Below are 114788 nucleotides of genomic sequence, written 5' to 3'. Positions count from 1 at the left end.
ACTCGGCTCCGCGACGTCGTATGCGAGCTTTTGCGCAGGCGCGGGAGCTACCGCGCAGGAAACGCGTACGCAAAACCGTGCGCGTGCCCGATCTCTGTCCGGCGCATCGGTGCTGCTTCGAGGGTAAAACCTTTGGAGTTGTGAGGCGGATATTTGTTCTCTTAACTACAACTCCCAGCATGCCTCGCACCTCATTAATGGTACTAAGTGTAGTTTCCTAGGATAGGTTAAAAAGAAACTGAGATGACGATGACGTACCAAGGAGGAAAAAAACTGAATACGTTGTTTGAGCACATTATTCATCGAAGCCCCAGTGGCCTAATGGATAAGGCATTGGCCTCCTAAGCCAGGGATTGTGGGTTCGAGTCCCATCTGGGGTGATTGTACTTTTGCCTTTAAAATAATAAAACTTTTTACCTTTCCCCCTTCTTAAACAATTATAGCGAAAAATGCTAACTTATGGAAAATGTATGCGTGGTTTTTCTAGGTGTTAGGCTACAGTTTGCGAGAATCAACATACTCCCATTTCCTTCTTCTGAGCCGTAACCCCATTAAGATTTCTGCTAAGTCAGCACGTTGAATTTCTACATCCCCTCTAGACATAAAATCTTCTCAAAGTTTTCTATTTCAAATTGACACCCACTTCCGACATGCCCTCATTTTCTCCAGAGTCAGCGGTCTGTCAGCGAATGGCGTCTGAAATGACGCAGTCAGGAAAGGAACTAGGACCTTCTTTTCCCTTGCCCGGCCTTTCTCCAGGCTCTTCAGTTACACTCGGCTTTCGTTTGCTTTTGTCTTAACACCTTAGGACGCCGCTCGGTGTTCGATTAATAACGCTCCGCAAAGAAGGGAAGTGAGACATTCCACTGTCCTGCAGTCGATAGGGGGAGCCGGCAGTCTGGTTCCGACCGTACCATTAAGCGACTGAGCAAGGGGGTGGTGAGGGAGTAAGAGGGGAGTAGGGCGCCGTCCCGCGCCAGGCTCGGACGACGGGAAAATGGCGGCCTTGGGGCCACCGCTGCGTACTTGGCGAGGCCTTCTCCGAGAGTTGCGCTACTTGAACGCGGCCACAGGCCGACCCTATCGCCACACCGCGGCCTATCGGTACCTCGTGAAGGCTTTCCGTGCACATCGGGTACGGAAGCCCGTGTCCGGGGGCTCCAGCGTCCCTTTCCCGGGAAGGGAGGGAGAGTCGGGTCTGGGCAGGGTGGAGCGCGCCTGGCCTTAGCCCTCATTTCTGAGGCTCTGGTTCCCTCCAAACAGATCGAGGACCGGCGGGAAGGCAAAGTCATCCTGGGGTGGAGCCGTCCCTGAGGATTTCATTGGCTGTCTTTGGCCTGTGTGGAGGGGAAAGTCAGAAGGAAGTGAAATGGCGGAAATAGAGAGGGACAAGAAAAAAGATGTCCTTGGTGGAGAGTGTAGCGTCACAGGCCACAGCATCTACCCAACACTCTCCTTCCCGGAGGAGAGCTATTCTGGGAACCGGTTTTTGATGCTTCTTGAAGAGCAGGACTACGCCGCTTCGGGGAATGGTGCCTTGCAGAGCTGAGCTAGAAACCTTTAATGAGGTGGTACTGTGAGTTACAACATTAACGCGATATGTGACCAGACAACAGTTTTTCCGCCTGTAGTAGATAAATATGTACATATGGGAGGCCTTCATTCTTGGAAAATCCCTTTGTGAAATCCGCACTCCTTCTACCCCTTAGGCAAGATCGGATGGAAGATAGTTTCTTTCTTCCAAAGGGGCAACTGAGGCTCGGGGACAGTTGACCCGTACAAGCACATGTATAGGAACAACTAGGCTCTAGGTTACTTGGTTCCCAAATAAGAGTCTTCCATTTAATTGCTGACTTTAGAGTTCCTGATCTGGCTTGGAAAGAAGTTGCAGCCTTTCTCAGAAATAATAAATTGGAGAGTCAGCTTGGGCTTTAGCAAAGGAAACTTAGCGTCTTTTGAGCAGTGTGGGAAAGGGGAGAACCGTCATCCTAACTCTTGATTTTCTGAGCCATGGAAGTTAGAATGCAAAATGTTAGAACTAAACTTCAACTAATTTATTTATTTATTTTTTTTGTGGTACGCGGGCCTCTCACTGCTGTGGCCCCTCCCGCCGCGGAGCACAGGCCCTGGACGCGCAGGCCCAGCGGCCATGGCTCATGGTCCCAGCCGCTCCGCGGCATGTGGGATCTTCCCGGACCGGGGCACGAACCCGTGTCCCCTGCATCGGCAGGCGGACTCTCAACCACTGCGCCAGCAGGGAAGCCCTCAACTAATTTTTAAAAGGTCACAATATTAGGGACTGTTATGAACTTGGCTAAAAACGACGAATAAGAGCCACATGGGTGCTGTCTTTTAAGAAGCTTACAATCCACCCGAGGAGCCATATAACCAAGGACTTAAAATAAACAAGTGCTAAGGGAGTAAATAGACAACAGGGGTCCTGGCATACTGAAGGAGTAGGCTTTCAGTAGGAAATTCATTAACCAGGGACTTGAATAAATTAGAGTTAGCAAGTAAATGGGGGTTGGGGAAGATGAGGTCCAAGTAAAGAAGGTGCATAACTGAAAGCCCAGAGGTGAGAGGAACTGACAGGTGAGAGCTGTTAAGGTTTAGGGTGTGGTGGAGGAAGATGAGGTAGGTGGTAGGCAGCAATTTAAACTTTATTGGAAATGTAATGGGAAGTCACTCAAGATTTTTAAGGTGACATGATTATAGTTGTACCTAATGGAGGCAACATTATTGCCCTTGAGAAGGCCTTGGTAATGGCTCTGAAATTCCTTGGAAATACACCTGAAATTCATGCTAAAAATTCCAGAAACACCACTCTGTGGAATGCATATGAGGATATGGGGAAGGGTTCTATTTCCTGCTGGCTCAGCGCTAACTCAATAATCTATGCCCATTTTCTGTCTCCTCTCCCTAGGCTGAAGGGATTCAGTTAGGGAGGGATCTCCCCTTTCTCCATAGAGAAAATACAATTTCCTATTTCATTAGATCTCTTGGGCTCTTGTGGTTCATTTACTATGTTATATTGCTGATGCTTCTCTCCTGACTCCTCTGATTCAGGCTGAATCAAGATCAGTTACGTTCTGTCCTATACTAACATAGAATTCCTGTTTCAAATTCTATCAGTTTAGACTTATATAATAGAAATGAATGTTACCCTTTGTTGATGCTTGACATTAGTGTTGGTCACTCATAAATTTTTAATTATAAAATGTTAAATTGATTAAAGCAGATGAATTTTATTTTTGAGCAGCTTATAGGTGCCATTTTCATATATGTGATCTGCCAATCTTAAAGCACACATTCTAGTTTTCAGATTCCAAACCTAGATATTCAAGTAAAGAAAGGTCAGAGAGAGACATATGTAGGCAGTGGTGCCCAGAGATTAATCCACACTTGAACAGGGCTCCTTAAGTCATTTGAGGCTATGCACACACCTTTGTCTTACCTTTCCTGCCCCTTTCTCACAGCCTCAGAACATAAACCTAGTCAAGTAAAGTCTGTGTACTAATTTAATCTGAAAGTTAATTATGATGAAGAAAAAACAAAGTTTGTAGTCACTTTGGAATGGATATGGCATTTCCAGCTTCTAAAGGTCATCAGAATACAGATTTTTCAGATGAATAAGTAAATTGTGAGAGTGAGTATAATTAAGTAGTATGAACATATGCATATTACTTTTATTTATAAAACCTTCATTTTGTTACTGGTGAGGACAAAGCTATTTTTCAGAAAAATAAGTTTTTAATTTTCATTGAAATGAAAGGCATATGCCATATTAACCGAAGTCCACAGTCACATAAAATAAAGCAGCCCTTCATTTGTTTGAAGGGAGAAAGTTCTGTATTTTATTCCTTAGGTGATGTTAATGATCAGTGACCTGACTATATTCCCCATCTCTGCCATTATCCAACCATAGAGCCTCTCTGGGCTTTAGTTCCCTCATTCGTTAGATGAGGGTGTTGAACCAAGAGATAAACTTTTTTCCAGTATTAAAATTTGAGGACATGATGAAATGCTTCAGTGAAACTCTTTGTAAAATTCCTCTTTGATTACCAGGTGCCAGCTTTCCTAATCATCAGCAGTTACAGAGTGCCTCTATATATGTACAGAGTGCCTCTATATATGTACAGAGTGCCTCTATATATGTACAGAGTGCCTTTATGTACAGAGTGCCTCTATATATGTACAGAGTGCCTCTATATATGTACAGAGTGCCTTTATATATGTTATTAAGATACACAAACACATGTTTGTATGTCCTCTGCAATTCACTTTCATTCTAGAGAATGCTTGTTTAATAAATCTTTCTCTGTGGACCTGTATCTGCAGCTGGGCTGTTAATAGAATATCTGACCTTGTTACTTCTCCAGGTCACCAGTGAGAAGTTGTGCAGAGCCCAGCATGAGCTTCATTTCCAAGCTGCCACCTATCTCTGCCTTCTGCGCAGCATCCGAGAACATGTGGCCCTTCACCAGGAATTTCATGGCAAGGGTGAGCGCTCAGTGGAGGAGTCGGCTGGCTTAGTGGGTCTCAAGTTGCCCCAACAGCCTGGAGGGAAGGGCTGGGAGCCATGAAAATGGAGAGATTCCTTGGATGCTGCCTTCATACAAGAATTTAATAATTTCTATCAATATGTATTTATCATTAAATTCTTTTTAAAGTTTAGGGGTTTTCTCTGAAATTTTGTTGACTGAATTTCTCTGAAATTTTGTTGACTGAGGTTTTCTTAGGGAGGTTTCATCTTTACTCTCAGTGAATTTTCTGAAGTTCCTACACTAGGCTGCTTGATGTTCTTGATTTACTTTTAAAACTCTTTAGTTTTCTTTTTAATTTAAAAAGCAATACAGCCTATTAAGGAATTCAAATGGTACAGACATAAAATAAAGCCCTCTTACCTTTTCCCTTGTCCCTCCCTCCCCTCGCCCAACCCCATTACCAGGTGGTAACGATTACTAACAGTTTGGTGGGCATGTTTCTAGATGTTTCCTATGCATAAACAAACAATTATACATATATACCTTTTATCTAAGTACACAAATATGATGTTAAGGTCCTGGTAGGAAACAGATGGCACACTCATACAGGGTTACTGAGGAGAGTTAATGAAGGGATATTTATAAAGATGTGGGTTGAATTAAGGTCAACAAGACAGTGGGGGGCTGTTATCTCCCAAGCCTGACAGAGTTGACCCTTAGGTATAAGAACATGGCCACCACTCATCTGCAGGCTGCAGGAAGGCCAGGGAGAGGGCAATGGAATGAGCACACTGACCGCTCCGCTTCTGCCGTCTACCCTCCATGTCAAATTGCTCTTCCTTCTGAATTCTGTCTCAGGGTGAAGGGCTCTATAATGCACTTGGCTGATCAAGTCAAGAACTTGGGCTTCATTCTGTATTTCTCTTTCTCCTCACTCTCCAGATCCAGTCAGTAAGTTCTGCTTTTGCAAGAACTGTTAGCATCACTGTCTCTGTCCTAGTTTAAGCACTGGAAATCTTTTGGCTGAACTATTAAACTAGACTCCTAAGTGGTCCCCTTGCCTCTAAAGTCCTGAATTCCACAAATAAAAATTCTCTGTGAACTACCAATAGTTCTTTATCTGTGCCCCCTTTGTGGTATATGTCAGTTTCTTCTGGTATTGTAATTGTAGACGTATAATCTCTTTTTCCCTGGACTGTCTGCTCCTTTAGAGTAAGGATGCTGTCTCATTCATTTTTGTAGTCTATAAAGTGTCTTCCACAGTGACTTACATAGACAATTATTCAATCAGTGTTTTGAATGCAAGGCTCAGTTCTACTCACTAGGAGAACAATCTGAACAGAAATACTCCAAGCACTTCAAAACATCATCTCTTCTAAGAGATTAACATTAGAATAATAGTATTAAGAGGTCAAAACAAGCATTTGTTCAATTGAACTGATCAAAAAAATAAAAATGTTTAACATACTATTTCCCCCTGTGTTATTTCATGGACATGGGTATATTATTATCTGAAGGTGTTTTACTTTGCTAAGATGAAGAAAGCAAAAGGATTAGGATAGATTGATGTTTTGATTCCTTTAGTTAAAATATTGTGTATATAACAAATAACTTTTTTTTTCTGGCCGAGCCGAGCAGCTTGTGGGATCTTAGTTCCCCGAATAGGGACTGAACCCAGGCCACAGCAGTGAAAGCGCCGAGTCCTAGCCACTGGACTGCCAGGGAATTCCCATAACGTTTTTAAAGAAAGAGATTTGAGGCAGAACTGCCGAAAAGGGTAAGAAATACTTATGGGCTTGCAGTCATATAGACCTAGGCTTTAATCCCATCTTTATCATTTACCAGCTGTGTGATCTTGGGTAGGTTAGTTGTCCTGAGCTTCTTCCCTCTTCTGTAGGATGAGAATGCCAACAAGGTGGTTGTAATAAGTGAGAATAATGTTTACATAAAACATTTGCACAGTACATAAGGGCCTGACAAAAAAGAAAAACTTGTTTTCTTCTTAAACCACCGCACCCTTATTCTTTCATCATGAACCCTTCCTCTAAGCCCTATCGCCACCAGTCTCCTGGAATACAGACAACTTATTTCCCATGGTTTAAATGGTTTGTTCAGGCCATTTCTGTCCTTATATAATAACCTGGACCTCCTATCAATGGTCTTACCATCCAGAATTAGGTGAACTCAATGTTAGAAATAGACGGAATTGACTCTGTATTAGTGATAAACTTTCTATACTGGGAATGTCCTAAAAGTAGGGACTCCTGAGGTTTTGGCACTGTGTTAACTCACTATAGTTTTTGATGTGGTAGATGCTTTATCACATTCCTTTGCTGTCTCTTCTGACCTTTAACTTCAGCGGCTTCCTCTCACTGAATTCTATTAGTATTTAAATATGCTCAAGCCTCTTCCATCTAAAAACAACTATAGTTGACCCTTGAGCAATTTGGGGGATTAAGGGCACCAATCCTCCACAGAGTCAAAACTCTGAGTTTAATTTATAGTCTGCCCTCCACGGTTCTGCATCTGCAGATTCAACCAACTGCGGGTCGGGTAGTACTTTGGTATTTATTATTGAAAAAATCCACGTATAAGTGGACCAGCACAGTTCAAACACATGTTGTTCAAGGGTCAGTTGTACTCAGCTTTAACTCAAATATCTTTTCAGCTCCTATCTTCTAACTCATTCCTCTTCGCAAACAAATTGAATGTATTCAATGAATTGAATGAATTTATTCAGTGAATTGAGTGAATTTTCATTTTCTACATTTTTTTTTAAAGTCTTTATTGAATTTGTTACAATATTGCTTCTGTTTTATGTTTTGGTTTTTTGGCCGCGAGGCATGTGGGGACCTTAACTCCCCGACCAGGGATAGAACCCGCACCCCCTTCATTGGAAGGCAAAGTCTTTTTTTTTTTTTAATGTTTATTTATTTGTTTATTTTCTTATTAGTCATCTTGGAAGGCAAAGTCTTAACCACTGGACCGCCAGGGAAGTCCCCACATTTTTTAAACTTATATTGAGGTATAATGTACATATAATAAATATACAGGTGAATGAATAATGACAAATGAATGCATCTGTGTAATAACCACACCAATAAAGCTATAGAACATTTTCATTGCACCCCAAAAGTTCCCTTGTGCCCATTTGCAGACAACCCCCCTTCCCCACACCTGGTCCTAGGCAACCACTGACCTGCTTGCTGTAATCATAGATTAGTTTGGCCTGTTCAGGTATTTCCTCCAAATGCAGTCATATAGTATTTACTCTTTTGAGTTGGCTTCTTTTGCTCAGCGTACAGATTTTGAGGTTAATAATCCATGTTGTTTCATGTACCCATTTTCTGCATTTTTCATGACCATTTATTTTTTTTGCGGTACGCGGGCCTCTCACTGCCGCGGCCTCTCCGGGGCCTCTCCGGTTGCGGAGCGCAGGCTCCGGACGCGCAGGCTCAGCGGTCATGGCTCACGGACCCAGCCGCTCTGCGGCATGTGGGATCTTCCCGGACCGGGGCACGAACCCGTGTTCCCTGCATCAGCAGGCGGACTCACAACCACTGCGCCACCAGGGAAGCCCATGACCATTCATTCTTAATCCACTGCAGTCTGGTTTTTCGCCCTCTATTAGAACTGCCTTGCAAATTTACAAATGACCTTCATGCCACTAAACCCAATGGATCATTCCTTATCTTGCTGACTCGTAGGGAGTATTTGCCACTGTTAACCTTTCCTTCCTTTTCTCTTGGTTTTCATGATACATTCTCTGCTTTCTTCTCTCATTGTAGCCATTTGTCTTCAGTTTCCTCTTCTGTGTATCGCTTATATGTTGGTGTTCCTCATGTTCAGACCTAGGTCCTTATCTCACACTCTACATGCTTTCCCTGGGTGATCACCTCCATTCCAAGGCTTTAATTATCATCAACAGGCTAACTCCAGTTCAGGCCCCCCTGCCAAGCTATAGACCTGTCCAGCGGCCAGACATCACCACTTAGGTGACTCAAAGGCATCTCAAATTTAGTGCATCGGGCTTCCCTGGTGGCGCAGTGGTTGGGAGTCTGCCTGCCGATGCGGGGGGCGCGGGTTCGTGCCCCGGTCCGGGAGGGTCCCGCGTGCCGCGGAGCGGCTGGGCCTGCGCGTCCGGAGCCTGTGCTCCGCGGCGGGGGGGGGGCCGCAGCGGTGGGAGGCCCGCGTACCCAAAAAAAAAGAAAAGAAAAAAGAAAATTCAGTGCATTTAAAATGGAAACTCCTCATTCCCCCATAAAATCCCCGGTGTTCCCTGTTAGTTCATTGACATTCTCACTTAGCCACTTAAGTCGGAAATCTGAGTTATTCGAGACTGCTTCCTTTTCTTCACATCCTCAGCTATATAATCACTAAATTAGATTTTACCTCCTAAGAATCTTGACTCGCTATTGCTGCTACCCTAGCGCAGACCTCTTATCTCCTGCATCTTTTCTCTGAACCACTGCCCTCCCTAATTGGTCTCGTTAAATCCAAATTGCGCTCTTCAATCAATCCATATTCCACTATGTACAGATCTGATCTTGTCTCTTTCCAGCTTACAACCCTTCAATTTAAACTTTAACAAGGGCCTGCAGGATCTGGCCCTTGCCAAATATCTTGAGCCACATCTCTACTCCCCTTACATTTGACAGTCTAGCCATACCGGAATTTGGTTCTAGGAGCCATGGCTTTCTTTCAACATTCTGCTGCGTGTGGCTTGCGGGATGTTAGTTCCCCGACCAGGGCTCAAACCCACGTCCGCTGCAGTGGAAGTGTGGAGTCCTAACCACTGGACCACAAGGGAAGTCCCCCAGAATTTGAATTTTTTTAATCTACATTTAAATTAACAGGAACCATGTTTATAAAATTTGATGTTAGGTATGTATGCATGCCCCAACGATAATTGCAGTATTAAATTTTACTATATAGCCTTTACTTATTTACTATATTAGTTTATAAATTACAGTAAAATGCAGAGTTGTCTGCTCTGGATGGCTAGCAAAATGTATGCTACTTGTACCTATTCTAATTTTTAATTATCTAGTTTCTAGCATGTATAGATTAAGAGTTTATACTGTTCTTATAAGTTCCTGTTTCCTTATGAGACCTTATTCCTGAAGGAATGGATATCATTGCTAGAATGTACACAAAGACATATTCACAGAGGTTTTTGTTTTTTCAGATGAGTTACTAAATTTTAAAATTAAAAAAAGTTTACAAACAAAGAGAACAAACTTCTGTTAATGATAGTCTAGGTAATTTGGATTAACCCTTCTGTTGAAGACAGCTAAAAAACGTGGATGAAATTTTTTTTTTAATTCTTAAAATCATTGAAGAGCTATTAAGATAAGTAGGGAAATACTAGGCCAAATCTTAGAACACAAGAACCAAGAAAAGTAAGTGCAGCACACAAAGGCACATTTTTGGTTTCAGGGCATTTGCCAGTTTAGTAGCAATAGCTTCAGTATTGAAACTGACCTGTATTTTTGGTGGGATTATAGGGCTAGTGAGGCAAAAGACAAAGTCCAGGGCCCACCAAGGTGGGCACTGTAATAAACTCAGGTCCCTGGAGTTCACCCTCAAGTTTGAACTGGAACTAAAAAAAGCCCTTGCCAGGCTTTCAGACCATATTTTTGCCATTTTGGTGTCAAGGGAAATTAAAGCATTGAATTTGTATCATGGTGATCCTTGACAAGTACTTCAAGTTACTATCAGAGAAAAATAAAAATCCTCTCTGGAGAAAGATAGCATTATATCCTACTTAGGGCTTATATTATGCCTACACATAGTTTTTCATATACATGTTCAGCACACAAAGATAACTAGACACAGAAGAAAACAAGACCCCATAAGTGAAAACCAGGAAATAGACAACAGAAAGAGAAACACAGAAAACATCAGATATTATAATTAGCAAACTCAGATTACAAAACAATTATGATCACTAGGGTCAAAGAACAGCCAACCTTGGGAATTTCATCAAGGAACCAGAAACTATTAAAAATGACTTAGATTTGAAAAACCAAATAAAAATTCTAGAACTGAAAAACTAAAGAATTTAATGGATGGGTTTAACAACAGACTAGACACACTGGAAGGGAGATTGTGAACTATAAAATTTGTCAGAAAAAAAGCATCAAGAATGTAGCTTGGCAAGACAAGGTGGAAAATGTGAAGAGAGTAAAGAGACATAGAGGAAACAGTGAAAACTTTATTTGGAGGTCCAGAAGTTGATGAATGACAGTATTTGAGAATAGCTAAAAATTTCCTGGAATTGATAGATGTCAGTTCACAGATTCTAAAAGCTCAATGAATCTCAAGCAGAATAAATAAAAATAAATCCACACCCAGATACATCATAGTAAGTTGCAGAAAACCACAGGCAAAAAGAACAAAATTTGAAAGCAGCCAGCTGTCTTCAAAGGAGTGACAGACTGAGAACTGACTTCCCAGGAGCAACGAAGGCTACGTGCTGAAAGAAAATAACTTCCAACCTAGAATATCCATCTAGAATTGAGAAAGGCAAAATAAAGGTCTTTTCAGATCAACAACAATGGAAGAGTTCCTTACCAGCAGGCCAACACTAAAGCAAACCCTGAGGCAGGGTAGGCAAACTTCCCTAAAAAGCTAGATAGTAAATATTTTAGTCTTGCAGGCCATAGGGTATGGTATCTGTCACAACCACTCAACTTTGCTGTTGTAGCGCAAAAAAACCATAGACAATTACAAATCAGTAAGCCTGGTGGTATTCCAATGAAACTATTCACAAAAATTGGCAATGGGCTGGATTTGATGGGTCAATTGTATATTGCTGACTCCTGTTCTAAAGTTTAAACATCAGACACAAGGGAAATGACCCCAGATGGAAAGGCAGAGATTCCAGAAAGAAAGCAAAGCAGAGTGGTAAATAAACAAACATCGATTATATGAAACTTGGTTTTAAAAAACATGAAGAACTGGGAATTCCCTGGCGGTCCAATGGTTAGGACGCTGCACTTTCACTGCCGTGGGCCTGAGTTCTATCCATAGTTGGGGAACTAAGATCCCACAAGCTGTGGGGTGTGGCCAAAAAAACAAAACAGTAAAGAACTAAAACACATGCTTAACAAGAGCATGTATCTTGGGAAGAGGTTAAATGGAGTTAGTTTTCTAGGTTCTCTGTATTATCTCTCTGGGGGAAGTGTAAAGACTTTGATACATTAAAAACGCCCCTTATAACTTCTAGGGTAACTGCTAAAAGAATAAAAACAGACTAAAATTTTCAAACTACTAGAAGGGGAAAAAATGGAATGATTAAAAGGCAGACAAGAAAGGAGAGAAAATTAAACATAAAACAGGTGAGACAAATAGACAAAATAAGAGCTTTAAACTCAAGCACATGTGTAATTACATGAATATGAATGATTAAATGCTTCAATTAAAAGACAGTGAATATCAGACTATTGAAAAAAATGTTTTAAATTTATTTATTTTTGGCTGCATTGGGTCTTCGTTGCTGCTTGCGGTCTTTCTCTAGTTGCAGAGAGCGGGGGCTACTCTTCGCTGCGGTACGCAGTCCTCTCATTGCGGTGGCTTCTCTTGTTGCGGAGCATGGGCTCTAGTTGCGTGGGCTCTAGTAGTTGTGGCCCACGGGCTTAGCTGCTCCGCGGCATGTGGGATCTTGCCGGACCAGGGATCGAACCCATGTCCCCTGCATTGGCAGGTGGATTCCCAACCCCAGCGCCACCAGAGAAGCCCAAAAAATGTTGTTTTAAAATAAGAGATACATCTAAAATGTAAGCAACCAGAAAGGTAGAAAGTAAGAGAGGGATAAGAACTAAAATCTCTTCACTGACACATAACATTTCAACATTTTAGTGTATTTTCCTCCTAAGGGTATTGTATATGTAATAGTGCATTCCTCTCAGACATATTAATTTGTAAATTTTTCTTTTATTGTAAATAGTTTTCAAAGGATGATATTCCAAGTATTGGAGTTGTTTGAATTTTCAGTTCTCCTGGTGGGAAACTATCTGGTCAGTTACTAAACACTAGGATGATTCTAAGATTTTTGTTGGCCCAGTATGCATTTAAAGGGATCTTGGGGGAATTCCCTGGTGGTCCAGTGGTTAGGACTCGGTGCTTTCACTGGCAGGGCACAGGTGCCATCCCTGGCCAGGGAACTAAGATCCCTCAAGCAGTGCAGTGCAGCCAAAAAGAAAAAAAGGATCTTGGTACTATGATTGTTATTTCACGTAAATTTTTTACTGATGTTGATATTAAATTATAAGTTCCAAGACAATGTATATAAAATCTTAATGAAACAAAAAAGTTTACCATTATTTCCTTGCAAAGTACCTATGTCTCATCTTAAGGAATTAATATTTTACAAAAAAAAAGTTAAAACCTCAGGGCAAGGCTCTGGGCTAGGATTTTCTGCTAGCTCATTTAGTCCTCACAACAGTGCTATAAGGTATGTATCTTCATTAGACATGAGATTAAGAAATAAATCGCTGCATGTCCCCACAGTTAGTAATCGGTCGACCTACATCTGGAATGCAGGGTGATGGCAAGCTAAGAACCCACAGGCTTGCTTTTCTGTTGTCAGGGCTGCTGATACACTGAAAAGGCCTTATCCTTCAAATTTAGCTCTCAAGCAGGAAAACAATTCTCTACAAGATGACCTCCTTTCCTTTGTTAGAATACTGCTTAACTTTTATAGCTTCTAATTTAGACTAACAGCTTCCTGCTATATATATAAGTAACGATGACAAATCCGAATGGGGTAGGTGGCCTGTTTCGTAGTGCAGTAATTTCAGGCGTTATTTCCTGAACCTGATTTATTCCAGTTGGGGGTGCTTAAAGCCTCCTTGCATAGATTAAGGAAGATGACCCAGCTGTCAGATCTCCAGGGCTCCTTCTGTAGAGGGTCGGGCAGCAGTGAGAAAGGAGTCGAGTCTACACGATTTTCAGGTGGGCCCTTGAAAACGAATTAATCGGTCAATGAATATTCGTCAGGAATACGCCCGGATTAGCTCCTAAAACTGCTAACCTCCGTCGAAACGACGGGTATGGTCTCTACTTACTTTCGACTCAGGCTAACCCTCTGGCACACTGGCTAGCTTGGGCTGGTTCGCCAGCACAGCGTGCAACGCTGCCCTAGCGGACCTACAGCCTGGAGCGTTTTCGCGCCCGGGGCGGATCCGGCTCTAGGGTCCGTTGAGGCACCAGAGTCTCGCGAGATCTGGAAGGCTGGGGCGGGAGAGGCCCGCGTGCACGCGCCCGAGAGCCGTTAGGGTGGAACCCCTCCCGCACGGGGCGGGCGGAGCAAATACAGTTGGACGCTAGTTGGTGGAGCCCCCGCGGGAAACGACTAAGCGCGAGGAGCGTGCGCGCTCACGTCGCGGCGACGGTGGCGGCGAGCGGCGTCAGAGCTTTAAGGGGGGGTTGACGTCTTCTGGCGGGTGGCAGTGTTGGAGACGAGAGCTTGGTTAGCCGGTATTGCTTCTGTCCCAGGAACCCGACGGAGAGTGAGGGAACGAGGGTCGCTTTCGGGGGCTGCTGCCTTCCACGTACGCGTCGTCGTGAGGAGCGCAGCCCGGACTCTCCTGCAACCCCTCCAGCTCCCTTTTCCGCACGCCTCGAGGCAGCGGCGGCAACCGAGACAGCGTCTCACCTTCCCCCACCCCTTCCCCTTGTCCCCCCGCCCGAGAGGGCCCGGTCTGCGCCCCACCCCCGTCCGTCCGCCCGCTACGCCGCCGCCATGTCGGCGCAGGCCCAGATGCGCGCGATGCTGGACCAGTTGATGGGCACCTCCCGGGACGGTAAGTCTCTGCCAGTGCCCTGGGGGTGGGGGAAGGGATGGGGAAGGCGAGGGAAGGGTCTCCGCGGGCGCACCTGGGTTTGTGTGTGTGGCTGAGTAAGGGGCTCCTAGATTGGTAACACGAGGTCCCGGCTCCCGTCCCATCCAATCAGGGCTGGGCAGGCGGGCCTGGGGGGCGGCGACCGAGCGGATTGGCGGGAACTGCTGCCAATGGGGTCAGGCGGGGCCTGGAGGCCGAAAGGAGAGTTTGAGCCTTGAGTGTTGACTTGGCTGGGACGGGAGAGCCCACGTCTCTTTTGCGTAGGCGGGCGGCCTGTTTTGTCGCTGATTAGGTACCTGCGGACCGCTAAAGCCTCCGCCCCCTGAACTAATTCCTTAACCCAGAGCTTTGGGATCAGTCCTCGTCGCCGCCTTCCAGAGTATCCAGGGAGAACTGGCCCCCATCAACCACCCCCTTACCTGGGTCCGGAGAAAACCTTTACTAGGAATCCAGTCCCAGGGATGAAACAACCATTCTTATGGGAAAATCTGACCCAAACCATGGTTTCTTGAAGCGGGTGTGTTTGGCCCATTTTGTGAAAAGAAGGATGTTACGGCCTGTTTTTTTCCGAGAGACCTCCATTTTGTTAGACAATTTAATAGAGGCTTTGTTCAGTAAATATTGACAAACCTTGCTTGTGCCCCGAATAGAACCATTTTGAAAATGTGGTGCCCAGTGAAGTAGAATTGAGGGGAAACAACGATCCTTTTAGGCGCTTAGGTTAGAGCTTGTATAGAAAACCACTAATGGCTGGATATCTTTTTGTCATAGAGAATTTCTAGATAAGATGAAATGCTGATGCTTTTTTGGTGGTGATAATTAGTAATGTACTCTTTGATATTCGACTCAAATCCATGCTAATATGGAGGAAGGGTCTAGTTCACTACTTTTTCTCTTAAAGACAAAGCCAATACTTGCTCATTTTTGTATGTTGCTTGTTCAGGCAAATAGTTACTTAGCCATTAAAGAAATGGTTTTTTTTGACAAGTTATTTAAATTGTTTGATGTAAGAGAAAAGGCACACTCAACTTTTTAGCAGTCGCTATTATAATTTCCTTGAATGCTTTGCAGCAAAATATGTGAGTAAAACATTTTATCGAATTCAAATGTTTTAGCAGTGTATACTTTGCATGGTTTTTCAGTGTTCCTAGTTCAGTTGTAATAAATACCCACATTTGGAACTTATCTTCGTAGAACGTATAGAAAAATAGGTGTAGATCGCAAACCTACTTGTGGTTGTGTAGAGAGGAGGCAGGATTGGGAAGGAAATGAATTTCATGTGTGTAGTAAACCCTTGAAAGTTAACGTTAATTAAAAATGCCACTGGAGAAACTTATCAGTTACCATTTTTCACTTTTAGATAAGAATGGTTTTTTATAACATATGGTATTGAGAAGGGACTTAATCCAGAATCTTAGCTAACAGAATAATCTTTGTAGTAAAATTATAGAAATCATTTCATTTAAGACATACTTTACATGATCCTTTTAATCCTAGATGGGTACCGTTTTGGGTACCTTCTGCATGGATTGAATTTCCTAATTTTACTGGGAGGGTAGTTGGATCAGAGTAACTACTATCACCTGATAAATTTCCAAACTAGGCAGCCAATCTAATATTGCAAAGCTGAATTAAAATGTGTGTGTGTGTGTGTATATATATGTGTATACGTATATATATATACACACACATACACACATATATATATTTTTTCTATTTGTGTAATTAGCAGACACTTGGGTTTCTTAAAAATCCACTCTGCTTTGTATACAAATAAATTTATATTTTTATGTGTCTGTTACTGGATTTTTTTTTTTTTTTTTTTGCCTCCAGACTAAGAGGATTTACCAATGAACCCATGTTTACAAGTCCACGATATTATTTAGCTGAAATGACTGGATTTTCACTGCTGTGTTGGGCCAGAAGTAAGAAACATACTACTTTCAAGGAAAAGAATTGAGTTTTTTTTAGATACTCAAATTAGTTCTTTTATGTATATAAGACAAGAATCAGAGTATTCTTTTCCTTCTTACCAGATAGTTAATGAGTTTCCATACTTCATCTTATGATTCAGGACCTTTAAATAATTAGGACTTTTTTTTTTAGCATACAGTCAACTTGAAGTTATCCAGGGATAGGGGGACGTGGATACCTTCCTGAATAACTCATGTAATTTGAAACCATATAATGGGAAGCTTTGTATTGGACACAGGAACAGCTTACAGGGAATGCTGTTGGGTGTCTTTGGTACTAAGAGGTGGAAATGGGGATCCAAGAGGTGGGAGAGAGATGGAAAAGGTAGGTAGGAGGGTTCAAAGCAGCTGTGTCCAATTTTTTTTTTTTTTTTTTTGAATCCCAGAGACTGACTATAAAGCAACCACTGTCATTTTGTCAGGGTGGCAGTAACCACCCCCTCAACTCTTAGTGTCCTGTCTGTGAGGGAATCTGAAGTGGCACAGGAGGCCCAGAGTACTTTCTCTTTTACCTTCTTTGCCCCCCTAATGAAAGATTTATTTCCTCTTCCCCTCCCCCAAATTAGAATTTTTAATTAGTTTCTTTTTAAACTCCTTGGAGATTTAAGTCTGTTAAATGTAACTTACTTTGAATTACTTAAATCAGTTAATCATGTAGATTACCTAAACTTTACTGAAATTCTCAGAAATAGGAGTTTTAGTAGGGAAATGGAGAGGTAATTTTAGATCCCTGGGCACTCCCAGAAAGGACAGTCCTGGGTGAGTGGTGGAAGTGGGAGGCTTTGGACAACCAGAGGGCAGCATGATGGTGCTGGGAGGCTGGGCAGGGGGATGACCAGGAGGTGGGAGAGGAATGCATAAGGGAGGTGGGAGGGCCAAAGACAAACTTAGCCTTCTTTGCAATTTTGCCTAGGGCCCTGGTGGTGGCAACCGCCTGTGTGCCACTGAAAATCGTGCCGATGCCTGGCATACTGCATAAATGGAAGCAGGGTACCGCGTGAGTTGAAACATTGGTCACACTATATAAAGTTTGTATATGTGAATCAGTGTAACTCATACCCATGTAACTGGGGGTCTGACTGTATTTGGATTTTTCTGATAAGGCATCATGGGCTAAGGAAAAGAGCACTGGGCTGAGACTCAGGAGACCTGGTTTCTAGCCCCAGCTGTACCTCTTATTGTAACTTTGGGTAAGTCACTTAACCTTTTTTGCCTCAAGTTAAATCTATAATTTGTTAAATGAGAAGCCAAGTAATTTCCTATGTTATCCTCAAAAATGTTGAAAAATAAGTATATTTTAAGTTTTTTAAAAGGGAGGAACCGTAACTAGATATAAATTAGCATCTTATTTTGTCTGAAGTTTAAGATACATTAAATTTTATAATTACCTTTGTTTTAGTTGTTAGCATTAATAGAAGGGAGAGGGGCAAGTTGTCTTCCCCGAACATACTCCATTTGAAAGCAGGGAGGAGCAGCACAGGAGAAGTCAAGCAGCAGTTCAGCTGAATTGTCTGTGTGATGGTTGGAGGAACCTAGTGTCCTCACACAGACTGTAGTTACTTTTGTTGGGTTGGTTTAATTGGAAGGATGTCCCTTAGCTAAAGCCCTTCTGCCAACAAGTGCAGTTTAGTTATGAGAAGTCTCTGGCCCTGACCCCAGACTTGCAAGGTTCCAGGGATAGGAATTAAACAAAATTGAGGGTGTGAATTTAGATTATATCCTAAGTTTAGCAACTAAAGAAGTTACAGAAGGTAGTTTTGGGGATTAAATACCTCTTAATTGCTTATAACCCTTAAATGGGAACAGAGACCATCTCGTAAAGGTTACACCAGGCCAGAAATGGCATCTGCCCTCAAAAACAACCAGTAGACTAATGGAATTCAGATTATAGATTAGAATTTTATAGCATAGTTAGTTGTCCGTTATGGTTAGGGAATGGTTAGGGGAAATTGAAGCTTTCAGATAATTTTAGCTGTTTTTGATGGTAATCCTTTTGACCATATGATGTTCTTGCTCAGTTAATAGAGTACATTAATCATAATTTAATATTTTTGCTGATCACGTATATATATGGTAGTTGCAGTTTATGGGATGTAAAATTAAAAGGATATGCATCCTAGGAGATACCCAGGAAAATACAGTTCAGAAAATCATTTACTTGTACCTAGTACAAGTTTAGTGATATGTAACTGTTGAACCTATAGGACAGTATGACCTCGCTGGCTTTCTGCAAAGTAAATTATTGAATCAACGATTGAAGTAGCGTTTTCTTCAGTGGATTTTTTTCGTAAAATCATCTTTACTGTAATCTGTGTTCCTTGACTTGTCATCAACACTGAGAGCATTTTCTTTTCATTTTCTCTCATTAACATAATGAATCATATTTATTTCTTGGTCAGTTGTAAGTCATTCTTCTATTCCACTTGGATTGTTCATTTTAAGTGAAGGAGGCATAGCCTTTAATGTGCAAATATACATTTTTTAAAATAATGATGGGCTATATCTAACTCTAGAGCTTGTAAATTCTTTAACATTATAAGAAATTTTAGCAAACATAAGGTTAAGTAGTTAAACATAAACTTAAACAGAGTTTTAGTAAATATTTGATTTTATCGGAAGTCCAGGCATACCAAAACACTGAAAACTCTGTTAACACCCACATAGTGAATCCATTTAAAAAAACTTTAACTCACTTTGAACTCTGAAAGCTATTTGTCTACAGAACAGCCCAGGTGATAATAATATCACCTCTTACAACTCTGCATTGTTCTTGGATTCTCTACAGTTGTTTAGCTCTCCTCAAGTAAATCTATGCTTCTGAGACATTCTTTTGCTTCGGGTAAAAAAATAAAAGCAAAGAAAAATCATTTTGTCTGTCAGTCCATAAGCTTTATAAGCAGCAAGTAAATACTTTGATTTGGTTTGGGTTAGATGTCATATAAGGATAAATGGTAGTGAGCTACATGTTCAAGATGGGTAGCAAGAAGTCAAGGGCAAGTAGGTTCATGGATGGGGGTGAGGTTTAGTGAGGGTTTCAGTACCAGGTGGTTCATATCAACGTTAAAGCTTGATGTTCCTAAGGGTTCAGGCAAGTTTGGGGTTGCAAAGATAGGCAGAGGGCTTAAAACAGCAAGTGTGGCCAAGACTAGATAAATGAAGCAGGTACTCCTCAAGAATGGAATTCCAGAAGGGTGCTTGAAATGTTAGTATATTCATTGAGGACACATAATTGATTGTATACCCAACTTAATAGTCAGTCTTACTGAGAAGTTGTAGACTGTGAAGATGAGGAAAGTTAGAACATTTTGGGGAGAAAGAATGAGGGAGTGGGAGGGAGGGTAAGTTTATGACAGGAATCTTATGGATTCAGCACCTGCAAAAAAGTCATTCTGTTCCTTTTCAGTTTAAGATCTCACACACTAGCAGCTGCTGGGATAGAAACTAGAAGGCAAGGCCAAAATAGATCAGTTTTGTAAGATTATTGAGGATAGAGAGAAAAGTTTGTAAAAACTCTGAAGTTGGCTACAGCTTAGTGTTTTTGTTTTAACTGAGTAACTTATGACTGAAAAGTCAAAGCCATTAGAAAGTACATGTAACTCAGTCAGCTGAATAAATGTTATATTTTTCTATTTAACATGGCCTAGAGAAAGGAGTCTTCAAAACTTTTTTCTTAAAATACTCTTACTAGATACTGATCCTTATGTTCTAATTTAGTTGTGAACCATGTGCAATGATGTTGACCTCTGTGATTCAACATGAAAAGAATTTAACCAGCTGCCCTTGCTGAATCTTTTGTCATGTCTCCTGAATGCATGGTAAATTGTTTTTATTTTCTTGAGACCTCAGGTTTCTGCCGACATCAGTTTTCTCTTTCAGAGTTAAACTCCCCAAAGCTTTGCTTTTCAGTAGAATAGGTTGGATATTTATTGGATAGTATCTACAGTATATATACACCTTGCTGTTCAGCTGCTTCTATATTCTGTCCTACTACTGTGATATACCATATACCCTTTTCAGTTACTTGAGGGTGTTTAGATCAGGGTTGGCACTATGGCCCACCTGCTTTTTGTAAATAAAGTTTTGTTGGAACACAGTCATGCCCATTTGTGTATATATTGTCTGTAGCTGCTTTGCCTTACAACAGCAGAGTTGGGTAGTTGCAACAGAGATATATAGCTGGTAAGCTTAAAATATTTGCTATCTGGCCCTTTAAGAAAAAGCTTTTTGACCATTGTTCTAGATCAGTGTTTATCAAAACTGTGGTGCCCAGATCATCAACCTTAGCATCACCTGGAAACTTGTTAGAAACACATATTCTTGGACGTACCACCCCAGGCCTACCAAATCAGAAGTTCTGGGGATGGGGGCCAGCAATTTGTGTTTTAAGAAGCCTTTCATGTGACTCTGACGCACATTAAAAGTTTGAGAAACTCTGTTCTGGATAAATGTTTTCCAAATGTAAATCACATATATCACCTGTACTATTTTTTACCCTGTTTTCTTTTTGTTTAATTTTTTATGTCAGCTCACTTTCTGAAAATTTAAGCTAATTTTAAAATGAAAGTTTATGTCACCAGAAAAATAAATACAATGAAAACAACATGGTGTTATGAGATAACTAGAGTCTGTTGTCACTTACCCTATGCTGAAAATTAGAACTCATTAGCTGTATTAAGTACGTACTAAGCACCAAGTGGAAACTTTTTTCTTGCCTTAATCATGATAAATAATCACTAGTGATTGAGTGGTGTTTAAAATGTCATGTTGGTGAAATCATATAACATCTAAAATTATTTTTTGTCCAAATCCTGTACTTTAGGAAATACTGTATTAGTTGCTCATACGGAAGGAAAGCTGCTTGAACTGTATATACCTAAGCCACTGGGTAGAAATGACTTTTCCTTAGAAATAGACAGAAATACACACCCATGAGATGGAGAGATATAGAAGTCCCCAGAGAGGTCCATCTAGACTTCTAGGATGAAATTACGTATTTAGCTTCATCTTACCTTTCCATTAATGTTTTGGTCCATGGTGGTCAGCAATTCTGCAGGATTTCACCAACTTCTTCCACAGTGGGATTGTGAAAGGTACTGGCTGTGAGAAAAGCTGATTATCAAAGAAAACCCCTGGACTAGAAACTGGGGGGAAGTGCTGTGATTCTGCATTATGGACCGGAACCAGCAAGGCATGCTTACTAGAAAAACAGTTGATTCACCTCAGATTTTAGAATTTTGAGAAATTCTGGTATGAAAATAAATCAAATGATTTAATTTGCCTCATAGTATTAGAGGGAATACTTCCCCAGACATGGTGTTCTGATGCTGGCCGATGTGTTTTAGGGTGTAGTAATTGATGGGAGTAGAACCTGAGTATCCCTAGGTTGCTGAGTTGCTTCACTTTTTTTCTTGCTTTCTTTTTCTTAGAGATTATGGACGTACTTGCTTCTGTTGTCGTTTGACTCTGCAATAAAGTAGTGACATAGGACTCTAATTCTCGAGGGACTGAAAGTCCAGTAGGGAGTGAAGATTGCACATGAACAGTTACGTTTATTTTTAAGTGATAAATTCTGTGATACTGATTGCATATAGGTGTCTAATTTTGAAAAAAGTTTTTTAAAAAATATAAAAGACCACCAAACACCTATAGGAGAACAAGTGTTATTTGTTCATTAAGTAAAGTGTTACAAATGAAGTCGCTCATCTTCTCCTTCACAGTTTCAGTCCTTTCCCCCAAAGGCAATTCTTGTGACTATGTCACGGTTTTCCACGGTTTTCCTGCTCTGTTGTTTCAATAGTTGTAAGGCTCAGTCTCCTTCATGGTAATCTCTGTTTTTCATTTTAACTTCCTTTATCATTGAGTCGTCTGTTGCCTCTGTCCTTTGATATTCTTATTTATTTTTCCTTTTTATTTCTTCATTAGTTTTAGATTGGGGAGGCTCTGCTTAGCGTTTATAGCTATCACCAACTATGGAGAACTTGTCTCTTTAATAGACAAATCAGCCAATTACTTTTTCTTTGGTTCTTTTCAGCTATTTCCTCATAGCCAGAGATAGCTTTCGTTACTTCTAATTTTGTGTATAAAAAGTTCTGGATGATAGAAGGCACCAGATATCCAGAGTAGGAGTGTTATTGTATCAGAATTGCAGCTCTGCAAGTAAGTATCAAAATATGAAATTTAGCAGGCTGCAACTTTTTAATGACTGACTTCCCTTTATGACATATACCATAAAACAAATTGTATATAATCCACTTTTAGGACTAAATTTGTGGGTAACTGTTTATTCTAATGTGTGTCTTAAATCTAAGAGGAGGAATATGTTGATCTCCTAACGCATATATCCCCCTGGAAGAAATGTGATGGCATTGAGCCCTGCCAGTGACCAAGATTCTGTGCTTGTATAATGAGGGAAGATAGGGTTGTGGCAGGGGTGGAATAGAGCCCTTGGAATGTAGCTACTTCAGTATTTCTTTCTGCACATTTCCTTCACCATTCTGTTAGCTCTTAAAGACCCTGAGCTTTTCGTCCTGTTACCAAGGCTGTTTCCCAGTCTCATTCCTTATAATTTTTTTATATGGATTTTCATAGACAAGTAGGCTGATAGATTTAAAAAATTATTTTAGCATTATTAATCTTTGGTCATATTCAGCAAGAATGAACTTGTTTTGGAAATTTCTTCTGCAGTGGGCATTGCATTTTTAAAATGTCGGGCTTGTCATGGTGATTGTGGTGGGGGTGATATTGGTACCTATTTGTAATGATAAACCTGTAGGACCATATGAAAGAATTAAGAGGGATGGCCTTTCAGTACCCTTATTTTTTTGCATTTTCTGGGGGAAAGGAAAGCCTCTACTAATACTCAGTATGATTTTATAAGTTCTGTTAGAAAGAATGACTTGATATTACATTTGGAAGGGAGAATGCCTTAATTAGTTTTTCCCGCTGCCATCTTTGGCTGAGTATTTTTTCTTTCCCTTTGTAATAAATGTATTCCTGAAAAGTTTGACATGTATCGAGTCCTATTAAATGTTTTCAAAGCATCAGTAATCATATAATGTTAAGACATGGTAGTGAATCTTTTCATAAAATAAACCCTATACTTTGTACTATATAAATATACAATGAATTAAACTGTATTTATTAACAAGGTAACATGGAGTAATAAGAGTTTTTTCTTTTAAGGTTATTATAAAAGGGTTCTTATAGGTGAGCTTTAGGCTAAATTCTAAAGGAACAACAAAGGTAGGTGGGAGATGTTAGTGGATTTGGTGAGACTACTGGAGGAGTGTGTAAAAATGATCGAATTTGTTCTTTACTATAATAGTTACAGTGAAGCAGTAGCTTTTATCTTGGTTCCACGTGAAGACATAGGGGTTTACTTGTCCATATGAAGACATGTGTTTACTGTACAGGACAGGTCTCTTCCTGCTCTGTTACTAGACTAGAAGTTGGTCTTTATATAGTTCCCACATTATTATGTGGAGTCCTAGCTTATGTTGTAGGTAATAAGAAGGTGGAACATTTGAAGATTTGAGGGCACAGGGAAATGAGAAGCTTTAGGCTTATTCACTTCTCTTTCTAGCTCTGGCTTTCCTTTCACTGAGAGGGTATGGAATGTATTTCAGAGGAAATGTGCCTGCCCTGTCCCAAGCCAACAGTGACACGTGGCCCCTAACAAGTATGCCTGTGGGGAGGGCTTTGGTTGTCACATTGGAGAATGTGGGAGAGCTTTTCCTCTTCTGGCCCCATTTATAAACTAGGATGCTTCCATTTGCTTTGTGTGCTGTTGAGTTTTCTCTTCTCTGTTTTCTCTAAGCTAAGCTCTTAGCTGATTCTGTACAAAAGAAATACTAGTTGTTTTTATAAATTGCTTGCCATTAATGCCTGATAAAATGCGGTAAAATAAGGATTCTGCATACCATTATATATGTCAAATATTACAAAGTTTAAGGTTCTTTTGAAATTACAATACTAAACTCAGTTCACTTTTGCTTAGCCTTCACAGTTGTTGATCACATAGCATGGTCATCCACTCACAGCTTAAAAAAATACAGGGAGCATCGGAGAGAATGGGTAAAGTAAAATTTTGATGTTTTTAAAATAGCACCTAAATCTATGAAAGTTGATTTGATTTATTGTTTGTATGGGTGGGAGAGGGTGGTTGGCGCTGGAAGGGAGGGGGTGGATATTGGGAAAATAGCATGCACCATGTAAAATGATGTCAGATACCATCTAGGCTAAGATTTTTAAGTGTTGCTACTATAGTTTAAGTCTGTTTCAGAAAGGGCAGGACCATAAAATGGCAGTGTTGGGATTTACAGTGGGTTTATCTTTCCCTCCCTACAGATTGAAGGGGATTTTGAGAATAGCAATATTTGAGTAGTTTGGACAGAAGCCTCCTTTTTAGAGTGGGCTGTCCATATTCCCTGAGTAAAACTGCCTCAGTAGCACCTCATGCTCTGTTAACGTGATTGAAAGACCTTGAGAGGAATAATATTTATTCTAGTTTTTATTGTATACCTGTGACTCAGGTGTTCTCAAATATAGGTTATGATTCGTGAAACTCATGAAGGGGTTAGAGAGTTGTTACTCTGAAGGTAGTTGCTTGGTAGAAAAAACATTAATAGAAATTTTGATGCTTCCATTCAGATGAAGAACACTTTTCCTTTCAAAGTTCTAAATCAAGTTTTTAATCTCAAATCTCATCATTATAGTTATGTACAAAGCCTAATTAATTAGTATTATGGAGGTCATAGAGAAGAGAGCCTGCCATGTTTTTATGGAGAGGGCATTTTGTTGTTGTGAACTCAAATAACTTGGTCTGATCTCCGCCCCATTATTTTTAAACTTTTTTCTTTGTTTACACATTTAAAATCTGGGTGCAGAAAAAATTAAATCAGATTTTACCCTAAAAATATTATTCTTGCCCCAGCTTTGCTATTCCCCTACATGAAGCCATTTGCCAAAGCCAGATACGACTTACTTATTGTTTCCCAAACCTTCCTGCCTCTATAAGCTTTGTCAAAGGTATTACCGCCAGTTTGGAATGCTCTTCTTTCCCCTTTCCTTTGGTCTAAGTCCTGTCTTTCCTTCAAATAATGGCTTCTACTCATTGCATGAAGCCTTCTCTAACCTCTTCAGTCCTTGGTGGTCATTCTAGTCTTAGAATTGCTGAAGTACTACTATTTGGTAGTATTTCATCCATTACAAACATTCATCTGGCACTTGGATCATGCTTCCTTTTGTTATTACTTGTTACTGCATTTAAATATCCTGTTTCTATAGGAAAATGAGGGGCTCCTTGAGGGTAGAGAGCTTGTCTTAAATGCCTCTTTGTAATCCCATTGCCTAGCACAGAGGATATGTTCAGTATTGGGCTTGATTCTATTATTTGGATCCAATATTAGTGTAACAGAGCAATTGTTCTTTTAACTTAGGTTATTTTTATAATGAATATATACCCAGAAAACCCAAAGATAAAGTACATTGAATTAATAAAGTAATTCCTTGTATTACAAGGAGATTTGGTTCATATTTGTTTCTTATTAATTATAGTTCCCCCCTCCCCCCTCCTTTGTTTTTTAGTGGGTGCTGTTTTACCTAGTTTCTTTTGAAAAACATGGTTTGGGCCAGATATATTGACAGTCTATATTACTAGTATTTTTATTTTAAAATTCTTTGTTGGTTTAGCCAGATTATACTTTCATGGCTTAAGCCCAAATAAAATACATTTATTAAATACTGTATGGTAATATAGTCAAATTATTTTAAAATGTTAACCTTAAAGTCTCTCAAGTAAAATTTAAAAAATATCAATAAACATGTTCAGTTGCTAGTCCCTCTCAGGGTATTTCTGTATCTCAAATTATTAGGAATTTTATTATTTCATTGTTACAAAGATTTCTGTACTGTACAGGCTGATATTTGATAGCTGTATTTATTGTGTTTGCTGCAGTTATCAAATGTTTATAGAGCAACCATTCGTATGTAGTGAGGAGTTATTTAAAAATACTTTTTGGCATTTATAGAAACTGACACTTAAAGGTCCTCAGGGATAATTTTGCTTAATTCATATTTGGAATTGTTCTCATTTTATCTGGTAGCAGTGTCTTCAAGGCACATATGTCTTAATATTAGATTTATGTCGTGATTTCAGAGGAAATGTTTGACTAGTAAAACTTCGGAGAATCTTGATTTTAGTCGAAGGCCTGGCTTGTCATATTCTTGAGCCATTAGTTTGACAAAGCACTGAAACAATACTGCTGTTGCATTATGGAAAAACTTAGAAACTTGTAGCTGGGAGACTTCTAGATACGTAAGGTTTTTTTCCTTCAAAAATTTGTATTATCTTTAAATTTCTTAGCATAATTTGGGTACATGTGAGAAAGCAAAAAGCCTCTAATAAAGCATTGCCATTCTGGTATGAGCTCATCAGAGTACCATCCTGACATGAGCTTAAGGCCCTCACCAAAGTCTTGATGAAATATACTTTATAAAAAAACATTTTTCAAAACCCCAGTTTGCCCAAGGACCACTTTACAGAGCTCCAGCCTTGGACTTTTACCTGTGATCAGTCATATTCTTCTCTAGGGTTACACTTGTTAAGTCAATATTTTAGAACAAAACAAAACAAAAAACCCTGATTTTGTTCACTTTTGTTTTCATATACAAGAATCTTTACAGTCAACATGTACTTCTAGATGCTATATTGAAATTGCTGGCAGAGTCTATTCTATACAGACTGAACAATCTGGCCCCTTGTTTTATTTGTAAAGGTTCAATGTATCTATGCCTGCCTACTTCAGTCTGCAAGGGAGTGTCAGAAAGGCCCCGCATTCGCCGAGCCGTGAGTTATCACTAACTTTTCAGATGTGTTAATGAATGTGGAACAAAAGCAGTTGTGTTTAAAAGGAAAAAAGGACCATCAAAATAACCTTTATTATAGTAGCAGGCGTGAACACTAAATTAATTATTCCAAATTGTGGTGTCAAAAATAACCTACTTTAACTAGAGACTAGCCTCTAGAAAACCTATTGTTGAACTGCTCTGAAGCTATCATTTTAGCTATAAATTACTATTCTTAAAATTTTATAAACCTGGTTGTAAATTAATATGTTCTTTAAGTCTTTTTAACCAAATTAAAACAATTTGAACAAAATCTTACCCCTCCTAAAAATGATAGTATTTAGTTGACTTTGAGTTAAGCTCTTCAAAATAAGACCATGTGAAAGGGGTAAAGTTTTAACCTTTTTTGTTATTCACATGTGAAAAACAAATTAATTTAGATAATTGAATCACTTCATAGATGAAAGTTTTTAGTTCAGTGGTGTTTAAAGTCTATTTTGGTACCAACAGTTCTCGCTTCAGTAATTCACCAGTAGGTTTTCATTCATCAATGACGATATCAGTTTAAGGCTAAAAATAAAACACGTTCATTTCCTAGGGCTTATCATTTTACTTAGAGGAAATGTCCTTAAGAGTCCCCCCACCCCCCAAAGAGATTCTAAGCAAAAAAAATGTAATAACATCTATATTTTGTTAATATAGTTACCTTTCTTTTTCTTAGATTCTTTAAAGTTTTGAGTAGATAGGCATATTTGATTAGGTTGGGTGCTTCTGTTGCTTAGGAGGTGTATTATGTTAAATGAAGACAGAATGAATTTAAATGTACCCGGTTTGGCCATATATAGCACAGACTACATAAAACTTGGAGGTGTGGGACCTTTGGAGGCATTAAAGTTAACATTTCATTTAGGCAGTATGCCTTTGTTTGACTGGTGTGTAAGTCCTTCTTCCAGGTTTGTACGCTCTTAAACACGTTATTCTACCCTCTCTAACTCCTCCCAGCAGCAAAAGGGAGACACTTCAGCTGGAACAAAATAGTGGAAGAAATGGCGTCTGGGGTTCAGTGGGGATTCGCAGTGTGTATGCAATGTTTGCAAGATTACTTTTTATGTTTTTCAATTAATGTAAATAATTAAAATATAAATCAGTGCTTAGTGTCAAGTAGGGAACATTGTATACCAGTAGAAATTCTCCTAGTGGGCCTGCTGCAAGTCACTTAACCTCTTGGGGCCTCAGTTTCCTCATCTGCAGTATGAAGGAGTTGGACTCGATAATCTTTAAGGTCCATTCCTGCTCTACATGCTATGCTTTTCTGAAGTACTCTGTTTAACAGAATGCATTGCTTTCCCACTTTGACTATTTGAATTACATGTGCAGTACACATACTGCAACTGCATGTTGTCTAAAATAGTTTTTCTGTAGGATATTATATAAAAACTAACCCCTGTTGAGCTGATTTATAAATGTGTGTGTGTATAGCCACACATAAAAAGCTAGTGATGGTAGGGCTCTCAGAAAATAAATATTTTCCAGTTGTCTAACCTTGAATGTTATTAACTTTCCTCTATTACAGGAGATACTACTCGTCAACGAATCAAATTCAGTGATGACAGAGTATGCAAGAGTCACCTTCTGAATTGTTGCCCCCATGATGTCCTGTCTGGAACTGTACGTGTTTATTAAATCTATTGTTTTGTTATTGGTATACTACAAAAACAAACTATTTGATAGTCTTAATTTCGTGTCACATTATTATGCAGTGATTTTTTTTTTAAACACTTGTTAGCGCAGCAGTTTGCATCCCTTATATTCAGGTTGATAATTTAGATCTGCAATAATTGGATTCCTCACAAAAATGATTGCTGAGTTTTACTTTATAATTTTTTCCATTCTTCAGAGCAAGCTTTTAAAAAGCATTTCTTATTTGAAACATAGAGGCAGTTATTATACAGCAGTTGCACTTTTAGTTTAGAAATAATATAAATGATTTTTTTGTTGTTTTTGGTACGCGGGCCTCTCGCTGTTGTGGTCTCTGCTGTTGCGGAGCACAGGCTCCAGACGCGCAGGCTCAACGGCCATGGCTCACGGGCCCAGCCGCTCCGCGGCACGTGGGATCTTCCCGGACCGGGGCACGAACCCGTGTTCCCTGCATCAGCAGGCGGACTCACAACCACTGCGCCACCAGGGAAGCCCTGTAAATGAATTTTTTAATTGTTTACTTCACTGTTGAGCAGAGTAGACTTTCATCCAAAACAGTATACATTTTTATTAAGATTTGTGCACATTTGAATGTGGAAATCATTGTGGGGAAAATATACTGGTAGATACTTAAATTTACACAATTTGTGAGTATTGTTGTCGGTTAAAATTCACTTATATTGCTTACTCCTAATGATGTAAAGCTCACTTAATTTAAGTTCTATACCTAGTGATGTTGGTTAATCTTAGAACATCATTTTAATTTGGTAGATAAATCACATGATGATGGACCTATTTAAATGGGACAGAGGATTTGATTCCCTGGCTTTTGGATTTGATTGAAATGATAACTCACTTTCAAGAGCTTCCATTCACAAGGATAGCAGAGGAGGGCTGGTAGGGCCTAAACATTTAGCTGACTTTGTCATTTGTCTGAAATGAAGAAAAGATTTCAGACTTCCATTTGCAGAAGCAATGAGTTCCCTTAATTAAAGATGTCTAAATTAGTGGTTTCTTCTTCTTTTTTTTTTGGCCGTGCCACCAGCCATGGAACCCGTGCACCCTGAAGTGGAAGCTCAGAGTCTTAGAGTGGTTTCTTCCTTGATAGGAGGAGTTAAATACCCCAAATACATAAGTATCAAGGCATTATTGATCGAAAACACCACTTTTTCCAATAGTGAAGACCGTCGAAACTATATTATGTTAAAAGGAATAGAAGAGCTAACATTTAAAAAATATGTAATACTTAAATTTTTTTAAGTATAATATTGAAAGGGAAGACATCCAGTTTCTGAGCACTTGAATTAGGACTGTGACAGATAATTAACCCTCATATCTGCTCTTCAGAATTTCCATAATTAAAGTATTTTCTACTCTGCTATAATACAGTTGAAATCTATAATATTAGTAATTATCTGTAGTATTATATGATTCTTCACATTTATTATTAAATTTAACATTTAATGATATATTTAAGGCTAAATTATCACTTCACATGAATTTTGAGGATAAGATTAATTGATAAAATGGTAGAATTTAAATTTTTAGTACTTTAAAACCAGCCATAGCAAGACTTTGACATATTATTATATTCTTCAGGTATGGCATTAATAATAATGAAAAAAATCTGACATCACAATTGTACTTTTACATTTTATAATGTATACAGTGCAGTCACATTCATTTATTTTTCAAAATAATTCTTTTGGGTGTATATTCCATAGTTAGCCTTAATGACAGTAAAGTGATTTATTCAAAATTATTTAGTTGTATTGATTTAAGGTAAAACTGGAACCAAACCCAAATTTTCTGAGCTGTAGTTTTATTCAACATGTTTTCTACTCTGTAGGTAATACTTAATCCTTCATCAAGTTAAATAAGGATTAGTGTTGGTCTTGGACTTTCCTTCTTATAAAATTCTTGCTGGTGGATTTAGAAGCACATTTTTTCAAATTTTAATATCTCTGAAATATGCATCTTAAAATTGATGATAGAAAAACACTATTTTAATTTGTAACATTTTTCTTATAGTACAGAATTTAATGATGAGGCTTAAAATTGATGGTGTCTTGGATCACATGAAAAACAGTTAAGGAAAGCCCTTGGAAAGGCACTTGCCAGGGAAACTCTGTATGAGAAATATCTCCTTTTTGTCATCTTAATAGGCAAGAGATTGTCATATGTAAGGATGGGGTTAAGTGGTTGTGAACCTCTTAAGCAGAGTTTTAAGGGCTGGCTCTAGGACTTTGTAAGAGTCCAAGGTTGTCACAGTGTGATGTCCTTGAGAACTTGAAATCATCCACAGAGTGACTTTCTCATGACCCTTATTACTAAAAAGGGCTATTTATAACAGTTTATCCTATGTACAAATGGTTTGTAATTACAGAGCTCAGACTTCTTTAGCATCCAGTCTCTGTAGAACACACGCTGTTCTGGCACGGAATCTAATAGTTCACACTTCTGTGTGTTGAAGATGCTTGTTTATTTATTTATTTTTGACGTTAGATCAAGGATGAAAAGAACTAAATTGTAACTTTTTATAATGCTTTTTCTTTGTTATGTAACTGAAGGTTGCCCTTTAGTTTTCCAGACCTTGTTCCTCAGATCTGTCACTTCCAGCAGAATATGACTCATCAATATTCTGGATTATTTAGCAGAATAATACACAGAAATATATTCTTTGGCTTATTATTATTATAAAAAGGTTGAACTTTATACCGAGCACTTGGAGATGAAGAGTATCGTTTCTAAAAATATACTCATAACTGACAGTATGGAATATTTTTGGAATTCAGCTTTTTTTTAAAATAAATTTATTTATCTTTATTTATTTATGTTTGGCTGCGTTGGGTCTTCATTGCTGCTTGCAGGCTTTCTCTAGTTGCGGTGAGTGGGGGCTACTCTTCATTGTGGTGTGCAGGCTTCTCATTGTGGTGGCTTCTCTTGTTGCAGAGCATGGGCTTTAGGCGTGCAGGCTTCAGTAGTTGTGGCTCACGGGCTCAGTAGTTGTGGCACACGGGCTTAGTTGCTCTGCAGCATGTGGGATCTTCCCGGACCAGAGATAGAACCCTTGTCCCCTGAATTGGCAGGCGGATTCCCAACCACTGTGCCACTAGGGAAGTTCCTGGAATTCAGCTTGATGAAAATGCCCCTGTAACATTTTACCATTCTTTAGTCTGGTACTCTGGTATAACTAACTTTTTTTTTTTTTAATTTTATATTGGAGTATAGTTGATTTACAATGTGTTAGTTTCAGGTGTACAGCAAAATGATTCAGTTATATGTATATCCATTCTTTTTCAGATTCTTTTCCCATGTAGGTTATTCTGCTATAACTGACTCTTAAGCTAACAAATTAATTAGAGGAGGTAAAATGTAGAACAGAGAATCAAAATAATTGTGTGTATATGTATCTTTAGATTATGGTTTTTATAAGAAGCATGAATATTTCTATAATTAGGAAGTTTTTGTGTTTCAAAGGCATGGATTATTTTCCTGTTCATCCAGAATTTTTTGTTTTAGTCTCACTCTTCTCCTCCTTTGGAACAATTAGTTTTCTCCCTCTTCTATTTACCATGCAGAAAGTAGACAGCATCCCCTTTCAGATTTAGGCAAAACAAAAAACCTAAGTACAGTTGTCCCCCCGCCCCCCCAAAAAATGAACCACATTATTTCTGGCACATATATTCCCTAAGGAAAGATAAGTATATTGAAGTGCTTAAAAAAAAATCTTTCCATCTAGTTCCTAGTGATCTAGGAAAAGGATATATGATAGTAATAATTTACAGAAGGCATTAAATCTAAAGCAGAAACTTGAGATTAAGATCTGCAGAGATGGAAATATATACTCTCATAATGCATCTATCCTAAATTCAGAAGTGGCCACTACTAATTCGTATAGCCTTCATCATAGTATAATTTTAGTGTTGACAGGCCATCATGTTTTCTAGTGTAAGGCCATCATTTTTTTTTTAACATCTTTATTGGAGTATAATTGCTTTACAATGGTGTGTTAGTTTCTGCTTTATAACAAAGTGAATCAGCTATACATATACATACATCCCCATATCTCCTCCCTCTTACGTCTCCCTCCCACCCTCCCTGTCCCATCCCTCTAGGTGGCCACAAAGCACTGAGCCGATCTCCCTGTGCTATGCAGCTGCTTCCCACTAGCTATATGTTTTACATTTGGTAGTATATTTAAGTCCATGCCACTCTCTTACTTCGTCCCAGCTTACCCTTCCCCCTCCCTGTATCCTCAAGTCCATTCTCTATGTCTGCGTCTTTTTTGTTTTTGTTTTTGTTTTTTGCGGTACGCGGGCCTCTCACTGTTGTGGCCTCTCCCGTTGCGGAGCACAGGCTCTGGACGCACAGGCTCAGCGGCCATGGCTCATGGGACCAGCCGCTTCGTGGCATGTGGGATCTTCCTGGACCCGGGTACGAACCTGTGTCCCCTGCATTGGCAGGCGGACTCTCAACCACTGCGCCACCAGGGAAGCCCTGGCCATCATTTTATATAGATAGAAAAATTAAGGTTCAGAGAAATTGTCTTTGTCAGATGTCTCACAAAAGAATCACAGTATATTATACCACACAGGAATCTTAGGGTTATTTTAATCCGAATACTTTTAAAAATGTTTTTTGTTGTGTTGTTAGTTTTTTTAGATAACACAGTTACCTAAGACAGTGACTTTAAGATGTTTCTGAAATGTCCTTAGAGGTACCTCATTCACTGAGGACCTGGGGACAGGCCAGTCTTTCCTATTTTGATGGGAATTTTTACACATTTTAAATACAGGGATTTTTCCATGACATTTTGTTTTTATAAAGAGAGCCTGCAGCTCTGAAATAGAATTTAAGAAAAGCTGACATTGTGAAATACTTAGGGACAGGAATATAGTAAAATTTTATCTGCCTTTTGAAGTGATTGGATGGGAGTATTTATTGGTTGTCAAAAATCCTGAGTTGATTTTACGGTGTCCCCAGTAGGTTCTGGGTTTTATCCAAAATGAAGTTTTTATTAATTGAAACTCCTTTATTGCTTCTCTAACGCTTTCTTTTAAGGCCTGGTTATAATCAATACCTTGGATACCTACAAACCTGAACTTTAAAACTGCTGAAGTCTCTTTGATAGTACAAATTTAAAGGAGCCATGAAAGTTTAGAGAAGCAGAATAAGTGATAAGAACTAAACCTGCACAGAATTTTCTCAGCCACTCAGTAGAATATAAGTTTCATAGTAAGGGCAAGGACATTTTGTTCACTGCTATATCCCCAGCATCTAGAACGGTGTCCCTCCATTGTGTTAAATGAATAATCAATCACCCAGAAGTAGAAAGTGAAATAAATGTTCCAAAAACTAACTTTGAGTTTCAAAAATTAATGACTGTGGAAAAAGTATTACCTTCTAACAGATAAGGAGCTGGAGGGTATTCTTTTTTTTTTTTTTTTTTTGGCGTTACGTGGACCTCTTACTGTTGTGGCCTCTCCCGTTGCGGAGCACAGGCTCCGGACGCGCAGGCTCAGCGGCCGTGGCTCACGGGCCCAGCTGCTCCGCGGCATGTGGGATCCTCCCGGACCGGGGCACGAACCCGCGTCCCCAGCATCGGCAGGCAGACTCTCAACCACTGCGCCACCAGGGAAGCCCCGTAGAGTATCTTGATATTGAGTTGCGTATCAAAACATGACAGCAGTGGTTTCACATGCAGATGTGAGAAAATTAGTCTATAGACAGTTTAAACTCATAACCTCTTCTCCGGAAAGGGTTTGTTTTGGGATACTTAGGCGTTTTTAAACAAGTGTTTTTAACATTAGCCCAGGTGGTCTAGTGGTTAGGATTCGGCACGTTGACTGCTGTGGCCCAGGTTTAATTTAATCCCTGTTCAGGGAACTGAGATCCCAGAAGCCGCCATGGCATGGCCGAAATTAAAAAAAAAAGAAAGAAAACAAAACATTGGCCCAGATGACTGGCTTGAATTTTTTTTTTTTTTAATTTCTATGACCGTCAATTTCTAGAGCTTCCAAATTTGCAAAACTGCCAGATAGCCCAGGTTTTTACCAGATCTGGATATTGAAGTGTCCTTATATTAATCAGATTTGCTGCTTATATTTTATTCTCGGTTTCTTACAAAAATACGCATCCCTTTAACAAGCAGTAAACCAAAAATACATTTGGTGCTTGGGAAATCAGAGGCGTATTAAGAGCTCCCCAGTGAATAATTAGAGCTTTACTGTTAAACTTTAAAAACCCAGTCCTGTATATAATTTGGAGTATTGTTGGCAAATTGGCACATGAATACCCTGAGCTGTTCAACTTGGGGTACTTCTGTCCTTGGGAAATAACCTTTTTCTGTTATTGAGAATAATCTTGCAGTCATTAATTTCATATTCTTAAAATAAGTTAATATACTTCAGGCTTATGGAAGTGATTTTTTTAAGGGGACCCAGAGACCATGTGTTCTAGAATCTTGTTCTAGTTTAGTCTGTCTCTAATTGAGCTTGGTCAGCATGTTTGTCCGTGACTTGGATTAATGGTTAAATACAAATATACATACATGTAAATAAGATGAACTATTGTGCTGATGTCCAGTCTTTGTAGATCAAATACAAGTTAATTTTACTCTAATTTTTATTCTGTAATATTGAATCAGTTTGAGGAATCTTTTTTTTTTGTGTGTGTGTGTTACGCGGGCCTCTCACTGTTGTGGCCTCTCCTGTTGCGGAGCACAGGCTCCGGACGTGCACGCTCAGCGGCCATGGCTCACGGGCCCAGCTGCTCCGCGGCATGTGGGATCTTCCCGGACCGGGGCACGAACCCGTGTCCCCTGCATCGGCAGGCGGACTCTCAACCACTGCGCCACTAGGGAAGCCCGAGGAGTCTTTTTAAACTTCATTAATAGAAAATTTCAACTATAAGTAAAAGTAGAGTTGTTGTATAATGAACTTCATGTACCTGTATGCCAGCTTCAGTAAATATTTTACACACAGCTACCTTATTTCATTTATAATTACGTATGTCCTCTGTCCTGCTGTTTGTTTTGGCTTTGCTTTTGTTTTTTATTTGTTTTGTTTTGGCTGCATTGGGTCTTTGTTGCTGCGCGCGGGCTTTCTCTAGTTGTGGCGAGCGGGGGCTACTCTTTGTTGCGGTGTGCGGGGCTTTTCATTGAAGTGGCTTCTCTTGTTGCAGAGCACAGGCTCTAGGCACGCGGGCTTCAGTAGTTGTGGCTCGCGGGCTCTAGAGCACAGGCTCAGTAGTTGTGGCACACGGGCTTAGTTGCACCACGGCATGTGGGATCTTCCTGGACCAGGGCTTGCAGGCGTCTCCCCTGCATTGGCAGGTGGATTTTTTTTTTTTTTCCTCGGTATGTGGGCCTCTCACTGCTGTGGCCTCTCCCGTCGTGGAGCACAGCCTCTGGACGCGCAGGCTCAGCGGCCATGGCTCATGGGCCAAGCTGCTCCGCAGCACGTGGGATACTCCTGGACTGGGGCACGAACCCGCGTCCCCCGCATCGGCAGGCGGACTCTCAACCACTGCGCCACCAGGGAAGCCCGGCAGGTGGATTCTTAACCACTGTGCCACCAGGGAAACCCCCTGTTGTTTTTTGAAGTGGATCTTAAATCTTGGACCTGTCATTTAGGATGACTCTTGAAACATTACAGAGTAGCAAAGACCAATAATTTCCAAGCAAAGCAGAGTGAGGTCTGGAAGTCATTGTTCAAGCAGGTTGTTTTTCATAGCCTTGATACTTTGTCAGCATGTTTCACTGTCACATTTATTTCTCTCTCTCTCTCTCTTTTTTTTTTTTTTGGCCACGCCATGGCAGCTTGTGGGTTCCCCAACCAGGGATTGAACCTGGGCCCTCGACAGTGAGAGTGCAGAGTCCTAATCACTGGACCGACAGGGAGTTCCCACACATTTGTTTTTCTGTACAATGATTCTCAATAAATGCTTTTTACCTAAGAACCAGGAATTATCACTTAGTAGTCCCTGAACTCTCTAGATCTTTTTTGGAGATAGGCACAGTTTTATAAACTGCATTTTAAACAAATCTGAAGAAACTAGTGTGTTCTCTGAGGCTATTCATTGAGAAAGGTGGGATAGAGTTATAAATGCATCATTTGGAAGATGTAGACAATGAACACAGAGCAAACACATGGTAAGAACCAAAAACTTGAAACATATTTTTATTATACAGGTGATTAACCACAAACATCAAGCAAAGTCATGGACTGTCTTATCACTGGAAGTATTTTTTTAAATGTGATGCATTCTGTCTTGATGTGCAGGTGGCAAGATCAAATGACTTAGTATAATCCTTTCTATTGGGTTGGCCAAAAAGTTTGTTTGGGTTTTTCTTTAAGATTGTTAGGGTTTTCCAGTAAGATCTTACGGAAAAACCTGAACGAACTTTTTGGCCAATCCAATAATTTGATGATAGTTACTCATGAAGGGGTCTTTTTAAAGCATTTGGTGTTTACCTATATTGAATAAAACATCTTGAATATATATTACCCCATACACGTTTTTGGTCTACAGGGTCAAAAAATATAAGCATATATGTTGATGTATTGGATAATGTAATTTGTAAAATATCCAAATTCAGGTAGGTTTTTATGTGTCCCCCCTTTTTGGTATTTATTATAACAGTGTTTGCAGTAATGAAATTTAGGTAATAATGGAATTAAGCAGAGAAAGAAATAGAAAAGGGCAAGCAAGAGGTATCAGATTAATGAGGGCTAAATGGAAAAAGTAAAGAGAATTCACAGTAAAAGTTAAAAAAATTCCCCTTCAAGACGTGATTTATTTTTTTATCTCTCTGAGAGTGTTGCTAATTGCTGAGATCAGCATTCATTCATTTATTCACTTAAATACTTATTGAGGACCTACTATGTGCCACGTGCAATGCTGGGGATACAGAAGTGGACAGGGGTTTCTGTTTTAGTGATGGGGGCTTACATTCTAATGTTCTTTCACAACCAAGTGTGAAAAGAAATAATGTGATTTCAGGCGTGATGTTAAGTGCTGTGACAAAAATGTGTAGTTAAGTCTGAGACAGTGGGCAAGGGGCTACACTGACAGTGAGTGGAGAAAACTTTTTTTGATGAAATGACATTTGAAGAGATCTAAATGTGAAGAAAAGAAGCCAGTCATTCCTGAGTGGAAATGAATTTATCATGTTGCCCCCACACAGAAACTTTTGGTGGTTCCCTATTATTTATATGGTCAAAATCTAAAATCTTTAGTAGGTCTCTCTCTCCCTTGAATGAATAAATCAGTTTGGTCCTCTGTTTTGACCAGACTGATTTATTTATTTATTTTGCGTTATGCGGGCCTCTCACTGCTGTGGCCTCTCCCGTTGCGGAGCACAGGCTCCGGACGCAGAGGCTCAGCGGCCATGGCTCACGGGCCCAGCCGCCCCGTGGCATGTGGGATCTTCCCGGACGGGGAACGAACCTGCGTCCCCTGCATCGGCAGGCGGACTCTCAACCACTGCGCCACCAGGGAAGCCCCAGGCTGATTTATTCACTGCTGTCTCACTACTCTCCTTGCCCAGCATGCTCATTTTTGCCTGTCTCCATTTCTCTGCCTGGAATAACCTTTCTGTACGAACTTAAATCCTTCCTGGCTTACTACACACAATTCCTCTGAACCCCCGTGTAGCACCTGCCTTCCATACTACCGAGTGTGCACTTGTTTTCTCTTATTTATATATGTTCTTCCTCTCCTCAATTAGAATAGTCTTTGTGGGGCAAGGCCATTTGTTTTAATTTTAACTAGCTATCTTTGCATATCTAGGATTAGAAATGGATAAGAAGGTATTTCCTACTATATTCAAAAAAACATACATTAAGAAAAGGTAGAAGAAGAGCTTTATTTTTCTTTATGTACTCAGGAAAAAGTGAACTTGGAGGAAGAACATTCAAGTGAGAACGGGCAGTTAAGAAGTTGGGAAGTAGTAGAAAAGCAGGAACTACTTTGTGCATGTGCCGTGTGCCCCATTCCTCTTCACCCACCACTCATGTTTGACTTGTTAGTTTTGAGTGACAGGATTGGAATTAGGAAAGAAAAACCTTAATTTTTGTTTTAAGACAATAGTGGCATAACTGAAACTCATATCCAGGTTTTGTTATTTCAAGGCTTCTTCCATAGTATACTAGGCTTTCTCTTGTTCTTGAGCTGGGTCTTTATATATATATATATATATATACACACACACACACATATTTATTTATGTATGTATGTATGTATGTATGTTTGGCTGCGTTGGGTCTTTGTTGCTGCGAGCGGGGGCTACTCTTCCTTGCGGTGCATGGGCTTCTCATTGTGGTGGCTTCTCTTGTTGCAGAGCGCGGGCTTCAGTAGTTGTGGCTCGCGGGCTGTAGAGCGCAGGCTCAGTAGTTGTGGCGCACGGGCTTAGTTGCTCCGTGGCATGTGGGATCTTCCCGGACCAGGGCTCAAACCTGTGTGCCCTGCACTGGCAGGCGGATTCTTAACCACTGCACCACCAGGCAAGCTTCTTGCGCTGGGTCTTGAAGCAGGGACTGACCATGGATGGAAGAGAGATTTTGTAAATGTGAGGAGGAAGAAAGTGAAGATGTAAGAAGGAAGGTCAAAGTGTAGATGATTTGTTTTAATTTGAAAATAGCATTGGCATTGGAACAGTATATGGAATGGTTCAAATGCTAGGCTAGGGGTTTGTATTTCCTGTGCTCTCTGTCCTGCTGTCATGGTTTCGTTTCACTTTTTCTCCAGCTGGTATACGTATATATTCCTTTTAGTGCTTTACCAATATTGCTGTCTATTCTTATATATTCCTTGCTGTCTGACAAGGATGTTAGTCCAACCAGTAGTGTGGTGTTAATGCTTCTGAAACAGATTTTATCATGTCATATTTCTTTCCAAGTAGTCGAGCATTCTTGCATTCTTCTCTTCGTCCAGAGTAAGTTCTGCATGTGTTGATTCACATTCAAAATCTTCTAAAATCTAGTCAGTCTGTAATTTGATCCATATAGCAGTCCTGAAGTACTTGAGAAAAGAGAAGTCCTGAGAGATTAAGTGAATTTCTCAGTTAAATGAATAATGAGAGGTAAAGGGATATTTTCTGAGTTGGTCAGTGCCTACTCTGTCTTACTTTGTTTATTATTTTGGCAATATAATCTTCGAGTATAAGAGAAGAAAGCATAAAACATGAATATTTCCCATTATTCATCATCCCCCACCTTCCCAGGACTAAACCCTATTAAGAATTCAATGTACATCTTACACTGTCCTTTCTGTACCTTTTACAGGTGTGTGTGCATGCATGTGTGTCTGTGTTCTAACAAATGGAATCTTTGAATTTTTTTCACCTGTCTTGGAGAAGCTTGCATATTAGTGGTCTACATTTTTTTAAAATTTATTTTAAAGATATATATATATATTTAATAAATTAATTTGTTTATATTATTTTTGGCTGTGTCGGGTCTTTGGTGCTGTGCGCAGGCTTTCTCTAGTTGCAACGAGCTGGGGCTACTCCTCGTTGTGGTGTGCGGGCTTCCCATTGTCGTGGCTTCTCTTGTTGCGGAGCACGGGCTCCAGGCGCACAGGCTTCAGTAGTTGTGGCACGTGGGCTCAGTAGTTGTGGTTTGCGGGCTCTAGAGCCCAGGCTCAGTAGTTGTGGCACATGGGCCCAGCTGCTCCGCAGCAAGTGGGATCCTCCCGGACCAGGGCTCGAACCAGTGTCCCCTGCATTGGTAGGCAGATTCCTAACCACTGCGCCACCAGGGAAGCCCGGTCTACATTTTTTAAATGCCAATGTACTATTTCACAACATGGCCGTTCCCTAAATTACTTACCCAGTGACTATTAATGTGTTAATTGGTTTTGGTTTTGGTGTGCAGTATGGCAATGAAATCCTTGTATGTAATCTTTATTTACATTTGTTGCTGTTGCTTTAGTTTAATGTCTTGTTTTTTTCATTGAGAATATAAATTCCTTGATAGCACGAATTTATATTCTCATACCTTTTTGTAATTCCCTTTAGGATCTAGCTCACAGAACTGAGCAAATGTACTAACATATAACAAAGCAAAAATATTTGCAGATACTTGGAGCTGTTACTGTGTCACGTTTCTATCACTGATATATTCATTAACATATTAACTGCCATTAGCTAAGTTAACCCTTTGATTTGCACTACCGTAATATTTTGTTGATTTTGATGTTCAATTTCCACATGCTTCTGTTCCTTTAATTTTTTTCTCCAAAATTGAAGTGGCTTCATTGATTTTTCTGCTTATAAGAATAACATATGCTCATTACATTTAATTCAACCACTGTCAAAAAATTCAAACAAAATCTTCAACCTCACAGCAATATCTGTATCGGAAGTTACAAAAATGGCATTTTATTATATGTCTTTCTTGGCCATCTTCTCTTTTCTCCACTTAGTATCAAGAACATTGTTTCTAATGGCTATGTAATCTATTATATGGCTATTCCATAATTCATTTAATCAAACCCCTTTTGCTAGGCTCTTAAAATGTTTCTAATTTTAAAAATCAAAAACCCCATTTGTTAAACTTTATTGTTCATTTATCTTTGTGTACTTACTTGTTTCCTCAAGTTCCTAGAAGTAGAATTCCTTAGTCAAATTGTCAAGTTTATTTAATGGTTAAGTCATGGGTTGTGCAAACCTGATCTGTGTATGAGGGAAAAATAAGAGAAATAAACCATTTTCCTCATGATGCTTAGGGTTCATTTGAGGAGATAATAGTCACCTTCGGAACTTCAAAAGAACAGTTAAAAAGTACTTAACAGAGTCAACTTTATTAAGTAGTAAAACATAATATAAAATGTTGGGAGGTTATAAGAGAATTCTGTTATCAGAAGTAGGTTGGTCAAAACTTCGTGGAGGAAAGGATTTAGGATGGAAAGGACAAAATGCAGAACTGAATTTATCCAATTAAAAATAAGCATTTTTCCAATAATCTAAGAATTTAGATGTCCATTAATTGAAATACCAAGAATAAATTTGCAGAAAGAATTTGAAGTAAATTACTTGTTAAATTTAAAAGTCTTCCTGTGGCTTTCATCATAAATAGTTACTTTAAGTTAAAATAAATAACCAAACATTTTAATTTGTTCAGTTTGAAGCTCACCTATTTCAAAAGAGAAGCACTAGCAGCAGGAAATATCTGTGCACTTAGTGTTCAAAGCACTACTGCACTATCAGTGGTGAAGTCAGGTTTGATTTGGCTTTTGAGAATTGGTCCATGCTTAGTCATGGTGTGGTTCTGTCATGGTTCCCTCTGGTGGCTTTTTAATTAGATGACTAGGGTCACGGAGAGCATTAACATCGGCATACTTTCCCTTCACTCACTTTCACAGTGGCAGGTAATTGTTGAGTGTATTTTGGCTTTTTATTTTAAATACTCTTCACGTGCATGACATGATGCCAGAATAAGTGGTTAGTAATGATGTTATGGACAGAGGAAAATAGATGACTAGTATCTAGAATTCTGAAAATTTGCCTTGCTACACCTGCTGTTCTGCTGGGTCCCTGAAGAAATAAGCACTGAGGCTCTTGCGGGGGGCGCGGGGTGGGGGTCTTCGTTATAACTAGGCTCTTCTAGCTCCTACAGCTTTGGCCACCAGATCTACTTTGGTGAGCTAGACGAGACCAAAGCTGCAGAGGCTTATAGCCTAGCACAGTGAAAAGCCCAAGTAAGTTTTCCTCCTGGAGGAGAGGAGCACATAGGAAAAAACAGAGAAGAATAGCTCAAAACACCTTAGAAGGAAAGCAGTTCCAACAAAGAAGATAATCCAAGGAGAGGCTAAGAAGACCTTCCCCTCCAGAGCTCAGACAAGTTGTCCTGGGGAGCGTCTTGACCACCCTTGCTCGTTAAGTCCAGGGCCCCCCGTGCCAGTGTTCTTCTCTGCTCTCTTTTCCTAGTTTGGTTCATTCAACAAATATTAAGTATTTATTTAAGCATTCTTGTGTACCTGTATACAGGCCCAGGTACATAGTGGATAGAATAGAAAAAAATCCTTATCCCTTTGGAGCTCATATTTTCCCTTCTATAAATCCCCCCCCAAGGCATATATTACCCCCAGCTCTACTCCTGTCACCAAAATTCCACCTCTGCTACAGGGATATAATTGGGTATTTTTTGGTGTTCATTTTGTTCTTGACCCATGTAGTTGCTTTTCTTCTTTTGGTTGGTTGTGTGATGTAAATTTAAAGATAGACTGAGGAAAGCCTGGAGTTCCTGCCAAAGGATAATATGGGTGGACAACAGAGATGTTTAGGTTAAACACAGGCAATTTATATGTTCTTGAAAACAGATTGGAAATATAGTTATGGAGAGGATAAAAATAAGGGAGATTACTGAAGGAAAGGCAGTAGACGGCTGCTTTGAATATCTGCTGTGTGCAGAGCTTTTTTAGATGTTACGGGGGATGAATAAAAATATTAAAAGATGAGTTAGTACTGAAATAATTGGAACTAGCATAATAAAGTGGAAGGGGTGTTAGACTAGAAATCTGCTAACCAGATTTCCTAATAAGTACCCTGAAGAAGTCAGCCTTTCTGGCCTTCAGTTCCTTTGTCTGTGGAATGGGAATAAAACTGGATCAGTGAGTGGTTCACAACACTGTACATTAAAAACTTCTGGGAGGCTTTTACAATTCAGTTTTTGGAGGGTTGGGCTTGGGCCTGTTTTCAGAAGCTTCCACTGATATTATTTAAAAGCTCCCCGGGTCTAGGCTGAGAGCTGCTGCACAGGATCAAAGGCATTTCCAATTGTGACGTCTTAACATTTTATGAAATAAGCATAGCATGAACAACTATAGCTGTGGAAATATATGCAAATAGGATTGTTGGAATGATTAATGTTAATTAAGATATTATTATTAAGAAATCAACAGGCTGGTGTAACCAAGGGGGTAACACCATTCTTTTTGCCATTAACTTCTTTCATTCCTGTCTTATTTTCCTGCATGGTTGGTGGTTGTTTTTTTTTGCGGTACCCGGGCCTCTCACTGCCGCGGCCTCTCCTGTTGCGGAGCACAGGCTCCGGGTGCGCAGGCTCAGCGGCCATGGCTCATGAGCCCAGCTGCTCCGCGTCGCATGGGATCCTCCCAGACGGGGGCACAAATCCGTGTCCCCCGCATCGGGAGGCGGACTCTCAACCACTGCGCCACCAGGGAAGCCCTCCTGCATGTTTCTTATAAAGAGTGTTAAATGTTTTTCTGCAGTTTTTTCTTAATAAATGTTGCCTAATAAGCAGCTTTGAATTTCCACACAGTTTCAGTTGCTGTTTCTTATCACTGGAAAGCTCCTTAGTTTGTTAATCCAGGGACTAATGAATGAGAGTAAGCAATGGGGCCTGGAAAATCTCAGCATCCTCGGCAACACTGACACTTTAGACCATTAGTGTGATGAGGACTTTTATAATGGTGGTGAATATTCCTTATTATTTCCAAAAGGATAACTTTGAGGACATTGTCTATTTATATTTTCCCATTCATTCCTTTACATAATTAAGAACTGAGGTAATATAGTTTTACTGAGAAACTTTTTTTTAAAGATAGTCATAAGATCTCAGAGTTGGAGGAAAGAATAAAAGTTATCTGATGGTTGAATTCTTTATTCACTACCCTAGAGAAATGGTTGTCTAAACTGTATTTGAACCTCTCAGTTATCTGGCAACTAGCTCTCAAGAAAGCTTATTCCATCTTTGGAAAGCTCTGATTATTAGAAGGTTATTTTCTTATGTTGAGAGGACTAAAGTCTAACTCTCTGGAGTCCCTTGGGACCATAATACACTCTGTTTCTGCTTCATGTTGAAAAGTTCTTCAGTTGACTTTTCACATCTTAATTCTTCTCTAGCTAATTACATCCGTTCTCTGGCTGTTTTGTATAGCTTTGTTTTGAGACACTTTATCTTGTTTATTCATATCACTTTTTTTTTTTTTTTTTTTGCGGTACGTGGGCCTCTCACCATTGTGGCCTCTCCCGTTGTGGAGCACAGGCTCAGCGGCCATGGCTTACGGGCCCAGCCGCTCCTCGGCATGTGGGATCTTCCCGGACCGGGGCACGAACCCGTGTCCCCTGCATCGGCAGGCGGACTCTCAACCACTGCGCCACCAGGGAAGCCCTATTCATACCACTTTTGAAATGTGTTAGCACACAACAGTGTGTGTTTTGGAGGAGAGGGGTTTGCTTTTAAAACCAGCCTTCAATAAGAGATTTCTCAACTTTGCTCATACTGTATTCTGTAAGTTAATTTTGTATCACATAAATTGATCTCAGTCATGCCACACTGTAACCCTTACTTTTGACTAGTAAGTTTTTCAATTTGTCAGATTTTTTGTTCATAACCTAGTTATTTGTAAATTGGACTTCTTAGATGTAGCTGTAGGACTTCATATTTATTCCTTCATACTAAATTTTATCTGGTATATCAATATTTTTGAATCTTAATCCAGTGAATTCACCATCCTTTTAAAAAGCTTGGGATATTGTACAGAATTGATAATCATATCCTTTGTTATACACATGTCCACGTGGTTGGCAACCATGTCAAATAGGCAAAGTCATTTTTAGATAGTATATACAAAGCTAAGGCCCAGACCTATGTGCTGTAGCTACTCGAGGCCTGTCCCCTGCTACTAGAAAGTTCCCTCCGAGTAACGCTGGCATGTATTTACTTAAAGATCTGCTTTCTAAATCTTCTGTAAACCTCGAACACTCTTTTCTTGGCTTTCCCTAAGGTTAGTGTGCTTCCTCTCACTTTTTAGATCCATTTTAAATGTATCCTCTTCGGAAAGGGCTTCTCTGGCTACCTCATCCCAAGTAGCCTCTCACAGTAATGGGAGCATTACTGTTTTATTAGATCACTTAACTTTGTTCAGCGACACAAGTATGGTTTATTATTTGCTTCCCCTCTTCTAGAATGTCAGCTCCATGAGGTTGGAGACTGTATCTTTTGTCACTTGGTGCTATGTCCCAAGCCCCTGGCATAGTGCTTGGCACAAGTTAGGTACTCAGCTGTCAGTTGAAGGATGACAATGTTTACTGCTGCAATGTTTTGTTGTAGTTTTACTTTGTTCATAATTTGTGTAACAAAAACAAAAGGAATATTTACTATACCCTTTTGAATTATTGTATTCACTTTCACCAACTTTCCAGAGATTCTGTGACATTCCAGTGATGGGATAGCATACCTCTAGTTGGAAAATCTCTGCTTTGCTCTGATCACCTTTAATCACATCTGTAATTATCTTTACATCTAGCCCATTTTTTTCTGTTCAGTATGCTTCCAAAAGGATTTCATGAAAGATCTTATCAGTTGCCCAGATACATGTAAAAGTGGACAGAATTTTAGAAATTTTTGTCTCAGATATGAGAAAAGCCTCTAATTGGGTAAATAATATCTAATTGGAATTTCAAGTAGAAGGATCCTAGTAGATTCCTTATTGAAATAAATATCTACTTGGTATTTATTTTATTTCCCTGACATATGCTTATCAAAGTGGGGCTAGATACTTATTCTTTGTGAAGTTATATTGGGTTTTAATAAATTACCTCTTTACTAGTTCACCTGGAGTCTTGTCTGGAATCTGTATCAAGATTACCAGCCTATTGTTTGAGGACTCCATCTTTATTTGAAAATTAGAGTGTTATTCAAAGAATATTGACTATAATTCAGCAGTTTGATTTGCTCGCTCTTCTGATTTTAGTTTAGTTTATTTATTTATATTTGGCTGTGTTGGGTCTTCGTTGCTGCGTGCAGGCTTTCTCTAGTTGCGACGAGCGGGGGCTACTCTTCATTGTGGTGCGTGGGCTTCTCATTGTGGTGGCTTCTCTAGTTGTGGAGCACGGGCTCTAGGTGCGGAGGCTTCAGTAGTTGTGGCCCGCAGGCTCAGTAGTTGTGGCTCGCGGGTTCTAGAGCCCAGGGTCAGTAGTTGTGGCACATGGGCTTAGTTGCTCCGTGGCATGTGGGATCATCCCGGACCAGGGGTCGAACCCGTGTCCCCTGCATTGGCAGGCAGATTCTTAACCACTGCACCACCAGGGAAGCCCTACTTTGATTTTAAATTAACTTTGTCTTTCTGTGTTAAAGGGCCAAGTGAAATATGTTTTGAGATAAAAGCTAGAAGCTCTTCTCAGATTCTGACAGGCTTTTCCTTGCCCATGTGTTCTTAAGTACACAAGTGATCATGGTTCCCATCTGTTGGTAGACAGAATTCATGCGGGTTATTCCATGCAGGCACCAAGTTTTATACCTGTCTGTGAAATTTTGTAATTTGAAAGTCCATAAATAAACATCTGTATGACTTAATCATTATTCTGAAGAGAATTGTGGTTGTTAATGAATTTTTGAAAAAGTATATTTTCTGTTTTAATAATATGTGTCTTTTTTCTCCCCCCACCCAGAGAATGGATCTTGGAGAATGTCTGAAAGTCCATGACCTGGCTTTAAGAGCAGATTATGAAATTGCATCCAAAGAACAAGATTTTTTCTTTGAACTCGATGTATGTCATTTTGCTTCAAGTTAGATTATCTTTTGCAGTAAAATATTTTGAATATGGATTCATATCTCTTAATGGGAAAAGGCTCTTAGCAAATTATCTTTTTTGTGATTATATGAAGGGTAGTACTAAATTAAGATTATGTACTTTCTTGACTAACAATAGTTTTTAAAAATAGGTGAAACTGGGTATTTTAAGAGAATGTGTGAAAGTTGTGCACGTCATATATTCTTTTGAAAATTAAGCATATTCTTCCCAATTAAGGTGGTTGTGATTAAGGAAATACCATCTTAAGCAAATGTAAACAACTAATTTCTAGTGTATATAAAGCCCTTTAATTACTGAATTTTTACATTCGTATTTATTTTTGTATTTGTAAATACATATGTAGAGAGAGGGAGGATGTTAAGGACAATGTTGTTTTTTATGTAAAACTAATAGAAGAAATATTAGAGGAAATAGAAGGTACAATTTAGGTATCTAAAGGGCTCAAACTCTTGACTTTTTTTTTTTATACAAACCTGAGAATAATTGGGACTTTTTTTTTTTAATAGAAAACGTACCAATCAGCGTTACGTAAAACGTACTGATGACCATAAACCTTATATGTTTTATCAGTGAGGTAGTAGATGTTTCATTTGGTTTGGGAGATAAAGTAGTAAATAGGCCCCCGCCCCCCCCCCCCCCCCGGCCGATCTACTTTTTTGAACTTCCAGGAATTTCTGCTAACGGAAATGAAGTCATCAATGTAAACATAATTTAATATGGGGCTGGAGCAGTCAGGGAAACACCTTAAAGTGATTGTGTTATGATTTAATCTACACTGGGCATAAAATACAGCAGAAATTCACCACCGTGTAGATGTAGGGGTATGGTGTTTTCAATCTTTTTCTCTTATGGTATGGTAATACATTGTTTTTACGTATCAAGTATCTACAGATTAAATTTCTAGAAACAGAATAACTGAGTCAAAGGCCAGTTTTGCCTGGTTGCCCTCCATGAGAATTATCAATTTATACTCCCACCAGTATGTATGAAATTATCTATTTCCCATAGGCCACATAGTGTGCTGTCAAGATTTCTATGTAGCTTTGATAGATGAAATGTGAAATATAGTGTAATTTTAATTGGCATTTCTCTTATGAGTGAGTTTGAAAAAATTTTACAGATTTAAGATCTGTTTTTATTTCCCTTTCATTGAACTGTCAGTGTACATTTTGCAGGGGGTGGGTGCTATTTGCTAATCTTGGATGTTAGTATTTTTCTAATTGATTTGCACTGACTCTTTACAGATAAGGAAAATTAGTCTCTTTTCTCAGATAATACATTGCAATTTTTTCCTATTTCTTTTTTGGTAGTTGTGAGTCTTGCAATATATTTGTATAGTTGTCCAATTTATTAATCTTTTAAAAATCTATTCGATTAATTCAAAAGGCCTTCCCTACCCTGATGTGATGAGAATTCTATCTCATGGTTTCTTCTGGAATTTTTATGGCTTTGTTTTATATATTTAAATCTGTGATCCAACTTAAATTTATTCTGTTATAAGGAATTGAGGTGTAGATCTCCCTTTTTCCAGATGGCTGCTTAGTTGACCCAGCACTATTTATGGATTAGTTCATCTTTTTTTAAAGATAAAATTTAAACTAAAAGAATTAAATAGCTGTTTGTTTCTCATCACAGATAAAAGGTTTTATTTTGCATTTTCATGAAATTCATGGGTTAATCAACCATTTTTAGAATTTGATACGTGTTGAGTAAATTTTTATTTTTAAACATTGTGTTTTGAATTAGTTGTATTTCTCTACAGTAAGATATGAAAGTCTAAATCGGTTGGTTTGGGAATAAATCTTTAAAGTTTACTTTTAAATGAATTATTATTTAATTATAGATATATTAATATATGCCCGATGAGTGTCTTTTATATAAATATTGACCTGGATTTTTGCAGTGTAGACACTTTTAAAATTCTCAGTGGTTTATTCTTTGAGAAAAGGGCAGGTTTTTCTGATTGTTAACATTTTCATTGTGAAAAATTTGAAAAGCACATGAAAACAGATTATTAAAAATTATCCGTATATTCAGAAATAATTACTGTTAACATTTAATGTATGCTCTTCCATTTTTTCCATGCTACTTTATTTTACAAAAATGAGATCTTGCTGCATTTAACGTTTTGTAACTTTTTATTTACAAATAAATCATGACCATTTTCTTATATCCTTAACGTGTTCTACTAACACCTTTTTTAAATGGCTGAGGATTAAATTTTCCAAGTGTTACCTGGATATTTAGGGTATTTACAACTTTTCACCATTAAAAATAACACTGTGAAGAACATCTTTGAATATTAATTCCTCCATATACCTCTGATTACTTTTTTAAAAAATTTTATTTATTTATTTATGGCTGTGTTGGGTCTTCGTTTCTGTGCGAGGGCTTTCTCTAGTTGTGGCAAGCGGGGGCCACTCTTCATTGTAGTGCGCGGGCCTCTCACTATAGCGGCCTCTCCCGTTGCGGAGCACAGGCTCCGGACGCGCAGGCTCAGCAGCCATGGCTCACGGGGCTAGTTGCTCCGCGGCATGTGGGATCCTCCCAGACCAGGGCTCCAACCCGTGTCCCCTGCATTGGCAGGCAAATTCTCAACCACTGCGCCACCAGGGAAGCCCTGATTACTTTCTTAAAACAGATTTCTAGAAGTAGAATTACTAAGTCAGGGGTCATTTTTAAAGCTTTTGATAACGATTACCATGGTGCCTTTTTATAAAGGCTGTGCTAGTTTGCGCTTCCTTCAGCAGAGCATGAGAGTGGCAGTTTCCTTATAGCCTTACCTTTCCTGGGAATTATTTATGTCTATTCTTCGTCAATTTGATAGATGATGAACAGGTTTTCAATTTGTAACTGAACCCAGTTTTGTTATTTTTTTATTCCCATGGTAGCATTTTAAATAATAAAGTGTAATTTGTGAGTAAAGATATTTATGAACAAGGTTGGTTTTTCTTGCAGTAATTGTCTTTTAATTAAACTTTGTAGGCTATGGATCATCTGCAGTCATTCATTGCAGATTGTGATCGAAGAACAGAAGTGGCTAAGAAAAGATTAGCAGAAACTCAGGAAGAGATCAGTGCTGAAGTTGCAGCAAAGGTAAGACTTTCAATCATTTCGTTAATGCAAAGTATAGTTTTACCTCACTACTTTTGTTTTAACTTTTTATTTTGAAATAATTACATTCATAGGAGATTGCAAAGACATATATAGGGAAATTTTACATACTCTTCCTTTAGCCTCCCCTAGGTTAACATCTTACACAACTACAGTACAGTATCATAAGCCAATAAATTGGTATTGGGCCAATCCTTACATTTAATTCAGATTTCACCAGTTAGGCATATGTGTGTATAGCTCTATGCAGTTTCATCACGTGTTCCTTGGGTAACTACCACCATAATTAAGTTACTTAACTGTGTAGCATCACCACATACTCCCTTGTGTTACCCCTTTAGAGCCACACCCATTCCCCACTAGGCCCTGGCCACCACTAATGTATTTTCCATCTCTATAATTATGTAATATCATTGAATATTATGTAAGTGGAATCATGCAGTATGTATCCTTTTGAGACTGGCTTTTTTCACTCAACACAACTTCCTTACTATTCATACAGGTTGTTCATCAGTAGTTCATTCCTTTTTATTTTTGAGTATTCCATGGTATGTATATACCACAGGTTAACCATTCACATACTGAAGGACATTTGGGAAGGACATTGCGGTTATTGGCTAATACCAATAAAGCTGCAGTAAATCTTTACGTACAGATTTTTGTGTGGACATACGTTTTCATTTCTGTGGGATAAATGCCCAAGGATACAGTTAGTTATTGGATCATTTAGTAAATATATTTTTAGTTTTGAAAGCAAGTGCCAAACTTTTTTCTAGAGTGGCTGTACCATTTTACATTCCTGCCAGCAGTGTGTTAGTGATCCAGTTTCTCCACATCCATGCCAGCATTTGATAGTGTCACTATGTTTCTTTCTTTTTTTTTTTGGCCGTGCGGTGTGGCATGTGGGATTTTAGTTCCCCGACCAGGGATCAAACCCGTGCCCCCTGCATTGGGAGTGTGGAGTCTTAACCACGACCGCCAGGGAAGTGCCACTGTGTTTGATTTTAATCATTCTGAAAGGTGTGTGGTGATATCTCACTGCAGTTTCAGTTTGCATTTCCCTAATGACTAATGATGCTGAACATTTTTTTCATGTGCTTATTTGCCAACTGTATAACCTCTTTTGTATAACCTCTTCAGTGAAATGTTTGTGTTTGTCTTATGCCCATTTTCCAAATGGATTGCTCATTTTTTTAATGTTGAGTTTTGAGTATTCTTCAGATGTTCTACTCTACTTACTACCTTTTAAAAATGTTTTGTTGACTACTTATATGCAAAAAGTAAATAGAAAAGTACAGTGAACCCCAATGGATTCGAAGCCATCAGTCTTGTGCTATTGTTTCATTATTTTAAAAGCAAATTCTAGACGTCATATCATTTCACCTCTTAAACATAACCACAAAATTACATCCATAAAGGTAACAATTTAAAAAAATTATCCAATATCCAGAATGTGTTCATTTTTCCTGTGTAGAGTTGGTTTGTTGAATCAGAATTCAAAGTCCACATATTGACTTTTGTTGGTTTGACTTACTACTTTATTCAGTATAGTCTGGCACATTTTATGAAAACGCAGAATGGAGACAAAGTTACTCAGTAGAGTTTAGGTGACGTGATTAAATATAGTGCTCATATATGTGTGTACAAAGGGAAATGGATTCCTTTGTTTGAGGAGAGGGTTACCTTTAACCAACTTTTTCTGGAAAGTTCCCTTAAGATGGGGACTGTAAAGATGGGCATCCTAAAGTACAAGGAATCTCATTTCTCATGGTTGAAAGAGATCCACAGGTGTTGGCTAGACCCCAGCTGTATTGATTTATACAGTATTGTATTGGTTATATATCACCACAAAAATGCTGTTTAACAGACCACCTCAAAACTTAAAACATTAAATATTTATGTAGCCCATGAGTCTATAATCAGTGACTTAGGCTGAACTTGACTGGGCAGTCATTCCTGTCTCAGCTGGGCTCACTCACATGTCTTCCAGTCGGCTGGAGGCTGCTGAACTATGGCCTAGAAGGCTAGCCTGGCCATGTTCCCATGGTGGTAGCAGAGGTGCAAAAGTATCAAGCCCAGTCATACAAGCATTTTTTAAGCCTTCCCCTATGTCATATCTGCTACCGTCCTGTTAACCAAAGCCAGTTACATGGCCAGGTTCAGAGTCAGCGTATGATGGTACTCAGTTACGTAGCAAAGGGCACAGATGCAGGAAGGGTGAAGAGTTCTGGTCGTTAATGCAGTCATTCTGTGGCAGGTATTTACAGAAGATAACATTTTGTTAAAAGTGGTAGGATAATGATAACAGAGTTGGGGATTTTTTTGAGGGACAAATATATTGGATTGAGGTAAATTTAAGAAGGAAAGATTACTGGCACACTACTTTGTTGGGACTGGATGTCCATTTCAAATCAAAACCTTCTTTGCAGAACTTGCCTGGTAGTCCAGTGCTTAAGAATCCTTCTTCCAATGCAGGGGACACGGGTTTGATCCCTGGTGAGGGAACTAAGATCCCACATGCCATGGGGCAACTAAGCCCACGCGCTGCAATGACTGAGCCCACACTCCACAACTAAGACCCAGTGCAGCCAAAGGCGAAAACAAAAACTTCTTTACTAATATTATTGGCCACACAGGCTGAGTACTTATTTTGTAGCCAAAGTAAAAACATAAACACAGTAAAGACTGTGTTTATGTTATCATATGCTGTTAAAACAATAAGAATGAACTAGATTCCCACGATGATGGTGGTGGTGAGGAGGAGGCATATCAAAACGCAAGGCAAGAATTAATCCTAATGGAAAGACATGGACTAAGAGAGAAGGGTGCCATGCTTGTCTACTGAATATCAGTAATGTGCTGCGTGCATGTACAGGCACGTTTTCTCGTTTCTCACAATTTTGTGAGATTATCCGTACTTCTCAGATGAGGAAGTAGATTCAGGTTACGTAATATGGCCAAAATTGCATGGCTGTTAATTGGTTTGGCAGTTGGACTCTAAAGCCATATCTTTGCTTTAAAGAACATCCTCCAGTTCATTTCTTTTAACTCATGTTTGAGCGTATGCTATTTCTTGGGCATTGGAAATACAAAAATGGTATATAGATATCTTTAAAGTGGTGTGATATATATAAAAGTAATGGTCATAGAAGATACGAAGATGGTACAAAGGAGGGTATTGCCCTCTCTGCTTAAGTGTCTTAAGTGAGGGTAAGGTGTGGTGATTGATTGTTCACCAGTGCTTCACATAATAGACTCTTGAGTTGAATCTTAACTGAATGACAGACATACACTAGGCAGGTAAGGGAGGTAATGGACGACATCGCAGGAAGAGGGAGCAGTACGTGCGAAGTCACAGAGGAAGAAAACAACAGAGTAAGTTTGGGAAACTAAATATAAGTGTAGATTTGTTGTGAAGTTGGAGAACAGAAAGAGATAGTTTGGAAAGGTACAGAGAGCCAAATTGTGTACAAAAATGTATTTTATACTTGGAATGCACTGCCAGAGCAGAGGTTGAGAAGTAATAGTTACATTGAGATCAGTTGTACCCCTGAATTCACTGAAGTAAAGGCAGGCAGGCTCAAAACATCTTGATGTCCCACCAGTTCATTTATGATACGCTCAGAAAGCATTAGTTATACTCATATTGCCTTAGATAATTTATGTCTTTTTATGCAATATTTTGAACTTTGGTACATTCTGCTTTTTATTCATGATCTTTTCTGATTCTCTCCAGGCAGAACGTGTTCATGAGTTAAATGAAGAAATCGGTAAACTGTTGGCTAAGGTGGAACAGCTAGGAGCTGAAGGGAATGTGGAGGAATCCCAGAAAGTAATGGATGAAGTAGAGAAAGCACGGGCAAAGAAAAGAGAAGCAGAGGTAACTAAATTCTTTATGGTAGTTTATAGAGCCTTAGTGTCTGTACTTCCTAAAGAACATATATTTGACTAGAAATTATTGAAAAATTATTACTATTAAAGGAAATTTAAACCAGTTTAAAAATATTTAACTAGTTTGTATCATACTAATGGGTTGTATATCAAAATTAGTGGTTGTTTTGGAATTTAGAGTCATTGATCCTATTGAAATTTATAACTAGTAAATGAAATTAACTAAACTAGCGAGTCATACACAACAGTCTCACACACAATCCACACATGTGCAGTCTTCATATACATGGTCACTATGATACCCTACCCCCTACTCCATGGCCCATGCAACTATAGTATTCTCTCTTCTTACTTAGTACAGTCTGCTAACACATTGGGAGCCTCCTCTCATTCTTCCTCCACAGCACAGATCAAAATCTGATATCCTACAGACAAAGTTCTATTTTGTTTGGTCCCCCTGATATTTTTTAGAAAATCGAATGCCTTTGGATGAAAGTGTACTCTCCCCTTTACCATAGTCTCCATTGTTCCTAACTGTATCACACCTGGGTTTAATTTTTTCTTACTATCTAGCCTTTTAAGGCAGAAGCTCAGATAATTGGTTTATTTTTTAATTTTATTGAAGTATAGTTTATTTACAGTGTGTTAATTTCTGCTCTGTAGCAAAGTGACTCAGTTATACATATGTATTGTTTTCTATTCTGTTTTATCACAGGATATTGAATAGTTCCCTGTGCTCTACAGTAGGACCTTGTTGTTTATGCATCCTATGTATACTAGTTTGCACCTGCTAATCCCAAGCTCCCAATCCTCCCTCCCCACACCCCTTAGATCATTGATTTTAGACCGTTTAATGCTGTAAGTTTTCTTCTAAGCACGATGGTAGCTTAGAAGGTATGAAACAGATTTTCATATATTGTGTTTTTATTTTCATTCATTTCTAAATATTTGCTAATATTGCTTTGTGATTTCTTTTTTGACTTGTGGGTTTTGAAGGCATGTGTTTAGTTTTTACATATTTGGATTTGTTTTTTGTTTGTTCTTTTCAGATTTTTTCTGTTAATTTTAATTCAATTCTGTTGTGGTCAGAGAACATGTGTGTGATTTCAGTTTTCTTAAATATGTCAATACTTGTTTTGTGGCCCTGCATATGGTCTGTCTTGGGGAACTTTCCATCTGTACTTGAGAAGAATGATATTCTGCCTTGTTAAATGGAGTGTTCTATAAATGTCAATTGAGTCAAGGTAGTTAATAGATTTTTTCAAGTCTTCTGTATCCTATTGAGTTTTCTGCCTATGAGAGGAGTGTTGAAGTCTCTATAGTTGTGGATTTGTTTATTTATGCTTTTCATTTTGTCAGTTTTTGTTTTATTTTGAAGCTCTGTTATTAGGCTAATAGACATTTAGGAGTGTTGTATCTTTTGATTAATTTAATCCTTTATTATTTTGACATGTCCTTCTCTGTCCCTGTTAATGTCCCTTGTTTTGAAATCTCCTTTATCTTATGTTAATAAAAGACTCTCCAGCTTTCTTCATAAGTTAAGTTGTGTACTATAAACCCTAGAGAAACCATTGGAGGGGAGAAAAGAGTTATAACTAATAGTAGCAATAAAATGGAATCCTAAAAAATACTTAATCCAAAAGAAAGGCAGGAGAAAAGGAACAAACAACAGATTGGACATATAGAAAATAAATAGTGGGATGGTAGACTTAAACCCAGTGTACCAATAATTACATTAAATGTAAATGGTCTCAACAATCCAATTAAAAAGCAGAGATTGTGAGACTAGATTTAAAACAAAACAAAACAACAACAAAAAACCCCCACAAGACTTAGCTATGTACTAGCTACAAGAAACCCACTCTAAATACAAAGACACAGATTAAAGGTTCTAGGCTGAGAAAAGATATACCAAGTAGCCATTCTAGATAGCTTTAATGTCTTAATATTAGGATTTCTTGAAATGTAGTTAATATCAATCCAGAAAATAAGTACTATGAATTTTAAAATGCACAAAGTATTTTATAGCTAGTTTATTTCCCCAGAAGACTCGGGTAATGAAGCCAGCAATCATTATTACTTTCCTTCCATATATTGGAGTTTTCATAAAACTTCATATATATACACTTGGTGATTTACTAGTATTACCCAGTAGCTCAATATTGTTAGCCTGTTATGTATTATCAGTTGATTTTTACTTAGGACAGTGCATTAAATTGTTTACTTTCCTATTATAGATTGTGTTCAACTGTACGTAATAGGAAACTTAACTTACAATGACTGAACCAAAGAAGGGTTTTGTTTTTCTCATCTAATAAATACTTGAGGTTAGGAAGCCTGGGGCTGGTACAGTAGCTCCATGATGCCATCTAGCATACAAGCTACTTCTAACTTTAAGTTCAGCCATCCTTACTATGTGGATTCATCTTTATGCTCATCAGTTTGTGGTAGCACTATGGCCACTAAGCCTAAAGCCTTTCCTCTATGCGTAAGTAGAAAGAGGAGGAATAACAAGGCACAAAAGTTGAGTTGACTCGTCTTGTGTGTTGTGTTTTCAGTTTTCCTTTTTAAAATTTTTTTATTTTGAAATATTTTAAGAAAAGTTAACACATCGTGTGAAGAATTCCCCTATGTCCTTCACCCAGACTCTTCAACATTTTACCACATTTGCTTTATCATTTTCTTCCTACATGAGTGTGTGTGTGTATTTTAACTGTTTGACAATAAGTTATAAATATGCTGCCTCTTTATCCCTAGATACTTCAATGTGTATTTCTTAAAAGCAAGGATATTTTATTATATGACCACAGTACAGTTATCTGAATTAAGAAGTAACATTGATACAGTACTATTAATTAATCTGAAGACTTTGTTCAGTTTTTGCCAGTTGTCCCAATAATGTTCGTTTTGAGAAAAGGAAAATTTTTTTGTTTAAGATCCAGTCCAGGATCACGTATTGCATTTAGTTATGTTTCTCTAGAGTCTAATATAATCTGGGACCTCAGTCTTTGTTCTACATGATCTTGACAGTTTTGAAAAGTATAGGCTAGTTATTCTGTAAAATGTCCTTCACTTTGGATTTGTCTAATATTTCTTTCTCATTAGATTTTTGAGAGGAACACCACTGAAATAATGCTACAGCCTTATCAGAAGGCATGTGTTAGTGGTTTGTTCATTTCTGGTGATGTTACCTATTTTTCCACTGTGAAGTTACTGTGTTTCCCTTTTGTAGTTAATAAGTGTCTTGGTACTGACATTGTAAGTATTCTGTTTTCCATTGCTTCTTGATCCACAGGTTATAGCAGCTGTTGATGATTTTCGTCTGAATCTTTTGACTCCTTTTTAAAGAACTTTCCTGTAGATTCTGTCAAGCAGTGTCCACTTATATCTCCTTAGCAAAAGCTACATGGAAGCTTGGAAATGTAATGTTTTTAGCTGGCCATGCTGCTGCCTCAAACAAAAATCAGAATCCTGTTAATAAGGAAAGAGAGTAGAGTGGATACGCAAATCCACTAATATTTATTATTTCATTAATGAACTTAATATAAATAAAATGATTTGAGTACAAGACATCTTAATCTCCATAAGACACCTTTCATCTTTGTCTTTAGAGCTGCTCTGTTTGATGGGAAGTCTTATCATTTGTACGCCCTGTCTGCATTTACATAGGGGGGAAATGATATGTGGGCAGGAAGGCAGTGGAAGGAAGCTGTAATAGTATGGAAGACATATGCAGTCCTTTTCCCCAAGCATGAGCGACTGCTGCTTCCTTGATCCTTCACTGATGTATACTTTTGGGGTTGCTACATCTCATTTTTAACGAAAATTATAGAAAACAGAACATTGAGAAAGCCTTTTAAGAAAGTTGTATCATGTTACTGTTATGGTATTTCTTGACAAAAGAGGCTCTGATCTTTCATTTCCAGTGGAGAAGTCCCGAGGACAGAGGATTGGGGTAATGGGGAATCTGTAATATTCGTGACAAAATAGTCATGCTTTTGTGTGTTCATTAGAAACATTTTTGGTATAAACATAGTGTATTTTGTGTAATTGTATGATTTTAATGCAGTTTATATGAACATTGTTTCTGTCATTTTTGTTTAGGAAGTTTATCGGAATTCTATGCCAGCTTCCAGTTTCCAGCAGCAGAAACTTCGAGTCTGTGAAGTTTGCTCTGCCTATTTAGGTCTTCATGATAATGACAGACGACTGGCTGATCATTTTGGGGGTAAACTGCACCTGGGATTTATTGAAATAAGAGAGAAGCTTGAAGAATTAAAGGTACATTGGTAAATTAATATCCCTCACTTTATCCAATATAGCCACTCATTCTTTTGATCTGTGTAAGTTGTCTTTTTGTGTAGTATTCTTGATTGTGATTCAAGACTATTCTTAACTGTGATTCTGTTAACAATTCATACTGAATAGTGTAGGATTGTAAATGGAAATACCAGCTTGTTTAATGGATGATATCTGAGAAACAGACTTTAAAAATCCTCTTACTCTGGGAGGAGGTACTATTTTGTCTTGGATATGATGTTGAATTAGGGAGGAACCTTGCAAACTGGGTTCTAAAATAATGCCTAAAATTTCCAGTGATACTTTCTTTTTTTAATAAAATGAATAGTAATTTAGTATGATGTTTACTTTAAAGGAAGATTGAAAAAATGATCCAATATTTATTTGAAATATTTTGCAGTTCACTAAATAGCAAACTGGTAGGACCTCTAGTTTTATGCTTTTGCCCCCATTTCAGAAAGGACTTAGAAACCAATTTTTTAAAAAGGACAATCACTGTCGCTTAAATATATAGGCTGTTGTGAGACAGGCAACACAGCTCTTACTCGTCTGCTGAGTTCTGAGAAGATAAACAAAAAAAAAAGGTTATTTCTAAAGAGGTGAACATAAGCAGAGTCAATGGAAAGGATCAATTTACTTTTCAACAATCTGATGTGGCTAGTTTTTTAAAAAAATGGTGGCACTGTAGCATTTTGTCATGAACTGAGGACTGTCTCAAAGATGGGAAACACTGGGAAGTGACTTTTTGTGCAGTTATCACTGAAATTAACCCAGGATCCATAGTTTGACATTTAAAATAATGTGGAATCAGAATCACCTAGACACGTCTCCATATTTGTAGTTAACTGTGAGCTCGTCTCAGTATTTGGAGTAGCTAGGATGACCTTGGGTAAAGTTTTTGAAATTACAAAAAGAGTTTCACTATAGCAAATGATTGTTTGGATTGAAGTTAAAACTCAAAAATGGTACCTAATTGGGAACCTTTGCAAATATAGACCTAGCAACAGAACTGTTTAGCATTTCACTGGTACTTTTTAAAAGCAGCAGCCTCAGGATTGTAACTAGAAGTCGACAGAAAACATTTCTATATTGGAAATCTTTAAAGAGTTTAGAATTCAGAAGACGTTAAGAGGAGAAAAATCTCGTGAAAGTGACTTTGAAATATTAAGAAGTCATGGAGAAACATGAAATTTTATATGGAAGGGGGGGAAAGAGTTTGGAAACCAGACTTGTAAGCTTAATGATTATACCTGGCAAAACTTCAAAATGAATTCTTAATAAAAACTTTTTAATGTTAGATATGGTAAAGTTTAGGATAATGCTCACTAAGAATGGGCCCAGTAAATAATGCTTCTCATTTAGTATTATTTGAACTGTCATTGTTTTTTAAGAGAGTTGTAGCTGAGAAGCAGGAGAAAAGAAACCAGGAACGCCTGAAAAGAAGAGAAGAAAGGGAGAGAGAAGAAAGGGAGAAGCTGAGGAGGTATGGAGTAATTGAGTAGTCCAAGTATCTGAAGTTGAACATCCCTGGTTCTAAAAAGAGATGTGATTATACAAGGTTGTAGATGTTAATAAATCTGGACATGAGCAATTTCTGTTTACTCTTAAAAATATTACCATGTGAAACAATGTTTATTCAAGTATGTTAACTTATGGCTGTTTAAGTTAAGGAGATTTCCTTCAAAATGTATGGAAGAGGGAATAATGATTGCTTCACATCTGTATGTTTAGTAAGATATATAACAAGGCCCTTTTCTAGCCCTCTGATTTTCATAATGGGCTAGCTTTGTACCAGGCTGGCATGGAACTATTTTATGATACATACCTGTTGATAGAAGGTTTGGGTATTTTTTTGTCCGCTTCTTTCATTGATTATTTTACATTGTACTTCGATTCTGTATTTCTTCAGTTTAGGAGCTATAAACTGTTAAAATTTTTATTCGTTTATTAATAGCTAAATGTGCACAATTCTTTTTATATTGACATTAGTTGATAAAATCATATTCTTCATATTTAGAATGTTTACATGTTCTGGGTCACTTTTACCCATTGGCGGCAAGTTGTGTGGCATCATGTTTATAAATTCAGCAATTTTCAGATGGGAGGGGTATGCCACAAAACATTTACCTGTAGTTCTAACTTAATAGTGTTCCCTTAATTGTATTACGTATCTCTGAAATTTAAGTACCTTCTCTTCAGCAGATGTCCCTAAATTAATTAAAATCTTTGATAATACAGGACTAGGTTATGTCAGCTTCTTTCAAGCTTTGATCCTGTTACACTCAGTCTATTTCAAGACATTTAAACTGACTTCATTTGTGTTACATGGCTTGTAACAGGTAATCTTTTTGCACTGTAATGACAAAACAAAACAAAGCTACATATGGACATGTTCCTGTTTAGAGGAACTGCTGTCATTCTTCCGTTGATATATATGTTCTTCATTTACTGGTAAATTTTACCTCAGAGCTTTATCTCTGTTCTCTTTTGTATATACTAAGTTTCTGTGGAAATATTGCCCAGTGTTGTAATATTTAAGACGATATGAATGGTATTTGAAGTCTCAGTTTAAGCTAAAATTCAACAGAATATAGTGCCACTAGTATAAACTATTGAACTGAGGTGATAGTCAAATGAGAAACAAAATTCTTTGCAGGACTACATTTTCACATATGTAAAGTTAATGAGAAAGTACATCACATCTTACTCCTTTAATGGCAAATTGCCTTTAACATTAGTTATAAAATGTTAACACTGTTTCAGAAATGGACCTAAGTATGGAAGATGAGGAAATTACTAGTAAGTAGAAAATGACACACAAAATGGGATTCCACCTATGGTATTGCAAAGGATAATGATAAAAGTTACTGTCACTTGATGCTTATTATGTGTCAGCCACTGCACTAAGAATTTACCTATATTCATCTAATACTTGAAAGCCCCCTGTGAAATTGTTACTACTATCCGTCTTTTGCAAATGACAGACTAAGCGGAGGGAAGATGCCTCATCTGCCCAGGCCACATAGATAGTGAGTGATGGGAACAGTTAAGGTAAACATCAGGCTGAATCCGAGGTCATGCTGCAACCGTGGTATATATTCTCCACCAACCCCTGTGACTGACTTCCTGGTAACCGTAACGTTAGCTGTTACTATCTGTTGAGCTTTAATTATGTGCTAGGAAATATGAAGAGTACTTTACATAAGAGTATTGTGTGTCATATTAAGAAACATTGTATGATTGAATTGAGTGTTCTAGGGATTATACTGTGAGGTGATAATTACAAAGTATTGTCTCACAGATCAGAAATTTTATTCTGTTCCCAGAGGGAAAGAAGAAATGACAGAGATAAAAATAATGAATTTTTTCCAGGCTAGGAGGTGGTTTTTGGATATTTAGTGAGTTGTGTTGTGTTTTAGTCTTCTAGGAGCATATTCTTTTTTTCAGAGCCAGGTAGCCTAGTTAAGGGGTATGCCAAAGTGGGGAAGTCTGTAAAGTTTGTGGTGCCTTTTGGAAAAATTTGTGTACATACATACAAGCCTTATATTTATAAAACTAATATAAAAATTAGAAATGAGGATGTAATTTTAACAGTACATTGTACCTTTTCTTCCTTTTTTATAGTTACTTTTCTAAAAATAGATTTTTTTTTTTTTTTTTTAGGTCTCGATCACATAGCAAGAATCCTAAAAGGTAGGTATTAATACAAGATAAGTTGTGAAGCTGTGTTTTCCAAAGGTAGTTTTTATAGATTAAGTACCTTTCTTAAAATGAATGAGAATTAATTAGTACTCTTAATTCTTTTGTAGCTCACATTTGAGCAGTGTCATTTGAGAAGTTGGTCAGAAGATACTCATGAGCTACAGTTTAGTTTTATCAGAGTAAAATCACAAAGTGCCCTGGAGTTATAGAGAAAGCTAAAAATATTTCAGAATATTTTATTAAAATCTTCTTTAGACGCTCAGAGTAAACATGTGACGGGATTTATTTTTAAAAATCAGTTTGGGTCGCACATGTAAGAAACACATGCTGAGAGGTTGTACCTGTTCAAAATATAAGTAGTTGGATACATTTTGAATGAGGGAATCTATGGTGAGTTAATTAAGGGGGAAATGAAAATGTTTGTTTGCACCCAATCTAGACTTTGAGTTTATTACTTCTCCCCTTGTACAGTGATCCCAAAAAGCTTTAAAGGGGCATTTTTTAAATGCCCCTTTAAATAGGAAGAGGACAAGATAACACTTTGTTTTGACCTTTGGCACTAATACTTGTGGGCTTTGAAGCTTTTTTTTTTAAATACAGTTTTTACTAGTTTCTGACAGTTTTTCTCTTTCTAAGGTGAGGAAACATGGCACACTTCATCCTTCTTAGTTCTTCACTTGCTGTTCTCTCATTCCTGTTTTGAGCCTTTTTTTTTTTTTTTTTAATTATTTTTGGCTGGGTTGGGTCTTCGTTGCTGCGCACGGGCTACTCTTCGTTGTGATGTGTGGGCTTCTCATTGTGGTGGCTTCTCTTTGTTGCGGAGCACGGGCTCTAGGCGTGTGGGCTTCAGTAGTTGTGGCATGCGGGCTCAGTAGTTGTGGCTCTTGGGCTCTAGAGCACAGGTTCAGTAGTTGTGGCGCACGGGCTTAGTTGCTCGGCAGCATGTGGGAACTTCCCAGACCAGGGCTCGAACCCGTGTCCCCTGCATTGGCAGGTGGATTCTTAACCACTGCGTCACCAGGGAAGTCCCCTGAGCCTTTCTCAAATGAGTCCATGCCTACGCAGAGTGCCCTTTCTCATTTTTTTCAAATCCTACCATTCCTTATTCAAATCACATCTTCTTTTTTGAAACCTTCTGAGTATTCTTGACTCTAAAGAGTGACTGTTTCCCAAGAACTTTTTCCCTGTAAACTAGAGCATTTGTTGTTATGAAAGAAAAACCTTATGTTTCTATTAGATGTCCCTTACTACTTTTTAGCATCTTTCAGTGGTATTTCTGCTTTAAAACACTAAAAAACTAAGGCATGAAACAGGACCAGTTGTGTCAGCTAACTTGTATTGTTGTTGAGTTTTTCAGTCCAGGATGAGAAGTAGAAATATTAAATGACGATACTGTTCTTTTTTACCGGTTGGTTAATGCAAGCTTCTCCCTTTGTTGAAGAGAGATTTAAACTCTTTGTACATAGAACATCTTTAGATATTCAGGCCAGAAATTTAATTTCTATTACTCTAGTCCAAGCCACTTCTTACCTCACTATTTACAATAGCCTCTTAAGCAATTTCTTAATTTCTGTTTCTGTTGTCCACTTTCCTTCGCCTCAGTCTGCTTTTTACACATCGGCCAGAATGAGTTCTTTAAAAAGTGAAATAAATCATATCAGCCCTGTCTTCAAACCCTCTAAAGGTCTTCCATTTCATTCATAGAAGTTGAAATCCTCACCATGGCTTTATAGAGTGATCAATGTGCCCTAGGGTAGGTACAGTTTATTTCTTGTCTCAGCATATTTATTAATAGCTCCCCCTTTCCCTCTGTATAATTTAATGTTGAGAGCATCCTGGTTTGAGTGACAAAGTACTTGGTCATCCTGCTTGTTTAGACTCCTGATATTACTCTGCCTTGCTAATTTCATTGCAGCCAAAAGGGTTTCTTCTATTCTTTTGACATGTTGAACTTTCTCTCACCTTAGGGCCTTTGCACCCATGTTCCCTCTACCTGAAGCAGTCTTCTCTGAGCTGGCTGATGAGCTGATTTCCTTACTTCATTTCATCTTTGCTTAAATGTGATTTTATAAGAAAAGCCTTTCCTGCCTATTCGATACAAAAGATGACCACCTCCTTTCGTTCTACATTTTTACCCTTCTTTATTCCCTGACCTATCTTTATTTACTGCCTACGTATCTGTGTAGGCCTCGTTCCGGAGTATAAGCTCCCTGAGGTTAAGGACTGTATTTGCTGCTCAGTCTCCCCAGTTCCTAGAGCAGCGCAGTAGGCACCCAGTAAATGGTGTTACTAGACAACTAGTAAAATGAAATTACGCGCTGGGGGAAATAATTTGTTATAATAGCTCAAAGTGAGTGATAAAATATCATTTGATAAAACTTGTATGGAATGAATATTATCTTTTCCCTCTTTTTCTTTTCAGAAATATTTAATTGTGAAAGTACTCTATTTAGCTGTGGTTGTTACATCGTCTGAATAATGTGCTTTTGAACTTACTCTTCTCATAATTTGATTAAATACCTCATTCTTTAAAGTGACTTAAAATTTTTAAAAGAGCTTTACTGAGGTTTAATTTACACTCCATACCATAAGTTTACCCATTTAAGTGTGCTGGTTAATGACTTTCAGTAAATTTAAAGTTGTACAGCTGTCACAACCCAGTTTAGAATGTTTCCATCACTTTGAAAGTGGCTGTTAACAAAATTCATACCTTTCTTCCCCGTTGTTTTCCCTCGAATGTTTTACATCCTCTATATATGCCATCCTCATCCTGGCCGCAGACACAATACACAAGTTAGTTTTGTGACCCAGCGGAGGCTACAGAAGTGTTTTTCCTTCTCTGTACACCTACAAAAAGTAAATACTTTTTTTTTTTTTTGCAGTTAAAGTTCTCTAAAATGATTTATGCATGTTAATTTTTTCCTCCCAAATAAATTATGTACTACTTGAATAGAGAACTGTCTTAACTGTTTACACTGACAAGGCACATTGTGGGCATTTAAACTTGTTTCAATGGTCATGTAACCTTTTCAGTTTAGCAAGTTAGTAACTTTATCCTAAACAATATTCTTTATCATGTGTCTCCTTTCTGTCCATGTTCACCAGGTACATACTTTGTTTCTAAAGTGTACTAAAAATCTTGGAAGTTTAAATGAAACTGTCCTTAAAGCATCTAGATAATACAATCCCCGGCATGTAGTAGTGTTACAGATTGTTTCCTTCGTAAAAAATATTACTGATGTAAATTTATACAACACTGATTGACCTCTGAGAACTACTGTTTAATTTTTATTTCAAAATTCTAGTATGTAGTTATTAATATACCAGCAATTCATTTTAGCATAGATTTAGCTGATTTGAAATAGTATTGGCGTTAAATAAGGCTACTGAGGGATAGTTTCTCTTTAAAGAGGAGGCTTTAGTAATGAGAAGTGTAGTGCCAACAAAGCTAAAAACTAACTATCTTTTGTAGATCCAGGTCCAGAGAGCATCGCAGACATAGGTCTCGCTCCATGTCACGGGAACGGAAAAGGAGAACTCGATCCAAATCCCGGGAGAAACGCCATCGCCACAGGTCCCGCTCCAGCAGCCGTAGTCGCAGCCGCAGCCACCAGAGAAGTGGGCACAGTTCTAGAGACAGGAGCAGAGAGCGATCCAGGAGGAGGTACTGAGGTCCATAGGAGGATATGGAACTACCTTTACAGTTTAGACTTGGAATACTGGTGGTTTGAACTTGGCATCTGCTAATTTGTACACATTTGTGTGTGAGTGTATAACATTTTTTTTCCTGAATATATGGGTAGTTCAGAAAGAATATACTTATGAGCAAGAGTAAGAAATTGGAACCAATATGTGCAGAGGTTATTACTTTTCTCTGCTTAGTGTGTCTTGGGAAGAAGTACTTTATGGACAAATAATTTTAGGTACCAGTACTGTTAGAGCGCTTTTCCAGTATGTATTGGTGAATTAGGGACTCTGAGAAGTCCTTTCATTAAGAGTTGTCTGACTTACTGTTTTCTGAACTTCTTTGAGCTGGTGTACTTTTTCAGAGCAGACATTCAGTATATTCTTGTTTATTCTGCACTATAGATACGCATTGTTATATACAGTTAGTTGGGCAGGGCAGGTTCAGAATTTTAAAGGAAGTTAGACGTCATTGGCATGAAAATTCAAAACGTGCAAGGAGAGCAGACCCAGGGTGAGGTATGTTTTTAAGGACTTGAATATCTAATCAGGACAAAGGATTAGAATGTGGTGGAGCCTTAAGCACTCATGGTCTGTATAGACCAAGCTCCCCAAACTTCTCAGGTCCCATTATGGCCCTTAAGCCAGGTCATTTCTATGGAACAGAAACATTTTTTGAGTGCCTAGTATCTACTAAGCTTAAGTTTTCTGTGGATTACTCCACATAAAGTCCGTGATAAATTTTTAACAGCTTTCTGCAGATTTTGTTTTTTTTTGCCCCCTCAGCTAGCCATTCCCCGAAACTGCTCACAAACTGCGTTGGATATAATAGGCTCTTTTATTTATTCCTTATATTCTTGCCTTGTTCCAAGTAGGTTCCCTCCCCCACCCCCAGCTTTACTGAGGCATAATTGACAAAGTAAGTTGTAAGACATGTGAAGTGGGCATTGTGGTAATTAATTTGCTCTACATATACATTGTGAAAGGATTCCTTCCATCTAGTTAATTAACACCTCCATCACCTCACATATATTTTTATTGTTTTTGGTGAGAACATTTAAGTTCCACTCTTAGAAAACCAAGTAGTTCTTCAGGAGACTTTAAATCAGTAATAATTGTATACCTTCTACTGTATTAAAAAAAATAAGTATAATGTAGTTGAGCAGCTTTATTCAAGTGAGTTAGGACACAGGACTAATAACATCTTTGACAATAATGAGCACTGACGAAGTGCTAAACTGGATATCAGAGTAAATAATACAGGAGCTTAGATGAGGGAAGTACCAGAGTAACAACAAGAACAACAAAAATGGCTTCAGGGAATAGCCTAAAACCTAGAGTGGGTATAATCCGATTGATAAAACCAGGCAGGAAAAATATTCTGGGTATTATAGGCAAATGCAGGGAATTGATGAGGGCAGAGCTCCGCATGGTGTGAATTCTAGGCCACTTATCTCATTCTTAAAACTAGGCATACAGTACAGTGTCCAGAAAAATACATTTAAAACAATTCTTCAGGAATCTTACCTGCACTGTAAATTTTAAGAATCATTTTGCTGGTTGATAGGTCTAGATAATTTCTCTTGTCAGCTTGGCTACCTGTCATTTTTTTCTGATGTCTCTGAACTCTTAAATGTCGTTTTTGGTGGTAGGGATGGAGAGATGGGCATGAAGTCTCCTCTTCTGGGACCTAGTCCCTAAGGTTTCCTCTGTTAATCAAGACATATAGGAAATTTTCCCACCATACCACCTGACACCCCTCATCTAGTATTTTCAGCATGTTGCTAATAAAGAGGATTATTTTTGTAAAATTATTTCTGTTCCCAAGAGCACTTCTAATCTTGATACTCAAATTACTTTTTCAAAGCAATATTTTGTTTTTTGCCAAAAATTAGCAGACCATTGCTACTACCATCTACAGTTACTGTATAAAAGAGAATATCAAGTTATTCCTACATAGTAGTTGAGTTTAAATTTCAAGGTAAGCCCCAGTTAAAGGTCTTTTATAACTTGCCATTCTCCTGCTCCAACTGTGAGATACTGGTCTCCAATATAAGTAGATTCTCCTTGTGGCCTTTCCGGGTAACAGTTACCCTTGGTAAATGAGGACCGTTTGCATTTTTCTGCTGCGTTCAGACACATCCAGTGCAGACTTCAGAGTCAGACTACTTGGATGAAAGTGGCCTTGGCCAAATTATCTGATTACCCCTCCTGTCTTTCCTTATCTACTTAGTAGAAGGGTGCCTGCTTCGTCAGGATATTGATAGTTTGAGTGAAATACTGAGTGAAAACTGCTTCTGTAATAAGGACACTGTAATCTCTGGCAGAATACTAGTTGATACTTACAGTTCGTTCTTATTTCTCTGGGACTTACCAGCAATGCGTGTCCTTATTCTTGGGCATCATCTCAATCGTCTCTCTTCATATTCCATTCCTACAAAGACATGGATAGGAATGTGCACTGTATGATTTAACACATTATTTTTAAATTAAGCTTATTAAAACCTTAATTAAGTAGAATGCCAGAAGTGGACATTTAATCTTTCAATCTTTTTGGTTTAATTCTTTTTAACTGTATTTCTAAAACTGGGTAGTAGGGTAGTACTTTTTCCCCTGCCTTAGAAGTTGAAAGTATTACTTAATCAGACCTCAGATCCTAATTCTGAATGTGGGTTAAGTGAGAGAATTATGTAAAAGTACCATGTCACCCGTGAAGAACCAAATAAATGTAATATGTTACTGATTTATTCTAGATGTTGAAGGTATAGAAGATTCCATATTAATTCTGATCCCCTAATGTCCTTTGGGTTTCCTTTTGATTGAATCTCTGGTATGAGCTTATTACCTTTCTTCTTGACTTGGGTATGGGAATGGAAAGGTGGTATTAAACAGTTACAGTTAATCAAGGTTTATTACAGTGTGATCATCTTTCTCTGTATTTTTTTCTGTCGGTTGAATGAGCTAACTCCGCAGGAATAAAGCAGAGTTTTAAATAATAAATGGTTGCTCAAAGCCATATCATTGAGTAGTTCTCTTACCTGAGTGTTGGCAGACTGTTGCCTGCAGGCCAAATGTGGCTCCACAGCCTGTTTTTATACAGCCAGGGAGCTATGGATGATGGTTTTTATATTAAGGGGTTGACAAAAAGAAAAGGAAGAGTATACCACACTCACATGACCTGCAACACCTAAAAAATATTTATCCCTCTGGGCAGACAGCAAAGAGGAGAGGGTTCCTGACCCCTGTCCTAAGCCACTGATTTCCATCTGATTGGGAATCTACATTCTATTGTATATTCTTAAAACATTGGATAACATCTTTAAGGTATTGTCTAGATATTATTTTTATATTAATTATGTTTGCTGTGAACTGGAGAAGCTTTAGGGTTGCCTCGAAGATAATGAGAATGTCCTGTAAATCATTTTGGCTTATGGTTTTTGACCCTTAGCTGTTTGTCTTCATCCATCTCCTTGTTTTAGTACCCTTGTCAAATACAGTAGTGCTCTCTTCTTGGATGCATTCTGTATAGCTTCAGCTAATCAGTACCTTAATATTTATCCGATTCTTTCATTTGGATTTTGGGTTTCCCAACACATTTTGCTCCTCAAATTAATATTTTTCAGATCCTCAAAAGAGAGATTCAGAGAACAAGACTTAGCATCACGTGACAGAGACAGGAATTCAAGAGACAGATCACCTCGTGACAGAGATCGAAAAGATAAGAAGCGGTCCTATGAGAGCGCTAATGGCAGATCAGAAGACAGGAGGAGCTCTGAAGAGCGCGAAGCAGGGGAGATATAATTAGCTGTGTACATATCCTCAATCCTTAAGCTTCCTCTGGAGTTACATACTATTGTTTAGTTTACAGCTGTTCAGGGTGACACAGTGAGCAGTTCCAGACACCGATCCAGCTAGGCTTAGGTGTATAGCATCTAACTCGATCTGAACTTGTTTTCTTTGATGAAGCCTAAAACTACATCCATAGTTTCTGGTGAACTTGTAATACACTTCTGAAAGTACAGTTTTATATGATAAGATGCCGATGTCTTTATTCTTTCTAGTAGGAGTGATAGTGAATGAATTGTGTAATACTTGCCTTGGGATTTTTTGAACATTTGTAAAATGCTGTCTTCCTTTCTCGTCCAAAAAAAACAGAAACTTTGGGAATTTCTTTTTAATCCTTCTTCCTTTGACTCCGTATCCCCTGATACCTCTACCCTCTAACTGTAAGAGAAAGGGGTGCAGGGAAGCAGTATAACTTCTGTTCTAAGGTTCTATTCCCATTATTAATTACTAGCTTACAGTTCAGAACATTTATACTGGAATGTGTGCTGGAGAAATTTAAAGTACCGGGAGTTCTGTTTGTCTAACGGTGCCTATTTTAGAGTGGGAGGTTGAACAGCTGTTGCATTACATGCTTTGCTTTTTTATTGAAATTCTGAAATCAAACATGTCTTGATTTTTCTGTTCTATTGAATAGCTATGTTCAGGATGTTTTGAGATGGGGGGTGGGGGCAGGGACTCTTTCATAAGCACTTCTTGTTTTATTTTGTGTGTGTGGAGTATAAAGATTACACCCTTATTGTAAAAAATAATAAAATGAAAATCACCACCACCATTAAACTGTAACTTGTCTAGTAAATTCTCACTAGAACTACTTGCTGTGGCCATTTCTATTCTGTTACTAATAGTGCCTTACTGTGCAAGGCACCAAAGGAAATAAATATATACTTACAGATGCAAGATGAATTGTTGCTCCACCTGGGCCCTTGCTGGCTATATTCCAGCTACTTCAGGACTGTAACAACCGCTGTAGAGAAGGACCAGACCTGCAGAAGAAATTTGAGTTTATTTGTTTTGTTTTTCTTCACATTGAGCAAATTGAAATAAAAACATGGTGTAACCAGTGTAATGAGACTAACGATTTCCGCATTGAAAAGCTATATGCCCACTCGTGTTTAAACAGTAGTTAAAACTTGAGATTCTTGAAAAACAAGAATATGATGAAGTAAGGGTCTGTGAGTGAGTATGGTTAAGATCCTCTCAAGGACTATTTCTGTCTTTAGTTCCGTAAGTTTTAACAAATTTGATGTGACAGGAACGTAAGCCTCAGAAACTGAAACTAATCATTTTAAGTGACATCAGATTTACATCTAAAGGGGACAAACCTCACGTTCCCAGTTTACCAAGTTGTGCCTCATTAAATGAGGTGTTCCTGCCATATTTGGTTCCACACATTTAGTTCATACAAAGTTTTATCGGAGACCCAGCTGCATCAGTACCCATTTATTTTTGGTTGCTCAGAAATTGTTATCTCCTTTGTTCCTAGTGGCCTGTGCTGGCCTCTTCACTCCTTAAAAGCACTTTAGACTTAGTACCTTAGGGTGTGGAATGAGGTCCAAAAGGTAGGTGCAAGGAAGGCTGTCTGGAACCTGACCCACCATAGTGATATGTGTGGAGTTAAATACCACATATATCTACGTGGCCACCAACAAACAGGTCAGCAATAGCCAGTGAAGGACATCATCATCATGCAGGGGCTGGGGGCCGTGGCAGGTCACCTCACCTGCATGTTCCTGAACTGAATAACCCCATTTTATTAGTAGTAGTATTTTTTTTTTTTTTTTGCGGTACGCGGGCCTCTCACTGCTGCGGCCTCTCCCGTTGCGGAGCACAGGCTCCGGACGCGCAGGCTCAGCGGCCATGGCTCACGGGCCCAGCCACTCCGCGGCATGTGGGATCTTCCCGGACCGGGGCACGAACCTGTGTCCCCTGCATCGGCAGGCGGACTCTCAACCACTGCACCACCAGGGAAGCTCTGAATAACCCCCATTTTAAAAGATCCTTTTAGAACAATGCTGTGGCTTAGATACTGCTAGTATTTGTTTTCGTTTTTAACTTATTTGGCTGCATTGGGTCTTCGTTGCTGTGCACAGGCTTTCTCTAGTTGTGGCGAGCAGGGCCTACTCTTCGTTGCAGTGCACAGGCTTCTCATTGCAGTGGCTTCTCTTGTTGCAGAGCACAGGCTCTAGGCACGCAGGCTTCAGGAGTTGTGGCTTGTGGGCTCTAGAGCTCAGGAGTTGTGGCACATGGGCTTAGTTGCTCTGCAGCATGTGGGATATTCCTGGAGCAGGGCTCCAACCCGTGTCCCCTGCACTGGCAGGTGGATTCTTAACCACTGCGCCACCAGGGAAGTCCCACCGCTCGTATTTGGACTTCAGAGTAAATGTACATTTTTGGTAGTCATCCTTGAGCCAGGGTAACCATTCTGAGTTAGAATAACCCTAAAGTCTCTCTCATACACAATTTGGTATTTTTTTGTTATCTTTAGAGAAAGTTTAGTCACATTTACAAGAACACTTGATCCTCTGGGGATGTTATGCTAAGTATTTTCCTTCAATAAGACCCTCATTTTAGGGACTTATGGTGACGCAGTGGATAACAATTGGCCTGCCAATGCAGGGGACACGGGTTTGATTCCTGGTCCGGGAAGATCCCACATGCCGAGGAGCAGCTAAGCCCGTGTGCCACAACTACTGAGCCTGCGTGCCACAACTACTGAGCCCACCTGCCACAACTACTGAAGCCCACACGCTTAGAGCCTGTGCACCGCAACAAGAGAAGCCACCACAAGGAGAACCCTGTGCACTGCAACAAAGAATAGCCCCTGCTCTCCAAAACTAGAGGAAGGCTGCACACAGCAACAAAGACCCAACACGGCCAAAAATTAAAAAAAAAAAAAGATTTAATTTTATTTAAGACCCTCATTTTACTGTCAGCAAGCATTTTCCCCAAAGCTGCATTGCTGAGCTGTATCAACAGTATCAACTCAAAAGAAAAAACCCTCCATTTGTAAGGAGACTTGTTTTTTCCCAGTAAGACTTTCTTACCTTTATGATAAAAAGTTAAACCTTAGTTTTAGGGTTGATTTATCAAGTTCCTGGTATTTTTACCCTCCAAAGTTCCATTTTAAGAGCCTACTTTCATATACAATTTCATAACAGCTTTCAACATTAGCCCTTTGAGCCAGAGCCCAGCATGCATTACAGTTTTGTCATTCAAGGTAGTAATCTGTCATTCATTGTGGCAAATGTAATTTGTCATTCAGTATGGTACCTTTTCAAAAGGGTAGTGTTAGGTAACAGCCCATCACTGTAAGTTTTTATAAACAAATGTTGGTGATGGTTTAAAATCGTAAGTACTTACAGGGTTTAACATTAAAGATCCAAGTAAATATTACATAACTTAATAAAAGTATGCACATTTAAGGTAGATACTCAACTAAGAACAGGTACAGCTATGCAGATTGTTAAGCCATTGAAACATACCCCTCAGCTGGTAATTAGCTGCTGCCCTGAGCTTCCTGCGTGCCTCCCCTGCCCCCAAACCATCCTCGCATCTCTTAGGTTTAGGTCTGGTGCAGCTGAGAATCTTCAGAACCTTGATCTGGCACAATATGCTATACTGATACTTTGGGGGGAAATTTCTTGTCTGTTTTTCCTATCTGGGAAAAAAGCTATTTACATCCATTATTCATTATACCTTGACTACTGGTATTCAGATTTTCCCAGGGCATAAATAATGCAATAAATACTAAGTTGTTCTTTCTTTTCATTACCTGCTGCAATTTGAAAAGAAAAAAAATCTCACCTTCAGCAGAGTTGGGAAAGGCAGGAGAGGGCTGAGAACAGGGGTTTGATGGCAGAGGCAGACTGAGGGGGGCTAGGCATGGGACTACCAGTAGAGTGGTGCTGGGGCCACAGGTGAGCAGGGCTCTGAGGTACTGGGGGCAGCAGATGTTTCAGAACTGTGAGGTGTACCTACATGTTCTCCAAGTACCAGCAGAAACCAGGATGTCAGAGGTTTTGGGTCTACAAGCACACCTAGGGTCAGACCAAACTACGTGCCAGCATGGCAGGGTTCCGGCTGAAAGCGAGGCATTCAGACGCACAGAACTGGGCTCTCAGTCAAGGATCCAGCAAGGTGAGGCCACATAGGAAGTGCCAGCACCAGAACCTACAGATGATGCTTTGGGAGAGGCTCCTAGGGTCCCAAACACAATGCACTCCTTTACCTGGATACTGTTGGGTGCTTGTAACACAAGATCCAACTCAAACAGCCTTACACAAGGAAGGGTCTGTTGGCTCACATGATTGAGTTCCATGTGACACCTTCATTCTCAGGTTAGCACAGAGCCAGATATCCAGATGAAGAGAAACTGTTACCAAACCAGGTTCATCTTGCCTGACATTGAGGGAACTGAAACGCTGAGATTCCAAGATTTGAGACAAAGAGAGGATGTCTTTGCAAGTTAGCCGAGGTAGGAGATGGGAGAACCGATCTCAAGCCTGCCTCCCTGAAGGCAAGGGGCTCTCAGGGTAGTGATGGGATGATGAATAAAGAAGCAGGGTGGCATGCTCTTGGATTAGAAAAATTAATATTGTTAAAATGGCCATACTACCCAAAGCATTCTGCAGACTTAATGCTATCCCTATCAAATTACCCATAACATCTTCCACAGAACTAGAACACATAATCCTAAAATTCATACGGAACCATTAAAAGACCAAGAATTGCCAAAGCAATCCTGAAGAAAAAAAAGCAGGAGGTAGGGTTTCCCTGGTGGCGCAGTGGTTGAGAGTCCGCCTGCCAATGCAGGGGACACGGGTTCGTGCCCCGGTCGGGGAGGATCCCACATGCACCAGAGCGGCTGGGCCCGTGAGCCATGGCCGCTGAACCTGTGTGTCCGGAGCCTGTGCTCCGCAATGGGAGAGGCCACAACAGTGAGAGGCCCACGTAACACACACACACACAAAACAGGAGGCATAACCCTCCCAGTCTTCAGACACTACTACAAAGCTACAGTAATCAAAACAGTGTGGTATTGGCGCAAAAGCAGACATGGATCAATGGAACAGAATAGAGCCCAGAAATAAACCCAAACACCTACGGTCAATTAATCTTCGACAAAGGAGGCAAGAATATACAATGGGAAGAAGACAGTCTCCTCAGCAAGTGGTGTTAGGAAAACTGGACAGCCACATGTAAATCAATGAGGATAGAACACACCCTCTCACCATTACACAAAAATAAACTCAAAATGGCTTAATGACTTAAACAAGACATGACACCATAAAACGCCTAGAAGAGAACATAAGCAAAATATTCTCTGACATAAACCCTACCAGTATTTTTTTAGGTCTCCCAAGGCAGTAGCAATAAAACCGAAAATAAAGGAATAGGACCTACTCAAACTTACAAGCTTTTGCACAGCAAAGGAAACCATAAACAAAACGAAAAGACAACCTACAGAATGGGAGAAAACACTTGCAAACAATGTGACCGACAAGGGTTTAATTTCCAAACTATACAAACAAGTCATACAACTCAAAAGCAAACAACCCAATCGAAAAATGGGCAGAAAACCTAAATAGACATTTATCCAAAAGAGACATACAGATGGCCAACAGGCACATGAAAAGATTCTCAACATTGCTAATTTAATATTAGAGAAATGCAAATCAAAACTGTAATGAGGTATCACCTCACACCAGTCAGAATGGCCGTCATTAAAAAGTCGACAAATAGGGCTTCCCTGGTGGCGCAGTGGATGAGAGTCCGCCTGCCGATGGAGGGGACACGGGTTCGTGCCCCGGTCCGGGAAGATCCCACATGCCGCAGAGCGGCTGGGCCCGTGAGCCATGGCCGCTGAGCCTGCGCGTCCGGAGCCTGTGCTCCGCAACGGGAGAGAGGCCACTACAGCTAGAGGCCCACGTACCTCAAAAAAAAAAAAAAAAAAAGTCGACAAATAACAAATGCTGCAGAAAGTGTGGAAAAAAGAAAAGGCTCCTACACTGTTGGTGGGAATGTAAGCTGTTGCAGCTACCGTGCAAAACAGTATGGAGGTTCCTTAGAAAAATAAAAATAAAATTACAATATGATCCAGCAATCCCACTCCTGGGCATATATCCAGACAAAACTATAATTCAAAAACTACATGCACCCCTATGTTTATAGCAGCACTATTCACAATAGCCAAGACATGGAAACAATCTAAGTGTCCATGAATGGATAAAGAAGATGTGGTACATACACATACAATGGAATATTACTCAGCCATAAAAAAGAATGAAATAATGCCAATTGCAGTAACATGGATGCAACTAGAGATTATCATACTAAGAGAAGTTAGAGAAAGATGAATACCATCTATCACTTATGTGTGGAATCTAAAATATGACACAAATGAACCTATTTATGAAACAGAAGCACGGACATAGAACACACTTGTGGTTGCCGGGGTGAGGGGGTTGGGGGAGGGATGGAGTGGGAGGTTGGGGTGAGGAGATGTGAGCTTTCTGTTTGGTTTTTCTTTTTGGTTGTGCTGCATGGCTTTTGGGATCTTGGTTCCCCGACCAGGGATCGAACCCAGGCCCCCTGCAGTGGAAGCACCGAGTCCCAACCACTGGACCTCCAGGGAGTTCCCCGTAAGCTTTTATACAGAGAATGAATAAACAACAAGGTCCTACTCTATAGCACAGAGGACTATATTCAATATTGGATGATAAACCATAATGGAAAAGAATATAAAAAATGTACGTGTATAACTTAATCACTGTGCTGTACCGCAGTAATTAACACATTGTAAAATCAACTATACTTCAATTAAAAAAAGGGGGGCGGCTTGTGTGTGGCGTGTGGGGAAAGGTGATTGGGAGAAGGCGCGGGAATCATTCTGCCCAGGCGTAACTAAGCTATAAGCCTCTGTAGTTTGGGAAAGTCACCGAGCAGGCACCCACGCATGCTCAGCTGGAGGGTGGGCGGTCCTAACCAGCCTTAACCGGCTCAGCTGCAGAAGATGCAGTTGAGAGTCCAAGTTCCTGGGAAATAACTCACGCACACATCTTATTGTTCAGGCTACGGGCCTTAGAAGATATGCAAGTATTAAAACAACCTTGATCAGTGAAGGCAGGTGAAGTGGATTTGATTAATCCTCATGCACTGTTTCGGTCCCCCAAATCTTTTGATCATTCCTCAATCTTTTTTTATAACTTTAAAAAAAAATAAAGCATTAAAAATTTTTTAATTTTGTTTTTATTGGCCGCACTGAGTGTGTGGGATCTTAGTTCCCCAAACAGGGATTGAACCCTCGCCCCCAGCAGTGGAACCGCGTTTTCTTAACCACTGGACCACCCGGCAAGTCCCTCGTTCCTCAGTCTTGAGGGAAGAATGGCAATGCCCGCCCTGGATACTTCCTGCTGATAAAGCGTGTAGACCTAACAAGGACTTGAGTAATGAAACTGTTTAGTGCTCATTTGAAAATATTCTCTTGCTCCTGATCAAGTTAACATTTTGATCCCAATAAGCAAATGGCACCTATGTGGCAGCTGTCACAGCATTCATAGGCCCGAGGTTGGTAATCAAAACCAAAAAGATGTACCTTCGCAGGGGTGGGGAGCACACAGAATGCCAGACATATTGATAAACTTCCCACGTCAAGCCAGGGATCTGTGACCTACCTTTACCTATTAGAGTGTCTCGATCATTACCAGTTGGGCTGAAACACTTCGATATTAAATATGGAAGGGACATGGGCTGGGAAAAGTAAGTACGATTGCTACAATATCCTGACCAAGTGGACTCTTGAAGGGGGAAGACACCCAGGATGGTTTTATCTGAGGACACGAGGAGAGGACCAAATTTCAGCTAAGTCAAAAAACAGGATGGGAAATTCTGTTGATTAGCCTAACCTGATGTTACATCTGAGGGCTTTTTATCCTAAGTATCAGTGAAGGTAGGGGGTGGTTGAAAAATTGATGACAGGCATAACCAAGGGGGTCAGCATGGTCAAATACAAAAAAAGGTTTTGGGTGACATATGCAACAGGTAGAGAGGTTACCTGCTTTTGCCAGAGTCTGAGAAAGCCTAATCATTGAATCGTCCTTCCAAGCCTGGGAGGTCAGAAATACAGAGGAGACAAAAGACATCATTCTGGTAACCTAACACGTTATTTAAGTAACTTGCCTTCTGAAGAATTTTACTTAACCAAAGCCAACACTGCAGCAGTCTTGTTCACCTTATTTTCTTTCTCACAACTTAAGATCTGCTAGGGGTTCACTTGCCCACTCGGAGAAGTCAATGTCGGGAGTCTGGAACCAGCTGAGGTTTGGATGATGATCCGGGGCGCGGTTTCCCTTCTGCAGCACAGTCTCTATTTCCCGTCACGTTCCTCAGAAGGTCCAGTCCATTGAGGATTGAGCTGGTCCTCCGGATGTTTATCCTTTCAAGATTTCAGTCTAGAGGTTCATCGTCTCCTCCCTTAAGAGCTCCCTAAAGGGGTTTTGCTACAAGTCCAAAGTTGGGGATCCAAATGCAGCAGAACCCAGACATTCCCAGGAGTCCTGTAATTAAATTGTCTCCTGGTAGTAGGAGCTGCAACCCTGGCTGCAGCTTCCCTTCCATCAGGGAGCAAGGCTCTCTGTCCATGTGAGAGTTCAAAACCCAAATGTTTAACAGAGGGCTGAGAAGTCTATGCCTTTTTCTTGGACACCTTATAGCCTCGTTCGACCAACAAGTTCATAGCCAAAACCGTATTTTGATCTGAGATGTCCTTTGTCTTACTAGCAATCAAAGATCATCCACATACTGGAGCAGGGCTCCCTCGTTTAGTTGAAGTTCCCTCAACTCTTTTGCCTGGATTTCTCCAAATATTGTGGGCGAATTTTTAAATCACCTTCTGCAGTGTCCCTTTGGGAATGGCTGTAGGCTATCCTTTTGGGGGTTGGAGCAATAAAGCCTGCAACGCACAAGCCTGCTCTGGTGGTACTTTCATGTCCATTTGTCCAGGTGCAAAGATAACCCTGGTATTTAGTAAGTCTCGTATAGAAAGCTGCCTCAGTAAATTCCCTGGTGGTCCAGAGGTTAGGTCCTTGGCGCTTTCACTGCCAAGGGCCAGGGTTCACTCCCTGATTGGGGAACTAAGATCCCGCAAACTATGCGACCAAAACAACAACAACAACAACAACATAGAAAGCCGCTTCAGGTGAGGCTTCCCCATCTGACAGTCTAGCAGCTGGAGACCAGGCTTTTTCACGTTTTCTCCAGACACCTCAGTTACAAACACAGTCTCAAAAGAAAGTGTAGAAAGCTGGATATTTAAAACAGAGTAAGTGGGGGACTTCCCTGGTGGCACAGTGGTTAAGAATCCACCTGCCAATACAGGGGACATGGGTTCGATCCCTGGTCCGGGAAGATCCCACGTGTTGCACAGCAACTAAGCCCCTGTGCCACAACTACTGAGCCTGCGCTCTAGGGCCCGCGTGCTGCAACTGCTGAACCCCTGTGCTGCAACTACCGAAGCCCACGCACCTAGAGCCCGTACTCCGCAGCAAGAGAAGCCACCGCAATGAGAAGCCCGCGCACCGCAACGAAGAGTAGCCCCGGCTCACCACATCTAGAGAAAGCCCACGCACAGCAATGAAGACCCAATGCAGCCAAATATAATAATAAAACAGTAAGTGACCCCCGTATTGATCAGAAAGTCCAAAAGTTGATTTCTTACTGTCCTAGTCACGTGGGGTTCTGTATGTGAGATATTGATGGACTTGGCAGGATTAAGGGGAGCCCCTGGGTCCCTATCGTTCTCAGTTAGCTCAGCCATCTGATGTGCCACTTGTTTACCTTCTTCCAGAGTCTTCCTTAGGATGGCACAGTCTCTTTTCCAGGGTCCCTCCTGTTTGCAATATTCACGGTGGTAGAAATCCCACTATTGATTGCCCAGTTCGAGTAGAAGCTCAGGCCTCCTACCTTTTGCCAAGTCCCTCGTAGGGTCCTCAGCTTGGTCCGGCTCTTCCCTGTGTAAGGCAGCCGCCAGCAGAGTGGCCTGTTGTTTCATTCCCTTGTTCCCTTTTCTCCTGAGCCTGGTCCCTGCCATTGGAAACTGAAGGCAATCTCAACAGGTTGAGACTCGGCATTCCAAGAGCACCTTCTGTTTCTTCTATATATTGGCGGGGCGGGGGGAACCTGACCAATAAAAGTCATATTAACCATATTTAAATTCTCTGGGGCCTCAGAGTCTGTATCTGTATAATGCCTCTAAGCTTTAGAGACCCATACTAGAAACTCTGAAAGAGCCTCATTTGGGTTCCTTTTTACCTCTTGTACTTTATTAAAGCTTCTTTGGGCATCCCTCTTTGAAATCCCGCAAGAATACAATCTGAATCATACTCGAGTTTTGGCCTATGCCCAACATTCACATCCCAATTAGGATCCCCTGTTGATAGAGCCACGCTCCCAGCATCCCCTACCGCCTGCCAGGGGTGTCTACATGAAGCACATCTGCCTCCTCCCAAGCTTTATCCAGCACCATCCTTTGTTCTTCTGAAGTGAGAAGGGTATTTAATAAATTTTGAACATCTGCCCAGGTCAGGTTTGGAGTTTAAAAAAAAAAAGGATGAGAAAAGGTATTTCTATTCTCTTTGGGTCATCTCTGTAAGTTGGCATAGTGCGCTTACAATTAAATAAATCTGAAGTTGAAAGTGGGAGTGGACCCAGATCAACCCCATCGGCTGCCCGGTCTCAGCATTCACACCCCCAGTGGGGACTTGCCTTGCTGGATATTGCCCCACCTGAGTTTGGGTAGCTCCCTGGCCAAATCCAGCAGCAGGTATGAGAAGGGGGAGCTCACTCCTATTTCTCGACCCTCAGAGACCAGAGGGGCCCAAGCCGGAGGCTGTGGCTCAGACAGTGGAAACGAAAGGGCAACAGCCCCCATGATATAGGGTCAACGGCAAATCATCCTCCTTTGAAATAGCATGAAGCAAAACAGGTTTCCTTCCTTCCCTTCCTGTTGGGCCATAACCTTACATCTTCTTTGCATAGGTTTATTCTGATACAAACATTGTATCTAAAGGTACTTCATCCCATGTTTTTTCTCGTTTACAAAATGAATCTAGTTGCAGAATTATATTGTAAATTCAGGATCCACTTACAGGTCATTTTGCTCAGGAGACTAAAGGATATTATGGCCATGCAGTGTTACCAAAAAAAATACCATCACTTTCTTTTCCATGGATTCATAACTGAACGTCTCCCAATTTTGGAAAATACAGCCTAGAGGGCTGCAAGGGGGAACTGAATTAACCTTTCCCATTTTGAAGGGGCTTTGCTTCCAGGTGGTCACAATAATGAAGTCTTTCTAAGGGTCCTTGCCACCATCACCAAGCTCAATCCCCAGCAGTCAAAGCTTAACAACGGAAACAATCAGACACAGAGGGACACAAACAAGACCAACGACAAAAACCCCGGGCCTCTAACCCAGGTAGAGTAACTCAGCACCTGTAACCTTTTATATTGTCGGCCAGAATCCCTCCAGGTAGGCAGGCCCCCAGCCCACGATCTGGTCAGGATTATCGGACAATTTAAGCACAGTTGGATTTCTTTAACGTAGTTACTCACCCACAAGATGTCTTCCAAACCCAAAACCGTCTGCTGCAAAATGAACTGTCGGTGGCACCTGGCAGGGGAAATTTGGGGACGGTCGTGGAACAAATGGACCAGGCAGCTGCTTGGACCTTTCCACGTGCTCTCTGTACCAGCAAGGGGCCAAAAAGCCCCAAGCAAAAGGTCCATCTGAACTTCCCCGCCTGCCCGGCTCGCCAAATTTTACCCAACCAGGTTTATCGTGCCCGTCGCACAGCAAACCAAATGCTGAGACGCCAAAGTTTGGGGCAAAGAGTGGGTTTATTCCAGCCGAGAGGGGAGAGAGGGGAGAGAGAGAGAGAGGAGAAAGAGAGAGAGAAGAGAGAGAGAGAGTGGGGGGGGAGAGAGATAGAGAGGGGAGAGGGGGGGAGAGAGAGAGGGGGGAGAGAGAGAGAGAGAGTGAGGAGAGGGAGAGAGAGGGAGGGAGAGAGAGGGAGGGAGAGAGAGGGGGAGAGAGAGGGGAGAGAGAGGGGAGAGAGAGGGGAGAGAGAGGGGAGAGAGAGGGGAGAGAGAGGGGAGAGAGAGGGGAGAGAGAGGGGAGAGAGAGGGGAGAGAGAGGGGAGAGAGAGGGGAGAGAGAGGGGAGAGAGAGGGGAGAGAGAGGGGAGAGAGAGGGGAGAGAGAGAGGCGAACAAACCTCAGATCTCAAATTTGCCTCTGGGAAAGCGAGCGGCTCAGGGTATTTATAGGATGGCAAATAAAGAAGCAGGGCGCGTGAGGGGTGGGGCTTGTGGGGAACGGTGATTGGAAAAAGGTGCAGGAATCATCCTTCTGCGCAGGCGTAACTAAGCTACAGGCTTCTGCACATGTGAAAGGTCACAGAGCTGACATCCATGTGTGACCCCTGGAGGGTGGGTGATCCTATCCAGCCTTAACCGGCTCATCTGAGACTCCAAGTTCCTGGACAGTAACTCAGGCAAAAAACATCTTCATGTTTAGGCTACGTGCTGTTTGGGGCACACGCACGCAAGTGTTAAAACGACCTCAATTACCTCAGGCAGGTGGAATGGATTTGACTCATCATCACGCACCGTTTCAATACCATCGCATCCTGTGTCTGTAAAGAGCATGGCAAGCTTTTCTCACCTCTGGGGGCCGGTTGGGGTGTGTTCCCATTTGGAACAGAGTTAGTGACATCCCTGATTGGCTTAGGCCTGGGCTCCAGAACCAAACAATGGCCAGGGGACTGGGACTGCGCCACCAGCATGTTTGGCTTAGATGTGTCAGGTCTGCCTCCCAAGTTATCCCTGCTCACCTCCACCCCCAAACTGGGGTCACCGTCAGACCACACGGCTGCTCCACAGTCAGCGCAGGAGGTCGGAGCAGATAAGGGAGAACCCCCAACATCCCCAATGACTCCTTTGCCTGAACACACACCCTCGTGCTGGCAGCCAGGCCAAGTGCTGGGAATGGACCCTGTTCTCTGCATCCTCCCACAAACCTGGCGCAGAAACACAACTGATGTTCAACGAACGTGGAGTGAATTATTGACATACATTGACCCACCTGATCTCACTTGATTTGTGCATCACTGTGGCACTGGTGGGAGCTGTATCCTATCACGCCCATTTTACGGAGGGAACAGAGCGAAGCCAGGGTCACGACAAAGTTGCCCAACATCTCTTTGCTCCTGAGCCTGAGGCTGTTCCTGGCATGGCGTTGTGAATGGTATGTCCCAGGAGGGAACAACAAAGGCGCAAATGAACGGTATCATTTCTAAAACCTTTTTATATAGCCTTATTTGACTTTTATACTATCTCTAAAGCTGGGAATAACAGAGGAGACACCCATATTTATCCAAATTTGGATATATGAGTTACATGTTTTAGCTCCCTGAATTTTTTCTTTTTGAGAAAGTTTGGTGCAAATTACTTGAAATCAATGTTAAGCTCTATCAGGTGATGAAATGTGAATCACAAACTACTCCTGTCAAAAACGTTTATATTGTAAAAAAGAATGTGTGTATATACATGTATAATTGAATCACTTTGCTGTACAGCAGAAATGAACACAACATTTTAAGTCAACTATACTTCAACAATAGCGAAAACAATTTTTTTCAATGTTTATATTGAGTCGAAGCCTCATTTCAGTTTACAGGAATATGAGACACATTCGAGATATTAGTCACTCTACAAGACTGGCCTGGTCTTTTCAAAAAGTCCATGTTACAGGGAAGAAGTTCCAGGTTGAAAGAGACTCAAGTGAGAACCCCTAACAGTGCTTAAACCCTGACTGGACCTTTGTTTAAATTAATGGAGCAACTAGGAAGTTGGAGCACAGATTGAATATGAACTTAATTTCATTAAGTGTAATGGTAGAATTGCAACTATGTAGAATATTCTTATTTTTAGGAGATGTGTGCTGAAGTATTTAGGGGTGAGATGTCTTCATGTCTGCAACTCATTTTCAAATGGTTTGACAGTTTTGTACATACAGACATAGAGTAAATGTGGCAAAATGTTAACAGTTGTTAGATCTAGGTAGAGAGCAGCTGGGTGTTTGTCATGTCATTTTTTGCAACTCTGTATTTTGAAAATTTTCACAAAGTTGGGGGGAGATCTTAGATTTTTCCATTTGTATCATCACTTTTAAAATGCTCTGTCCTGGTGGGCATATGCATCTTTTAGGCAGGTTCTCCAAATACGGTCTCTGGACCATCAGTAGGAGAATCACAAAAGAAAATATACGAATGGCCACGAGCACCTGAAAAGAAGTTAACATCGGTCGTCAAGAAAGTGCAAATGAGGGCTTCCCTGGTGGCACAGTGGTTGAGAGTCTGCCTGCTAATGCAGGAGACACGGGTTCGAGCCCTGGGCTGGGAGGATCCCGCATGCCGCAGAGCGGCTGGGCCCGTGAGCCACAACGACTGAGCCTGCGCGTCTGGAGCCTGTGCTCCGCAATAGGAGAGGCCGCGATAGTGAGAGGCCCGCGCACCGCGATGAAGAGTGGCCCCCGCTTGCCACAACTAGAGAAAGCCCTTGCACAGAAACGAAGACCCAACACGGCTAAAATAAGTAAATAATTTAAAAAAAAAAAAAAAAAAAAAGAAAGTGCAAATGAAAACCACACTGAGACACCACCGCACATGCACTAGAATGTCTAAACGCGAAAAGGCTGGCAACACCGAATGCTGATGTGGAGCTACCGGAACTCTGGTACGTTACTGGCGGGTCTGTAAAATGGCGCAGCGACTTCGGAAGACACGTTGGCAGTTTCTTACAAATTAAACACACCCTTACCATACAACCCAGTAATCCTACTCCGAGGCACTCAAGAAAATTGACAGCCTACGTCCACACACAGACTGATAATCCGAATGTCCACAGCATTGTATTCATAAAAGCTCCAAACTGGAGACAACCGCAGTATCACCCACTAGAGAGAAGATAAACAGATTGTGATCTGTCCCTACAAAGAAAGGAACTATTACCGCTACCTGGGGCAACCTGAACAAGTCTTTAAAACCTTGGGCTAAGCTAAAGAAGCAGACACAAAAGAGTACGTTTAATTACTATTCTGCAAAATCCTAGAACAAGCTAAAGATAATCTGTAGACACAGAATGCAAATTTGCCTGGGGTTGGAGATCAGGGAGAAGAGAACATTGACCACAAAGGGACACGAGGGAACTATCTGGAGTGTTGGAACTACTCCACATCTTGATTGGCAGTGGTTACACGGGTGCCAACAGTTGTCAAAAGGTACTCCTGAGATGGATGCATTTTCTTACCTCAGTGAAGTTGACAAAATATCTACAATTTTTTTTTCCCCTGGGGGCAATACGGGCTCTTTTAGACAGCGTTTCTCAAAGTGTGGTTTGCAGACTGTCTGCATCAGAATTACCAGAAAAGCTGGTAAAAACCTGACTTGGGGGTCGCTCCCTGTGCCCAGTCTCAGGATGAGGTGTGTGCTCCACACAGGTGACTGTTCCACAAACGAGGTGTCCATAGCTGTAACCTCGGAGGCCGCTGTGAGCTGCTGGGCCAGCCTGTGTCAGAGGCAGTTCTCCAAAGCTCCATAAAACAAACCGGTACTGGGGGCAACGTTATTAGTGTGGATTTCAGACAACAGCAGTTGGCAGTGCCTGGTGGAAAAAGAAACTAGAAAAATTACGCAGAGGAATTCCACGCAGACCAGCCTGCTGTGGAACCTTTCCAGCTTCCATTTAGCAGAAAGGGAAAGACACGCTCTGAAGGTGAGGCGAGGCTGCAACTTGTGAAAATGTACCTCGGTGAAAGAAATAATGACAGGTTATAAGAAAAGGCAGTCACAGGAATGCTTTCTGAAGCTCGTCGTTCTCAAACTAGGCTGCACGTCAGAATCTTTTGGACCTTGCAAAAAAATATAATTTCTCTTTTTATCGAAGTAGTACATGAATATGGGTATTTAAAAAAAGTGAATATGGTTTTATGTTAATAGTACTAAAGGCGGTATATTAAGAAAAAGAAGAAAAACCTCACTACTCCTGTAACCTCGCTCCTGTTCCTTGGAGATAGGCATTTAAGTGTTTTAACCTTAGGGATGTAGCTTGATGAATTTTTACGTATGTACCCAGCTCCACCCAGATCAAGATCTAGAGCATTCCAGCACCCCTGAATATTCCCTGGTCCCCCTGCCCAGTTAATACTCCTCCCCCCTGACCAAGATAACTACTGTCCTGACTTCTATCGGCATCAGATTAGTTTTAAGGCAACCACTTTAAATGATTTTTGCCATTCCTTCCAGTATTTGTCTCCATATTTCTAAATAATAAGTGCACACTGCTATTCCTTCGTTTGCCAACTTTGGACAGGAACTAGGAGCTTCCTACTTCGGCAGGTCAAAGGTCACTCTCTTACTCCCCTTCCCCACCAACTGAAGCTGAAAAACTCTCTGATTTCCAGGCCCCAGCATCACACCACCCACGCTGGGCACCTGGATCTTTTAAGCTCCACAGGCGATTCTCAACAGCACCGAGCCCAGAGGGCCCCAAGCCGGTGGCCCTGAAGCTGACGTTAAACCAGCCTGACACCACCAGACACGGACGTTCGCCGAGAAGGGCTTTGAAGCGAGTTCAACCTGAACATGTCATCAAGCTCTGGGGTTAATCTGTAGTTGAAATAAGAAGAAAGCCATGAGAAACACGAGAGTGCGTCTAAGATTTTTATTGCCTGTCAGGTGTGCTCTTAGCACTCTCCATCCCTTTCTCCCAGGCAGCCCCGCACTCTGTACAAGCTCTTAGTGCAAATGGACCAGTAAAGGTTTCTCTGAGGAGCTCGGACACCTGGCCTGCCTTTAAAGAGGAAGGCTGGTTTGCACATGATTGGCACCACGACCAGAGGCTGGTACAGTCAGTCTCCTGTCCTTTGAGGAAGTCTCTCCAGGCTGGAGGCTAAGCAAACCCTCCCCCCACCTTGCTGCCACTCCCTCCAGGCCGGAGGCCCTTCACTGAAGCTCAGTGGGAGACACCTTCAGGCTGGGGTCCTCACAGTTGTGGCAGGAAGAGCAGCCTCACGCCTCCCCACATTTCTGATTTCCTTTCTCCCTCGGACCCCAAGCTTTGTGGTGGCTTCGCCGGCCAAGAGGGGGTGTGTCCTCTCTGCGTCCTCCCAGCCTTGGGCATCAGCTGGCCGGACGCCCCGCCAGTCCCACACACCAGTTACCGCAAAGAACCTTACTCTCTGCCAACCCCCGGGGTGGGGACAGGACCCTCCTTCCTCTCTCCTCCGGGGTGGCCACGTCTCACGCGCTGCCCTCCGGATGCTGTCGGTGTGCGTGGCCGCCTGGAAGTGGCCTTTGTAGCAATAATGTCATCGCTGCCAAATCCCAAGGCCACGAAATGGCAGACTCACTTCCTGGGCTCGATGAGAAGCCAGGTTGGGATCACCTGTGACCGTTCATCCTTTTTGTCCCTCTAGGCCTGAAAGGGTGCACACCTGTGACTAGGCAGGTAAGTGGGAGAATGAGAAGTGGCCGTTTTAATGAGGGAGAAACTGAGGCTCAGAAGGAAAAACCCAAAACCAAAAAAACCCACAAGGTCACAGAACAAATCCGCTTCAGCAGCTGGACACTCAAAGGGGCGCTCAGCCGCGGGGCCGCAGAACGTCTCCTTCCCCGCGGATGCGACCTCCCTACGCCAGGAGTCCGCTCCCTGCTTCGCCGAGGCGGGGCCACTGAGCAGAGCGGGGAGACCTGGAGGTCTGGGTCCGGGGAGGAGGCTGCCCCGGCTCTCAGCCTGGCCTCCCCCAGCAGGCTCAGGGCGGGCAGAACCCAAGTCACTTGGTCCCCCTGGCGCAGACCCAGGGTCTGGGGGAGGCACAGTCTGAAGCCACGAACTTGCCTCCCTCCAGGCCCCCGCAGTTGAGATCCGGTTCTTGCTGGTCTTCCTCCGGGAGTCTGGGGAAGGGCGAGAGGAAGGGAAGGTACTCAGGCTGACGGGCCCTCCCAGCCCTTGTGCCCGCTGCCTGGGTACCGCTGGGATCGCTGCATGGAACCCGGGGGGTCTGGAAAGAGCTCTGAGGCAGGAGTTATGATGATGTGCCCCGCCTCTTGCCCCAGGGAGTCAGCTGTGTGGCCCTGGGCAAACCACCAAACCTCTCTGAGCAGCACTCCCCTTATCCATAGAACATGGTGACAGTCCTTCTTGGGTGAATGCGTGGGACCCAAACAAGGGATGGGGTGATGAGGACTAAATGAAACCAAAGGACATCCTAGGCTGGGGGTGGTGCAGGGGGGTGAACCTGGCGACACATGGAGGGGAAGGCCTCCAGCCCCTTTGGCGCCTGCTGTGGTATCACGTGGGTCACACTGGGGGCCCAATGCTAGCGTGTTGGGGACAGAGGGGCCGCCCACCCAGGCCCACGGTCACTCACAGCTGGGGTGGCAGAGGGGTCCCATCGATCCAGTGCCAGCCATGGGGGCCTCGTCGGGCCCCCACCCAGGAGTACTTGGTGACTGGGTATCTGCTCAGGAAGTCCTGAGAGAGAGAAAAGCAGCTCGTCATTCTTCTCGGGCCACTGATACGGCTCACCTGGGGCTTCCGTCCCCCTACCCCATCCCCCATCCCAGGTTTCTGCAAGTTCCCAGTTCCACAAGCTAGAGAAGCGACTCATCCCTCCCCAAACACCAGGAATTGGGAAGCTGTATTAGAGGCTTGCTGGTTGACAGGCACTGTGCTCAGGACTGAGGACCAGAAATGGGGGCAATCCCATCTCAGCCCTCCCCAAGGGGAGACAGGACGTGATCGCCCATCCCCACGAGCAATGCACGATGGGTACTGAGCGGACAGAGAAACGAGGCAGCTCAGAGAAGAGGGGGTGAAGGGCATGAGCAAAGCTGGGAGCCTACAAAGCAATCCAGGTGACAAACAGCAAGTAGCCTCACTGGGCAGGAGAAGACTGTTCGGGTTGATTAGGCTGCAGAGGCGGCCAGGGAGCAGATGGTCAACAATACAGTCGCCAGCAAGAGCATAAACTACATTGCATTCATTCCGGAAGTATTATGAAGACCATTCAAAATAAGGGTGAGTATGAAGTCCCTGGGGCAACATGGGGAAAAGTCATAGTACATGAAGGGTTATAGTAAGTGAAAAAGCTGAATTAAAGTTGTGGTATGGACTTCCCTGGTGGCGCAGTGGTTAAGAATCCGCCTGCCAATGCAGGTGACACGGGTTCGATCCCTGGCCTGGGAAGATCCCACATGCCACGGAGCAACTAAGCCCGTGCGCCACAACTACTGAGCCTGCGCTCTAGAGCCCGTGAGCCACAATTATTGAGCCCGTGTGCCACAGCTACTGAAGCCCACGCACCTAGAGCCCGTGCTCCACAACAAGAGAAGCCACTGCAATGAGAAACCCGCGCACCACAACGAAGAGTAGTCCCCGCTCGCCGCAACTAGAGAAAGCCCACGCGCAGCAACGAAGACCCAACGCAGCCAAAAATAAAATAAATAAATTTATTTAAAAAATAAATAAATAAAAATAAAGTTATGGCATGATTATAAGAATGAAAAAATGTGTACGCACATGGGCGCAGACACACAAGGAACAAAAAGCAAAACAAGTATGTTAGAGAGCTAGCGGAGACGCTGTTTTCTTTTAAATAATTGTCCCCAGCGTCATCTTATTTTTAGTAATGAATTAAAGCAAAAAATTGTATTTAAAAAGTTTCAACTTGGAAAAAGATGTTTCAATATTGTAAGTCCTGGTGCAGGGGACTGGTGGATAGAGGTGGGGACAGTGGTCCACACCAGCCCAGTCTTTCCAGAACGTAATCTGTGCTACAAAAAAAGAGTGGCAACACAGTTCCTATTGCTCGGACGGGTAATTCCACTTTGGGGAAGAAATCCAAGTACATAAAGGGGAGAAAATGAACTTTCGCAAAATTATCACACTGCTATTTGTAAAGAAAAAATGGAAACCACCCAAATGCTCTGCAGTCAGGAAATAACTAGGCAGATTATGGGACATCAACATGATGGAAACTCACAGAGCTGTTAAAGATGATGAGCACATGGAAGATGCAGTTACGCAAGAAAACGCAGACACAAAATCACGCCGAGTGGAAAAAGGCAGACCACGCCAGCAAGCCCCCGCCGAGCAGCATACATTCGCGACATAAATTTGACGTATGTTCAGTTCTTCCCTAGAAAAAGTGTTTATGTTGACAGAGACAAAACCTCTATATTTAACCCTGGGGATTAGAAAGCAAGCACCAAGTGATGCCCATCCCCTTGGTGACACTCCTGTTTGTCCTTGGGGTCTCAGTTTAAAGGTCACTTCCTGTAGGGACACCATTCTGACCCCCTCCCCTGGGCTGCCAAAACCTTCACAGTTTAGAGCATGGTGTGTGGCATTTGGCTGGCTTGCTTCCTTGTCAGTTTTCTGTATCAGACAGTGAACTTGGTGAGCGCCGGGTGCCTGCCCTATTCACCACTGACCACGACAGCCCAGCACATAGTAGACCAGCTCAACAAAACTGGCCCCCCTCCCCTGTGTCACTGCCAATAACCAGCAAGGGCCACAGGTAACAATCGGGCTGTCAGGGCCAGCCCTGCTCCCAGAGGTGTTGGTGCAGACATTCAAGAGAACATCAGCTGGTCAACAGCTGGGAGAAGAGCCAGAAGGAACTTCCAGACTGAAGGGTGCCAACCTTACCCCTTCTGAAATCCCAAAGGCCAGACTGCACAAGGCACACGTACAGCCTCTCCTGGGCTGGTCATTTCCTCTCTGGCTGGACTCCACAGGCTGGGGCCCTTGGGCAGGGTTGGGTGGGAGCTTTGGAAGGGATGAGAAGGAACCTGGGCTGGGTTTGAGCTGTGAGTCAGAGGGCAGAGCAGCCCCAAGCATTCACTGCCGTGGCTGCAGCAGACTCGGGGCTCCTGCTGGTCAGCCCCGACCTCCTGGCAGCAATCAGCTGCCTGATCGGGAAGACACACCAGAGCTTGGAGCTCCTCCCAGGGCCGAGAAGGGGGCTATCACTGCAGAGTAGAGCTTTGGGGCTAGGCCACCCCACATTCAAATTCTGGTCCTGTGACTTGCAAGCTAAGTGACCCTAGTTAAGTTACCCGACCTTTCAGAGCTTCAGTATGGTCCTCTGTAAAATGGGGAGATGTTTTGTGTACAAAGCCAAGGGCATGTAGTACACACTCATTAAATGAGGCGCCTCCAGTCCGTTGGATGGTGTACAAAGCTTCGTGTCTGACTCCAACATATGTGACCTCATTTGATGCCTTGGCATTGCCAAGGTGATCCTTCCCTTCTCTCTGTCCTAGCCCCAGGCCATGCGGCTCTCCCTCTGGGCCTCCTGGTGACAGGAGCCATGGCCTGTCCCCACCCAGCTCCACCCACTCCATTCCGTCTTTTTCCTTGCAGCTCAGACACCATTAACCTGTTCCCATTGTTAGCAAAAATTATGGTGTGGGAAAAGCATTGCCTGGAGATATAAGTAAATTCTAGAAACTTCTGTGTAATTTATGGCTCAAAGGACTGCTCCGTAATGGCACAGGTATCTGGGGCCTCCATCTACTCCAGCTGGTGCATCTCCAACTTTGCCACCAACGTGGGGGGAGGGGAATGTGATCCTGAGCAGAATTTACCTGAAATCTCATATTTTACATATTAAAATTAAGGTAAATTGTTTTCCATCCTTTCATACATTTCTTTTTAAAAAACTGTGGTAGGGCTTGCCTGGTGGCGCAGTGGTTGAGAGTCCACCTGCCGATGCAGGGGACACGGGTTCACGCCCCGGTCTGGGAAGATCCCACATGCCGCGGAGCGGCTGGGCCCGTGAGCCATGGCCACTGAGCCTGCGCGTCCGGAGCCTGTGCTCCGCAACGGGAGAGGCCACAACAGTGAGAGGCCCGCGTACCGCAAAAAAAAAAAAAAAAAAAAAAGTAAAAAACTGTGGTAAAATATATATATAAAATTTACCATTTCAACCATTTTTAAGTGTATAATTCAGTGGCACTAGGTTCATTCGCACTGTTTGTGGGACTATCGCCCACCCCCATCTCCAAAACTTTTTCATCTTCCCCAACTGAAACTTTGCACCCACTATACAACTCCCATTTCCCCCTCCCCTTGGCAACCACCATTCTACTTTCTGCCTTCAAACATTTCTGCTTTAATATTTAAATGTTTTAAACTACTTAATTTTCTGAATCCTATGATATTTATTCGTGTTTTCATCTTTCTGCACTCAAAACGTGGCTTACAGTCAATGTGTACATTTCAGGAAGCTTCTTCCTTCCCCGACCCTGCAAAACAAAGCTGATCTTAAACCAATGGCTACTGAGTCTAATGACTGATGGCACAGAGGCACTGAAACTTTCTCCTTTCCTCTAACCTCTTGGGGAGGACAAGACATGTCTATCCTGGGGCTGCGTGTACTACTGGCACCTTGGTGTGTCCCTGGGGTCTCGCATCCCAGCTCGTGGAGCCTGGCCTCTGCCAGTGGCCCAGCCCCTCTGCCAGCGGCCAGCCTGTCCTCCGCTGCTCTTCCCCATACCTGCCTTGGTGCCTCCTGCAGCTTCTGGCCCTTGTCCAGAACTCAGCAGGACTCCAGAGCTCCACAGTTGTCATATTCTGGATTTTAACTGCCTGAGACCCAAATCTTCACTTTGGTCTTTTTGCAAGGGGCTTTTTGGAAGCACCTTTTTGGAAAAAGCGTATCCAAACTTTGTGATATATTTTCTGAATATATACTTGTGTTACAAATGATTGATCCTGTTTGCTTAGTTTTAAAAGAATTCAAGCTCCGTTTGCGATGTGGGTAGTTCAGCTCATCTCCCCTCTTTGAGGACCCCCAGCCACAGGGAGGCCATTTGTTCAGCCGATGTCCGAGGCCATGGTGGGCTGAACCTGTCTGATGAGAGGCCCGAGGGCAGGGAACTTTTACTTCACCAGTTTTCTGATGACACTTGCTGTGCTCAGTGGGTCTGACTCAGGAGATGGGCCGCTAAGTCCCTGCCCAGCTCGCCCCCCTCGTCGGGTCCAGGCACTCTCTAGGGACTCACCAAGTTCCCACTGGCCTTCATTTTGTAGATGCAACCAGGCTGGGTTGGGCAGAAAACATTATATTCTGATCTCTTGCCTCCATGGGCTACCATTACTCTAGTATTTCCCCCTAATCATAGTGCAAACTATTTGTAGGACATTTAGACAATTTAAAAAAGCTTTAAAGAAGAAGGAAAATAATCGCTCGTAATCTTGACTCCAGTGATAACCGCTATTAATATACTTCCTTTCAGTATGTTTTCTTTGCATATATATTTACCATATTGGGATCACACATGACTTTTTTCAATCTACATTGTATCTTTTTCATTTCCCCATGTTTTTTGAAAAATGTGTTATTCCTGGTAATAAAATAATCCATGTTCATGTAAAACATTTTCTCCAGCAGATTTTTATATCCACTTCATGAGAACTCTCCCAGAGAAAAGAAAAATACAGAAGATGCCTTCCCTGCAGTGTGGGGTGGAATACCTTTGATTTTAGGACTGGGCAGGAAATGAAATTTCACATGTGAGAAAATCTTAAGTAAAATTATCAACTCAAATACAGAAGTATTTTGGGAAGAAAAAAATCCTGGCTAAATAAACCTTATTACAAGAGGCCAAGAATTAAAAATATAATAATAATAACCACAAGATTAAAGGAGGAAACATAAAAGATATTACCATCTTAATGTATGCAAAAAAAATCCAATGAAATTAGACTCATTCATGCTTAAAACTCTTAGTAAAACAGGAATAGAAGGGAACTTCCTTAAATAATAACATAAGGGGGAAAAAAGGATATAAGAATGGGAGGAGATAACAGCAGATGAGAAATGTCGACAAAATGTTGGAAGCTGGACAACACTGATTGGCTTAGCAGACCCAAGAAAGCCTAGTGATTTTTCAAGGAAAGGGTGGAGTGGGAGGAAGCTGAGAAACATGCTAATTTGTATTGAGAAGCCCCAAAGTGCTCAAATATTAGAGGCAAGGTATAGGAAAATGCCAAGGCACAGAATAAAAAGCACTTGCATAAAAGCAGAGATAATGCAGGGAGCAGAAGAAAACTTCCAAAACACGATAATTAGTATTTACAGTGAGATAAGAGAACATGCTTCATCCTTGAAACAGGAACAGGACACCATACAAAAGGAACATTTGAAGAACCAAAAAGAGTTCTTAAAATTACAAATAAGGCAGCAGAAATAAAAATGAAGAAAAAGACCCACAAAGGACTATTATTGTTAAATTTCAGAACACTGAATAAGAACAAAGGTGAAGACCCTGAAAATTTCCAGAGTTTGGGGTAGAGGGGCTGGTAAGAGTCACATACAAAGGATTGGGAATCAGCGTGAATGAGACTTCTTAGTGGTCGGACTAAAAGGTGGAAGGCAATGGAGCAAAATCTGCACAATTCTGGAGGTAAACTATTTCCAACTTAGAAATCTGTACCCAGCCAAGCTATCAATCAAATGAGAGGTTAGAATAAAAGTATCTTTAGACATGAAAGATCTCAAATGTCTTCCAGCAAATTTATAGAGGGTGTGCTTTACCAAGAAAAGACATGGAATCTAGGAAACGGCATCTCACACAGGAAAGAGGCAAAGGTATATTGAGGATGAAGGTAAAAAGAAATTCCAAGTCAATAGCTGGGTAGCAGGCCTCGTGAGCAGCCAGTCCAGGCTGAAGCAGGAGACAGAGGATTCCAGGAGGCTGTCTGTCCATCTCCTGAACTATTTTTTAGTTTCCGGGTTTTTTTTTTTTTTTTTTTCTGGTCCACGCTGCCTTGCCCACCTTGACCTTCAATCACATATTCCTGTCATATATAACCAGAGCATTGTGCACCTTCCCTTCATAGCATAGATCAATATAGTAATTCCACATCTATTTCTATGATTTCCAGATTACTCTCTGCCTCCCTCGCTGCTCTTAGCCACGTGAAGGTGGAGGCTGTGCTCTCTGGCTCTTCACCGAATCCCCAGTGCCAAACGCAGTGTAGGTGCTCAGTAAATGTTTATTAAGGCACTGACTGAAAGAATGGTGCTTTTTCATGCATATTAGTTAGAACACCATAGGCTCAAGCCAAGCGCAGCCCATCTGCATCCCGAAGCTGAGCTGTCCTGCCAAACTCAGCCCAAATTAGCCCATCAACGGTCCTCCCACAGACCAGCGATCAAGAAAGAGATGCCTATTGTCTTAAGTCACTGACTTTTGGGGTGATTTGTTACCCGGTATTATTATAGCAATACCTGACTGGAATACCCACTAAATGTAATTTATTTTCCAGACTACCTCTCAGAGAGTACATGTGTGTCTCTCCCACAGACCGGCCAGCACAGACTTGTTCCTGAGCTCACTGTTAAGTGCTTGGTCACCAGGTTGGATGGGAGCATCTCCGCTCCAGCCCTCCCAGCTCCACTTCCACTTCTTAGAATGAAGAGCAAACTGAACATCTTGGAGACCTGATGTCTGGTCCTCCTGCATGTCACTTTATTTCTCCAGGCCTTGGTGACTTCTTCTATAACACAGAGTTGGACTAGATCTTTGAGGTTCCTTCTAGTACTGAGAATCTAATCTGTAATGATAACCACGCCCCTCTCCTGCCCACCTCCCCCCCTCCTCACCTGGGTGTGTCTCAGCAGGGGGAGGGTAGCATGGTGGGCTGAGCAGAAAGCCTGGCTGGCCTCCCAGGCCTCAGCTTTGGCAGAGAGGTAGTAGCAGTGCTCCATGGACCACATCCAGCCCTGGGGGCATGGCTGGCACCTGGCCCCTGCAGCACAGAGACCACCAGTGAGTGCAGGGTAAACCGTACAGAGCTGAATGTGTGGATGTTCAAAAATCGGGGGGGCGGGGGCAGACTTCCCTGGTGGCGCAGTGGTTAAGAATCCGCCTGCCAATGCAGGGGACACGGGTTCGAGCCCTGGGCCGGAAAGATCCCACATGCCGCGGAGCAACTAAGCCCGTGTGCCACAACTACTGAGCCTGTGCTCTAGAGCCTGCGAGCCACAACTACTGAGCCCACGTGCCACAACTACTGAAGCCCGCATGCCTAGAGCCCATGCTCCGCAACAAGGGAAGCCACCGTGATGAGAAGCCCGCGCACTGCAACAAAGAGTAGCCCCCGTTCGCCGCAACTAGAGAAAGCCCACGTGCAGCAATGAAGACCCAACGCAGCCAAAAATAAATTAAAAAAAAAAAAATCGGGGGCAAATCTGGAGGCATGGAACTGGCAAGCCTTGGAGGGGTAAGCAAGGCGGGCAGGCCCTGGGAAGGCTGCACAGCTTGTGCACAAGGCCTCTCCAAGCGCAGGCTGTGTCCACACAAGGAAGGGGCTCTTCTCCCTTACCTCTGCTCACCGAGCCCTGCGTCTTCACGCTGCATCTGCGTGGGGGGCATGTCTTTTTCTAATTCTCACAAAGGAGCTAGAAGGACTAGACACCCTGCTGGGGGAGCAGGGGAGGAGAGGGGGAGGAGAGGGGACGGGGAGGTGCCATACCTGCTTTCGAGGCCAGGGCCACAATGGCCACCGTAGACACCGCCAGGAGCACGGCCATGACTGCCAGGGCCCAGCGCAGGGACCTCATGTACATGGGCAGCCCTGCGGGAGGGGAGGGGACAACCAGGAGACACAGGTTAGGAGATGGTCCCAACTCAGGACCATGCTGACTCCTATACCATCAACATGCCCACCTCATCGCCCACCCTCAGGCCCAAGACACCAGCATAAACCACTCAATTTGGGTCCAAACCTCATACCTCGGAGAAAACTGGTAGAAGATATTCCACTTCTTAAATAACTAGAAGACGTAAGATTCTCTTCAAGAAAGAAAGTGGCTAAGAACCATTCATCGAGCATCTGATGTGCATTAGACATAGGGCACAAATAGCACCAAGGATGGGGCAAGGGCCCCGCACTCAGGGAGCTAACGGGACAGGCAAAGGTAGCAGGAGATCAAACTCCACACAAGAGAGGAACGAAGGCTAGATTCAGAGTTCGACAGACCCCCAAATTCAAGTTCGAGTCCTGACTCTATGGGCCCCTCAAGTGTTCTTGGTGGTTTTCATTTTAACATTGGAATCACATCTGCCTCTTCTATCTCTCCAGGTCACTGGAGGCCACTAATGAAGCTTCACACAGACAGTGCCTTTTGGGCTGCAGAGCGCTAGACAGATGTGAGTTGTCAGCTGCCCAACGACCTAGGGGACCAGATGGCTGGAATGAGGCTGTGGAGGGGAAAGGAAGACAGGAGGACACTCCAGGTGGGAGGAAGGGTGCAAAGGCTCAGAGATAGAACATGTTCAGGGACTTCCCTGGCAGTCCTGAGGTTAGGACTCTGTGCTTCCACTGCTGGGGGCCCAGGTTCGATCCTGGTCGGGGAACCAAGATCCTGCAAGCTGTACTGCGTGGCCAGAAAAAAAAAAAAGAACACATTCCGATGCCACATCCTGCCCTGTAGATGGAGTAACCAGGGAAGTCAGAGCAGAAAACTCGAGGAGTAGAACATAGTAAATGCTTAATCACAGCCAGAATTATAAGCAGCTTTCCACCTGGAAAGACGCACCCATCTGAAGTAACTGAGCTCTCAGAACTTGACCTCTGCCACGACTCAGGTGTGAAATCAATCAGAGCAAACACCTTGCTGCAAGGGGCCCAGGACCCACCCAAATCTTGGGGATGAGGGTCAGGAATGCCACATAATCAGTGTGAGGGTCCTAAGAACTCAATCATTATATTTCCCAAAGCCTGAAACAGCAGGCGTTAGTCTGTGGCAAATATTTCATTACTTTGAAAAGAGTAATTCCATTTAAAAGACCATGGACATTGTATATACCCACCACCCGATTTCCTTTTTGTATCTGGGATTGACATCTCCAGGGTCACACCCTCTGCTGCTTTTCTTCACTGCTCATCCCATCGTCATTGTCATTGTCTACGTTTCAACTACCTTTCCCACCCCACAACCAAAACACCTTCTGCTTCCTCCTAGTCAAATCCCATGGCTGGGGTGGAGCCAGGTTTTGTGTGACTTAGTTTATCCAATTGGGGCAGGGGGGCATCTTAAAAAATAAAATACAGGGACTTCCCTGGTGGTGCAGTGGTTAAGAATCCGCCTGCCAATGCAGGGAACACAGGTTTGAGCCCTGGTCCGGGAAAATCCCACATGCCGCAGAGCAACTAAGCCCGTGTGCCACAACTACTGAGCCTGCACCCTAGAGCCCGTGAGGCACAACTACTGAAGGCCACGTGCCACAACTACTGAGCCTGAGCTCTAGAGCCCTCGAGCCACAGCTACCGAGCCCCTGTGCCACAACTAGTGAGCCTGCACTCTAGAGCCCTCGAGCCACAACTACCAAGCCCCCGTGCCACAACTACTGAGCCTGAGCTCTAGAGCCCTCGAGCCACAACTACCGAGCCCCCATGCCATAACTACTGAGCCTGAGCTCTAGAGCCTGCGAGCCACAGCTACTGGAGCCTGCGTGTCACAACAACTGAAGCCCGCGTGCCTAGAGCCCGTGCTCCACAACAATAGAAGCCACCGCAATGAGAAGCCCATGCACCGTGACGAAGAGTAGCCCCTGCTCGCTGCAACCAGAGAAAGCCCGCGTGCAGCAACGAAGACCCAACGCAGCCAAAAATAAACAAATAAATAAATAAATTTATTAAAAAAAATAAAATACAAACTTCCAAATACAAAGTTCAGCACAGGGGCTCAAAGGGCTCCTGCCAGTGAGAGGCCTGCTTGTGTCACTGCCTCCAGGTCCATCTACTTCGGCCGGTGGCCTCTGCTCTCCCAGCGGAGCCTGACCACACTGGACATCACCTCTCCCAGCTCCACTTCCTCCAGGCACTGAGAGCATTCTTCCTCTGAATGTACCCCTCCTGGCACCATCCCAGACTGCCAGGCACTTTTGTTTTCTCCTGCCCAGACTGAGGACTGCTGGAGGGCAGGGTCAGGACGGCCATTTCCTCACATCTTCCACACCTGATGTGTTGAGTACAATGTGACAGGCAGCAGCAAGGCTGGACACCACTGAGATCCAACTGCCGCTCCCCTTCCCCAGACAGGGATGGGACTAAGCACTTCTGACATGTGCTTACACTCTGAGGTTAGTGCTACTCATTGAGTAACGATTTACAGAGCACTTAAGTGCCAGGTGCTGGAGATTCAGTGAAAGGCTAGACTGTCACCTGCCATGCCCCGTGGGGCTCAGAATCCAGGGGAGCATACTTAGAAGAGGGATGCTGGAGCTGGGCAGCACAAGGGCCCGTGGAGCATGGAATAGGGACACCTGATCTTGCCTTGGGGACCAGAAGAGGTGACTCTGAAACAACACCTAAAGGGGAATAGTCTCCATTTGAGGATCCAGCTCTTCCCCAGTTTTATTTCTTTATTTTTAAAATTAATTAATTAATTAATTATTTATTTATTTGGTTGCACCGGGTCTTAGTTGTGGCAGGCGGGCTCCTTAGTTGTGGCATGGGAACTCTCAGTGGCGGCACACATGTGGGATCTAGTTCCCTGACCAGGGATTGAACCCGGGCCCCCTGCATTGGGAGCACAGTCTTAACCAAGCGTGCTACCAGGGAAGTCCCTCCCCCCAGTTTTAGGCTCTCTGCAAAAGCCAATTTCTCTTCTGGGCTGAGGGCTCCCATATAGAACATTCCCTGAGTCCTTGATTCTTCAGTTTACACCTGGACAGCGCCTCCGGGACATCTGCCTCAAAAAGCAAGGGAAGAGACAAAGCAGTGACGTCTCCAACCCTCTCCACAGTGGTCTCCTCCCTCTTGGGTTCACAAGGAGGGGACATGAAACAGCTGGGTGGCAGCATTACCGCACTGGCCTGGGCAAGTCCCTGAGCCTGTGCCCTAGTGTGCCCTCTTGTAACCAGCTTGATCTAGGCGGTAAAGGCCACCACAGGCAGAAACCACAATGCAGAGATCCTCATCCAAGCAGCCTCCCTCAGACCAAGCTTCAGCCAGGAACTTGAAAGTTCTTTAATCCCACACTTCCCAGAGAGGGAGCCCAAAGCATCAAGTGTCTGCATGCACCCTGCAGTATTTCCTGCCAGGCATCTCCCTCCCCTGACGTCATTCCTCTCCACACCCCTGGGTTACGGTTACCTGCCTCATGTCCAGAATATTGTTTCCACGTGGCAGCTCTCCCTAACCATCCAGTCCCAAAGTCTGCCTCTCCCCTGGACACTGGACACTGCTGACCACATCTTCCAGAAACTCTCTCCTTTTTCTGCTTCTCTGCATCCTGATTCTCTTCCTACCACCTACATTTTTCTTTCCCAGTCTGTGGCTGGCTCCTCTTCCTTTTTTCATTTTTCCGGCTGTGCTACACGGCATGGAGGTGTGGAGGGGGTGCAGAGTCTTAACCACTGGACCGCCAGGGAAGCCTGGCTCCTCTCCCTTTAAATGACATCACTACGTGGAACTCCCAAATGTACCTGCTTATTTCTCCCATGCCTCTTCCCCCATTCTCCATTCTGCAAGGATAACCCAATCAATCCATCATTCAGCTACCCAGCTCAGCAACTTGGGAATCATCCCCACTCTTCCTGTTAGCGCATCTTCATCAGGGCAGTGGCCCCACTCTCTAATTCAACCTTTGAACACTCCCTCCCACCTCTGCCATAGATCAAACCTTCATCGGCTCTTGCGGAACTGGTGCTGTCACCTCTTAAGGTCTCCCTTCCTTCAATCTCATGCCTGTCCTGACCTTCCTCCACAGTGCTGGCAGAGCTCACTTTCTAGAATAAAAATCCAACCATGTTACTCCCCACGACTCCTCACTTCCTTGAGTCCTCACTTCCTTATCATCCCACCCTTTTAGTCACAGACTCTCCTATTATTAATCTGATAAAAAAAAGCTACAAACTTGGGCTTCCCTGGTGGCGCAGTGGTTAAGAATCCGCCTGCCAGTGCAGGGGACACGGGTTCGAGCCCTGGTCCAGGAAGATCCCACATGCTGCAGAGCATCTAAGCCCGTGCGCCACAACTACTGAGCCTGCACTCTAGAGCCCGCGAACCACAACTACTGAAGCCCACGTGCCACAACTACTGAAGCCCGCGTGCCTAGAGCCCGTGGTCTGCAACAAGAGAAGCCACCGCAATGAGAAGCCTGCGCACTGCAACAAAGAGTAGCCTCCGCTTACCACAACTAGAGAAAGCCCGCACGCAGCAACGAAGACCAAACACAGCCAAAAGTAAATAAATAAAATAAACAAATTTATTTTTTAAAAAAAGCTACAGACTCATTGTGGTGGACAGAATAATGTCCTCCTAAAGAAGTCCACGTCTTAATCCTTGGAACCTGTGGATATGTTAGGTTACAAGGCACAGAGGAATTAAGGCTGCAGATGGAATTGAGGTTGCTTATCTGCTGACCTTGCGATGGGTAGACTATCCTGAATTTCTGGGTGGGTCCAATGTCATCACAAGGGTCCTCATAAACGGAAGAGGGAGGCAAAAGGACAGGAGAGCCCCAGAGATGGCAGTGGAAAGGTTCAGCCTGACACTGGCTGGTTTTTCTCTTTTTTATTGGCTGCGTTGTGTCTTCGTTGCCGCGCACGGGCCTTCTCTAGTTGCAGTGAGCGGGGGCTACTCTTCGTCGTGGTGTGTGGGCTTCTCATTGCGGTGGCTTCTCTTGTTGCGGAGCTCGGGCTCTAGGCGCGCGGCCTTCAGTAGTTGTGACACGTGGGCTCAGTAGTTTCGGCTCGCAGGCTCAGGAGTTGTGCCGCATGGGTTGCTCCACGGCATGTGGGATCTTCCCGGACCAGGGCCCGAACCCGTGTCCCCTGCATTGGCAGGCGGATTCTTAACCACTGCGCCATCAGGGAAGTCCCGGTTGGTTTTGAATATACAGAGGACCATGAGCTAAGGAACGCAATCGCCCTCAGAAGCTAGAAAAGGCAAGGAAACAATCATCTCCTAGGGCCCCCAGCAGGGATCACAGCCCTGCCATCTGGCCTTTAGTCTCTTGAGCCCATATCAGACTTCAGACTTACAGAACTGCAAGATAATAAATTAGTGCCATTTTAAGCCTCTAAGTTTGTGCCAATTTGTTACAGCAGCACCAGAAAACGATACACCTCTCGTGCAGAAAATGTGCTCACACCCAACTCTGCAAAAGTCCCCGCGTGATTAGAGTCCCTGAACTCTACCATGTCTAAGAACCCCTGGCATAGAGGCCCTCGGGGTTTGGAGCCTGTCTAGCTGACCGGTCTCCTCTCAACCGGTCAAGCTTTCAGCAGGTTGTCTGCTGGGGAGGCCTCTAGCCCCTCCAGCCAGAAGGCGCGCTACCACCCCCAACTCCTACTCAGCTTTCAGGGCTTTAGCTGCAGGAAGCTTTCCCATGCTCTCAAGTTCACCAGCCACTCGCTTCTGGTTCCTTGTCCAGGATTTTTGTATTTTTCAGGCTCTTTCTTCTTCCCTGCAAGTCGCCACCCCCCACGCGGCAACAAAAAACCTCACACACACCCTAGCACAGTCTGGCCCGAAGTCCCCACGCAGTAGGAGCAGTAGCTGCTGAATGGATGAGTGTTAGGGGTCAAGTGGTCCTCAATATACGAGAGGGAAAAGGGAGTCTGGACCTGCGAGAGATCGGCGAGCCGAAGCCAGGAGTCGGGAGACCGCGGTGCTGCCGGGCCGCCACCGCCGTCACGTGATCCTGAAAGCCCTCCCCTCGCTTGGAATTCCTTCCACCTCTACTTCTCAAAGACGCTGCGCACACTAAGAGCGAACGCGAAAGTTCTTGGAGGGTCGGAGAGGGAGAATAGCGGTTTTATTCTTCTACTGCCAACAAGTTGGATTATAATTACGTAGACAAAAAGTTACCGACTCTACGCCAGAGAGGCCGGGTGGGGTTCCTCCGCCGCAGCGGCCCAACGCTGGGTGGGTAGCAGGCGGGCCTCACGTTCGTCGACCCCCACACGGGCGCGCGGCTCCCGGCGCCGGCGCGCGCTTACCTATGAGCTTTATGACCCGGGACAGCTTCTTGTCGCCGTCCATCTCGGCGTGGAGCACGGCGTCCTCCTTGCAGCGGCAGCGGCACGTGGGGGAGCCCGGGGACTCCGCGCGCCCCTCGGCGGGACCGGCCCAACCCTCGGCGTCGAGGTCGCGCTCCGTCCGGGCTGCGGCCAGCGGCGTGCCACGGCCCCAGGTGCCTCCCGGAGACGGGGTCAGCCGCAGGAGCGGGTGCGCTGGGGAGGCGTGGCGGGAGAAGGCCGGCGATTCCGGCACCGGGACGGTGAGGAAGCGCGTGGAGGGCGCCGGCGAGGGCGCGCGGCTGCTGCCGGCCGCGCCCACGGACTTCACGCGCACGTCCACCTGCAGTTCCACGGGGGCCCAGGCGCCCCGAGCCGGCTCACCGGGCGCGGCCCTGAGCATCTGCTCGGCCCCCGGCGTCTCGCCGTCCCGGGGCTGCTCAGCCGCGGCTGGGCCCGGCAACGGCAGCTCCGGGCTGGCCGACTCCTGACGGCGGAAGGCTTTGTAGCCCGGGCTGGATGGCAGCAACCGCAGGGGCGCGGGTCGAGGCGAGGGCAGCTTCTTCCCGCCCGACAGGTCCTGGCCCGCGCCCGCCTCCTCCTTCACTGCGGGAGCCAGACTCGGGCTGCTCTCGGGACTCTCAGGGCGTCTTTCCTCCGCGGGGACCTGGGGCTGCTCCAGCTCCGGGACCCGGCTTCCCAAGGGCTCCGTTGGGAACTCGGCTCCGTCTTGGTCTTCCCCCGACGCCGCCCGGGCTCCCTCCATTTTATACGCGGAGCAGCCGAGAGGTGCCGAGCGGGGTGCACCTGGGCCCAGGTAGGGAGTTAGCTTCGCCTCCCGGGTCGGGATTGGTTCCGATGGGTCGCTCTAAACCGTCAAGCCACGCCCTTCTCCGTCGCCACACCCACTTCCTCCTCCCAGCCAAGGACCCTGCTGGGATTGGCTGTGGCTCGGGTTCTGTTGGCCACGCCTCTTCAGGCCCCCAGCCTCGCCTTCACTTGGCGAAGGAGAAGAGAGGGGCAGAAGGGTCTGGCTGAGGGGTTACCCAGAAAGAGCCGGGAGACGGGTAAGGGGGAGCCCAGAGCGCAGACCCTTCTCTCTTCCTTGTCTCGGGCCCCACCCATTTCCCCCTCCAGCCCTCTGCCATTGTGCTGATTTTTGAGAGTTAGGGAAGGAGCGGCACACCTAGAGGACTCCCCCAAGGCAGAAGTCCCAGAGACATGTACTCTGGAGGTCTGACTCCTACTGGGCTAACTCAATAAAGACTGAGAAATGAATAAGCTTGAAAATGTGTATTTTCACGGCGGGAGAAGCCTGGTCCCCTGCCAGCCTGGTGTGGAGAACAGGGTTCCCAGCCCTGACCAGTAATCTGAATACCATGAAAAAAATACAGATTCCTGGCAGACTCCACCCAGACCTACTGAATCTCATAAGGGGATAAGGCCAATTTTTAACAAGTGCCCCAGGATAGGATTGGCAGATAAAATACAGACCATTCGGTTAAATCTGAATTTCAGATAAATAAATAAATAATAGTTTTTTTTGTTTTTTTGTATAAGAACGTCCCAAGTGCTCCGTGGGATATACTTATATTTAAAAAGTATTCGTTATCTGAAATTAAAATTTAACCTGCCTCCTGTATTTTTATTTGCCAAATCAGGCAAGTCTACCCCAGGGACTTCTGCTGGAGTGATCTTGGTAGCAGCATTTGGAAAGACCACAGACTCGCTACTCCTGAGAGACGGGAAGGAAGCAGGATGTGGAGGGGAAGGATCTTAGGAGGGGAGGTAAACTACTGCAAAGGATGCTTCCTGAAGACAAGCAACTGAGAGAAAAAGTCCAGCAGAAAGAAAGCACTATATGAAAACACTTTATGTTTAATCTCTACCAAACCCAGGCTATGTATTTAATGTGGGGATATATATATATATATATGCCTGAAAATGCATTTAAAAAGATGTGGGAAAAAAAAAAAAAAAGATGTGGAAAGATAGATACATACCAAAGTGATAATACTAGTGGATTTTGCTGTAGATTGTCTGGGCTGGGGCAGGGGGGAACGTCTAGGAGACTTAACCTTATCTGCAATGTTTCCACTTTCTAGAAACAGAAGGTATTTTTGTATATTCTTACATAAAAATTCAATTTTTAAAGAGATGGCATATAGTAAGTTATTTTTTAGGGCTAATAAAGATTACTAAAAATATGAAAATAGTTCAAAAAGTATATAAAATATAAAGGAAAGGTCTCTTCTGTCCCTCTATTTCACCTCTCAGAGTCAGCCGCTGTCCCTGTTGAGATGGGCTGCTTGTTCATTTCCAGTGTGGACTGGAGCTGAGAGGGGAGCATCCTGACTGGCTTTCCTGCTTAAATATCTTTGCCTGGGATGACGATCATCACATATGTAGTTTATAAAATCAAAGACTTCTTATCTTCCACATGTTTTGGCTCAGAGCGAGTCCGCGAGGAAAACATGATGTGCGTCACTGTGTCACGGTCCCTAAGAGGGAGACGCCAAGGCCTGGCTCCCCCGGCCACAGCCCACCACCCTGGGCTGGGCTCAGACTCAGAGGCACCCAGGGCCATCTAAATTCCATCTTGAATTTGAACTGTAAACCACAGTGCCTGTGGGAAGTTGGTGGCACGCACTGGCGCTGAGGGGTCACGAGCGGGGAGACCGAGGGCAGCAAGAGAAGTGGGCGCCACATGCTTGTGATACAAAATTTAAATATTACAGAAAGACACAATGTAGAAAGTGAAAGTGCTCAGGATTTCATGCCCCAGAGACCTCTGTTACTAACATTTCCATATACAGTCTTCTGGATGTTTTTTTCTATGCATACACTGACCTCGATTGCTATTATACGTACATATATTTTGTTTCCAAAACTCTACTCATATTAAATGCATACCTATACATGATTTATTTAAGCAGTCTCCTCCTGGTGGACATTTGGGTTGTTTCCTTCTGCGTGACATAGTTCCTGCAGTGCTGCAAATGCTACAGTTATAATTCAGTGACCATCCTTCTACATTGTTTTAAAAAATCACTTCTTTGATGATATCTTCAGAATAGATTAATTAAAATGGAACCAAAGGGTGGTCACAATTTCAGATTTGATGGACAGGGCCCAAATGACCCAGATTGCCCACAAGAGGCTGAGCAAATGAAGGATGAGAGAGGGTCGTCCACACAGCATCAACAGGACTTGATATTTCCATTCTCCTTAGTCTTTACTAATCTGATGGGTGAAATTTCAACTTGAATTTCTCGAGTTATGAATGAGGTTGGACATACCTTTCTTTTTTTTTTTTTGGCTGCATTGGGTCTTCCTTGCGGTGCGCAGGCTTCTCCTGTTGTGGAGCACGGACTCTAGGCACGCGGGCTCAGTAGCTGTGGCATGTGGGCCCTAGAGCACGCGGGCTTCAGTAGTTGTGGGGCGCAGGCTCAGTAGTTGTGGCTCACGGGCTCTAGAGCGCAGGCTCAGTAGTTGTGGCGCACGGGCTTAGTTGCTCCGCGGCATGAGGGATCTTCCCAGACCAGAGATCGAACCGGTGTCCCCTGCACTGGCAAGCAGATTCTTAACCACTGCGCCACCAGGGAAGCCCCCTGAACATACTTTGTTAATTGTGTTACTGAGAAGTCTTTGCCAGTCTCAGGGCCTGTGAAGAGGGCCATGGAGATTCCCTCTAAGGCGAGTTCCAGATCACTGGTTGGTTCCAGGAAGTGGCTCAGCAGGCACCCTTGTCAAGCCCTCCTGGAGTTCACTGCTCCAGGAGGCTGATGGTACCGGCGCCACCTGAGCAAACTGAGGAGTTGTAAGAGCATAAACTGAGCCATGGCTGGCTGCTCCTAGAGAGGAAGCAAACACGCCCAGCCCCGGCTCTTGGCCGATGTCACCCCCTGTGGCATCTTGAGCTCTTCTAGGGTCCTGGATGCACAGGTGGTGGCGGGGGGAGGTCTCTGCACCGCCAGCTCCCTGGCATGGCCATCCTCAGCTCACATTCCACCTGCTCAGAGGCTCAGGGGCAGCCAAGCCAGTGTGGCACTCCCACCCCCGGGTCCCTGGTCCCCCACCTGTGACTGTCTTCATAGCACTCGGCACTGTCTTCGGCCAACGTGTTCACATATTTGTTTCGTTGTTTACTATTTGTCTCCGGCCCTCTGGCAGCCACTGCTGTAACCCCAGGACAGTACCTGGCAGGCCCATCCCCAGCTCTTGGCCGATGTCACCCTGGTGACATATTATGAATATTTATGAAATAAACATTGCCGAATGGGGCGCTGTGCAGGGTACTTGACATACCTTGTCTCATTTCTTCTTTTTCTCCCCCGATTTTTCTCTGACAAATTTTAAACATTAAGAAAAATAGAAAGCACACACAGCGAACTCTTAAAGACCCTCCACCTGGACTCAACAGTTAGCATTTCATCATATTTGCTTTGTCTTTCTCTCCATGCTAATGTACTTTTTGTTGCCGAACCATTTGAATGTGCTTCAGACCTCGCGAAACTTGTGCCTTAAATACTCCAGCATGTATCACCCACGAATATAGTATTCTGCAGAAGTCCATACCATCCTCACACCAAGAAATGAGCAAGTACTCCATACTAGATGATATTACAGAGACCGTATTTAAATTCCCCCAATTTTTTTTCAAACTAGGATCCAATCAAGTTTCACACAGTGCATTCGGCTGTTATGAGTAAATACTCTTCACAGTGACTCGGTGAGGAAGACACTAAAATTCCTTCTTTACCGGAAACTGAGAGTGAGAGAGGTTGAGGTACTTGCCAGGGTCACAGAACTCCTAAGTGGAAGGCTCACGCTGCCATCATGCATCTGCGACTGCCAAACACGTCTTTTCTCCCCGTTGCCTGCATCTTGTTCCCCTCGTCCTCTGGGCTCTTGGAGGTTTCTTTCCCAGTCTCTGGTCCATGCAAGTCATGGGCTGGGGCCAAGGAGCAGGAGTTGACCTAGTTACTCAGCAGCCGGGGCCTTGCTTTCAAGTTCCTCCAGCCACCTCCTTACCCTGATCTTATCCCTGTTGTTCTCTGGGACATTAGCTTTCTGCTGGGAGTGACAAGGCATCCTGTTTCTGCCTCAGTTATTTGGTGAAGGATCCGCTTGCAGCTAGAGGAGAGACAAACGTGAATCCAGTGGAGGAACAAACGGTGGCCTTCAGTCAGGTGAGCAGGTAAAGGTAAGGCTGCAACGGGGGTGAGAAAATATTCCACCTGGACGCGTCCAAGCTCATCCAAGGAGACTTGGAAGCCGTAACAGGACAGGAAAACAGCTCCCTGAGTCACCGTCTGCTTGCTCCCGGCATGTCAAAACAAAGATCCTCCCTTGCTGGGAGCGCCACTCCCGGAATCTGCTACAATGCAGTGCACTGGGGCTTGTGAGTTACTGACCTGTGTGAATAGACAGCCCTGATGAATAGATAGTAACACTGTCTACTGAGGCACACCCAGCTGATCTCTCTGGGTCTGGGGCTCAACACCCGGAAAGACCTGAATGGGAGCAGTGCAGGGAACAGGAGACAGGGGCAGAAAGAGATGAGGGGGGAACAAAGGGACGTGAGAGCAGAAGCGGCACCCACTGCCTCACACCGCTGCTACGCAAAAGACTCTTCATCAGGCTGTGTGGGACCCCTAGAGCCACAGTCTGAGAGCAGCAAAAGGAGAAGACAGCAGCGCCCAGAAGCACCTCGGTGAGCGGCATCCAGATGTGGAGGACCCTCCCCCACCCCCAACCCCCCCCGGGAGCCAAGTCAGCCCGCCACGGAGGAGACTTCCTAGCGAGTCCTCGGGCACCGGGATCTCCCAAGTCAAAGCAGGCCTCGCGAACTCTAAACAAAGGCCTAGAGTATATAACTAGGAAGGCTGACTAAATGTGGATGTTAAGTCTAAGCTAAGATGTTAACAGCTGGAGCATGTGTATTTCAAGACAAAGGTGGTAACTATTTATATAATCAGAAAAAAAAAAAAAGCCGTTTTCAGGGAAAATGAGGGATGGAGAAAAAAGTGGAACATAAGAAAATGTCTCCCAAATACAAGAATTTGGCAAGTTTTCCCAGCCCTGCTTGATATAGAGACACACCAGACATTCTAGTCCCCTGAGACGCGGGGGACCCTTGCCTGCCCCGTGCGACCTGCCGCCAGTGGTGGTGATAACCTATCACTGGCAGTCCCCACTCCCAAACTGTTAGGGAAACACTGGCTGAAACCGCCTGCCCTGGCCGGGCCAAGACAGTAACAATTTGCATGAGTTATCTTACAACAGGAGGTCCTGGTAAGGAACACGGAACTAACAAGCCACCACCAACCAGAAGAATACGGGGAAGGTCAAAAGGAGAGAGGAGACTCCCGTCCACATGTCCTACCAACGTCCCAGAATCCTCCTCGCTGGAATCCACCTTGGCTGAGCGGTTGCGCGTGCCACCAGAAAGGACCCTGAGTCAGAGTGACTGGCCAGAGACAACCCGGAAACTAATCCCATCACCATGAAGCCCGAGACTGCGAGCCACGTGGCAGAGCCGTCCTCCTGGGTTCCCTTACCAGCTCCACCAGGGCGCCCCTTCCCGACAAAGTCTCTTGCTTTGTCAGCACGTGTGTCTCCTCGGACAATGCATTTCCGAGTGTTAGAAAAGAGCCCACTCTCGGGCCTTGGAAAGGGTTCTCTTTCCTGCAACAAAACTGAGGCCTGGAACCGAAGGGCGGGGAGGGCCAGCTGGGAAGGATAAGGGGTCCCTCAATACTACTGTGCAGGTAGCTGGTAAGTTTGGGGCACATCTCTCATCTCTCGTCAGCCTCCCTGTCTAACCCCTTAGTACAGGGCTCTTCTGCCTCCCTGGCCTTCTGCCCTGTTTCTCACTGAGACCCTTTGGAGGTCTCAGCCTCGTGCTCAAGCTTGGCCCAGCTGTCAGTGCCTTGATGGGTCCCGGCCACCCACCCTCCTCTTATGGACTCAGACAGCTGAGCCCTTTAGCCCATGGTGAAAACTCACCATTGAAAACCATCTCGGGACTTCCCTGGTGGTGCAGTGGGTAAGACTCCACGCTCCCAACGCAGGGGGCCTGGGTTCGATCCCTGGTCAGGGAACTGGATCTCGCATGCCGCAACTAAAAATTCTGCATGCTGCAACAAAGATCCCCCCCAAGGCAACGAAGATTCTGCGAGCTGCATCTAAGACCCGGCACAGCCAAAAAAATAAATACACAAATACATAAATAAATAATAAAAAAGGAAAGACCTTATTAAAAAAGAAAAGAAAACCATCTCACCCCCACTTAGACTGGATCCTGCCTGGTCTAGAGTTTAGTATTCTCTTGTGGTCTGAGTGGCCCCGTCACTAGGGCTCCATCATCTATCTTGATGGCTCCAGCTGCTGTTCTGCCTATTCTTGGCTTCCTCCCTTCAAGGAGCTCCCTGCAGCCAGGAGCGGGGAGCCATGTCCACAGTACCTCCCCCACCATGTGTGAACAGTCTTGAATTCTGGTATATGTGTGATTTGGTGACCACCAGCCTGGTTTTTTTGTTGTTGTTGTTGTTTTAAGATGTTGGGGGTAGGAGTTTATTAATTAATTTATTTTTGGCTGTGTTGGGTCTTCGTTTCTGTGTGAGGACTTTCTCTAGTTGCGGCGAGCGGGGGCCACTCTTCATCGCGGCGCGCGGGCCCCTCACTATCGCGGCCTCTCGTTGTGGAGCACAGGCTCCAGACGCGCAGGCTCAGTAGTTGTGGCTCACGGGCCTAGTTGCTCTGCGGCATGTGGGACCTTCCCAGACCAGGGCTCGAACCCGTGTCCCCTGCATTAGCAGGCAGATTCCCAACCACTGTGCCACCAGGGAAGCCCCACCAGCCTGGTTTTTCAGACGAGAGCCCAGAGATCTCCAGGTTCAATCACTGTGTCTGGGGAAACACCATCTGCGACATTGCATTTTATAAGAAATATAGGGGCTTCACTGATGGCGCAGTGGTTGGGAGTCCGCCTGCCAATGCAGGGGACATGGGTTTGACCCCTGGCCCTGGAGGATCCCACATGCCGCGGAGCAACTAAGCCCGTGAGCCACAGCTGCTGAAGCCTGTGTGCCTGGAGCCTGTGCTCCGCAACAGGAGAGGCCACCACAATGAGAGGCTCACACAGCGCAGGGAAGAGTAGCCCCCGCTCGCCGCAACCAGAGAAAACCTGCACGCAGCTGCAAAGACCCAACGCAGCCAAAAATAAAATAAATAAAATTTTAAAAATTTATAAAAAAAAAGAAAAAGAAATATATATTTGGTCTGTGTCCCCATTTCTGGCACATAGTTCCCAAAACTGTTGGAATTTCTTAAGTGATGAGGGCAATAAAGGTGTCTTTTGTTATGTTTGTAAGGTGACTTTTGGACTACACCAAAGGATGGGTCTGCTTGTCAGGAGAACCAACCATGTGACTAGAGGGCTGAAACTTTCTTTTCTTTGTTTCTTTTTTTTTTTTTTAAGAATTTCAACTTTAAAAAAATATTTATTTATTTTGGCTGCGCCAAGTCTTAGTTGCAGCATGCAGGATCATTGTTGCGGCATGTGGGCTCTTTAGTTGCGGCATGTGGGATCTTTTAGTTGTGGAATGAGAGCTCTTAGTGCAGCAGGTGGGATCTAGTTCTCCTACCAGGGATCGAACCCAGGCATGCGAGATCTAGTTCCCCTATCAGGGATCGAACCCGGGCCCCCTGCATTGGGAGCGTACAGTCTTACCCACTGGACCACCAGGGAAGTCCTGAGGGCTAAAATTTTCAGCACCACCCTTGATCTCCAGGGACAGGAAAAGAGCAGAAGGTTGAATCAGTCACCAATGGGCAATGGTTTAATCAATCATGCCTGTGTAATGAAGCCTCCATCAAAACCCAAAAGGATGGGGTCTGGAGAACTTCTGGGTTGGTGAACATGTGGAGATGCAGGGAGAGTGGTGCCCTTGGAGAGAAGGGCATGGAAGCTCTGCCACCCCTGCCCACATTCCTTGCCCAATGCATCTGTTCCACCTGGCTGTTCCTGAGTTATATCCTTTTATAATAAACTGGTAATCTAGTAAGTAAACTGGTATCTTGAGTCCTGTGAGCCGCTCTAGCAAATTAATCCAACACAAGGATGGGGTCATGGGAACCTCTGCTGTATAGCCAGTTGGTTATAAGTACAGGTGACAACCTGGACTTTCAGTTGACACCTGAAGTGGTGGCAGTCTGGTGGGACTCAGTCCTTAATCTGTGGGATCTGACTATCTCCAGGTAGACAGTGTCAGAATTGAGCTAAATTGTAGAATAACCAGCTGGTGTCTGAAAATTGATTGGTTGTGTGGGAATACCCTCCCACATGGGAACTGATACCCAGAATCCTTACCATCCTTGACCTCTGTCTCACATTCTATAAAATTCAACCCCTCAGGGCTTCCCTGGTGGTCCAGTGGGTAAGACTCCGCACTCCCAATGTAGGGGCCCGGGTTCGATCCCTGGTCAGGGAACTAGATCCCGCATGCATGCCACAACTGAGAGTCCGCATCCCACAACTAATTAGTCCGCATGCTGCAACTAAAGATCCTTGTGCCGTAACGAAGACCCCGCGTGCTGCAACTAAGACCTGGCACAGCCAAAAAAAAAAAAAATAATAATAATAAATAAATTAAAAAAAAATTCAACCCCTCACCTTAGGTAATAGCTGCAGAGATTAACGACTTGTTAGTTGAATCCTATCAACTTCCTTTCTTATTTCTGCATCACTGTTGTGATGGACAGGGCTCCTAAAGATTCAGAATGGGTAGTAATGTGCTTTTCAGCATTCAAGGGCAAGAAATGTCACCTTTCTTTATTTTCCTAAGTCATACGATATCCAATTCAAGCTGTCACTTATGAAGATGCATGAGAACTTCACTATGAGTCAATTTCCAGGACTCCCTTTCGCAAGCAGATTAAACAAGGACCCCAGGATTTATTGGTGCCTTGAAAGAGGAGGCCCATTCTTGGGTTTTGGGTCCTGATTGTGCTGCTGCTTCTGCCTGAGACAGATGTAGCCTCCAGGTGCCGGTCTTTACCAGGCTTAACCCCACCCTTTACATGTGGGTGCAGGCAGCTGGGACCTGGGTCTTCTGCCTTCAGACTGGAATGACACCATCAGCTCTAGTGAGTCTCCAGCCTGCCAACTACAGACCATGAGATTGCTCGGCCTCTATAAGGGGGTGAGTTAGCTCCTAATTATACAAATAGGAAATATAAACATATGAAATATATATACAAACATATCCTTGTTGGTTCTGTTTCTCTAAAGAACCCCGACAAATCCAGCCTTTGTGTTACAGGCTCCCTCCTCCCTGGCCAGCCAGCCTCCACATGCATCCCCTCATGCCCTCCCCCGGTTGAGGCCCTGCCCCCTCCCTGTCCCTCCAGGGCAGGTCTCTGGCACTGTGGGAACACCTGCCCCCACCCAGTCTCCTCCATCCTTGGGCTGTTTTTGGACTCAGTCCTTGGAGTCTTCCTCTATCCTAAACCTCCTGTGTTATGATTATTTTATGAGTCTAGGCTTTTAAAAATGAAAGCACTCAACTCTCTCCTGGGGCTAGGAACACCTCAATTTCCAGGACAACAAGTCCAACCGCCCTCTGAAGAGGAAGAAGCAGAAAATACCTCTCTGTTTTGCTAATGAGTCTATAGGAGAGTGAGACAGCTAACCTCGCATCAGACTCTTCGTACACATCAGCTTTGTCTCTTTATGTCAGGAGCAGAGGGGATGAGATGCTCAACTCCAGAGACGCCCAACCTGCTCATGTCAGAGTCCAGAGGAGGGGCACCCGGGGCTAAGCAGCTCACGGCCTGTGCTGTTGAATGCACACCCTGGTCAAGAGACCCTCTGCTAGACCCTGTGCCCAGGCCCCAGTGGGTGACTGATCACAGAGGAAGATGTGGGGTCTTCCTGTAAGACCCCAACTACCGTCTGTAGACCTGGCAGTGCAGACCTCAGTGAGGACAAAGAGCCTGGTCTTCCCGGGCAGGTGGGAATGCTAGGCTAGATGCTAGGCTAGATGCTAGGCTAGATGGTGGTACTGGAGCCAGCAGGCAGCCCAAGGTCGCTCAGGACAAAAGGTCAGACGAAAGGTCTCAGCAACCCCACAGCCCATTAGGGATCCCCTGACTGTCTTTTGGGCCCAGGACTTGGCTCTATCGGGATTGAACTGACCTGGCTACCTCTGCTTGTCAGAGGCATATGGGGTCGCCTGTCGGAGGCATGGAGTCACCTGCCCTCCTAGGCCCTGGTCCATCTCAGTTCTGTGCTCTGTGATGGCTCCCTCTCACCTGTCTCCCCTGAGCCCCTTCAGCCACCTTCAGCCACAGGCGGGACTGCTTCCTGAGACCTGTCTCAGATATTGGAAGGGTTCCAACTTTCCATGTGAGAAAGAGGAGGGGTCTCACACAAACACTGTGTGAGACTTCGCAGGGACTCCCACCCTCCTCAAGAGGGAGAATCCAGGGATTCTCCACACGCTGCCTCCAAGTCCCGGCCTTGCGTCTTCCCTGCCAGCCTGATGCCAGCACACCTCATGGTCACAGAAATGGGATTTGTGAGGCTCTTCCTTGGCCCAGGTTAATAACACTGGTAAAGACCCCAGCCTTGAAGGGAGACCAGGAGCACACGACAGTGTGACACACTGTCACTAACACCTGTGCAGAAGGCTGGGCTGGGGAGGGGGATCTCATTACGCCTCACTCTGGG

At 42.7% G+C, this 114788-nt stretch overlaps 2 protein-coding genes, 1 long non-coding RNA gene and 1 other non-coding gene across 15 annotated transcripts; 2 read left to right on the top strand and 2 right to left on the bottom strand.

The window, feature by feature from the left end:
• Window positions 1–307: 307 nt before the first annotated feature.
• On the top strand, window positions 308–380 carry TRNAR-CCU (transfer RNA arginine (anticodon CCU)). Its single transcript has one exon. It is a non-coding gene; the product is annotated as a tRNA-Arg (tRNA).
• Window positions 381–915: 535 nt separating this feature from the next.
• Window positions 916–71020, top strand: LUC7L2 (LUC7 like 2, pre-mRNA splicing factor). 11 transcript variants are annotated; one of them, XM_089917342.1, is made up of 13 exons: window positions 13828–14293; window positions 16166–16257; window positions 17219–17495; window positions 24302–24378; window positions 28724–28818; window positions 47270–47368; window positions 50399–50509; window positions 54264–54407; window positions 58523–58699; window positions 60109–60200; window positions 62381–62410; window positions 65892–66083; window positions 69727–71020. In XM_089917342.1, the coding sequence occupies exons 4-13, from the start codon at window positions 24327–24329 to the stop codon at window positions 69902–69904; spliced, it is 1170 nt and encodes a 389-aa protein (XP_089773468.1). In that variant the 5' UTR covers window positions 13828–14293; window positions 16166–16257; window positions 17219–17495; window positions 24302–24326; the 3' UTR covers window positions 69905–71020. The 11 variants fall into 11 exon arrangements, 10 of the variants coding, with proteins under 10 accessions (XP_089773471.1, XP_089773468.1, XP_089773467.1 ...); XM_089917341.1 differs by having other exon boundaries at window positions 17219–20120; XM_089917339.1 differs by adding an exon at window positions 27081–27151 and having other exon boundaries at window positions 17219–24378.
• On the bottom strand, window positions 67510–81857 carry LOC149748352 (uncharacterized). The gene is made up of 3 exons (XR_016394277.1): window positions 70839–81857; window positions 68478–68537; window positions 67510–67812 (listed from the first exon to the last, which is right to left on the bottom strand). It is a non-coding gene; the product is annotated as an uncharacterized LOC149748352 (long non-coding RNA).
• Window positions 81858–82209: 352 nt separating this feature from the next.
• Window positions 82210–103975, bottom strand: KLRG2 (killer cell lectin like receptor G2). Of its 2 annotated transcripts, XM_022579866.2 has the most exons (5): window positions 103034–103956; window positions 96555–96656; window positions 95683–95828; window positions 88435–88538; window positions 87732–87958 (listed from the first exon to the last, which is right to left on the bottom strand). In XM_022579866.2, exons 1-5 carry the CDS (start codon window positions 103815–103817, stop codon window positions 87838–87840), a joined length of 1257 nt encoding a protein of 418 aa, XP_022435574.2. In that variant the 5' UTR covers window positions 103818–103956; the 3' UTR covers window positions 87732–87837. The 2 variants fall into 2 exon arrangements, with proteins under 2 accessions (XP_089773462.1, XP_022435574.2); XM_089917336.1 differs by lacking the exon at window positions 95683–95828 and having other exon boundaries at window positions 82210–87958; window positions 103034–103975.
• Between the last annotated feature and the right edge of the window lie 10813 nt (window positions 103976–114788).

This window comes from Delphinapterus leucas, chromosome 9, assembly GCF_059928025.1.
Source record: "Delphinapterus leucas isolate spDelLeu-1000000601 "Yukka" chromosome 9, BTC_Dleu_Yukka2, whole genome shotgun sequence".
Lineage (NCBI taxonomy): Eukaryota > Metazoa > Chordata > Mammalia > Artiodactyla > Monodontidae > Delphinapterus > Delphinapterus leucas.
The sequence above is the reverse complement of the archived record's forward strand: the minus strand, read 5'-3'. Positions and strand labels throughout refer to the sequence as shown.

Excerpts from the sequence above, each read along its gene's own strand:
- KLRG2 (XM_089917336.1), bottom strand. The coding sequence starts at position 103,817 with ATGGAGGGAGCCCGGGCGGCGTCGGGGGAAGACCAAGACGGAGCCGAG. Across the intron at positions 88,539-96,554 it reads GGCCCTGGCCTCGAAAGCAG|GACTTCCTGAGCAGATACCC; the intron begins GTATGGCACCTC and ends TCTCTCTCTCAG. Across the intron at positions 87,959-88,434 it reads ACCCCTCTGCCACCCCAGCT|ACTCCCGGAGGAAGACCAGC; the intron begins GTGAGTGACCGT and ends GCCCTTCCCCAG.
- LUC7L2 (XM_089917345.1), top strand. The coding sequence starts at position 998 with ATGGCGGCCTTGGGGCCACCGCTGCGTACTTGGCGAGGCCTTCTCCGA. Across the intron at positions 1,136-4,379 it reads AGGCTTTCCGTGCACATCGG|GTCACCAGTGAGAAGTTGTG; the intron begins GTACGGAAGCCC and ends TTACTTCTCCAG. Across the intron at positions 50,510-54,263 it reads GTGCTGAAGTTGCAGCAAAG|GCAGAACGTGTTCATGAGTT; the intron begins GTAAGACTTTCA and ends GATTCTCTCCAG.